The 104902-nt window shown below is 35.6% G+C and overlaps 13 protein-coding genes across 17 annotated transcripts; 6 read left to right on the forward strand and 7 right to left on the reverse strand.

Annotated features, from left to right (window-relative positions):
• Positions 1 to 7116: 7116 nt before the first annotated feature.
• Positions 7117 to 8807, forward strand: LOC109176080. Its single transcript, XM_019325502.1, has one exon. It carries the CDS (start codon positions 7332 to 7334, stop codon positions 8490 to 8492), a length of 1161 nt encoding a protein of 386 aa, XP_019181047.1. The 5' UTR covers positions 7117 to 7331; the 3' UTR covers positions 8493 to 8807.
• Positions 8808 to 12594: 3787 nt separating this feature from the next.
• LOC109176078 (eukaryotic translation initiation factor 2 subunit gamma-like) lies at positions 12595 to 16622 on the reverse strand. Its single transcript, XM_019325500.1, has 9 exons — positions 16500 to 16622; positions 15598 to 15743; positions 15405 to 15466; positions 14857 to 14969; positions 14673 to 14775; positions 14095 to 14322; positions 13792 to 14010; positions 13334 to 13594; positions 12595 to 13193 (listed from the first exon to the last, which is right to left on the reverse strand). Exons 2-9 carry the CDS (start codon positions 15701 to 15703, stop codon positions 12888 to 12890), a joined length of 1398 nt encoding a protein of 465 aa, XP_019181045.1. The 5' UTR covers positions 15704 to 15743; positions 16500 to 16622; the 3' UTR covers positions 12595 to 12887.
• A 2548-nt stretch (positions 16623 to 19170) lies between these two features.
• Positions 19171 to 24860, reverse strand: LOC109176079 (UDP-glucuronic acid decarboxylase 2-like). Its single transcript, XM_019325501.1, has 8 exons — positions 24329 to 24860; positions 22339 to 22637; positions 21506 to 21653; positions 21318 to 21397; positions 21148 to 21231; positions 20918 to 20992; positions 20632 to 20724; positions 19171 to 19670 (listed from the first exon to the last, which is right to left on the reverse strand). The coding sequence occupies exons 1-8, from the start codon at positions 24597 to 24599 to the stop codon at positions 19452 to 19454; spliced, it is 1269 nt and encodes a 422-aa protein (XP_019181046.1). The 5' UTR covers positions 24600 to 24860; the 3' UTR covers positions 19171 to 19451.
• Positions 24861 to 26662: 1802 nt separating this feature from the next.
• On the forward strand, positions 26663 to 27337 carry LOC109175311. Its single transcript, XM_019324561.1, has one exon. The coding sequence runs from the start codon at positions 26721 to 26723 to the stop codon at positions 27084 to 27086; it is 366 nt and encodes a 121-aa protein (XP_019180106.1). The 5' UTR covers positions 26663 to 26720; the 3' UTR covers positions 27087 to 27337.
• A 2604-nt stretch (positions 27338 to 29941) lies between these two features.
• Positions 29942 to 33813, reverse strand: LOC109176103 (chaperone protein dnaJ 49). The gene is made up of 3 exons (XM_019325532.1): positions 33703 to 33813; positions 32306 to 33514; positions 29942 to 30483 (listed from the first exon to the last, which is right to left on the reverse strand). The coding sequence occupies exon 2, from the start codon at positions 33367 to 33369 to the stop codon at positions 32308 to 32310; it is 1062 nt and encodes a 353-aa protein (XP_019181077.1). The 5' UTR covers positions 33370 to 33514; positions 33703 to 33813; the 3' UTR covers positions 29942 to 30483; positions 32306 to 32307.
• Positions 33814 to 36009: 2196 nt separating this feature from the next.
• On the forward strand, positions 36010 to 37609 carry LOC109176278 (translationally-controlled tumor protein homolog). Its single transcript, XM_019325741.1, has 5 exons — positions 36010 to 36127; positions 36686 to 36759; positions 36852 to 36980; positions 37071 to 37228; positions 37327 to 37609. Exons 1-5 carry the CDS (start codon positions 36100 to 36102, stop codon positions 37442 to 37444), a joined length of 507 nt encoding a protein of 168 aa, XP_019181286.1. The 5' UTR covers positions 36010 to 36099; the 3' UTR covers positions 37445 to 37609.
• A 10320-nt stretch (positions 37610 to 47929) lies between these two features.
• On the forward strand, positions 47930 to 53946 carry LOC109175961 (kinesin-like protein KIN-13A). Its single transcript, XM_019325342.1, has 14 exons — positions 47930 to 48143; positions 48239 to 48359; positions 48454 to 48697; positions 49141 to 49362; positions 49638 to 49829; positions 49990 to 50097; positions 50203 to 50280; positions 50495 to 50576; positions 50683 to 50845; positions 51304 to 51633; positions 52105 to 52323; positions 52406 to 52979; positions 53086 to 53151; positions 53570 to 53946. The coding sequence occupies exons 3-14, from the start codon at positions 48503 to 48505 to the stop codon at positions 53753 to 53755; spliced, it is 2415 nt and encodes an 804-aa protein (XP_019180887.1). The 5' UTR covers positions 47930 to 48143; positions 48239 to 48359; positions 48454 to 48502; the 3' UTR covers positions 53756 to 53946.
• Positions 53947 to 54720: 774 nt separating this feature from the next.
• On the reverse strand, positions 54721 to 59902 carry LOC109175962 (ubiquitin-like-specific protease ESD4). The gene is made up of 9 exons (XM_019325343.1): positions 58848 to 59902; positions 58646 to 58761; positions 58473 to 58566; positions 58248 to 58346; positions 57743 to 57835; positions 57540 to 57659; positions 57232 to 57335; positions 55677 to 55749; positions 54721 to 55172 (listed from the first exon to the last, which is right to left on the reverse strand). The coding sequence occupies exons 1-9, from the start codon at positions 59667 to 59669 to the stop codon at positions 55110 to 55112; spliced, it is 1584 nt and encodes a 527-aa protein (XP_019180888.1). The 5' UTR covers positions 59670 to 59902; the 3' UTR covers positions 54721 to 55109.
• Positions 59903 to 62333: 2431 nt separating this feature from the next.
• LOC109176272 (ABC transporter C family member 4-like) lies at positions 62334 to 69841 on the reverse strand. The gene is made up of 12 exons (XM_019325734.1): positions 69440 to 69841; positions 66814 to 68955; positions 66215 to 66535; positions 66025 to 66111; positions 65227 to 65853; positions 64979 to 65143; positions 64589 to 64883; positions 64279 to 64493; positions 63775 to 64080; positions 63621 to 63684; positions 63249 to 63488; positions 62334 to 62652 (listed from the first exon to the last, which is right to left on the reverse strand). Exons 2-12 carry the CDS (start codon positions 68911 to 68913, stop codon positions 62552 to 62554), a joined length of 4521 nt encoding a protein of 1506 aa, XP_019181279.1. The 5' UTR covers positions 68914 to 68955; positions 69440 to 69841; the 3' UTR covers positions 62334 to 62551.
• Positions 69842 to 77063: 7222 nt separating this feature from the next.
• Positions 77064 to 84001, reverse strand: LOC109176133. Of its 2 annotated transcripts, XM_019325567.1 has the most exons (13): positions 83511 to 84001; positions 83103 to 83286; positions 82148 to 82216; positions 81963 to 82061; positions 81279 to 81358; positions 80346 to 81183; positions 78894 to 79585; positions 78471 to 78555; positions 78301 to 78352; positions 78169 to 78218; positions 77665 to 77712; positions 77383 to 77567; positions 77070 to 77263 (listed from the first exon to the last, which is right to left on the reverse strand). In XM_019325567.1, exons 1-12 carry the CDS (start codon positions 83825 to 83827, stop codon positions 77391 to 77393), a joined length of 2691 nt encoding a protein of 896 aa, XP_019181112.1. In that variant the 5' UTR covers positions 83828 to 84001; the 3' UTR covers positions 77070 to 77263; positions 77383 to 77390. The 2 variants fall into 2 exon arrangements, with proteins under 2 accessions (XP_019181111.1, XP_019181112.1); XM_019325566.1 differs by having other exon boundaries at positions 77064 to 77567.
• A 2652-nt stretch (positions 84002 to 86653) lies between these two features.
• Positions 86654 to 88529, forward strand: LOC109176209. Its single transcript, XM_019325667.1, has 5 exons — positions 86654 to 87027; positions 87115 to 87221; positions 87453 to 87600; positions 87916 to 88110; positions 88188 to 88529. Exons 1-5 carry the CDS (start codon positions 86800 to 86802, stop codon positions 88416 to 88418), a joined length of 909 nt encoding a protein of 302 aa, XP_019181212.1. The 5' UTR covers positions 86654 to 86799; the 3' UTR covers positions 88419 to 88529.
• A 109-nt stretch (positions 88530 to 88638) lies between these two features.
• LOC109176208 lies at positions 88639 to 91581 on the reverse strand. 4 transcript variants are annotated; one of them, XM_019325666.1, is made up of 5 exons: positions 90588 to 91581; positions 90450 to 90500; positions 90071 to 90297; positions 89163 to 89357; positions 88639 to 89033 (listed from the first exon to the last, which is right to left on the reverse strand). In XM_019325666.1, the coding sequence occupies exons 1-5, from the start codon at positions 91522 to 91524 to the stop codon at positions 88902 to 88904; spliced, it is 1542 nt and encodes a 513-aa protein (XP_019181211.1). In that variant the 5' UTR covers positions 91525 to 91581; the 3' UTR covers positions 88639 to 88901. The 4 variants fall into 4 exon arrangements, with proteins under 4 accessions (XP_019181211.1, XP_019181210.1, XP_019181209.1 ...); XM_019325665.1 differs by having other exon boundaries at positions 90071 to 90300; XM_019325664.1 differs by having other exon boundaries at positions 90450 to 91581.
• Positions 91582 to 102971: 11390 nt separating this feature from the next.
• Positions 102972 to 104108, forward strand: LOC109175445 (transcription termination factor MTERF15, mitochondrial-like). The gene has a single exon (XM_019324704.1). It carries the CDS (start codon positions 102972 to 102974, stop codon positions 104106 to 104108), a length of 1137 nt encoding a protein of 378 aa, XP_019180249.1.
• The last annotated feature ends 794 nt before the right edge of the window (positions 104109 to 104902 follow it).

Here is a 104902-nt window from a genome sequence, read left to right on the forward strand (position 1 = left end):
TTAATGAGATTTGAATATTTTACCTTCAAAAAAAATCTAACTGTAGTCAAATGACTAAAGAAGCAAATTAACTTATGGATCAAATTACTTTGTTTTTTCTTGATTACATTATCTATTTTGATATTTAAAAAAAAAACAAAAAAAAAAAAACAAAAAAAAAAAAAAAACAAAACAAATTCCACTAAACTCAAACACGACAAGAGGTTAAGCACGTGCGCAAAGATTCCCCCTATGAGGCTAGGAATCCTATAAAAACTTTATTTCATTTTTGCCAATCTATGGAAATATTCAACCCAAATAATTATAATTATTAGTATAAAAATTGCTATTACCTCTTCACATATTTATTCCTAAACTTTATGTATTTATCAATTACTCGTAAATTAGTTGATCTAACTACAAGTTTAAAAAAATAATAAATGTACTTATTAAAAAATGAATCCAATAATATCACATTATTAAAAAAAAAAAACACTAAATATTTTAAGATAAACTTAATAGAGAAATATAACATCAGCATTAAAATTATCATATAAATAAAACTTATGTGAAGACACAAAGACAATGTGTAAGAGCCCATTGTCATAAACTGTTGTTAATTATTCATTACAAGAATAAACAAGTAAACAGCCCCTTCAAACCCACATCTTAATCATCAATAAAGTATATCGTAAATAAATTTAAAAAGAAAATAAATAAATAATTTTTAATTAAACCACATTTTGAGCTTGTGCCGACTGAATTGATAAGAATCGTTTATTTTGAGATATTAGTGACCGATTTATAAATAATATCATAAAATCGACCGTGAGAAATGATTAAAATAAAAATAGTTGTAAATCAGGAGCACATTAATAGTTAAATTGACCTTATATCTTTCAACAATCATCACAAACTCCGTAAATCTTATACACCTTCAAGTCAAGCAGACTGGCACCCCGATAACCGACCTAACCTAATAAAAATGTCAAGATTAAAAAAAATAAAAATAAAAATAAACCTCGACTCTAAACTATAATAATATTCTCCCATCTAATCTAAAATATATAAATGCCAAAATAAAACTAAAAGGGAAAATGGCACTTTTTCCCCCTATGTTATATACTTATAGCATTTTTTCCCCCTCAATTATTTAAGTGGCTCTTTTTTCCCCTGAAATGTTAAATGGACATATTTACCCTTAAAATAAATATTTCATTTATTTTTATTCTCCAATAAATTATTACTATAATTTGGTTCAAACCAGATACTATAGTAACCAAACCAAAATATTTCAATTACAATTTATAATCAAAACGCGATATTTAGAGTTTATTAAAATCGCGAACTGGAATGGCCGGTTCATGTTCCGAACTGGAAAAATAAAATACATTTATTGTTGAATTTAAACTATTTTAAAATAAAAAATAAAATTTTAAAATATAGACAGTTCAAAATCGCGAACGGGATCCGGAACCGCCGGTTCATGATCCAATTTTTTTTTTATTCTTAAATTTAATAAATTGAAATCCAAATATTGGGTTCTAGATCTGAATCATAACTGAAAACTTTTAATTCGATTGCTATAGTGTCTGGTTCAGTTCGAACCGAACCGTGGTAATAGCTACATATACGCAATAATTTGTTGGAGAAGTAAAATAAATAAAATGTTTACTTTAAGGGTAGAAATGTCAATTTAATATATTAGGGGGGAAAACTACCACTTTTAAAATAATTGAGGGAGCTAATGTGCTTACATAAATAATTGAGGGGGAAAAAGTGCTATAAGTATATAACATAGGGGGAAAAAGTGCCATTTTCCCAAACTAAAAAACAAATTGGGGTTGTGGGCCAGACATAGGGTGCCAACCAAGTCATAACCTCGTAGCACATGCCGAGTTGAGGATTCCACATTGCAACACAGTGAAGTTGAATTGTATTAGTAATTGATTATTATTGTTTTTTTTTTTTTTTTTTTTTTTTTTTTTTTGATGTGAGAAACACCGGCTCACAAGCCTACGTGGTAATTGATTATTGTTAATTACTCTTAAAATCTTAATTAACAATTTTATACCAAAATGTCTCTACTGAAGACTTGACCAAGAAAATGGGAGAAAGAAGAATGGAGTGGCTGCCACTGTTAGACCCGTGAGAAACTTTGATTTGGAGTTGGTTTTGCATTCAAATCCTATGACAAATGTTCTTCCTTGAGTTCATGTGAATAATAATAATAATAATAATAATTATTATTATTATTATTATTATTATTATTATTATTATTATTATTATTATTATTATAAAATTATTATTATTATTATTGATGGTTTTGTCGGGATCGGGTCCATCATAAATTGGTTTTGTCAGGATCGGGTCCACTATAAATTGAGTATACAGGTATAGGACAGGGTAGAAAAAGAGTAGTATTATTGTTCCAGCGATGGCTCAAAATAGTATATACAAAGTATGAGATAACGATGGCCCAAATAATAAATGACTAATACAAGCTATAGGGCAATTTATATCGTGGACCAGGTCCACATAGCATTGTGAACCATGGATCAAAACGACTTCGTTTGATGTTTAAACTTTAATGGCCCATTTTTTGGGGTTCACGGAATAGGCCGGGAATAACATATCATTCCCAGTAATAGGCCTATTCCTTTGTTTGGTAACCATTTTTATTACCAGGAATAATATTCCTGGTAATAGCCTATTACCTCAAATGAGGTAATAGCTATTACTAGGGCCCCCCTGGTATTAGCCTATTACTGAACGCTCAGGAATAAATTTTAGAATCTATTTCCTTTTTTACCCCTTTCTTTAACCTAATTTTTTTATCCTATATATAAATTTATCCTATTTCACTACCGTCGTCACCACCACCACCATCACCGTCGTCGCCACCACCACCACCACCATCAGCACCACCGTCATCAACATCGCCGCCACCAGAACCACCACCTAGCAGCACCACCGCCACCACCATCACCGCCACAACCGTCGCCGCCCCCACCACCACTGCCACAACCGTCACCGTCACCACCACCACTGCCACCGCCACCACCACCATTACCACCCCAGCACCACCACCACCGTCACCATCGCCGCCACCACCACCACCAACATCGCCACCATCACATATTCTTATAAGGGTATTTATGTCTTTTAAAACATATTTCATTTCTATTCCTTAAATCAACCAAACACTGTAATATAATTCCTAAAGTCTATTCCTTCCGCGAATCAAACAATAGAATACAATTCATATTCTATTCATTATGGAATAGCATTCCTATTACCTCAAAATTCATTCCGTGAACCAAACGTGCTGTAATAGACTCCATAACTTCTCGTTTTTCATGTATCAACACAATTTTTAATTTATTTTAGGTACAAAATCCTTAAGCTTAATGTACAAAATTGCATAACATGATGTACAGAAACGCTTAACACGAGATACATACACATGTTTTCTATTTTACTTATTCTCAAAAATTTTATTTATGTAAATAATTCATGTCCTATAGACACATAATTTCATAATACAAAACATAAATTCGTAAAATAAGACACACAATATGTTTTGTGTTATACAACTACTAATCAATTTCAGATACAAAATTCTTACGCTTAATGTACAGAATTGCATAACATGATGTACCGAAAAGCATAACACGATATACATTATACATACACATGTTTTCTATTTTACTACGAAATACATACACATGCTCTCTATTTTACTTATTCTCAGATCTTATTTATGTAAATAATTTATGTCATATAGGCACATAATTTCATAATACAAGACTTAAATTCGTAAATTAAGACACATAATATGTTGTGTTATACAACTATTAATCAATTTAAGGTATAGAATCCTTACGCTTAATGTACAGAATTGCATAACATGATGTACAGAAACGCATAACATGATATACATACACATGCTTTACAATTAAAAAAAAAAATCTTATGTAATGCTGGTCCACCGTATAACGATAGAAGCTATAGACCAAATAGTGGACTATAAATAAGGGTTAAGACCACAAACCACTGGACTATAAGGAGGTTTGAGTAAACAAAGGGATGATGTCTTAAAGAGAGGGAATGATGCCTTATATAGTGTAGAGGGCATTGCATATGGTATCAACCAGCCTTCAAAATCTTGGTTATACACGTGTCTCCTCACTACCTGGATGTTAGCGATCTTCATACGAGTAAATAAAGCATCTTGCCTTTTAATATATAAGAGATAGAATGACTTGGTGGTTTGGAGTGTGTGTTGTTATGTTGGAGGTTATGAGTTTGAATCTTATTGGTAGTACTTCATCTTTTAATATTTTGCTTTAAGCTTACCTATCTCCTATCAATAAAAATGAACACCTCACTTGGATCAAGACTTTCCCAATAAAATGATCTCCGGCTCTCATGTCATCATCAATTATTAATGATGTGCTATGTAAAGAGCTCTAGCGGAGCTTTTCTCCCGACGAAGAATCAAACTCTATGCACATAACTCCAAGTCCCAAACTAAATCTGAATTAATCTCATATTGATGGAATACCAAATGTTGTATAGACTAAAAAAGAAGAGAACCTTAGAAAATTGATCACTTATTCAATTAATCCAGCTCCCCCCATTCCAAATAGTCTTTTCCCTTGCAAGAATAATAGCTATTTTTAAGAATAAAATAATTTACCAAACAACACCCTCTACGACATATGAAGAGAGGGAACAGTGACACGAAACCGCAGCATCCAACTCAGATCAACACATGTCAAGATTCACGAGGTATCTTATTCTTATCAATCCACATCCAGACAAATTCCATGAAGATCCCCATGTGTATTGTAAGCTATCCATCTAGCTTTTGCTTGCCTTTTTTTGTTTTTCATTTCTCATTTACTCGACTAACAATTACACACCAAAATTAATTAAAACTCAAAATCCAAAATTTATAATTAAACTAGAAGGAATTTATTCGAGTAGCTTATAGCTTTTGTAGTACTCCTAAATGAGAAGTCATAGATTTAAACGCCAATAAAAAAATAACTTATTATACTATAATAAGTTTAAGGGAGCGTTTGGTTCACGGAATCTTGAATTACCCCAGGTAATAGGATTACCTCCTGAAAGGTAATGTGAGATTTTGGGAATGTAAGATTATCTTGTGTGTTTGGTTTGGATGGTGTAATATAATATTACCTTGTTTGGTTCAGGGTTATATTTTAGGTTACATGGATCAATTTACAATAATGCCCTCAATAATATATATATATATATATATATATATATATATATATATATATATATATATATATATATGTGTGTGTGTGTGTGTGTGTGTGTGTGTGTGTGTGTGTGTGTGTATTTTTTTAATTTATATCTATGAACGTATATATCAAAACTTAAATATTAAAAAAACTAAATATATAAATATACACATATGTATATTTAATTATATAAACATATATTAATTTCATTATTATTATTATTATTATTATTATTATTATTATTATTATTATTATTATTATTATTATTAGTTGACAAGGGCAAAGTTGGAATAATTCAAGGTAATCTAAAATTATCTAAAAAAATGGAGGTAATCACATTACCTTGAAACATTACCGCCACATCAGCTTTCAGATAATATAACATTACCTGGTAATTTCATAACTTGAACCAAACAAGGTAATATAACATTACCAGACTCAGATGATCTATTTTAATATAAAATGACCTGAACCAAACGCCCCCTAAAAAGTATGTATAAACAAATACAAATTAGAAGAAAGTTATATTCGGCCCTGATTCCACATCCCGACTTGACCCGACCCAATTTTATAGCCAATCTGTCATCCCCACGATCGTTTTCTCGAGTGTTAAAACGCAACTTTCTTTACGCAAACAATTCTCTGCGAATGTGCGCACGAAAAATAATGGTTTTTGGGGTAGTGCGGTCAATATGACCGTTTCCATTTCGTCTATATTTTAAATATTAATTAAAAATGTTAGAAAAATACTACTCCGTATTTTTTATTTAATAATCAACGGTAACATTAATAATATTTAATATTATTGATTTTTCAATTTTCACGATGCGGTGGTTTAGGATTTTTTTTTTTTTTTTTTTTTTTTTCAATTTTGACAACTTTAGTTCCTAACACACTAATATGCTAGAATTGTAAATTACAATTTTATTCTTATATTGATTAACAATTCTGGATACTATTTAGATTATACTCCGTATTTAGCAAAGAGATAAGTTAGCAAAATATTATATAAAAAAAATTAATTAATTTAGGTTGTTTGTATTTGACATTATAGTACATTAAGACCTTACATAAAGTCTGCAACTACTATATAAAAGTGTATATTAAGTGAAGTTCACATTGTGATTTTAGCTGGCAAATGACTATAAAGAAGTAAACTAACTTAGAAGACATAGAAGACACCATAGAAGACATACGTTAAGACTTTATATATAATGCTCCGCAATTACTATCTAGTACTAAGTGAAGCTCGCCTTGTAACTAACTCTAATAGGCAAATGATCATAAACTAGTCTTTGTTGTTTGTATTTGACACTAAGAAAAGAACGGTTAAGCCCCTACATAAGTTCGCAGTTGCTAGGTAAAAGCGTGCACTGGGTGAAACCCACATTGTAAGCCAAATCGATAAAAAAGTGTAAGGACGCAAACTCACGTAAAAATTTGTTGACCAATTTGACTGAGGTCACACTTAGAAACAATTCTCTGACCAACTTCTCCCGAAATGTTGAATCCCTAACCCTAAGGGCTCTTCACACTGTAGCTCGGCAAAACATTTGGGAGGATGTGAATAAAGATGACTCAATGGATCAAACATGGCCAAATACCAGTTGAATTTGCTCACTTTGAACATAATCTGTACACTATCGCTACCAGTGTTTAAACATAATAAAATTCGAACATTGATCTTGATCTCAAATATTGAGTTAAGTCCGTGCGGACAAGAATTCTATGTTAGTGGTGAGTTGGAGCCCAAAGGTGCATTTATATTGATGCAATAAATTTCCATAATGAGAAGTAAACGGGACCAAACTCCGTTAATAATATAGGCAAGTCAGGTTTCCACGTGCTCCTGGGGACTACCATCTCTCATCTCTGCCTGTGCTTGATGGATTCTTCAATGCCATCTTGTTTTCATTCCACCCTTCATTTAACACTTCCTTTGACTATTTGTTTCCCCCACTCTCTTCTTCCCACTCCGCCATTGAAGCCCAATATATGCTAGCCTGCTGTATAAATTAAAGTAACAAACTTTACATACATTATTCTGCATTTGTACGGTGGCGCGTGGGTGGAAATATGGTGATAATGGAAGGGATTCAGGAAGACATGGGCGATGGTAGCATGCAGTGTGCGAATCATCCGTACAAGAACAGCAGCCCGGGAGGGGTTTGTGCGCTTTGTCTTCAAGAAAAGCTTGGGAAGTTGGTTTCTTCCTCTTTCCCTTCAGCCATTTTCCCCTCTTCTTCTTCTTCCTCTTCCACCCCTTCTGTTAGATCTGAGCTTGGCGGCGGAATGGCCGCCGGCGGCGGCGGCGGTGCTACTGCTTCATCTCAGCCTGTTCAGACGGCCAACAAGGCCGGTGAGGGTGATCATCATCATCAGTTTGAGTCTGCTGCCAGGAAACCCAGAATACCCTTTCAGAGGAGGAAGAAGAAGAGCAATAACAATGGCGAGTCTTCTTCTTCTGCTACTGTGTTCAAGAGAAGCAAGTCTGCAACCACTCCAAGAAACAGGATGGGTTTCTTGGAAGGAGATGAGAATGATAATGGAGATGATATTAGCCCTAGGAAAAGGGGTTTCTGGTCATTCCTCTACTACTCAGCATCCAAGAAAATTGAGAAGCCTGCAAGCATTAAAGATGCCAGCTTTCCCTCATCATCTGCCTCTGGGAATGGTTCAATGGTGGTGAGAGACAAGAAAAGAGAGAGCTTTGCAGTGGTGGAGGAGAATGAGAGGTCTGATCAGAGTAGCCATGAGAGAAAGGTGTCAAGGTCCAGATCTGTTGGGTGTGGGAGCAGGAGCTTCTCAGGGGAGTTCTTTGAGAGAATCTCAACTGGTTTTGGGGACTGCACTCTAAGAAGAGTTGAGTCTCAGAGAGAAGGGAAGCCCAAAGCTCCCCCTTCTGTTCAACACAGGAACAGTGGGGCTTCTGGCCAAGATTGCATCAGGGAAAGAGTGAAATGTGGAGGGATTTTCAGTGGCTTCATGATCATTGCATCTTCTTCATCTTCCTCATCAGATTGGGTTTCTTCTGAAGAGAATAAGGCCACAAATAATCCTACAATCCCACCTGCATCTGTGGATCATCATGGAAGGAGCAAGAACTGGGGATGGGCACTTGCAAGTCCAATCAGAGCTTTTACCAGCAAGCCATCTACTGGGAAAACAGAAGCTTCAAACAAGAACACAACTCCCAACTTGGCTGCCATTCCTTCTTTGTTGACTGTCAGAAGCTAGAACAATGGCTTTGCCCCAATGGAGTAAATCACTATAGAAATTTTTTAAAATTTAATCCTCTTCTTTAAAATGTGTTTATTATTATTATTATCCTTGTTTGACAATGTTCAGTAACCTTTCCCTCCCTCCCTAAGTTGATATTTATGTCTATTTCATCTTTCTTTTACTGTCAACACTGGGTTTGGATTCCATTCATGGAGTTCATGTCTGTTTCCATAACCACCTGATTCTTGGATGTGATGATCCAATCCAGTTATGTAATTTGCTCATAGCAACATTATCATCAATAAGAATAATTGTTCATTTTGCCAATGACAATGTTGCTTTAATTTGACCTTGAATTATGGATGGCTATTTTCGAATGCTACTGACTCTATTACAATGTAGTGTCTGTTCATAACTACTTTCTCAATCTACTGAAGCACAAATTTTCAATAACGCCTCCACTGAGGCTCGAACTCACAACCTCTCTTGTAGGAGTCCAACCCAGGTGTCATCCAAGCACAAGGTGCTTAGCAATTTTTTTTATTGTATAAACCTAAGGAATCCTAAAAGGTTTGCACCTCAAACTCGACCGGCCTCATTTCTCCTCAAGTCTTTACAAAGGAGTAAATCGTGAAATTACTGAAATATGTCTCACCGTCGGCTTCAATTCCTAAAATACTTGTAGACCAGTACCCACAATGAAACATATTCGTAACACTCTTTTCGGTAGAATTTGAACTTGCACACTACGATTGCCAGCAAAGGTGTCAACCAGTTAAGCTGTGCCCGAGTCAACCTTATAAGGGGTTGTTGGATTCATAATTGAGTTGGTATGTTTCATGGTTTTGTGCATGGGCATTAATTTGTAGTAGTAGTAGTAGAAGAGTACTAAAATTAAAGATGTAGTGGATCCCTTCACATCCTCATGTCTCTATCTAGGGGTATCTCTAATGGCTGTGCCACACTTTTAGCTGGCCAAAAGCCAAAACAAATCATAAAGAAAGAGCCCTCAGCTCATGTGCAAGGATGATGCACATACAATTAAATATTATTATTAAAACTAAAAATGAAAATTTTAGTGGCAAAGAGCAAAAGGAAACAAATGGTGAGCAGTTTGAGTGAAATGTCAAAGCACATGTTTGGTAGAGAGGTCAAGATCAAGGGTGCAAATAAGCCAAAGATAGTGTGATGGAAAGCTAGCTTTTGCTTAACTAGCATTTTCATGCTTTTTTTTTTTGGGTTCCAAACTCACATCTGTTCCTTTTTGTCAACACCTAGATGGGAAATTGTTCCTTTCTGCATCTCAGATCTATCTGTCATTAAAATTTGATAATCACTTATATTAATCTCTTTCTGTGTGTGAAATGGGCAAACTGATGCATGGGCTTGGGATTCTCTGGTGATTGCTGTAAACTGCATGGGAGATGACTATGATGGCCACACCTGTCATTATTGATGCTACACTACACCAACTCAACATGCTAGTTAGCCTCTAATAGTATAATCACTAATGTTATGGAGGCCAAAAACTCAAAAATCTCAAGTTTATGCGGTCGAGTGGCATAGTTGTGGCATAGTTTACACTAGGAATGGTAAAAAAAAAAAAAAAAAAAAAAAAAAACTAAGGGTATGTTTTTTTTTTTTTTTTTTGGAGTGTTCAGTGGTCTAATTGCATTTAGTGGTAAATTCGAACCTTATTCCAAAAATAAAAAAAATTAAAAAAAAATCTAAGGGTGTGCGGGTGTGCTTGTTCTATGAGTTTACACACTAGGAATGATTCAAAAAAAAAAAAAAACAAATTAAATTTATTATTCTCCGAACGAGATAGATCCCACATTGATATCACTAATTCACTATTTGATTGGCTCTTTGCATTCGGGTATGGTGCCATGTTAGAGCAAGCTCATTAGTTTACATTTTTTCTTAATTTTTGTAAGTCAAGTAGGAGAGAAAAAAGGGAAGGAGAAGAGAAAAAAGAAAAGCAAAAAAAAAAAAAAAAAAAAAGTCTCACACGCCATGCTGGGCGCATAAGTGTTGGCGTGTTGCCAACGTGGAAACTTGACTTATTTCTCTCTTCTATACTCTCTTTCCTTCACATCATCTTAGGCTCCACAAAAAATCAATAAAAACAACTAAATGGGGATGCTTCAATTGTTATACCATGGAGGCATGGACTATACAAAAATTATGTACCTTTAATTAATACATTATGTACTTATCGTTAACAGTTTTTGTATATGTAAACAAATAACTTGATACTTGTTGACACATAATATAATAGTTACAGGTACATAAACTATCAATTGCATGTACATAATATGTCAACTATAAATGTAAAATCTAAATTGATAATTGCTGACACATAATATGATAGTTACAAGTACATAAACTATCAACTATAGGTACAAAATGTGTCAATTATAGATATAGAGCCTGAAGGTCATTTTTGAACTAGAGTTTACAATGTAAGGTAGACCCTGGTCCATGATATAATTTGTTGGGATGCTCTTATTGGTTGTAGCTAAAATTTGGAGCATCCCATTTGATTATTTGAGCTTACAACTAGTTAAATAGTGACACCTCAAGTGGATATTTCACTATTTCTCGCAAATCCTGCTTAAAGGCTTACCTAGTAAAGCTATTCAATATCAAATCTTCAACTAAAAAACCGAGTGTCATTTCAAGTGAGATTTACAACTTGGGGGTGAAAAAAAAAAGAAATACAATTTCCTATTACAATTACCTTGTGTTCAGATGGCATGTAGTGACCTCTCTTATATGGGATGTCATGAGATTGAGTTTCAGTGGAGGCGTTGTTAACTCTGTGTGTTTCATTAGGTTGAGAAAGTATGTTTGAACAGATACTACAATGTAATAGAGTCACTAAAAAAAAAAAGTAATAAAAATTAGAGATTGTGTGTGTGAGAGAGATTACATGAGAAAGAGACGTATGATTGCGAAGAGGACCCCAACAAGTAACAACACAAGGAGAGAGGGTGTGCTGATTGCTGACTGCTGAGTAACAGTAAGTTTAGGTGACGGATAGGAAATCTAATGCAAACTCAACTCCATCATAAAGGACACTCTACTTTTTAAATGCCACCAAAAAGCTTTTTGGAAATTTGCTTATTAAATACCTGTTTTGGGACCACATACAAAGCCTCAGTCGGTGCACAACCCACTCATCCTTTTACCTAATGGTTAAAATTATCGTGATTTATCTTCTTTTTTTTTTTTGAAATGATTTATCATTTTACTATTTTGTCGAACTAAAGTACAAGGGGCAAGTTATAAATTATTATACTATTCTGTCGAACTAAAGTACAATGAGCAAATTATAAATTTACTTCTGGAAATTATAAAATTTTTGATAACTTGAAAGTGATCTTAAATCAAGTCAAAAGCCTTGTTCTGATCACTTTTGGAATTCGGAAAAACCTTTGTTGTTATTTCCGGTCACTTTTTGCTTTCGACTTGATTTAAGATCACTTTTAGGTGGTCGAAAATTCCATAATTTTCAGTGGTGATTGTTATACCATGGACCAGGGTTCATATTGACATATTGTATTGTGAAATTTGGTCCAAAAATCAATACATTTTGTATATGCAGTTAATAATTTATGTACATGTAAACAAATTAAAAGCACATAATATAATAATTACATGCATATAACACGTTAACTACAAATACATAAATTGTTAACTGCAAACACAGAATATGTTGGTTAACATGTTATGTGTCTACACTTTAACATATTTTATGTTTGTGTTAGCATGTGATATGTCTGAGGGCAAGGACATGAAAGGGTTCAGTGGGAAGTTGATAAAACGGTGCAACCACTTTCAACACTTCCCAATATCCATATTTGGTTCACACTCAAAGAGCATGTGATTGTATCTCCGACAGGCGACAGGATACACTCCCGCAAGGAGGAGGTGCAATCCCACATGTTAAGGCCAAAATCAAAACATGACACAGTTTTGTTAAACTTAAACATTAAAACTGTAATCACATTAGTTTTCACAATAAGTGACCATAAACAACTGTGTTATCAACATATATAAAACCAAGCAACCTCAGTACGTATATAATATTATAATCAAATCAAAATGGAGGTAAACGGACATTGCTTCAATATGATGAAATTGACATCCACAAAAGACTAATGAATTACAACATACAGAACACTCCAACAAGGCAAATATGTTGAGTAGAAAAAGAAAAATATAATTGGGAAAAAACAACACAGACAATATAGTGTGATTTAGTATTCAAAATTCAAAATGATCAATATCTCCTCTACCGACTTTTCTTTTTTTGTTGTTTCCAACAGAGTTTCTTGTCCTCCCATGTTTTAATCTCTCAAGTCTTTTGTAGATTCACAAGTTCTCCAAAAATGTTGACTTACATCACTCGAATGGGGCAGAGGGGACATCAAGAGTAATTCCGGCTTGAATTTGGCCCCAACCAATAAGTCGCCAATGCTTCTCAATTCTCCGACTGAGAGCAATTTTCTCACCTTTGCTGGTGCACACAGGAGATGTCAACTGAAGTTTTGCAAACACATTCTTGACAGCAACGACACGGGCCCCAGTTGACATAGATCCTATATTCAACATTAGTATTTCTCCCTTTGTCAACTTGGTCACCTTGCCCTGCTTTTCTGTGTCTTTTGTTCTGACACCCAAAAGGCGTCGCAACAGAAAGAAATTCACCTGCAGTAAAGGAGACAAAAATATATTGGTAAATGAGGGTGAAGGTAAAAAACACATATTGGGTTCGACGCCAAACCAAGTGAACTTAGAAAACAACTGATACAAGTATAGGAAAAACATTGCAAGGAACTACCCTTTACCTCTAGCTCACTATAAATGTCTGGAAGTGACCCAACCTCACCAAGGACTTGTCCCACCAATCGATCAGCACGTGTCAGTGTGGGGTCCATGGTTGTGCCAACTCCAATTAAGCCTCCAGGCACAGCAAACTGGAGTTCATTCTGCTCAGCATACAATGAAACTATCCTAGAGTATATAGGTGTGCATTTGATGTTTCCATTCTCATCCTTGACAACGATACCAGGACGAACCTCAATTTTTTGATTAACCTTCAAAACACCCTGCACAATGAATTGAATATCCTTGAATCACTAATCCAGTATAATTCCCATGGAAATCCAACATGTCTATAAATTAGTCAAGACCATTAGTAACTACAGTGAGAACACCAAATAACAGAAAGGAAAGTCAGATTCTTAATCAGTGATTACTTCACAAATCTACAACTTACTTAAAGACTTCAAAATAACAAGCATACCTTCAAGATACTGCCACCAGCTACGCCACCTCTGATTTCATCAACTTCAAAACCAGGTTTATTAACATCAAAAGAACGGATAACAATCATGTTTGGTGCTGAAGTGAAGTTCCGTTCTGGAATGGGGATTTTCTTCACAATATATTCGCACACAACATCAATGTTATACTTCAATTGAGCAGATATAGGTACCACTGGTGCACCATCAGCAACTGTGCCCTGAAAAATACAATTAATATGGTTTGGTACTCCTGAATATGATCTAGTAGAGGAACCTAGACGACCTCAGTTAAACCCACTAACCTTAATGAAATTCTGAATGGCCTCATGCTGGTTGATGGCAACATTTTCCTGCACTAGATCAACCTTGTTCTGAAGAATGATTATATGTTGGAGGCGCATAATTTCAACAGCAGCTAAGTGTTCCGAAGTCTGAGGCTGAGGACAGCTCTCATTGGCAGCAATTAGAAGTAAAGCTCCATCCATGATTGCCGCTCCATTAAGCATAGTAGCCATGAGAATATCATGGCCCTACAAGAAAGGAAGAAAAAGAAAGATTGTCATTTTATATCTGATAATGCATTGTGATGGATGAAACACTTGATGTAGAAAAGCAGGCACAACTGTTGAAAGGACAAACAAATATTGACACTTCCTTAGTTTCATGCAATGGACGTTGATTGAAAATTCATGCTCTATTTCGGACATATGTTAGGGATCAGACCAAAGAAAATGATTTGCATTAAAAGATTGACAGATAAGAATACTTAATTAGCAAAGTTAAAGGGTACAAGGTTGTGGAGCAATGAGGCAATTGGATAATGATGAAAAACCAATTATAAAAAGAAAGAATCCCATGGGATATTCTGTTAGGAGCTTACTGGGCAATCAACGAATGACACATGCCTCAGCAACTTCATCCTGCAGTTCTCAAAACCAGGCACATCGCACATAGGACTATCTTCTTTTCCACTTCCATATGCCCTACAAAATGATATTGTATGTAACAGTGAAACTACTAGACTGAATCAACAAGACGGCCTACCTTCCCATTCAGAAACTTACTTGTAGCACATAGGTCTAGGGCAACGGTCCTCTTCACATTTATATATCTTTGCATTGGCATATCCAAGCTTAATTGTAATATTACGTTCAAGCTCATTTTTAAAACGAACAGTCTGCAAAAACAAGCTATATTACCAAAATTTTCAACTATCTTTTCTAACAACTATTCTTTCTATATAAAACTACTACATCATTAACAAAGAATATGAAAAAATTGAAGTCAGTCCAACGAGCAAGTATAGATTTGCTTCAGATGAGACAACTCAGCACACACAAGCATTGCATATACACTGAAATAACCATTCTAAAACGCTTTTTTCCCAACATAATAGAAGTTTTATATGTATATATTAATCATTCTCCTAGGGAACTACATTTTTATGGCTTCAAACAGAAAGACTAGCAGCACTACTTGGTTATTCTTTAACCAAGCTTCATACTTAATTGTATCCAAGTAAGAGTGACTACAGACTACACAGAAAATAAGGCTTCTCAAAGCCAAACTGCCTAAGCACTTATATGTACAAACTCAACATATTGTGACAAACCTGGACACCGGATATGGCTTTTACAACTGTTGACTTCCCATGGGCCACATGACCAATGGTGCCTGAAAATAGAAAATTGAACTTAGTATTGAATGCATGACAATAGCAAGCGCTTGCCTGCTTGCAAAATATACACATAACTATGTATGCAGGGCAATATGATGCTTGCAGTTTCAAACTGCAATGAACTTACCAATGTTTATTGTTGCCTGACGAGAGATCACCTCAGGTGATAGTGGATGTAGCTGTGTTACATCTAACTTACTTAGATCCTGCTCCATCAATCCTTTTCTAGACATTTTGCTGCCCTTTACTTCAGTATCCACTCAAATTTCAATCCTGGAATTGTGAGATGTGAGACAAAGAACATCATTCTAAGAACAAATTTTAATTTCCATAATCCATAGAATCTTGCATTTACATGTAGGTCCATGATCATTCAAAGAAAATCAATAAACCTAGTGTACATATCACCCACAAAAGCACAAAAACATATGGCGCAACTTCTTCATCCTAAAGGCCCCATTACATAAGAAGGGAACCAATAACATAACTAAGATGCTTGGATCCCTCATCATAATCTCCAAAAGAGACTAATTTCCCCTCGGACTGGGGAGAGCCATACTTTGCTCCATCTGGTCCAACATCCCAACTTCTTCGATGACTAAGATTTGTTGAATATACAGTCAAGTAATCCAATCCAGCACATATGCAGTTCAGGTTTCCCATTAAACAGGGTGAATTCAAAGCAGAGAAACACACTCAGTCAGCTAGAAACCACACAAAATTTACATAAATACAGCTGAGTTCTAGGTTAGGCACGCCCACTCTAGCATTCAAAGGCGTTCTCAACTCTCTAAATCCCAATTCACCATATTCATGTTTACATTGCGAGTTCGCTCTCACAACAAATCAGGGGTTATAGAACAGCGACATGGCTAAAAAATAACACCAACTAATTTCCAATAATGACGAGCTTAAACACCGCCCCCAAAAAACCTAATCCCCTGACCTCATTTCACATATGTAAAAATTTTCATTTCAACAAACCGAGAGAAAGAGGTAATAAGTGTGTGTGCGCGCGCGCGGACTCACCGGAGAAAAGGCGTTTGCGCCGGCCGTCGAGAGTGCAGTGGGGTTTTCAAGGGTTGAGCAAAGCGAGAGAGACGACGCAATGAGAGTGGGTCAAGTAGGCCTGTAGCTGAAGGAACACATTCGTTAAAGTGGAATTGGGAATAAATAAAATGTGTGAAGAAAAATACTCTACTTTCCTATCCGGCATTCAGATGGCCCAATAAAGACTGGCCCAGTGATTACTAAAGAGTGGCCCAATATTTATTTTTTAATAATGGCCCAATATTTATGTTCCCTCAAACCCAATTATCATCTTTGGGCAAATTACGTTGTGCATCCATGTGAACCATGCATGGTGCACACGGAACGTTATGGTGTGCATCTGTGTACACCGTGCATGGTGCATACGGATGTTAAAACGACGTCGTTTTGACTAAAAATGTGCGTCCCATTTGAAAAAAATTAGTTTCGATTCTCCTCAACAGCATTATGTTGTTCATTCATTCTGGATTTTTAGTTCATAGATTCTGGATTTTTAGTTCATTGATTCTGGATATTTAGACGTAAATTGAAACTGATTTTTTTTTTCATTCATGCTGGATATTTAGTTCATTCATTATGGATATTTAGTTCATTCGTTCTGTATTTTTAGTTCATAGATTCTGGATTTTTAGTTCATTGATTCTGGAATTTTAGTTCATTGATTATGGATATATAGTTCAAATTATGCACAACATAATGCTGTTGCTGGGAATCGAAACTGATTTTTTTTAAAAAAGTGGGACGTGCGTTTTTAATAAAACGACGTCATTTTTGCATCCGTATGCACCATGCATGGTGCACACGGATGCACAACATAATTTGTCGGTGCACACGGATGCAAAAACAGTGTCGTTTTACTTAAATAATTTTTTTTTTTTTAAAAAAACATTTTTAATTGCTGTTAGTTACGTAAACATATGTTCATAATTTTATAATTTCACATTCTGGATTTATAGTTATGAAACTATGGATGTGTAGTATGCAATTCTGGATTTATAGTTATGAAGTTATGGATGTGTAATTATGCATGTAATTCTGAATGTATTCTTATGAAGTTATAATTTCTGAATGTATAGTTATGAAGTTATGGACGTGTAGTTATGCAATTCTAAATGTATAGTTATGAAGTTATGGATGTGTAATTCTGCATGCAATCCTGAATGTATAGTTATAAAGTTATGGATGTGTTGTTATGCAATTCTGGATTTATAGTTATGAAGTTATGGATGTGTAGTTATGCAATTCTGAATGTATAGTTATGAAGTTATGGATGTATAGTTATGCAATTCTGGATTTATAATTATGAAGTTATGGATGTGTAGTTATGCAATTCTGGATTTATAGTTATGAAGTTATGGATGTGTAGTTATGCAATGCTGGATGTATAGTTATGAAGTTATGGATGTGTAGTTATGCAATTCTGATTTTTGTTTTTAAGTCGGACGTCAAAACGACGTCGTTTTTACAACCATGTGCACTATGCATGGTGCACACGGTTGCACAGCATAACGCTCCGTAATTATTGATCTAGGTTACTTTGTTACACATTTCTGAAGTTTCCTACATCCTTCTAGAATCTAGACTTATTTTGAATTTTGTCATAACTTCTTATAGTTTATAAAATTTTCTAGAAACATATATATAACACTAGTAGTTGTAGAGATGTATGGAATATTCTATAACTTTAGAGTTGTGTGGAGATTTAGGGAGGTTCTAGATATGATTTTTAACCATAGGATCTAGTGGATCTCAAACATCTATTAAGGAGGTGGAATGGTATAAAAGGCTCATTTGCAAACAACCCCTAGAATCCAAAAGTTCAAGTATCCAAGTTCATATGTGTTATTTCTTAAATCTTTTTTGAAAGGTTCTTGCTTTTCTTAGTCATCCAATCATACCTTCGAGGGTCAAGTCACGCTAACTTAGCTATTGCACGAGACGTCATTAGGGAAGGAGTCTGTGACATTAAGCTATCATTATCCCTTCAAGTGTATCTGACTTTCAAAACTAGGTCCAACATCTACATTATCAAATTTAAAATTACTTCACTATTTTTCCCACGTCCCTTCAATACTCAGTCAATTTCAAAAATAGTCTCACATTCACATTACAATTATAAATTCATATATTTTCCAATAAATAAATACATATAATATGACAGCAAAAGCTGCCATTTGACAATAAAAATAGTGCGTTAAAAGCTTGCTAAATTAGATGAACATGGTTACATGTTCTTGTATCACTCAAAATAAATTAATGATATCATTAGACATTTCATCAAATTTCTTCAATAGTTGAAAATTGAGGTAAAGACCTTGTTCGGTCAAATAGTTAGCTTATTAGCCAATTTTGATTTATTTAACTTGATTAAAAAATCAATATAAGTGTTTAGTTTTTTGTAATTTCAAAATGCTAAAATTAAAAAAATTTTCCCAAGTAACTTTTTCAATTAGTTTTTTTTATAAAAAATATTATAATAAATTATATCAAACAGCTATCAGCTAACAACTAATATCAGTATATTATCAACTAGTTATACCCTCTAATATTAACTAACATCTATTTACCAAACGGGCCAAAATGTAACTATAATTGGAATAGAACATTGAAGAAAAGAAAACAACAAGACAAATAAAAAGAGGAATGTATACATTTTTAAATTTTCTTTACTTGATAAATAGTTGTTTCATGATACATGTTTTTGTATCATTCGAAATAAATTACATGACTAGTATACTAAAATTATACAATATATTTTACTCTGTGAAGACATTATTCTCGAGCACTAAATACAATTTTACCAACAAAAAAAAAAAAAAAAAGAAGCTAAACTCATTCTAATGACTATTTTCCAATTTTTTGCCTTATTATTACCACCTCTCTACATCTTTTTCTTATTTCATTTAATGATGAGACAAACGAAGCTTTATATTACTGAGTGTCGACGCCGGAGACGAACTTCTCGTCGCCGAATATCCGTTTCCGGAAGTCGGAAACCATGAGCGGAAGCCCCTCCCGGAGGGAGATTGTGGGCTCCCATCCAAGGAGTTGTTTGGCTCTTGTGATGTCTGGCTTTCTCTTGTGAGGGTCGTCTTCCGTGTTTGGCCTGAACTCTATCTCCGCACTTGGTTCAATTGTGTCTTGCACAACCTGCATATTAAATTAACCTCAATTTATTGATTACAAATATTATAAGGTTAACCCCAAATTTAAGATTTTCTCACCTGTTCGGGAGACTATGTAAGTTTTTGGTAAAGATGTATGTTAAATTGTGCATTAGCTTATTGGTTAGTGTAAATGACCATTATATTAAAGATTAAGTATGAGTGGCCGTGAATTCTCATCTCAAGAGGTCGGGAGTTCCAACTCACTCTCGTATGAAAAAATCAATCTAGCTAGCACTTTGTCTCTTAATTGGATCAATTCGGTACAAACAAATTTAGTGTCATTTTCATTATTAATAATACCATTATGAAAATTGAAACTATAGGTGCACCGCTTTTGTGATGAAATCCTATTGAATTTTGTCATATGATTTGTGAATGATCAAAATTTACAATTTTTTACAATAATATGTGAATGGACAAGTTTGCCCATACATTTTAGTCACCCAACTCGATAGAATCTACTAGAATTTCAATCATCATATTTTACCCAAAACACCAAAATCATAAAAAAATAAAAAAAGCATGCACTTATTAAGGCATCCTCAATAAGGATTGGTTACGAATTTTTGTGTGAGGTGGATGAGAGACGGTAAGAAAGAGTCTATATGAGTATATTACAGCATGGGAGTTTTTTGGACTTATGATGGATCTCACCGAAGAAAAAGCGATGATGGTGTGTGTTTCACACACCAGTAGCACCCATCGAGTTCGTTTTATGGCTTTTCTGACTTTTCTTGTTTCTTTTTATCTTTTTTCCCCTCTTTATCTTTCCTCTCTCAATCTCTCTCTCAATTGACAAGAAAAAATTCGATAAGAGACCTCAAATGTTGGGGTTGTTCTAAATGGACTTGATATAATAAAATTTAATGAGATTTTACTGAAATGAAAAAGATAAAAATCGTGGAACTAAAAGTAGTGATGAAACTAATCCATAATAAATGTACCTTTGCCAATTCAAGCATTGTAAATTCACCAGGATTCCCAAGATTGAATGGACCAACATGATCACCTTCCATCAATCTGATTAGGCCTTCTACCTGTTCATTAAACACAATACAAACCAAGATTCATACTCATCAAAAACATATATTAATCTTGGGTATTTAATCTAATCTACTATGTGTTGATTCACACAAGTTTAAATACAAAAATACTTTAATTTACAAAAGCACATTTCGCGCCTGCGTCTATAGCAGTACAAATACATATTATCCGCTACTAAAAACTTACCAAATCAGAAACATACTGGAAACTCCTAGTCTGCTTCCCATCTCCATACACAGTCATAGCTTCCTTTCTTAATGCCTGCACAAACAATCACATCAAACTTGGATATCAAAGAACAAGCCAATGAGAGAAAGCATTGTGAAAAAATAATAATAATAAAGTAAAAAGTGAGAGTACATGTAATATTATTTCAACAGAATATGTTACGTTCATAACTAAGTTGGGTTACAAACCTGAGCAACAAAATTGCTAACAACACGGCCATCATCAAGGCACATACGCGGTCCATATGTGTTAAAGATTCTAGCAATTCTTACCTGCAGATCAAAACAACATTATACCCACAACATTTTTTATCCTTACTTTTGTAGTTTGTTTGTGGTACACAAGGAGATCAGACAACCTCAATGTTGAGTCCTCTATGGTAATCCATCGTTAATGTCTCAGCTGTACGTTTTCCCTCATCATAACAACTCCTAACACCTGTGGTTTAACGTAACAAAGAAATTGCCAGAACGGGCAACTCAGTTGATTTCTGGGTAGATAAGAGGCAATGTAATGAAGAAATTAATATTATAATGTTGAGCTTACCAATGGGGTTGACATTGCCCCAGTAAGTCTCGGTCTGTGGGTGCTCCAAAGGGTCACCATACACCTCACTGGTACTTGTCAGCAAGAACCTAGCACCAACCCTCTTTGCTAAACCCAACATGTTTAATGTTCCCATCACATTTGTCTTGTGATCAGGCCACTTTAAGTCAAGGAAAAAACACTTCTCCAATTCATAATCATATATATATGTACCCATCAAACAAATTTATTAAAACATGAAAATTCGGGAGCAACCAAGTCCAAATTCATCAGACAGTTGACTTAATAATAAGTATGAGGTTACAAATTTGGGGCCTATTGGCCTTCTTGATCTGAACCGATCAGCTATGACAACCTAAGTTGGTTTACTTAGCGTACACTTTTGGATGATCTATTGGCCTTCTTTGTCTGAATCGGTCAGCTATGGTAACCTAAGCTGGTTTACCTAGCGTACACTTTTGGATGACCTATTAACATTTTTGGTCTGAACAGGTTAGTTATGACAACCTAAACTGATTTACCTAGCGTACACTTTTGGATAATGATTACGGGTTTCCCTCGGGACTCAAAAAAATAATTTAAAACATGAAAATTTGGGAGCAACCACGTCCAAGTTCATCTTAACTTAGTAATCTAATCCAAGGTTACAAATTTGACTCCCAGTAGGAGCGGTCTATTGGCCTTCTTAGTCTGAACCGATCAGCTATGGCAACCTTAGCTGGTTTACCTAGGGTATGCTTTTGGATAATGATTACGGGTTTCTCTAGGGACTCGAAAAATAATTAAAAACATGCATGAAAATTCAGGAAACAGATAGATGCATGTGAGGATATGATGGTCTTGACAGGGTTGTACTTGTAATAGACAGGGGAGGCAGGGCAAGCCAAATGGTAGATCTGGTCTACTTCCAACAAGATGGGCTCGACGACGTCGTGGCGGATGAGCTCGAACCGGGGGTTTCCGAAATGCTGTATCAGGTTTTCTTTCCGGCCGGTGAAGAAGTTATCGATCACTATTACACTGTCGCCCCGAGCGATCAACCGGTCCACCAAATGGCTCCCCACGAACCCGGCTCCCCCGGTCACCAATATCCTCAGCCCTTTTCTCTTGAACCCCATCGAAATTCTTCCACCTGAATTATTGTTCATAAATTCTCACTCTTTGCATTGTGTATTTACTATTTAGTTTTACTTTGGATTATGCATGTCATTTCAACTCAACTTTTAATTCTTTCTCCCAGGTTGAATCCAACCTAATGACCCCAACACTCCGATCCTATAGAGTATTTGAAATGATGTAAATTAATATTGACTCACCGACACAACAGACAGGGTCAAATGTCCTGTGATCACAAAAAATCTAACCACTTTGAGCATAGAGCATAATCACACACTATGGCTGCTGAAGTTCGAACTTTAGTCTCTCATCTCAACAAGATCAACTTTTGCTTATTGTTAGATGTTCCCGAAACATTTTCATTAATATAACTAGAGGTATGATCATGTGAGAACAGGTGTTCAGGTACCACCGAAAAATTGTACGGCACAAATTATAAAGTACAGGTAATGATATGTAAAAGTGCATTTAGAAAACATGCAAACTCTAAAAAAAACACACATCACACAGAATCACAAAATATATATATTCTTGAATTTCATTTTTACATATTGTAAAATTGTAGAGTGTACACTCCTATATATACACTTTATAATTTTACGTGATAAACGTTCACATATTTGCACATAAACATATGTCTTATATATCTTTACTGACATATAACTACTGGTGCTAAAAGACATCTTTAAATAAAGAAATATCGTACTTAAACTTCTTATATATACATTTGTATACATGTTAAATCATCTTTAGTGAAAGATCATGTGACACTAGCTAGGCGTGCCATTTGGGGAGATCAAATAGTCAAAATAGTAACTACCTCCCCGTTAAACATCATTTTCTTTCACATGCCACTCCTGATTATATTCCCTCCATCTTTCATATATATATATATATATATATATATATATATATATATATATATATATATATATTTATATTCTACAAATTAAGCAGAGATATATACATAAATAAATTTTACAATGTTGTATGCTTTATAAAATTGACATAGATACAAACACCCAAATAAATTTCACAATATTATGTGCTTTATAAAGTTGTATTTTATACTTGACAAGTTGTACATTCACCTATACTATGCAAAACACGCATCATTGGATGTAACCCATGACATTATAATTTTTTATATATATATTTTTATAATACTATAATAATATTACTATTTAATATAATACGGAGTATTAGTATATATATATATATATATATATATATATATATATATATATATATAGTTAGCAGATTATGCACAATTAGTATAAATGAATATGCACTACCTAATACATAATTTGGGCTCATAAGTCCACGATACCATAGACAGTACATTATGGACTCTGATCCAAAATAATTTTCAGATTATGTGTTGTAGTTGACATATACACAATATGTTACTGCAAACACATAATATGTTGTTAACATGTTATGTACTATACTGTTAATTGTATGTATAAAATATGTCAACTGCTGACATATAATTTGTATATCGACATACCGTGTTTACAATGTAAGATGGACTCTGGTGTATAACAATTGTATTAGGACAAAAACATGCTGGGTGTGAAGAAGATTTCTTCGTGAAGGCCCAAAATTAAGGAAACAAATCATTGCCATGGATATGCATGCTTTTAATTACTGCAAATAATATTAATGAAAAAATAACGTAACAGAAAAGTGATGGAGACTTCATGCCTGCGTTCACGGCGTTTAGCGAGGTCTGAGACGTCTCGTACATCACCCTCCGAGGAATGATCGGAGGCGCCGACTGGGCCGAGCCAGCCGCCGCGATCCCGGCGCCGTGCGATGGGCCGAACGCGAAGATAATCGTCGACAGGCCGACGCCGATGAGAAGGCAGAGCACGCGTTGTTCTCGGAGGACGTAATGCACGGCGGACGATGGCGAGAGACGCCTGCTGCGGCGAGGAGGCTGTGTGCGGTTGTGTGTGTGGATGATGTCAGCCATCGGAGAATTGGAAGATCAATGGCGATTTGAATTGATCGAGAAAATATTGGCCTGGGAAGATCGGAGATAAAAGGAAGGAAGAAGAAAGATGGGCGGTTGGTTTAATTTGGGTGAGAATTGAAAGACCTAAAAGATGGCGAGGAGGAATGGATGCTTTTGCATGAATTTTGGGAGTGATGAGAGAAAGATCGATGAAGCTAAGGATTGGATTGGAGGTAGTGCCCTGTGCGTGAGCGTGCAGTGCTCACCGCTGCCTTTACACTTTCATCTTCATCATACAATTAAACACCATTTTGGGTATTTTTTTATTAATAATAATAAAAATAATATACAAATGTTCAAATTTCTTTTTGTTTTTTTTTTTTTGTTTTTTTTTTGTTTCAATATAATCTTTTAAAAAATTACATTAATTTTATTGGAACAACTCAATAAATTTAGTTGAACTGTTGATGGATCAATTTATTAGTCTTTTTAACTGATTTATTTTCTTGTAGTCCTTTGCCCACTAAAGTACAATGCAGAGTTTACTCAATATACTTACTAGATAATGGTTGCAGATTTTCCTCATCATTCAAAAAATATATATATAACTTTATGTTTTTAGAATAAAATATTATTTTCAAAATAATAGACATAAAGCTAATATGAATATTTTGTTAGGGTAATTTCTTATATTTTCTAATTTTTTGTATGTTACTGACTCTATTACAATGTAGTATCTGTTCATTAACTACTTTTTCAACCTGACTCTAATTTAGTCATCCACTAATAATTTAATGTAATTTTGTTATCAACTTTGGTAGTTAACTGGTGGCCCAATTTCATCCTCTGTTTATATTTTCGTATCATTTCACAATCTACAAAAGAAGAAATAGTAATTAATAATTTACGACAACCGTTAAAATAATGTGTATATGGAAAAAATATACACATAAATAATTTAATAAAAAGATAAAAGATTGAGTGTCGTGCTTAAAAGAGTTAAATCTAGTTAGCTGATCAGAGCAAACCAGGTAACTGCTAAATATTAACTTTAATAAATTTTTGCACGTTATTGACAAGATAATTAATATTTTACATTTTAACACCCCAATAAAACAAGATACGTAACAAAAGATTAAATAGTAATACTAATAATGTAAATAATTAAATTACAAAAACTCTTCTCACAAAAGATTGAATTCTCAATTTCAATGACCCCACACTCTTACCTGACAGAATATTTGAGAGGGTATAAATCATAGTAACACAATGATTCAACCATATATCCATGTGTACAAGATATTTGTCCACTTTGAACATAATTCTAATATTGTCGTTGGCGATTATTTAAATTTTGATCTCTTATCTCAAATACTGTCTATGTTTATTGAACTATTGAGCTAAGCCCAAGCAGAAAAAGAATTCTTTGGACAACTAATCCATCGATTGCAGTGCAACGGTGGGGGTTGTGTACTTGGTGAAAATTATTTTTTACTTCTTCTTGGAGAATGGAGATAGCGACAATGCAATGAAAGTGTACGTAGATGGAGTGAAATTTAGCACATCTATTAAAGTCATGATAAAAATATAAAATTAAGTCAATTTATTAGTTGAGGACCGTGGATAAATGAGCAAATTATATTTTTAGTTATCAGCATTGTGGCATTTAATTTTATTACGGTGTATTTAAATTTGAACAAATACCAATTTTAATCTCATAAGTATTAACAAAATAATAATTTTAGTTTATATGTTTAATTCTTATCAATTTTTATGACGGTTGTTAAAGACTATTGCTTTAGTGGCAAAATTAATCATGCGGTCACCTCATTCGTTTAAAACATGCCGAAATATGAAATTATTAAGTTCATTTTTGTTATTTGCAAATTAAGATCACAATTTGAACATGAATAAAAGAATTTAAGCCATAAGACGATCACAATTTGTAATTTTCATTCTCAATAGTAAAAGTCTCTTTTGACCCAAAACATAGAAAACTAAACCCAAAACGCGTCCCAACTCTTCGTTTTATAGCCTCTCCTCTCCATCTTGCCTACCACTTCAGACCTTTTCTCCCAACACCACCACCCCCCCCCCCCCCCCCCCCCCACCACTCTCACGCTCCTCCGATTCAAAACCATGATAGTAGAAGACCAACACCGCGGACCGCCGCACGGCATCTTGCTCGCGGTGGTGGTGGCGGTGGTGCTGTTCGTTCCCACCATGCTCGGCGAAAACGGCGAGGCTATAACGGAGTTCATCTCCGAGCTGCTCAGCCCCGCGGGGATGCTGCTCCTCCCCATTATCCTCCTCCTCGCCATCCAGTTCCTCTCCTCCGACACCGGCGGCTCCTTCGTCTCCGCCATCTTCTCCACCGGCGAGCCCAACACCATCCACCGCGTCAGCGGCTCCCCCGTCGGCGTCGCCCTCCTCCTCGTCCTCATCCTCTTCCTCCTCTACAACAAGGTCTCCATCTTCGGCGGCGATGATGATTCCGGCGACTAAACCGTAAATAAGGGTTTGTTTGGTTTAGATCTCAGCTTTTTTTTTTCTTTTTTATTTATTATTTTTATTAGTACAAACGTATAGTATTGTGTGCACGTAGGAAGGTTGTATCATGAAAAAGATCTTTCGTTGTATGATGGGGTTTGATGATTGTAGTTTTACATAAATACCCCAGGGAGACAAAGACAAGCCAATGGGCAATGTGAGAGATTTTTGAGGGCATTTATGTCATTAGAAAATTCTACTTTGAAGTTTTATTCAAGCAAAAAGTAAATATATATATATAACAAAATTTGATCAAATGTCACACTCATAATTTATTAATCTTGAATTTTTAACCAATTAAATTAAATTGAAAGTTTTACTTTTATGGTCTTATTCAAACAATAAGGAAATTATAACAAAATTGAAACACATGTCACACTCATATCATAATGTCTTATATAGTACAATATTATTAGGAAAAATAACAATTTTAGTTCATTTTAGTTCTTAGATTAAATTCGTGAGATTCTAATATGAGAATCATGTTTCAGATCTCTCTATGATTGCTCAATAATAACTAAATAATTGAGTAACAAAATACACACTTTAATTATAGATGCTAAAAATCATCATTTTTTATATTATAAAATATATGATATTATAACTGTAATTTATATTATTGGAAAATATATTTGGAATCTTAAAATTCGAGTCCAAACAAAATTTGTCCAACACAAAAAAATAGGTAATACGGAGTATTAGTCTTCTTCAAATTTGTCTGTTGTTGAAATCTATATGGTGGAAGGCCTCTTTCATGCTGATCTATGCACTCTTTGCTCGTGGCTACTTCTTATTTGTGGACCCTATGATTTTACATTTTAATATATATATATATATATATATAAACTATTAAAATAAAAATGTGGATGATTTTTTGTTGCAAAAGTCAATGAAATGAAGAGTGGATGAAACTACAACGACTCAAATATCACTTTCATTCGATTATAGAGAAGAGAAAGACTCGTCAAGCACCTTGTATGGAGGTTGTGAGTTCCCGGTTGAGAAAGTAGTTATGAACAGATATTACATTGTAATAAAGTCAGTAATATTCAAAAAAAAAAAAATACAGAAGAAAAAGACTCAAAAATTCAGAGAAAGAATTCACAACCCAACTAATGAGTTTTATCCATCTTACAAGGCGTGGTTGTCGTTTTTACATACTTTTTCTTTGAACAATTTCATCTAACTCCCTTGGTTAGATTTTACCAAAATAATTTGAATCAAATTTTGTTAATGGAGAGTACTACACAAATGGACGAATCAAGTAAGTTGTATAAATGTTGTTTATCCTTTTTTAATCCATTGACTAGCCAAAAGAACAAAAATTTTTAAAACTTAAAAAGAGAATACAAGATCCCATCTGTCTCTGAACTGACTACTGACACAAGCACTCCATCCAAATGAATTTGATTTTTTTTTTTTTGAAAAAATGAATTTGATTTAAAAAGTGTGAAATTAATGAAATTGTTCCAAGTCATTTTTTCAACGTATTCTCACATCAAATTTTATTATCTCCAACTCATTACACCAAAACACAATTTCTACACCAAATATTATCCTACACTAAAATAACTTGATTTTTCAAAATTTAAAACTTTATTAGCTTGAATTTAATAAGTTCAATATAAAATAGAATATGTGATGTAAGTAATAATGTTTTTGTTATGTTTGATGTATTTTAATTTTTAATTAATATATATTAATATTAGTCTTATTTTAATAGCCTCAATGAGATTAATAGAAGGGAATAATATAATTTACTTTTAATAATACAAATTCAAAATTTAAATATTTAACAAAATAAAAAACACATATAAAACATATATATAAAAGATACATTTGAAATTGTATAAATAAACAGGGGTAGAAAAGTTAAATCTCTACTCTCACATTTGCCATATGTGAAGAGGACAACACCATATATGACACGACACTGTTCACTTCCGTAAAAAAAATAATGACGTTTGCCATTCAATTGACACTGGGTAGGAGCAGGAACAAATGGCGGGATGATAATTTGGCATTTTACCCATCCCTTAGAAATGCTCAAGGGTACATTTTAATCAAAGTAATATTACAAGATTTTAATAAAAAAAAATTAATTAATGTTATATATTTTAATAGATTAATAAAAATTTGTAACATGAAACGAGAATTACCGACGCTTTTTTTAAAAAAATATTTTCTTATAAGTTTTAAATTGAAATTAATTTGTAGTCTTCCAAAAAAGTATATAAATTGTACGGAGTATCTTGTATATACTAACACAAAATTAAATAGCAAAGAATTACAGTTTATTTTGGTAGGGAAGCTTCACATGGTCATCTGACAAGTGACAACTGACCATACTAAAAATTTTCAGCTTTATTTATACAAAAGACTGACAGCAAGATTCCAGTTTCCACAATGGCAACGTGGAGCGTTAGATCAACCTCATTTTCCCAGGGAGATCTGGATCTGAGTGAGTGTGAGTACCTTCACTTCTGATTCCCCCAATAATTCTTCCTTTCCCTTTCTTTAAAAAAAAAAAAAAAAAAAAAAAAAACTCTGGAGAAATGTTTTTATTTTTTTTTATTTTACTGAGAGTTAACTCTCACCCCACCCTCAAAAGACAGAGTCCCTCATCTCTAAAGCCTTCATATCTCAATCCGATAAGATTATGGAGAGATAAATCACAGTAATCTTTTAAGTGGGAGGACAAGTGTCTAGTGCCCACAAAGAACCACCACACTGGGCGAAACTTCTGAGAAAACAACTTCCTTCCTCCAGAGATATCTTGCAAAGCAGTACAACAATGGCACAAGAATATCTAGAAGAGCTCAAAGAATAGTTTAGGAACCGAATAAGTTCAGGTTGAAAAGAAGAACCAAGTAAAAATGTAGAAACCTGAGTACCATCATACTAATGCTTCACATAAACTCGGGAGACATGCCTTCTGCTGTCAATTGCACAATCAAATATGGCAAAAGGCGCAAAATGTCTCCCGAGACATGTACATTGTGCTTCATGCAAATCAGCTGAGTTCAAAATCCCTAAGCTTATTCTGTCATAAACTGCAGCCTCATTTTTTATGACTACACCTAATTCAGGAAGGTCCAAGGCATTTGATACATCTATGCAAATATAATAATAATGGTAATAAAAACAAGATTATAGTTCCAAAATGAAATACTATGCAAATAAGCTGCATCCATGGGCTACATGTGCCGTTTGAGAGTGGCCAGATCAATGATCAGAATGGCAAGATACCTGGTTACCATTGTGAACTACTTGTCTGCAAAGTCTCTTCATTCATATCAAGTAATGCGTAACGCTGTTACCACCTCAGACCTCTCTAATCCGCGAGAAAGACCTGCTCAATCACATAAACCAAGCCTAGTAGTCTTATTTGTAGTAGTAATTAAAATTTAAAACTTAGGGTTTGGTGATATTCGAGGACAACAGGCAATGAATTACAGGTTGGCAGGCAGCAAATATCTTCATATGCATACATAACAAAGAACCCTCGAAAGCTACAAGCTTTTTGTGAAGCAGTACAAGGGCAAATGATCCACAGTTCCACACTGACATGTAATTCAATAGTATCATATAGACAGGTGCAAACAATCAATTTCAGTTTTAATCCCATGACTACAAGCCTACAAGTGGGGGTTCACTTTTAGCCTTTTAGGGTGTGTTTGGTTGATGGGTTTTGTCTATAGGAATGGGTATGAAAGTGATTGTTATTGTTTGGTTGATAGGTTTTTAGAACACAACTATGGGTTTCGAATACCCCATCAATTGAAAAACCCATACCCAAATAAAATAAGGGTTTCATTCCCTTATTCATTCTCAAGAACTACTATTAGTAACCATTCCCATTCCACCCTACTACCAAACATGTTAAATACTTTCACCAAAACCCATTACCATTACCAAGTATTTGATACCCATTCCGATTCCGATTCCAATTTGCGAACCAAACACACCCTTAGTGTCCAAATATAGGGGTGGTCACCCAACTACTGAATACAAGACAACAATGGCCATGGCTCATTTCAAAACAGCATTTGTCCAGTTGTCCAGATTTCAGTAGTTGGGTGACCACTCCCTTCCATGGAGACTACAATGGAATTTTATTAGTACTAGAGGCCATAATGGAATTATCTTGATACTAAAATAGAGAACAACAACCACATGTTCCATGCCAATGTACAAAACAACCTTCAAGGACACAGAGAAGAAGAATATAATGAAGCTTCAAATAATTAGTTGTAAAATATTAGACCGAAAACTGTTTGAAAGAAAATCTTTAAACATAAAAATTCAGACTCCTGGGATTTAGGTCTCCAATGGATTTGAAATAGAAAGTTGGGTTTCTACAAAAATATAAAAAGAAAAGTAGCTTGTATATGTGGATTGTACTCAATTTGATCTCATCAGCCTTAGCCTCAAGCACAAACTGCTCAACTAGTTGTTTCAAACACGGAGCTTATAATCAGTTTTCACAAATGGACAGTTGCTTTGAAAATTAAGGATTAGGTAATTAAATTATTAGAAGCCCAGGTATCTGGAGGGCATTACTCCACAAAGAAAGTTACAGTGTAACTTGAATACATTGAGACAGCACGCTTGTTAGTTTCAAAGCTTATTCTGAGAGAGCATGTGATTGTAGCAGCTAAAGAGTCTTACATGAATTGAGGCAGTGTGGTTATGGATAAGAGGGGATGAGATTAGGGTGATCTCTGCCTCCACTTCACCTTCCAATTGGTAAGTACAGGTGGGGGCAGAGGCAGGAGTGAAAGGCTATGCCTTAATTATCCTTTTGGTGATGCATTAAAAACCTCACCAAATGAAAGTCATGTACTTAAGATTGCCACTAACCGTACATTTGTGCCCGACATAAGTTGCAGACATACACCAAGTCGAAGACATGTAATAGGTATGGATAGCATATTTGAGGGACAACCCACAAACCAAAAATATCAAGGGCTTCAGAAGAATTCAGTCTGTTTTAAAGATGATTAATTTCCTTCGTAGTTCAGTACTTCAGTATCGTGTAAAATTTATAATCAACACCGTCATCACTAAACACAGCAGTCATATTAAAAAAAGAAAAAAAAAACTATTTTATGGAGAAAAGAAAGTGATGGACAGAGCAATTGAGCAAGGAAAAGCCTGCGCAAACAACTAACCTTCATGCCACTGCAAAATTTTGTAGTCTGTCACAATGAGGAGTTGGGTAGTTCCGATTCCACTGCCGCCTTTGGAGTTCTATATGACAGTAACGACCAAGCACATTCTTGTAATCCCTAATAACATGTTCTTCAATTTTATCGCGACCAGGACTACCAAGAGGGTAATCCTGATCAAATTCAGCTGATTTAACAAAGTACTCTACTCCATGTTTCTCTGTCATCTTCTTAAACTGATAGGAGTAACCCTTCTGCAAAGAATACTCAGGCTCTGAAAACGGGAGATAAGCAAGCAAGATGATCAGCAAAAATGGCAACATTTGAAGAATGAGTATAAAGCTAGGTCCAGATGCACCCAAATCTTCTCTTTGGTGGGCACCAGCCCCACCATGAGCTCTAGCCCGGTAAGCTTGAGTTGTCCTAAACATGTCTGACTGACCAAAGAAAGCCCTAAAGATCTCATCAGGATCGAACTCATCATCAAAAAAGTCATTGCCAGTTCTTCTCCTCCTGCGCCTAACATTATGCTGTTCATTATACTCAAATTGATCAACTAAACCAGTAAGATCATACTGCTTCCTCGACTCATCATCACTCAAACACTTAAATGCCTTGGAAACTTTCTTAAACGCCTCCTCAGAGCCTGGAGCCTTATTCTTGTCAGGATGAACTTTCAATGATAACTTCCTGTAAGCTTTTCTAATCTCCTCAACCGAACAACTCTTCTCCACACCGAGGACTGCATAATAGTCCTTTTTACTCTTAATATGCCTAATCAATTGCACGTTTTCGTCCGTGTAATTCCTAGTGCCAGTTGAAGCCTCATCCAGCTTATCTTTATCCCTCTTATCCTCCACATCACGAACATCTTTCTCATTCCTGGAAGGACCTGGACCCGAGGAATCAATATTTTCACAAGCAGCCAGAAGATCATCCACTGCCAAATTCTGGTTCAGACGACGCGCAATTTTAATAAACTTCAAAGCTTTTCCCTTATTCCCAGATGCAATTGCTTCTTTAGCAATAGCAACGCACCTTAAAGCCTCGTCCTTGTTACTCTCCATCCTAGCAAATTCACACCGACTCTAAACAAATTCAATTACAAACCCTAACTTCCATTTCCAAAACTTAAACCCTTCAATCCCTCAAACGATGCCAGCCAACGAAACCCACATCACCCAACGATCCAGGGTTTTTTGTTCGATTAATCTAAACAACAAAATTGAAAGCAATTAAACTTGCAACAATACATAGAATCTCTAAGCAGTCGGAGTGTCTAAAAGCTTCTAAATTACACTCCGTATACGATTAAAAAAAAAAAAAAACAAAAACAAAAATTAAGCAAATTCAGAAATCGTGATTGAAATTAATGACGAATACTTCGCTGTAAATTTTACCTGAAACGAAATCGAATCTGAAGGCCGACAAAGACAACATAGGTTAAAGTCGACACAACTGCAAGTCTGCAATGAGATTGTTCAGATGATTTGAGATTTTGTGAATTTGACGACTACTTACATAGATTGGTAAATTCGTGATTTTACCGATTTCCATTTGCGCCCCTGTATTTTATTTTTATTTTACGTTTATACTTTATACGTCTATTGATTTTATATATTTTAAATCGGAATTTCCTATTTACTAGTAATGATTAAGGTTTAAGTTAAATAAATTTATTTATTTTTTTTTTTTGAAAACCAAGCCAATGCGACATATATTAGAGATAGGTTGTAATAGAGTTAGCGGGACGGAGTCTCAATACAAAGCAGTATTCTGATTAAAAGTTAACGAAGGTATGAGCCAATAAATTATCCGCTCTAGGAATAAAACTGAAAGAACAATTATCAAAATAAGATATGTGAGATCTGCAACTATCAATAACATAACCAATGTACGAACGAAACTTAGTAGACGTAGAGGATAGATATTGCTGCAAAGTTAAATAATTCGTGAATAGCTTATAGACCACTCCTCATGGTCTCTAAAGACTTCTTTGCATGCGTATGCCTTGACCATGAGGGGTGAGAAACAATTCGGGAGCATAGCACTGAAAGCCGAGACATAGGTTCCATCCCCATCGAGGAGTACCGCCCCAACCGTGGCTCTGCTTGTGGAATGATCATACCCCGCGTCGAAACAGCATAGTCGCGACAGTGAGGCAGCTGCATTGTTTACCGTTGTTGGACTGTCCACAACAGCTTCGACAGTGTCCGTATGACAGTAAGGATCGGCAGGCTGATGAATACTGGTGTTTGAGTGTACAACGCACCAAGCATGCAGCGCGCCAGTAGCAGCGGCCAGAAGTTTCCTTGGCGTCGGCATACAAGTATCCCATACCGCTCCATTTATGGCCTTCCAACGATAATATAAGATTCCAGCTGCGTACATAATCCTATTAGCGTATAGAATATTCATAACTTCATCAAACCAAACATGAAAAACATTTGTGACAATATTAAAAATTGGAAGGTGAGATTCACTCCAAATGGTGCTTGTAAAATTGCACAACACCAAAGAATGCATAATATTCTCATGAAAGATACCACACATGACACAAGTAGGATCAACCTCCACACTCTTTATAAGCAAATTGTTGATAGTGGGAAGGATATCACACAAAACTCTCAATAGAAAGGTTTTCCATTTTGAGAATTTTAAGTTTCCAAATAGTGAGTCATTTATCAAACGGACCCTCATTAGTAACATAATTTCCAACAATGAGTGTAGCCACGAAATTTAAATAATTTTCATAAAATTTAAAATCGAATCATTTGTACGGTTAATTACTTGAATGTTCGGTACTGTTTAGTTCGGGAAAACCAAATTGAATTGCCCACTCCTAAAGTTAATTACTGAAATGGTCCTTGACTATAAAAAAAATTATCAATTTGGTCCCAAGTTAACGGAAGTCTAACGACAAAACTAACGGAGGACCAAATTGATTAATATTTTTAAAATTAAGGACTTAATTGGTCAAATAAAATAGTCGAAAATCAAATTAGTAATTTTACTATAGTTAAGAGATCATTTTGGTAATTAGATCTTGAATAGTTATGCTGTGCATCTGTATGCACCATGCATGGTGCATATAGATACAAAAACGACGTCGTTTTATTAAAAACGCGCGTCTTCCATTTTAAAAAATTCAGGTTCGATTCCTAGTAACAACATTATTTTGTTCATTCATTATGGAATTTTAGTTCATGGATTATGGAATTATAGTTCATCGATTATGGAACTATAGTTCATCGATTATGGAACTATAGTTCAACAATTCTGAAATTTTTAGTTCATAGATTAGATTATGAAATTATAGTTCATCAATTATGGAAATATAGTTCATCAATTATGGAATTATAGTTCATCGATTATGGAATTATAGTTTTGAACTTGTTTTTTTTTTTTTTTTACAGGAGACGCGCGTTTTATTAAAACGACGTCGTTTTTGCATCAGTATGCACAATGCTTGGTGCATACCGATGCACAACATAATTTGCCTTAGATCTTTATTAGAGATCATTTTGGACTTTTGATAATTAAATCTTTATTTGACTAGGGGAAGAGTATTGGGCCATTGGGCTTAATGACAAAATTGCAATAAAGTAAATAAGGAGTCCTTTTTTTCCCAAGGTTGAGCTCTTATAGCCTTCTCCTACTCGACCTCATATTCCTAAAGCCCAAACCCTCGCCCTATATATTTGGCCTTTCCGTATCCTTAGTATCAATCGTCTCAGCTCTCTCCTCCGCCGGATCACATCAAGCAACCTGCTAAGAGCTCGCCGCCACTCGAAATCATGTTGGTTTATCAGGATTTGCTCACAGGTAATTATATTCATATAATCTGAATTTGTGTTTAGGCTGCTATTTGCCTCCTGAGTGTTAGGGATTTTGTTTATTTGTTTATTTTACTGCTAGAACTTTTGTTGATTTCGTCTGTACTTTGTTTTTGCTGGGTTTTATGTAAATATTAGAATTTTAGATCTCTTGATTGTGTTTGTTTTAGTTATTGGTTGCTGATTTATGATAAGCATATATTGTCGGTGAAGTTTAAATCTTGTTTGGATGAGCTATTTGTTGCTTATTTATCATGTATGGGTCGGATAAAAATCGAGTCTTTTTGCTGATAATTAGCTCTCTGTTAATGTTTTTGGTAAAATCAATTATTTCTTTCTCAGTTTGCAGCTCTAAATTCTTGATGTATTAATTTTTGTTGTGCTTTGAGACATATGGAGGGCTAATTTGAAGAGTTTACATCGTTTGATTTTAGGGTGGCATGTGTGGGCAGATTCAGAAAGATAGTGTCTATTTGCAAATTGCATAAGATCTTTTAGTTATCTTAGATTTTTGGTTGAATGGTGTTTTGCTTTGATGTTGTGCTAGGTGACGAGCTTCTCTCAGACTCCTTTCCCTACAAGGAACTTGAGAATGGGGTACTCTGGGAAGTTGAAGGAAAGGTTAGTAGTATCTATTGTTAATGCTATGATGAAGTTATTTATTTACATGCTAGGATTATTGACAGAGACCCCTACCATTTTTGAAATTGCAGTGGGTTGTTCAGGGTGCTGTTGATGTAGATATTGGTGCAAATCCTTCTGCAGAAGGATGTGAAGACGATGAGGGTGTTGATGACCAAGCTGTCAAAGTGGTTGACATTGTTGACACGTTCAGACTCCAGGTATAAGATTTGCCATAGCCCATATTACTTGTTTTGTCATGTTGTCTTAGTATGAGTTTTCTTATTTACTTTGAATGCCATCGGTTCTAGGAACAACCTCCTTTTGATAAGAAGACATTCGTTGCATACATCAAGAAGTACATCAAGTTGTTGACACCCAAGTTAGATGCTGAGAAGCAGGAGGTCTTTAAGAAGAACATTGAAGGAGCTACAAAGTTCCTTCTCTCAAAGCTGGGTGACCTCCAATTGTAAGCTCTATCATGACATTGCTATCTTGCATTATATCCTTGCTATACGAAAATGGAAGCTTTTTAGTTTGTTGTGCTAATGGGTGTTCTCTTTGCAGTTTCGTGGGGGAGGGCATGGGTGATGACAGCACCCTGGTTTTTGCTTACTACAAGGATGGTGCCACCGACCCAACATTCTTATACTTCGCCCATGGTCTCAAGGAGGTCAAGTGCTAGAAGATTGAACTAGGTGTCTCAATGAGCTTTGGTGGTGTTTTTTTGTAGTTGTATTACTTAAAATACTTAGTTTCGGTTTTCGTGCATTGATACTCTTCAAGTGATTTGCCAATTGTGTTGTTACTGGATTTTATACCTACAAAGAATGTTTATTTGTGGCTTAAATGGTGATTTATCTATTGATCTGATTTGCTTTGCTTATCTTAATCCTAAAGGTACTTGTAGTTGCTCTTAGAAAAAAGTGTTTGATTGTGATAGTGGGTGGTGAGTTATTGTGGGATTCTTTTGGAATAAGGCATATCCAAAGGCATCTTTGAAATCAATGATGGAAAAGAGCCATCTTTTTGGCTGGCACTCCACTGTCCGCTGTACAGTCAGTGCCACTTGACTTTGGATGTGATTGCAGTGTGCAAAGTGTATACTAATCTTTTTTTTTTTTTTTGAAAACAAGTGCATACTAATCTAGCAACTAAAAAGCTAAGAATTTACAAATTGGGAGGGGTTTCTCCATTCCCGACGGAGCGTCCCTAGGCGGAGAATTACATACATTTCTTGTCTTTGTTCTCATTCTCTAAAATCAGACGGGACAAATTGTCATCTCTAGTCAAGAAAGACATCGGTTGGCTGTTAGTTTATAGTTGATAACATTAGCTGATTGTTAGTTTATAGTTGATAACATTAGCTGATTGTAGAATAGTTGATAACATTAGCTGATTGTAGAAAAGTGTTTGGTAAATTAGCTGATAGTTGTTTGGTATAATTTTTTTTTTTTCAAAAAGCTAATTGAAAAAATTGTTTGGAGTAGCATTTTGAATTTTAACCTTTTGAAGTTGCAAAAAACTAATTAACCAAACATTTATATTGATATTTTAACTAAATCAAACAATTAATAGTGGTCAAATAAGCCAAAATTGACCAATATGCCAATATTTTACCAAACACGGCCATCATCTTATTTGGGTTGGGATGAACTTTTAACGGTGACAAAACACTCCAACTAATTCGAAATAATACTATGCTGCCAAGCACAAATTGTAGGCCTAGGTGTTTGGCAAAGTATTCTATGGATCTGGGTCTAAAATACACACCTTACATATTGAATGTTTATAATTTTATAAAAAGTAAATTGTAAACATTTATAATGTAAATTGTGTATTTTAAATTTAGATCCACCTTACAAAGTGGACCTTAATCCGTGGTATAACTTTTGTAGCTCTTTGCCTTGGGCTTCTTCTCAACCATATCACAGAACAATTTGCATAGCGAGTGCAGTAGTCACTGGCACAGCCCAAAACATTCCGCCTGAAAACTAACGAAGTTATCATGTTTTGCCAATTCATGATGTCCTTTAATTTTTTTAAAGGTTTAAAAAAATGAATTTCTTCTATCAAAGTACCGAGTAAGGAGTCAAATATCAGGTTGGGGCATTCAGTAGTTATATAATGATGTGTGTTTTGATAAACGTCGCAATTTATTAATTGCCTGTGAAAATTATAGCTTCTTCACAAAGTAAAATATGTCATTTGTGACAAGATTTAAACCAGTAATGTGTTGATTGACTTAAAACATAGAAAGTGATGTGAATTTTGATAAATGGCACAATTCATTAGTTACATGTGAAAATTCCCATTCTCATTACAAAGTAAAACATATAATTTTTGATAAGATTTAATTAGGTAACATTACATTCACGCTGATTGATGTAAACTAGATCTAGTGATGTGAGTTTTAATAATCGTCACAATTTATTAGGTAAGCGTGAAAATTCTCATATCATCACAAGGTAAAACATATCATTTATGGTAAGATTTAGATATGTAATGCTGGTTGATATAAAACAAATCAAATGATGCGCATTATGATAAACATCACAATTGATTAGTTGATTTGAAATAGATCAAGTGATGTGAGTTCTTATAAACATCACCATTCATTAGTTACATGGTGTGAAAATTCAAGAAAGCTTTAGTTAGGCTTCCTCTATCACAAATTATATTGTAAATTAGGGTTTACTATATATATATATATATATATATATATATATATATATATATATATATATATATATATATATATTTTTTTTTTTTTTGATATACCTCGAGTTTGGACACAGTAACTAATCTCCTCACTGAATTATATGCACCTTTTTTGAGTGGGACAACGGGCCTGGAGAGCTCAATTCTCAAAAAGGATTGAACCCTTGACATTTGGTTAAAGATGGATGAGTCCCTTCCACTCAATCACACACTTGACCTTTGGTTAAGCAACTGTAATTAGGGTTTACTATGCTCATTGCAAACCTTAGTCCTAATTATAACAATCAAATTATGTACATGTACTAGGCAAAAGATATATACAGAATTGGGTATTTGTGAATATTAATATATAAATATTTTTTAAGAATCGAAAGATGCATGTCACGATTTATCTTTTGTCGCAAGACTACATGACAAGAACATATACAACCCCATAGAGTTTGGTGCAATCTTTGAAAATGTGACACTACTTTATGATGCATCATACTACAAAGGGCCAAATTAAAGCAAGTACAAAATGGTATATTCACCTTTTGTGGTGAGGAATCATCAACGCTGCCAAAAGGTTATGTTTGGTTGCTTTTTCCTTTCCGATGAGTCTGTGAAAAATGATAAAACCTTGAGCTTGGTTGGTTAAGGATTATATATTGTTCGGATCATAAAGAACATAATTATTATTGTAATCTCTCTTATAATCTCTCTTATATAATACTTCGTAATTTGTAAATTATATATGTAAATTGTATTAAAAAAAATTTAAGTACTCCATAATAAATTAACGTAATTGAAAAGATATTGATAAGAATCGAATTCGTGATCCTTTAGTAGGAATGATTATTGTTACCTGCACATGTCGGTGAAGGGATTTTTGAGCAAGACGAGGATACAGTTGCAATGGGCAGTGGAACATTCAAGACTTAATTCATGTGACATAACGTCATAACCAATCATGTGGGGATATTTAAAGTATATTGTATCTATGAACAAATAAATTAAAATAGAAACATTTATTTAATGTAGTCATCATGTTCATCAGTCTAAGAAGATTATTTATTCTTATTAATTAGTGTGTTTACTTTATGAGTTTAGAGTCCAAAAATTGAAATAGAATACTACAACAAACATTTTTAAAAAATTAATCAAAAATTTGTTGATAAATTACTGATAAAGAAATGTTGCCATTATTTTCAAATGCATTTCTTTTATTTGTTAAACAAACAACGCGAACATTACTGCCTATTTAATTGCTAAGGAAGCTAGTTCTAAGTCGGTTTGTATGGAGACATGGAGTGGTTAGATCACCCTCTTTTTATTTATCAAGCTTTAATTTGTATTCAAACTTTTTAAAAACAAAAATGAAAGTTTAGTTTTTTTTTTTTTTTTTTTTTTTTTTCCAAAAAAAAAGTACCATCTTTTGAATTGACCATGCATTGACTTTTTTGGTTGTGATTTATAGGGGTATTCTCACACACTAATTTCAATTCATTCCCAAAGTATTCATGACAGGTGACCTACTAGTGCAGGGCTAGCAAAGGCATTAGGCATGCATCCAAATCAAAGTTCTTGGTTGGGTTGGTGAGATTCACCCTTCTTTAATGCTGGGGTGTTAATTAAGACAGCTCATAATAAGTATACATGGATATCGATCAGGAGCTAAGGGTATGGTAGATAGAATATAATGAAGATAAGTGATGTGATGATAAAAGTAGATTTCTAATGCTTAATTGGTTGGACCTCTACCTCACATGCATGCTTTCACCTAAAGTAAGCTTTTTAATTCAATCTACATGCAGTGGGTACACAAACATTAGGCCTTCATCGAAAATCGAAAATCGAAAATTTTGTAATTTAAGTTGTACACAACGATATCAATATATATTATATTAGAACATATATATGTGTCTAGATGTATACATAGGAACATGATCAAATGATCGAGAATTACTGCTCTGATCGTGTGAATATTAAAACTGTGCGCATAATCAAACATTACAAGATGTACAATTGTAAAATTACAAGATGCATAATTCAAAATACAAAAGTTATTATAAAAAAAACGTATTTTTTAGAATGTACAATCATTTATCCGGAAATATATAGTCAGATATTACAAGTTGTATAAAAGGTACTTCACACATTCGCACGAGAAATATGTATATATATATTAGGGTTCAAAGGAGAACATGGTGGTAAAAAGTGACGACTGATCACAGTTGCTTATCAGGGTTCACTAATTATTGAAGGTTTTAGTAAAAAAAAAAAAGATCAATTTTATAATTATTGCAAACTTTTAAGTTTGTAATATTTATAAAACTTACTCCGCTCATTTTTCTTTTATTTTTCAGCAATCTTCAACTGTTAATTTTTCCAAATAGATTGACCATATTAGTCTTCACTTTTTATATGTGAGTTTGTTCTCACTTGCAACCTCTCATACACACACACAAAGATTATGTGAGAATTTGTAGTCCCGTAAAAATGCACAGACTAATCTTATATGTCCATCTAAGATGATTAAGGGCTTGAAATTAAGGAAAAAATGTGATGACATTTCCATAATTATGACAGTGCACTTGAAAACATTGTATAGTGTATACGTGGATAACTGATAGTGTACTAAGGATCTATAATAATGCACTAACGTGTGTGCACTATTAGTTTTCCGTAGATGCACTTTCAAATGTTTTCAAATACACTGTCATAATTACAAAAATGACACCATATATTTTTTTTTCACTTTTTTTCCTTAATTTTCAGTAATTAATCATCATAGATGAACATATGATATTAGTCTGTGCATTCTCACAGAGCTACTAGTTCTCATTTGAACTTAATTCTATTTATATGTACATGTGTGCGTGCACGTACGCGTGTTATACATGCCTCATTGAAATTACACTTGGTGGATCTTTTTTAATCATTAAATTATGAAGTGACTAAAATTTTCTTAACACGCGTGTATAGTGAATAATAGAGTGGAAGGATTTCCAATCACATAAGTATTTATGAGTTTAAATTTTTATGACTTTTTTTTTTTTTGAAGAAGAAGAAGAAGAAGAAGAAAAATATGACTTATTTGTATTTTATTTTTTGAATGCTACTAACTCTATTATTATATTGTAGTACCTGTTCAAACTTCAAACATACTTTCTCAACCAAATATATTTTCTCAACCAAATGAAGCACAAAGAGTCAACAACACCTTCACTGAGGCTCGATCTCATGACATCATATCCCATATAAGAGAGATCACTTTGTCTTTATTGGCATATATTTACAAGTTATACATTAAATTTACGTAAGAATGTGAGGCAAATTCTAAGGTTTTAGATTTTTTATTCTGCTATGAACTTTAATTTGTGTTTTTAACGAAATTCTTATTCTTGTGATGCTCATCCCTTCTTAATTAGTTCTCATTACAGGTTTTGCTTCCATTGAAATTTGTTACAAAAATTGTACTTGAAAAGTTTCCTTATAAGGTTCTTAGATAGGTCTAGTGTGAAACCATACCAATTCGTGTCAAAACAACAATACCCCATACTAATATATTGATTGGTAATTTATTTATTTTTTCCCTTTTAATGAATTAATATTGAACATGTGACTATAATATTCTAAAAAAATACAAATACTATTTTTTTTTTTTTATAAGGGAGGGGATACCCTACATACACACTATTTGTCTCGAATGAGGTTTGAACCCTACACCTCCCACTTAGGGGAGCAACCCGATACTAGCAGACTACAAGCCACTTGATTTTTTTTCTACATTTACAATATACTGTTAATCTTTTTTTTTTTTTTTTTTCCAGGTCGGCCATATATTGTAATGGCACAAAACAAACACATAAATCTGAGCATTAATTTTATTTATTTATTTATATTATGGTTTGTTTAGGTCAACATACAAACCATTTGGCAAGAGACTCTTGCTTTGTGACATGTGATTGAAAAATATATAAAATTTGCAATTTTGTTTGACAGACCATTTCACGTGCATGCTAATATATATATATATATATATATATATATATATATATATATATATATATATATATACGGAGTATATTTTATTATTATTATTATTATTATTAAAACACCCCCAAAGCTTAAGCAGAGATGCTGATGATCATAATAACCATGTTCAGAGGCTACCCTACAAGGGGACAAGGCCCCTCCCCTACCAATACAAATACTTATTATAGACTAGTGTGAAACCAAATTATGGTTTCATTATATTTTAAGTATATTTTCATTATTTGACTTTACAAAAAAGTATTATATCCACACATCAATTCATAATTATGGCCACAAAATGGATCCAATAATAATAATAATAATAATAATAATAATAATAATAATAATAATAATTATTATTATTATTATTATTATTATTATTATTATTATTATTGTTATTGTTGTTGTTGTTGTTGTTGTTATTGTTGTCGTCGTCGTTGTTATTGTTATTGTTATTGTTATTGTTATTGTTATTGTTATTGTTATTGTTATTGTTATTATTATTATTATTATTATTATTATTATTATTATTATTATTATGGAAAATAAGACTCTCCAATTTGATATTCTAAAATAGTTTGTTATTACTTTTACTACTAAAGAAATAAAATCAAAATAATAACAATTTTGATATCGACAAGAAAAATATTTATCAATAGATTACAAAATCATAGACAAATTTAATGTTAGAAAATTTCGTTCTTAAACAAGATATAGTTGCCGATATGTTTGACGTGTGGTGTCTTTGTCTCATATTTTCTTACATTCTTATTGTTCGATAGTCAAATTATATTATTTCATCACTAGTAGCTTCATTTCTTTGGTACTTGTGTGTGTGTGTGTGTTTTAAATGTGTGTTCAAGAGGGTTATTAAAGTAGTTTCTTAATATATAAAAATTTAACTTTTAAATTTTGCATTAAATATTGGCCCGTATTAATTGTGAATTAAAAATAGATTGAGCCAATCCTAGTTATGAAAAACAAATAACTACTATAAAATAAATAGAAGATTACACAATAAAAATCTTGTCTATATAATAAATACACAAATTCAGACTTTCAGAGGTTCATGTACATAATTTTCAAACAAAAGAGGGGGGTGTGTTTTGCATGTTTCTAAACCTCAAGGGGTTCTAAGTGAAATTATCTCTAATTTGAAATTTACAAATTTAACAATGGGCATGTGGCAAGTCCTTTTATTATGCTTTTTGTTTTTCCATAAATACAAGTGAGATTTCAGAACAATGTTACTACTATTTCTTCTTCTTCTTTTTTTTTTTTTTTTTTTTTATATTAAAAAATTTGTATACATTTTGTATACTTTTATTTGATTAATTTGTAATAATTTGATTATTAATTGATTCGCAAGTAGATGATGAATATAATATAAATGTAATTATGATGTGTTACAAATTTTATTAAAGTGTATAAATTCAATGTCATTCACTGATTCATTTCACGCTTTAATACAATGTTGTATTCAAATAATATATTTTTAAGGTCCATTTGGTTCAAGTTAAGAGCCTTTTATATTTTATATTCTTAAAAATATCACATTTTAAAAAAAAAAAATTATTATTAAAAATTATTTTAAAATGTCAACTCCTCATCCACGTAAGCAGGCAACCTGATGAACTAAATGGTAACATGATATCAGATGAAATTACATATATTTAGAGTGTTTAATGACCTAATTACACCTTCACATGGCATTTGGTTGGAGGGGGGAATTATGTGGGAAAGGAATTGTAATTCCATGGGAGTTGAATTACTGGGAATAAAGTGGGAATTTAAATTCCAGTGTTTGGTTGACGGGAATAGAATTACTGGGAATTTCAATTCCAATGTTTGGTATACATGGGAATTGAAAGAGAATAAGTAGTATAAAGTCAAAAATGTTCATTATTGTTGTTAGACATTAATTTTAGGTTAAAAAAAAAGGGGTAATTTTGACTCATCATTGTCTTTTTTTCCCAGGAATTAAAATACCAGGGGGACATGGGATTTTAATTCCATGAAAATGGGGGAATTGCAATTCCCTCCAACCAAACTACGGAATTTAATGGCTTTTGGAGTTATGTGGGAATTAAGTGGGAAGGAAATTTAAAATCCCTCCAACCAAACGCCCTATCAGATTACGTTTAGTAGTCAATTTGAACCTTACCACTTTAAATAATAATACTTCTAATTCCTAAACACTATCCAAATTTATATACTTAAACACCATTATGTTATACGACAAGGAACAATCCAATTATTGTCAGAATAGAGATTCAGTTGCAGGCAAACAATACGAAAATGGAAAAAAGGAAACAAAGAAAGCAAGAAGGAAAGCCAGCCTGCAGTATTGCCCTCGTGACCATGTTCTATTCCTTGTATGCACTTGACCATGTTACCCTTCAATTCGTTTCAGAAGTTTGAACCCGAAGTAACGTAATTATGAACTTATGTTGAATTAATTGATCGATCATTTAATTTATGTTTCGGGACTTTAATTCATTTCATGATAATAACTCCCGGCCTTAAATTGACAAGTACCAGATTAATCCTTGTTCGCATCGACCCAATTCAAATTCTACACTTTTGCGTACAAAGAGTTCATCTTGAATCCAAATCCTCAATAATGTTTATGAAAAGGATCTAACCACACCATACCGCTATAAACACACCAAGACTATGTGGTCTAATGGTACCCGAGTTGGACTTCCATTTGGAAGGCTATGAGAAAATATATGAACAGATAGTACAATATATAGTAATAGAGTCAGTAGCATTCAAAAAAACAAAAATACCACTAAGTCAGCTAAGTGATGATTCTCATCCACTAATACCATATTAGTATAAAAACCCCATAATTTCTCCAACTTAATCCCTCGTTTTCTAAATCACCTTTCTGCCTATCATAGTAATTCTCTAGTTGTAAAGCAATTTGAACTTTTTTGCTTCCTTTAATCAAATGAAAGATTTTGTGTCAAAATTAGACCTACTTAATTTGACAACTCACTAACAAATCCCACTATATCAATTATCAAATTTCAAACATTAATTACAAAAGAAATTAAATGACTCCCTTTTCATGCTGTCCTGCTGTAGTCGTCTCTCTTTCACACTCTTCTCTTTAGTTGCTGATTCAAAACCACACTCACCAACAAGGTTAGATAATGTATATAGAGTTGCCCCCAGGGTAACTTACCTGGTCACAAAGATAAAATTTGTCACAAAAGATCAAAGATTGAGTCTTATCAACAGTAGTGTAGAGCAACCTCCCAAAATAAGCAGGACTCTTTGTGCGTAATGAGCAAAAGTCTAGTCTCTGTTGACCAGTTGAGGTGTCAGGACGTCTGGAGTGGGCGATTCTACCTTTTGAAGGTTCAATTCCTATCACGAACATTGGAGGTTTAATTTGAGTTTTAGTTTGGATCATTGTGCGCAAAAGTGTTACATCCTCGTGGTCTTGGGGCGCTGACTTGAGGTCTGGAATAGTTTGGCGAAGCTTGAAACCTGGGTTAACAAATAAAAAAAAAAAAGGTTAGATAATCTTCTTCTTCTTCTTCTTCTTTTTTTTTTTTTTTTTTTTTTTTTTTTTTTTTTTATATATATAATTTTTTTTATTGCATATTGGTTAGTGTTGCAATATAATTATCAATTTAAATTCCTTTCAAAAAAATTATCAATTTAATTTTTTAATTGAGATGAAACACATCATTTAATTTGATATAATGGTCAAATCCAGATTAAAGATAAGAGTAATTGATTTAAACACGTAAAGTGCATGTTAAGCACTCTATGTGTGTGTGTTGTCTAACTATTAATTTAACTTTTTAGTTGAATCGAAACGCATATTCAATTCTAAAAGTTATTCCCATTTACATATCAAGTAGTTCTTCATCTTCTTATTCGTAATGAAATTTAATGATTGAAGTCCAATTCATGCATTACACATGATATTATATTTAAAAGTATCTATCTATCTTTTCCTTTTTTCCTATTTGTTATTTTAAATTAATAACGATGACATTTTAACTCTAATTGAATAATCGTGTAAGACTACATTTTTCTCATTGTTTTTAAATTATGTCTCTCTTATTAGGTCCAAATCGTCGAATTTTAATATCTCATCACTTAATTTTAACACCAACTTTAAATTGATGGTATAAATTTAAATTTGTAGTATTATTTGGTGAATTAGAAAATTTATTTGTGGATTAATTATTTAAAAAAAAAAAATAATGAGTGAAGTTTAATTCACTCTTCGCCTCTTCGGCGGGCAGTCGGGCACCTAAAAAGTTAGCTTCGAATCGAAGGGTATTTCGGTCCATTCATATATTCAAATTTAGCCGTTCGGTACTTTGAAAATAAATGTATACCTGTCAACAAATTAAGATAACTAAATAAAAAAAAAAGGGAAAAAAAAAAGAGAATGATTATTTGTATTCACCACCTATAGATACAGATACAATTTGTCTGTCAGGAGAAGGTTAAAATTACTCCCTCCATTATCTTCATCTTCTCATCCACAACAATTCCATTAGTTTTTAACAGTTTTTTGGGGGAAATTCTTTCAATAAATTAGGGTTTTGCTTTCTCATTTACCCGTCTGATCTGTCTCCGAAGACTGGATTCAATTCAATTCTGAATGAATATTTGTATGTATTTTGTATATTTGGTTTGTGTTTATATGTGTTAGGTTTTTGGTGTTTGATGTGTTCCGCATCCTAACATGCATTGCGTATATTTGAAGGATGTTTTTGCGGTTCATTTCGGGGATTGCGATCGGGATTTATTGGTTTCCGGATTCAATTGAGTTGGATTGAATTCGCGCGTGAATGCGTGGATTTGATTTCGATTTTCGCCGCCCCCTTGTACGTTGCGTTTCTTTACAGATCAGGCCGTGAACGGTGATCTGAATCTGATTTGTTTGTTTGTTTGTTTGTTTTGAAATTTATTGGCGAACAGGGAATAACAGATCTTGAAATTGGCTCCCCAACGCCGGTCGCAGCGCCACATGGGTGGCCAGATGCAGCAGAGCAATTCGGCGGCGACTGCTCTGTATGATCACCAAGGCAATGCCGGCCCCGCGGGCGATGCGGGAGACGCTGTCATGGCGCGCTGGCTTCAGTCTGCCGGGTTGCAGCATCTGGCCTCTCCTTTGGCCTCCACTGGTGTCGATAACCGCCTACTTCCCAACATCCTTATGCAGGTAATGATCTATGTTGAATCTATTTTCATTTTCCATATAATTGGTATTGGTTGATTAAATCTGGACTGGGGAATTTGTCTCGATGTTCGATGATTCTTAAAATCATTGCTTTAGTATAGTTTTTATTTATTATTTTTTTTATTGGACCATGATAGTTACATCCTGTGGTGCAATCCTTTGACATTTTGTCCTCCCAATAATTTTTTTTTTCCTGGGGCATGCACGGATTTTTATATTAATCTTGCCGGCAGTCTAGATTTTCCTTTTCAATATTTCTTTCTCAAGCATATCTTCTCTGCTAATTCATGTGGGGGATTTACTAACATCAGTTTGGTGACAATTATGGGTGTTGAATGCATGTTCCTATAATGTTGGGTGTGGTTGCAGCATGTTGACATTTTGGCAGTTTTTTAGTAGTGTTTAAGCTTTGCATAATGTTTCAGGGGTATGGAGCACAGTCTGTAGAAGAGAAACAAAGGCTTTTAAGATTAATGAGAAACCTCAATTTTAATGGTGAATCTGGTTCTGAACCATATACCCCAACTGCCCAAAATTCAGGAGGTATTCCTGTATCAGAAGGACTTTATTCTCCAGAATTCAGGGGAGATTTTGGAGCCGGACTTTTGGATCTGCATGCTATGGATGATACAGATCTCTTATCCGATGTATGGAACTTGTGCACTCAAAGTAGTTTTTAATTATGGGTTATTAGGTTCCTTCTCTACTATAAATAGACATTATTGAGCTAGGAATCACTACTGAGCAAGCCATCTTATTGATAAGACCCAAACTGGGCATATATTACAGGATTGAGTTTATGTTTTGTATTTATGACCATTAGTGGCCCTCTGCAGTCTGCCCCCACCCCTCCTTTCCTCTCTATCCCTCTCCCTCAACCTTATGTCTGACTAATAGCTTGTTGCTTTCATTTCCTCTTCAGAATGTCATTTCTGAGCCATTTGAGCCATCGCCTTTCATGCCTGCTGTAAACAAAGCATTTGATAATGACTTTGATGTGCCGAACAGTCTGCCACAGAAGTCACAGATAGATTCAGATGCTTCAACTAGTGTACCAGGAAGTGAAAAAGAAAACAATTCAAGGGAAAACAATGTGGCGAAAATCAAAGTAGTGGTATGTCTATTGGTTTGTAAACCCCTTGTCCACCTCCATGTGGAGCTATTTTGGTTTATTTTCCTATTTGATTGATGACTACTCACTTCATTTACTTCTGTTACCTCCTTATTGTGTTTATATTGTTTCCTTTTTATTAAACTGATGATATTTCTTGCAGGTGCGCAAAAGACCTTTAAACAAGAAGGAAGTTTCTCGTAAAGAAGATGATATTGTCACCGTATCATCAGACAATAGTTGTCTCGCTGTGCATGAACCCAAACTTAAGGTTTGGTTCCTATTTGAAACTTGCAATAGATACTTATGTCATATGCTGTGTGGATTGTGCTACTGAGCTGCTCATTTTAACTAAGTTTCGTTTTTATCGCACCAGGTCGACTTGACTGCTTATGTGGAGAAGCATGAATTCTGCTTTGATGCTGTGCTGGATGAACATGTAACAAATGATGAGGTATTTTTTTCATTGTCAATGTGGAGTGGAAGATCTGCCAGCATATTTTGAACTATTTTTGACCCCATGGTTTTGAATATAGTTGGAATTGCAATACATTGTGCAGTTTCCCTGTCCTAATAACTCTATATTTCCTGTCTTCTGGGGATTAATGTGCTTGGTTCTACTTATGTTTGCATAAGTTTTAAATTGCTTCTTATACATTTCTTGACAGGTTTATCGTGTCACGGTGGAACCAATTATTCCTATTATTTTTCAGCGTACAAAAGCAACATGCTTTGCCTATGGTCAGACAGGTATGTTGAATTCTTGTTAACCACTGCTTGCTGCACATGAGTTGTAGATTCTTAACTTATTTATTCAATGACTTCACGTAACCCCCTGCCCCTTATTATGGCACAGGGAGTGGTAAGACATTTACAATGCAACCGCTACCTCTTAGAGCTGCAGAAGACCTTGTTAGATTGTTGCACCATCCACTCTATCGTAATCAGAGATTCAAGTTGTGGCTTAGCTATTTTGAAATATATGGTGGAAAACTTTTTGATCTGCTCAGTGATCGGAAGTTAGTATCTTTACTGATTGTTTTTTTCTGTAATGTGCTCTTTCCATTCTCAAGACATATTACAGATGAAATGTGACTATTCAGCATGTGAAGTTCACTTGATCATTATGTTACATTACTTGGTAAAAGTTGTTCTTTTGTCTTCTGCATGAATGGCTTCCTATCATTATGTTAGTCTCCCTGAAATGTGCTTAAAATTATGTGTGAGAAAGCATGAGAAAAGGAATGAAGAGCATCATCTAGCAGACATGGGGGTCCTTTTCAGTAGAAGTCTTTGATAGTGTGGTGTGTAAATCAATATGATGGTTGGGTGCATAATTTCTTGCTTATACAAGTGCATGTTGATGTTTGAAGAACTACTTGTTAGTGCATGTATAATTGTGGCTTGAAAGCGAACTTAATGATTAAAGTTGAAATGTGGAGATGCACAACTCACCAATTACTTTAATTGTATATAGGAAACTTTGTATGAGAGAGGATGGGCGGCAACAGGTTTGCATTGTTGGACTGCAAGAGTTTGAAGTTTCTGATGTGCAGATAGTAAAAGAGTTTATTGAAAAGGGAAATGCTGCAAGAAGTACAGGGTCCACTGGTGCTAATGAGGAATCATCAAGATCACATGCTATACTACAGCTTGTTGTCAAGAAACACAATGAGGTAAAAGAATCTCGTCGAAATAATGATGGAAATGAATCCAAGAGTGGAAAGGTGGTTGGGAAGCTTTCTTTCATTGATCTTGCTGGTAGTGAAAGAGGTGCTGATACAACTGATAATGACCGACAAACAAGGTCAGAGTTCATGCTTCATATATAGCTGCAGTAGTTCATTTTCCATTTTGGTATTTTAATACTGGTGGTGGAAAAGTAATAAAGGATCTGCATGTACTGTTTGTCTTTATTATTTTTCTGCTACTTTGCTAGCTGCCTGCCCTAGCACAATCAAAATATGAGATTTGAATGAGTATGCAAAAGATAAATCCAAATTATTTTGTAATGAAGAAGGGATGCCAATATGTAAAGTTAATACTTCCTATAACAAATTTCTAGCATTTCTCTCAGGTTGGTTTGAATTATTTGTGCTTTGGATGAAATACTTCTTATCTTCTGCCACCTTTCTTCCCTGCTATTCTAGACAGAGTGTTACTCTTCCTTATGGGCTTTATTTCCCTGTGTTATTTATGCATCACCATATTCCAGGATTGATATATCAACCTTCAAATCTACATCTCACCATGAGAAGTTTATTTTGGTATGTTTCAGGATTGAAGGAGCAGAAATTAACAAGAGTTTGTTAGCTCTTAAAGAGTGTATCCGTGCTCTTGACAATGACCAGATTCATATTCCATTTCGAGGGAGCAAACTAACTGAGGTGCTTCGTGACTCATTTGTTGGTAATTCAAGGACTGTCATGATCTCCTGCATTTCTCCAAATGCTGGTTCATGTGAACACACACTTAATACATTAAGATATGCTGATAGGTAGGTGTGTCATCTTTTAGGATAATTTCAATATTTTATTACTTTTGTTAGATGCCTTTAGCTAATGGCATTTGAATAACAGGGTTAAAAGTCTCTCGAAGAGTGGAAACACAAAAAAGGAGCCAAGCACAAGCACAAGCACATTACCTTCTCTAAACAAGGAAATTTCTTCAGCACCATCTTTGGCCATTTCTGCGGAGGAAGAAGATCTCATTGAGCAGCTCCAAGAATCTAAAATACCCTTTATAAGTAGAAAGGTTGCGGAGAAAGAAAGTTCATCTTACAATATCTCTAATGGATCTGATAGACAACCTACCAGTTTTCCATCAAATTATACTTTCAATGGACAGGAGGAAGGTGGGGCAACTTCTGGTGTTAACGGGAGTGATAGGCTTGAAGCTAAGAATGCTTATGGTGGCCCTTCTAGTACAGAAGAGAGGGTGCAAAAGGTGTCTCCCCCTCGAAGGAAAGCTAATAGGGATGAAAAAACTGAAATGCCTGAAAGGCCAGGAAATTCATTGAAAAAAGATGCAAGCAACCTTGATATATCCAGTAAAGGTTATAAAGAACTGAACTTAAGCAGCCTTAATATAAGAAGTATTGGATCAAAACAGGATTCACCTTCACAAGATGATAATGTCAATGAAATACTAGAGGTTAGTAATAAATATGCTGCTGCATTTTGCTCATCTCTGTATTAATATGCGAGCTTTGCTCAGTTGATGTGGATTTAATTTTGATGTTCTCTATTTAATTATAAAGGAAGAGGAGGCTTTGATTGCTGCCCATAGAAGAGAAATTGAAGACACCATGGAGATTGTCCGTGAAGTGAGTTAGCTTCCAAACTTCTTTGTGAATCTTGCAAAGAGTTTTTTTCCGCTTTTGGTCCTTTGAATTTGTAGTATTTTTACCTACCTATAGTCCTCGGCTATTATTTTTTCCACTATTAGTCTCTCTGACTTTGAATTTCTTACCACCTTTAACCCTTTGGACAAGTTTTCTATACAAACATCACTTGTGTCACATGCATATGTTTGATTGGAAAACTCGCCAAAATGACTAAAAGTGGTAAGAGATTCAAAGTTGGGGGACTAATAATGAAATATATGATAGTCTAACACTATAGATGAAAATGCCACAAAAATCGAGATACTAAAAGTTGATAGTAAAACTCATCATGTGATATATATGTATCTGTGTCTAAGATGTGTTTGGTATTATTCAATTTTTCTGTGCTATCTATCAGGAAATGAAGCTACTGGCTGAAGTTGATCAGCCCGGGAGTCTTATTGACAACTACGTGACCCAATTGAACTTCGTGCTGTCACGAAAAGCGGCAAGTTTGGTCAGCCTTCAAGCCCGTCTTGCAAGGTTCCAGCATCGACTTAAAGAACATGAAATCCTGAGTAGGAAGAGGCAGCCACCCCGCTAGGCGATGATGCTTACAGCAAGAGGCGGCATTGCTCTTTTTGCCATGCAATATCACATATAAACTTTGTTGATTTGTAATATTTTTCAAGATAGGTTTTAAGTTTCTGTACTCAAAGAAAAATGTGCAATTTAGATCCTTGTACTATTAAATATATAATGATCTGAGTAAAATTATTAACAGCTTTTGATGAAGTGCTCTTGCATTCAAGATTCGAGAGATAATTGGTTTTAATTCCTTGCAATTGCAATTTAATTAAATTAATGACAGCAATTATACACTGACCTCAGGCAGAGTTTCTTTGGTGCACCTTGACCTCGAGGAAGAGTTGTTTCTTCCTTGACTCATTATTTTTTGAGCTTTATTTTTTGCTCAAAATAGGGATTAGTTAGTTGCCACTATGCCTTATCTTTGAAAGATCTCAAATGTTTTAGCCCTATCCATGGACCATGATGCCATTTTAACAGATTTATCTGGTAAATTACCAAAAGTCAATTTTTAATTATGTTTTATAAAGTAAAAATAAAAAGGTATTTTAAACATATAATTTCTCACCAACAGAACTTATAAGCAGTAAACCGCTAGTCTGAATAAGGTGCCAAGTAAGAGAGAAAAGCATTAAAAAAGAAAAATAAACATTAAAAAAGAAAAATCATTATTGTAGTTATGTACTCGTTTTGTGTGCAACACACACTACTACTTTTTTTTTTTTTTTTTTTTTTTAAACTAAAAAACCCGAAGAAGAAAATAGAAGACTTTAGTTGTAAAACCTAATCTTTTTCTCTCTCCTTCCATTTATCCTCAACATCTGCATCGAGCTGACTCAATTAAGAGGTAAAGTGTTGATCACTTGATCATATTGATTTTTTTCATAATACGAGAATGAATTTTGAATTTTGAACTCCCGGTTCCTCCGCATCATCTTTTAATTCTAAACTTCCGAGTATAAACTAATAACAAGGCATGAATTTACAAGAAACAATCCTCATTTACTCAGAAAACTAAGGACAAAGCAGCAATCAGATTTAATCTTCACAAGGCATATAGACTTGTGCCTAAATAGAGGTCAAAATTCTGTAGGAAGAAAAAGCTAACCATCAACACTTGGATAGGATCCCTAGAAATTCATGTACAAGGACAAACCATGGCTTACCAGGTTTTTACAAACAAAACAATACACCTCACTCAATCGAAAGTAACTGCAAAACTGGCATCCACTGGCTAGAGCTATAGTGCGTAATTTTGAATGGAGAGAAGAAACATCATATCATATCTGCACACTAATCAATTATCTGTTGATTGTTTTGTAAGATTCATTATCGGTAATTAGAACGCGGGAGAGCGTGTTCAAGCTTGATCAGTCTGCTTTCAACCTCAAAATCTCCTTTGCAGTCCTCAACCGAAAATACTGCATGTGTTCCTACCAGGGAAATGGAACATAGTTCAGACATTTTAAGTTCTTGTGGTTTGTTAAACTTGCAGAAAACCAAAAGTAAAAAACGAAAAATCAATTTAAAACTATGAATAAAAATACAATAAAGAATAACATTTCATGGCAGATAATTTAACTGAGATTCTTGACCGCTCTACCTACAACACCCTTTTCCCCCCTCAACAAGTAATAAACTAGAAAGCTAGCAACTGCAATACAGATAAAAATGTACAAAAAGAAACGGAATAAAACTGAGTTTTTTTTTGCTCATTTCTGCAACAAAACAAAACAAAACATGCTACCCAGGAACTCAAAATCTAGCCTGAACTTTCCCCATCCAGTATAATACATTTAAAACACAATAAATTAATTAATAATTAGGCAGAGAGAGAGAGAGAGAGAGAGAACAGATTTTTTTTTTCCCACAGTTTCAATGGGATAACAGGGTGGGAGGACTGGAATCAAGTAGAAAGTGCCATACATGCAGCTTACCTGGTTAAAACAGAGCCCTATATTTCTGCTGTAGAAATCAGCATACTTAATCATGAACATTCCACAGTCAAACCTGATTAGAAATGAAAAATTACCAAATATGCTGATCAGATTAAGGAAATTCCAATAAAAGGAAAGAAAATGGAGACTTGACTGAAACAGGTACTGCTGAATCAACTGAAAACATCTAAAGAACAAAGAAAAAATTTAGTAAAGTCAATGTGGCAAAGACAACCACCCCCTAGCGAAAGAAAAGGGGGAAATAGAAGAGATGCTAATTCCCTCCCACTTGCACCCACAATACAAAAATGGCAGTGAACAAGAAAAGAAAAGTACACATGATATTGAGGAACTAGTTTTGCAGTGTCAAGGAGATAGCCAGATAGGTACATCAGCAAACATGTCAGAGACAGAAGTTAAGAAACATTTAAATGCGGATGAATTTTATACTTTGGAATGAACATGTATCTAAACATATTTCAGGACATTAAAAACCACTATACAACCATTTTGAAAAAGTCAAAAGAAATACTAGCTCCATCTACAATACTAGTCCGCAGAATATAAGAATACTCTGTTGGAGTATTTGTACCAAGGTTATCAAGGCGGACTTTCTAGGCGAGATGCCACCGACTGCCTAGTCGACTAGGCGACCGCCTAGGCGATGACTAGGCAATGAGTATTGAATAAATAAAAAGTATATATATTGAAAATATCTTGTCTTGGGCAGCCTTTTTGCTGGCCTATTTACTTGAAGTACATGAATAGTTTTTCCTAGGATAGTGAGAAGTCAAATATTTATTGTATATTGAAAATATCTTGTCTTGGGAAGCCCAATTTACTTCAAGTTGTCTTGAGAAGATGAATAGTTTTTCCTAGGGTGGTGAGAAGTCTAGTATTTATTGATAACATGCCAGAGTGAGGTAGTGGGCTTTGCTCGGAACAGGAGGACGACGCTGGAACTTTAACCGCGCCGCCATCAGAGCCTCCACGCGCCGCCGCTGAGCCGTTGCTCCGACGCCACGCACCGGCGCGTGAGGCAGATTCCGGCGACTTCTCCGGCTGAAAATTACACCGGTCAACTCGCTAAGTGTGTAGGTTCAGCCCATGTATGTTTTGTGGAGTTTTGGGTTGTATTCTGCACTTAGGTGAGGCGAGCACATTAGGCATTCGGTCTCGACCGACCGGACGCCTAGGCGTCGCCTTGATAACACTGATTTGTACAATGTTTCATCTAGGGACACATGCAAATGTCCAATGTTCATACAACAATAAACTAATTTTCAATGAAAAACCATTGCCAGTTTGGCACCAACTGGAAGTTAATCAGTAATCCTAGTGGTATTACGGAGACAGATACCATGTCAACCTAAGCACAGAAATACAGTAGCCCTTGTTTATCTAGAAATTAAGGAACCAGTTTTGCAAGAAAACAGACAATATGCCAAAACCCCCAAAAATGATGTAAACAAATACTCCATATGAATTTTCTTTTGCAACAATGTGATAAGGAAGAAATTAAGTAGTATTTGACAACTAATTTAAGCATACACACCCATTTTCTTGCTCAGGAAGGTCTTCAACAAATTCTTGTTCCCATGAACTAACATCAATGGCTTCACCACTCTTGTCCTTCACTTCATCAGCATAGTACCTAGCCTGCATATGAATGCATATATAGTTGGTTTCCTTGGGTGTGACATATTTTAGAAAAAAATCCGAACCCTCAATCCACAATAAGTACAGTTTTCTCTCTCCTTTGTGCTCATGACACATTATGTATGACCAAGGACTAACAGAGAGAGAGAGAGAGAGAGAGAGAAGGAAAATATGTTTTTTATTCATTCCTTTACAATAACTTACCAATGCTTTCAGAACTTTAGAATCTCTTCCCCTTAGAGAATCAAGATACTGGAACTTTTCATCCTTCTTGTTGATGACAGCTAAACACCAATGTATTTCTTTGTGAATGGGGACAAAAATCTGTGTAATTAGTTCAATATTAATTCACTTGAAATTTTCAAATAACATTAGGAAAAGGAAACTAAACAATCATGAAAATTTACTTTGTCACATTCAAATAGGCAGTATCCTAATTTCCGGTGAGAAGTCCATCTTCGCACAGATTGATAATTGTAGCCAGTCCTCCCGTTTATTAACTGAGCACCAAAAGTAACCAAATTAAGATGTAATGACCAGATTAAGCCATATCTTTAAAAATTTAGAGACAAATTAATGTGTGACTACAAGCATTGATATCAAATATATATAATGGTCAACAAAATACTACTCAATGAAAATAAGAATCTCATCTATGAGAAACTTCAATGATATGATGCATTTTGGAGCAGCTAGTACTAAATACATCACACTAGAAGAAAAAAAGCAGGTCATTCAAAATAGGTGGTAGTCAGGAATCAAATCAGAGGATAGGAATACCCTAGATGCATTGAAGACTAAGAAAAAAGTCGGTGCATGAGTCTTTACCATTTAGCAATATAAACAAAAATCTAGGATTAAGGTACTAGGTAGTAATTTTTTCAGCAAAAAAAGTGAGGTTGATGAGATTACCTTCTTGTAGAAGAATGTGTTAAAGAAATGACACTTCAAGAACTTTTGGGGCTCCCTTTTCTCTCTCTCTTTTAACAACTCTAGATACACATTAATAACCTGCAAATGAAGAGATCCCATGGAAACAACTAGATTGAGAACTTGTTACCCCTTTTCACTGTTATTTAAGAAATGAAAAAAAAAAAAAAAAATCAATCTTCAAGTATCTGCAACTAATAGCATCACCTCATCATTGAGCCATTTCCCTGGCCCCAAACACTGCAACACCTTCCCAGTAATATCAATATTAGAGTTCATATGAGTTACCAAAACTCTCCCCCTACAGAAAACGAAGTGGCAATAATTTAAATCTCACTCTGCAAATAAATTGTAACAAATAGAGGATGCACCACTCATACCAATTTGAATTAGAAAAGGCACTAGCAACTTCAGCTTCTTCCTTCTCAGTAAGTGGGATAAAGGGTTCCTTAGGGATAAAAGGTTCCTTAGAGACAAAAGGTTCTGGAATCACATCCTGCAAGTCAAGAAAATGGAAATATGGATACAAAGACTACATGCATAAGCATAACATGTCCAAAGAAGCAAGATGAGGAACACTACCTCGATCAACTCCACAGGTTTCTTCTGTGGCCGCAACAACTGATATGTTTTGAGACGTCTCTCATGATAATCTATCTGAAAATTTAGCTGTTTGAAATTATCGTCTGCGTATTTCTTCTCGACAGTATCAAGCAATTTCTTGTACAAAGGGAGGCCCAAGTTATCAAATTCGTCGCAGGTTGGTGCCAAATCAAGTGTCTTAACTGGACTCTCCACCTTCATAACTGCATCATTCAACTCTGCAACCCCTGAAGAACTTGTAGGCTGAAATTTCCTCCCAACATCATTCTTTTCGAAATTGTCTAACATTTCAACATCCCCATGGCCATCCTTTGGAGCAGATACTATTCTTGCCTTCTCCACCACCTCAACCTCCTCCACAGTCGAATCCTCAGAAGCATCCTCTTTCCTAGTATCACTATCAATCTCAATCACCTCCTTCCCATACCTCGAGCTCTCAAGTCCCCTCGCTTTCTCCTTCTTGGACGGCCTACCGAACAAATTCCCCATTTCACTACCGAACTTCTCTCTAAAATCACCGCTGCTCGATGAATTCCTCGAATTCGCAGAAAAACCGAATCTGCTCTGTCTACAAGGAGCGTGAACTTCTCTTCTTATAGGGGCAACCACTTCCGGGTAACGGAAAAGCCTCGAAACTATGGACTTCGCCGAGACGGGTCGAGCCAAATCAGGACCTTGTTGTACGACGGAAGGCGAAAGCCTGGGTTTTTTCGAAACGTGATCGAAATTGGGCACCGGGGTTCTGTGATTCACTGCGAAATAATCCTCGCCGCGTTTCCGATTGATCGTTAATGCTCCCATTGCAGAAACTCAAAAACCCGACGGAACCCTAGAATGAATCGCCGTCGATACATGGAGCACTCGACTCTCCGACTAAAACAAGCACCAAACCAAGTACTTCACAAGTATCACCAAAATTTGAACCAGAGATTTTAAAGCCTGATCTCCACAAGTGCATACATGATTTGCTCACTACAATATTTCATAAATTTTACGATTTTTTAAAAAAATTTATATTTGACGACGAAGATTGAGGAGACTCATGGCATGATGACAATACGGTCAATACCTCCGTAACTTTTAATTAATTTATTTATTAATATATTAAGTATTTAAGTATCACAGCTTATACTAGAGTGGCACTGACAGAATTGATCCACGACTATTGAACCTTGCAATTTTAGTCCACGACTATTGATTTTTTTGCAAAAATGGTCCTTCCGGCCACTTTTCCGTCAAAATTTCACCGGAAAAAAAAAATCTCCATTTTTAGCCGGGTTAAAATTGACATTTTACTTATCTCAAAAAAATAAAAGAAAAAATTGATATTTGACTACATACAATATTACTGGGCTACATCTGTCGCCTAGGACAGTAGTATGTAGCTCAGTAATATTGTATGTAGTCAAATATCAATTTTTTTTCTTTTAATTTTTTGAGATAAGTAAAATGTCAATTTTAACCCGGCTAAAAGTAGAGAATTTTTTTTTTCGGTGAAATTTTGACGGAAAAGTGACCGGAAGGACCATTTTTACAAAAAAATCAATAGTCGTGGACTAAAATTGCAAGGTTCAAAAGTCGTGGATCAATTCTACCAGTGTCACTATAATCGTGGGACTAAAAGTGCAAAAAATTCGCTTATACTACAATTCTAAGCTGATTCCAACTCTGCACATCTTATATGTTTAATTTTTTTTTTAAAGATGTATTAAATGCTTATACTAAAATTGCAAGGTTCAAAAGTCGTGGATCAATTCTACCAGTGTCACTATAATCGTGGGACTAAAAGTGCAAAAAATTCGCTTATACTACAATTCTAAGCTGATTCCAACTCTGCACATCTTATATGTTTAATTTTTTTTTTAAAGATGTATTAAATGCTTATACTACAATTCTAAGCTGATTCCAACTCTGCACATCTTATATGTTTAATTTTTTTTTAAAGATGTATTAAAATAATTATAATAATAAAATTATTAAAATGACCAATTATCATATAGAGTGATGAGATCTCAGTTACTATTTTAAATGGATGGTGCAGCGTTGACAATTTTAATGAGGTTGTTTTCAACATTTAATCAAATAACACATCCAAATAAATGAATTATTTAATCAAATGAATTAATGATAATTCATAAGTCATAACATCAAAACAATGGTTTTCAAAAAAAAACATTAAAACAATATTAAAAATTAAAAATACTCAAATACTTCAATCATCCAAAGATTCAAAGTATCAAACTAGTCTACGAGTATATATGTCATATTATATATATGTATGCGCGCGCGCACACGCACACACACATATATATAATAAAAAAATAGACCGAGCCAATCGGGTTAACCCAACCGAAATGGACGAGTTAACTCGACTAACTTAGACGCTAGGCGGCCAAATCGGCCGAGTTAGATGCTAGGCGGACGCCTAGGCGGCCGGTAACCTAGGCGGGCGCCTAGGGGGGAAATCACTACGGTCTAGAGGCACCTAGCGTCTAGGCGGATGCCTAGACTGATTTTTACAACCCTGAATAATAGTAAAGAAAGTTCTAAATAGCAAAATTGTCCTAATTTTTCATAACAAATTTTTTCCATGAAAAAACAAAATACGTAGGGGAAGAGTGGAATTTTTTTCCTTATTCTTAAAGAAAACATTTTAAAGTGAAAAAAGTTTTTCATGAACCAAATAAAAGAAAGTCTCTAATTTTAGTCAAATTTAAGGAAAACTTTTTTCTTGGAACAAGTTTTTCATCTAACCAAACACCCTTCATCTAACCAAACACCCTCTAAAATCATGATTATATTATTCTGAAAGGATTGGCTAAGTGAGTAAAACATTATTTTTGTATTAAAGATTACAAAGTAATTTATTGTCAAGAGTCTCTTGGTCGATCACATTGCGAGAACATTTATAGTATAGTTAATCATACATATGATCGAGTACCCGAGAGTACATAACTGAAATAAGCACAATTATAGACTGATGGATTGTGCAATCGTTGATTACAAATATTTCTAAAATTGACTAATTATTCATGCATACTATACATCATGGTCATAGGGGTGAAGTTCGGAAAGAACGATTAGGGATCAAGTCTCACCAGCGATAGTGTGGGAGGGACTTCTTGTACGCAGTAAGTAAAGTCTGGCCTCCGTGATTCAGTTGAGTTACCATGAATTACATCCTTCCAAAGTTTCTTCAACCTTTTGGAAGAATAAATATCAATAGCATGTGATTCAAATGAAAGAAGTTTGATTTCCCTTGATTAATGCTTTTCAAGTTCAAAACTTGTGAGTTGATCAACAAGGATCATTTCAAGTGAATGAAGCAACATACTTTGAAAGAGCCGGGTTCCCTCCAATAACACAAAAGTATCTGATAACATTACATTGTATCACAAGGTCTATAAATTTATCGTATCGCAGTATAAATATATTACTAACCTAAGTGATACAATATGGACAATATGGGCAAACTTTATCCTATATAGGATAGAATTGGAGGAACATATGGAAGAAAAAATATACATTGCAGTTCTTATTGAGCTATCATTATTCACCCACCAAAATGTTTGAACAAAAATTGTGGGTAAGAAGAGGAAACAGTAGAGGCTGCAGGCCTAAAGATTTTGAACTAATCAAAGTCTCTCATCAGATCAACTCTAACAGTGAACTAAGAAAGTGGTTTATACTCCAGATGATCTAATTGAGTATTCTTGAACCAATGCTCCAAACAACGATGGCCGCTCCATCAGCTTCACTGGCGCATCAAACTCCTTCGCCAACCCTACAAATAAAACACAACAAAAAACACGATTTTGAAATGAACATCACTGTCTGCATTTATGTCAGCCAGCATGAATGTATAACGTGGTTAAGTTGCAAACAAAAATGGTGATCAGTAAAACAAGCATCATCGTCTGCATTAATGTCAGCCAGCCTAGCACGAATGTATAATAACGTTTTTTCTTTTTATTTTTCTGATCAGACCACGAGGTGTCCTGAGTAGGCACTAACTGTAGGAGGCACTTTTAAGCCAGTACCATACTCAAACTAATCCCCGTTCGCACCAGGCCGGCCCAATTAAGGGGCAAAGTGCTGGCCAGATTGGTTTTTCCATACGAGAGAGGGAAAACCAATCTGGCCAATACTTTGCCCCTTAAGTTGTTAAGTTGCAAAAAAATGGTGATCAGTAAAACAAGCATCATCATTTATGTCAGCCAGCCTAGCACGAATGTATAATAACGTTGTTAAGTTGCAGAAAAATGGTGGTCAGTAAAAACAAGCATCATTGTAGGGATTTATGCCAGCCAGCACGAATGTGTAATAAAGCGGTTAAGTTTGCAGAAAAACGGAGATCAGTAAAACGAGATACCAACTCACCATCATCCAGGACTAACACCTTGTTGCAGTCTATGACAGTGGGAATTCTGTGAGCAATGGTGATAATTGTGCAGTTCAAGAAGTCCTCCCGGATGACTTTTTGGATGACGCTGTCTGTCTGAGAATCGACGGAGGCTGTTGCTTCATCCATGAAGAGAATTCTGCTGTTCTTCAGCATGACTCTCCCCAAGCAGAGAAGCTGCCTTTGGCCCATGCTCCAGTTGTCTCCCGAGGAAACCACTAAGCAAATTTAAAGCCGTCAGCAACTAAAAAGTCTAAGCTGATAGTTGGACTACACACGTTTGTATTTTATGTTATATGCTCAACAAATGAGATAGTACAAAAATCAGACAGCAATATAGGTATAGCTACCTGAAGCATCGAGTTGTCCAGTCTTCTCAGACACCACTTCTTTCAACTGACAGCGTTCGAGACTCTGAGAACAGAAAATAGAAAACGGAGTTGTTAGTTTAACAGGAATGGAGTTGAAATGGGATGATTATTTAGGAGGAATATAGTATAGTACCCTCCATATTTCATCATCGGAGTATAACCCAAGTGGATCGATATTGCTTCTGATGGTCCCTTCAAAAAGAACAGGCTCCTGAGGGATGATGCCAAAGCGCGATCTCAGATCATGAAGGCCTAGCTTGCAAATGTCAACCCCGTCAATTACTATCTTGCCTCCACAAGGCTCCACCAGGCGGAAAAAAACTTGTATCAGAGTTGACTTCCCACTCCCAGTTCTTCCAACAACGCCAATCTTTTCGCCGCCATGGATGCTAAAGGAAATCCCTTTCAGAACAAGAGGAGTGTTGTGCCGATACCTAACCTGCTCAGAGTTTCACATGATGCCATCTGTTTAACCAAATACTTGAAATGCAAGATAGTCCCATCGATAATAAGTTTTTCTCGAGGGATTTAATTGGTTCAAGATAAACAAGTTTATGTCAATGCTGCAAAAAATCTTGCAAGTACAATTGTCGAGACTTAACGAGGCTAAAGAAGAATAACAGAAGAATGTGATTACCTTCAAGTCTTTGATCTCAATGTCACCATGATGGGGCCAAGTTGGAGGTGGGGCACAGCCTGGTGTCTTCCATGCTGCTTCTGGTGGGATGTTTATGAATTGCTTTATTCTTTCAATTGCAACCATTTTATTCTCCATGACACAGGTCAAATAGACGCAGTAGAAGATAACACTATTCAGCGAGAGACCATAAGATAGAGCCATGCCAATGTACTCTAGTAGCAAACAAAAAGCACAAGTCAGTCATTTACAAAAAATGATAATAATTAGCAAACATGGTGTGTGGTTCGGTTAATAATATAAATGGCACCTGATCCAATAATGTTTTTTGGTAGCATAACCATGAAAAGGGTGGATGCGCAGAGGAGAAAGCTTCCAAGAAACTCGAGGCGGAAACCCATCCACTCATTTGCCCCGTTGTTGTTGAAATCCATCCTCAGATTCTTATTCACTCTGTCAATGTTCCCCTGGAATGACACGCCTTGCTTCCTGAAGCTACGTATGGTCATAACTCCAGAAATAGTCTCGGAGAAGTGGTGGAGGATTGGGGCTTTAGTAATTGAATCCATTCGGGTCAATTGACGCGACGATGGAATAAAGTATTTCTGCATACAAGTATAGAGTTAAAGATCTTCTCAAATGTAAAGTTTTGATAAGCAGAAACAAAAAGAATGGCATTGCAGTAGAAATCTCTCGTTACCCGATACCAGGCATTAAGCCAAAACATAGGGATGAGGAGGAATATTGTTGGCCAGGCACTCTGACATATGACAACCAATATGCCAAATAATGTGAAAAACGATTGCAGTGCAGTACTCACAAACACTGGGATCACAATATCAACTGAGGCTTGATCAATTGTTACCTGAAAGGTAAATTTATAAATTAGTTCAGGTGGTATTGGAATAAAAATGCATTGAATCTGAATCATAAACGAGTAGAACTCACCCGACTTAATATTCTTCCTGATGGAGTAGTGTCAAAGAATGACATTGGAGCATGCAGGATGCTGTCGATGATTTCAGTAAAATAGCCTTGACTTGTTTTCAGACATAAACCTACGAGAAGAAATGATCTGGCGCCCACGAGTATGCACGAAATGCCTCCTATGATTGCGTAAACATTAATGAACCTAGAAGGTTTAAAAACGGTTGAACTTGAAGTCTCATATGCAAGCCAGTAATCATTTGCAGTAAGAGCTAATTGCCACAGCAGCGACATAACTATCACAGCCACTACTCCCCACCATCCATACGCCTTGGTGCAATACTCCTTATAGACTGAACAGTTTACATGCCCAGATTCCCTCTCCTCGTCTTCAATGAGCTTCGAGTCAGCACTAGCCTCGGGTTGGTCTTTGGGTTTCCCTTGGCCCTCGAGTTTAATAGGCGAATTGGGAGCTTGTTGGTGGGGCGATTTGGGTGTTTGCGGATGGTTTTCATCAGAAACGGTGGTGCTCATTTCCACTAGCTCCATAGAGTTCTCATGAGCAGCAACAAGAGCACCAAAATCCATGCCGGATTCAAGAAGCTCCCCATACTTTCCAGATTGGACGATCTTCCCTTCTCGCATCACCTGATAATCGAGTTATCGAGATCAACTCAAAATATGAGAGAAGAAACCACAAGTACTGGAATGCCTAAATGAGAATAGAAGTCACTACTGGCTTGTGATGAAGCCAATATTCAAATAGTATAGAATTTATATAAACATAATTGCACTTGCAAATGAATATTCTTTAAATACCAGTATAAGATCCGCATTGTGCAGGAAATCAACTTGGTGGGTCACGAGAAGAATTGTTTTATCTTTCAAAGCTCCTCTCACACATCCCTACAAAAACAATGAATAATTTAACTTATGCATAGCGAAAATAACTACAGTATCATGCAAACAAGCAATTTTACTCGAGAAATGATGCGTAATTTGCAGACACCTTAAATATTTCAGATCCAGTTTGAGCATCAACAGCACTAAATACGTCGTCAAGAAGATAGATATCACAATCCTGATATACTGCTCTAGCCAGTTGTACCCTTTGCTTCTGACCACCACTGAGGTTGATTCCTCGTTCTCCAATCTCTGTTTGGTCGCCATGTTCTAGAACCTCCAAATCTTTCTCTAAGGAGCAAACTCGTATTGCATTATTGTATCTGTCCCTGTCCATTGGCAAACCAAACAAGATATTGTCTTGAATAGTTGCGTGTTGTATCCATGAGGATTGTGCCACATAGGCAGTAGTACCACAAACTCTGACCTGTAATACAACTTGATAACGTAACCATCACAAGAACTAGTGTTATAAAATCAGAGATAAAGGATTGCTATTCTGGAATAACGATCCTTGTTAAGTATAGAACAAGAAAAACTGGGATCCAGAAAGCAAATGAAAGTTTCAACTGTTAAGAACCAAGTCAGGTATCAGTAATTGTTCGGGAAAAGACAACTAATTCTACAAATTCATGCTGTCTATATGAAAGAAAAAAAATCAGAAAGATTGACCCGTCATGTTGACAAGGATAATAAACTCCATACCTCTCCTGATGATTTTTGAAGTTCACCAAGAATTGAAGCCAATAAGGAAGACTTTCCTGATCCAACTGTTCCAACAATTGCAGCAAGCTCCCCCTTTCTGATTCTGAAATTTATATCTTTCAACACGTTTTTCTCATCATTATCGTCCCAAGTAAAATTCCCATTTTTCACCTCCACTGCAATTGCACCACCATAATCACGATCTTCTCTTTGGACTAAATCACTTTCCAATTCATGGCTTAACATATAGGTATTCAACCTCCTCAAACAAATGATGGTTTGTGACAAAAAGACCAGAACCTGGGGGAAGGTTCGGATAGGATCCTGTAAAATTTTCAGAACTGTCATTACCGTGAATACTTTCCCAGTATCAAGATTGACTTTCATCCAAATCGCCAAACCAAATGTAAGCAAGGAAATGATGTTTGGGACACTCCAAAGAATCGACCCATTTATACTCGTCATACACATGATCTTCGTTAACCAGCTGAACTCAACTCCACGCAACGATTGTATTTTCTTACTGAAGTGTTCTTCCCATGCTTGAAACTTGATGACACGCATATTGCCCAGCAATTCGTTTATAGCTTTTATCCTTAAATCCCGATTCATCATCACTCTCAACTGGTAAAAATTGCTCAGAAGTGTCAATCCAAATGTTAGAATGATTAGTAAAACAACTAGAGCCACTGATGCAACCACGGGTGCACCAATATAAATATATAGGAGGACTATAGCTGCCACAAGTTGCATTGGCATCATCCACACGGTGTGCAACTGCGGTACCATGTCGGATATTAACTGTGTATCAACAGCCATGTAATTCACGATGTGTCCCACTCCGTGTGTCTGTCTAGCAGAGCAAGACAGCCTTAGGCCTTTCTTGTACAAAGTAGAAATGAGACTGCATCGCATTAGCATCCCGAGTTTTGTGGTGTGGAAATTATAGTGATGTGAACTCAGGACTTCGATCACTTTTGCAAGAAAGAGGATGACCACTAGATAGTATCCCTTAAAGGGGTTGCTCCTATCCCCAGAAGAATAATCAACAAAACTATCAATTAGGAGGGGGCCAATATACATGACAGCTAACTTCACAACCGCAAGGAAACCCGTGAAAGCAAGATCCTTCCAGAAGCAACGTACTAATGCTTTCAATACTGGCTGCGATGTACCCTCGTCTGGCTTGGGCCAATTCTTTTCCAGGAGTTCTGACATTTTCTCTGCGCGAAACTCTGGCGGGAGTGAAGGCACTTCGTCTTCTGTTAAAGGGGACTTGTATCCCTTAGTCAATAATGGATTCATCCATTTCCACACTGCCTTAGAGAACAAAGAAGCAGTAGCATAGCCACTGACTTTAGAATCCACCTCAACAGAACCATTACCATTTGCATCATCTCCCCCACCACCCACACTAACAATTCCAGTTGATCCTCGAATGGTGACAACAAAGAGATAAACAGACAAAGGGAAACAAGCAAAGGAAAACAAATCATCAACTCTCATTGTTGTCGAACCCTTTTTGTATCCACCATTATTGACTAAGCGAATGACTGCAGAAGCCACAAATAGGCATACGCCTAACAAGTTTCCAGCCCAATAGGCTCGAATGGGCACAGAATGACGAGCAGCTCCAAATTTTTTCTCGTGCACGATAAGAACAAAAACCATGACATGAGTCACAGCTTGGAATGACCTGAATATGGCTTCTACCACATCCCATTTTGAATCAACCCCCTTAATGAAAGTGAATATGCAAAGACCGGCATAAGCTAAGGCTAAGAGAGCTGTCACAACCAGAGATACATAGAACCAAGGGGTGACTCTGAAGCCCTGTGTCTCTCTTTCAATGAGAGGTCTATTGACAGAGGAGCTCTTCTTTTTCTTGCTTCTTATGAACCTAATGACACCTAACACTACTAGGGTAAGAAGGAAAATGAGATCAATGGATGAGAAAAGGATCCTCTGGGGACATGGTGACAGAAAAATGAACCTCAACCATTGGATTGCAATTGAGGTTAAGGATGAATCACCAGAAGAGTTGATGATAGATGATGAACACTCAAGAGAAGAGTACCATGAAGCTGATGAAGAAGACATGACTAAACCCCAACTGGAAAAGCTTTGCCTATCACCAATCTCCTAAAAATACAAGCAAGAAATACACAAGATATATAGGAGTCAAATGAAGAAGCAAAACTTCATCCTAGTACACAATCAAAAAATTTGGCCCTGTTTGGTAAAAAATTGGCCTATAGGCCAATTTTGGCTTATTTGACCACTATTAATTGTTTGATTTAGTTAAAATATCAATATAAGTGTTTGATTAATTAACTTTTTGCAACTCTAAAATGCTAAAATTCAAAAAGCTACTCCAAGCAACTTTTTCAAAAAAAAAAAAAGTATACCAAAAAGCTATCAGCTAACCGCTAATTTACCAAACACTTTTCTACAAGAGCTAATGTTATCAACTAGTTATATCCTCTAATTAACACAATCAGCTAACAGCCATTTAACAAACAGGGCCAAAAAAATGCAAGAAACACAAATATAAATCAGCTAAAGAAATAATAAAAGTTAAAAGTGAATATATACAATTAAAAAAAAAATAAAAATAAAAAATTACCTGTCATGGAATCAGAAACTGGACCAGTGAAGTTGAATGAGCTGAGGGTTTGTGAATCACTACACCACATACTATTACCTAAAAGCTACCAAGCAGCAAGTCAAGAACATAAGAGGTTAAGTAAAACTACAAAGGGGTTTATCAAATGAGAGGCTTTAAATTAAAGTCTGCAAAATTGCAATGGAAGCACGGAGGCTATATATGATTTCTGGGTTTTAAAAATGCAGCAGCTGAGGGAGTAGTTGGGATCATTTCACCTAAGAAAATGCAGGCAATTCAAGCAACCATTACTGTTTGGTGAAATGCCTGTACTTAGATTTCCTCAAAATGGAAATCTGGCGGGAATATCAAGGGTTTTAGAATCTGAAATGAACCACTGAACTTACACGACTATTATATAAACGAAGGTACTAGTAGGCGAGGCACAAGGTTCATGCAGTCACCGTTGTTGTACGGAAATGAATATTTGATTTGATTCGAGTATGACGAGCATATATATATATAAAAGAAAAATACTACGTGTACTCTCATTTCTTATCATCAACTTCTACTCTGCTCATTAAAAAGTAGATATTTTTTTGAGATTTACATGATAAACATATCTAGAGTAAAAATGAAGGAGTATAATTTGGAAATACATAAATAAAACTCGTTATAAAAATGAAAAAATGATAAAATTTCGAGAGTAATATTACATCTAACTCTAAACTCCAGCAGTGGTGTCACGCTTTGATTGATTATGAATGTCACGTTTTGTTATTTCTTTCACTTTTTTTTCCTAATAAAATTTAAACACAGTGACAAATGTTATGTTTCATATCCCCACATCTATAATTTTCAAAAAAAAAATATCACATAACAATTATAATATATCAAATCAAATAAAACGAATTTCTTTAAATACTACGTACATATAAATTCGAATTTTTAATTTTATGTTACTCAAATATCTTTCACTTGAATTAACACATTTTGCTAAATCAAATGATATTTTTACCACCAAAATACGTGTGGTATTATTGTACTTTATAAATAATTATTACTTTGAAATCAATAAAATTTTGTAGGAGAGATAACATTTTTTTATTTAAGAAAATATCACTACTATTGTCACTTTAAAAAATTAAAAATCTCTCAATGGCCTGCGAAATACTTTTTTTTTTTTTAATTTTACTTTTAACTCACTCGCCCATGAAGTGGTTTTATTGACAGAACCGAAATACGTAATCCAAATTCTTCTTCTTCTTCTTCTTTTTTTATTATAAATAATAAATAAGTAATACAAATTAATTTAATCTCACAAAATCAATCTGCGTACATACTACGGAGGAATTATTCAAATGTTTTTATTTATATATTTATTTATTTATTATATTAAATCGGGGGTTGCAAGTTTTTTCTTTAAAAAATATATAATTTTTAGTTTGTTAAAAACAATTTTTTTTTAATTGTTTGCCGTTTTCCAACTGTTTGTAAATGAGTAAGTGCAAATCATGTGGGATTTCTTTTGTCTCCACGTTTCTGCTGTGGAGTTGTTAATTCATGATCAATCTCAACAACATTATATTACGACATGTTTGGTTTGAAGAAGGAAGAATGTGTTTTTTATTCTCCTATTTGATTCGTGAAATAATTTGTAAAAAAAAAATGTATTTAGGTCTCAATATAAGTGGTGGAGTATGATTCTTGAATTCAATTTTTGATAGCATTTTCTCATTGAAATCCGTCACACAAGAAATAGGTGGCGGGCTTCCCTCATCTCTCAAAAAAAATTATTTATTAAGGTTCAAAAGATTGAGAAATGTATATCAATCTTATATATCTTTATATATATATATATATATATATATATATATATATATATGTAAAATTAACAATATTGTAATTTATAATACAGAATGTTTTGTAAATTATAATCTTCTTTTATAGAGTTAATACCCAAAATCGTCCTCGACTATAGTGGTTTTTCTCAATTTCGTCCTAAACGACTTTAGTGACCTAATATCGTCCCAGACTTTTGTGTTTCGCTCAATTTAGTCCTAGACTTTTGTGTTTTTGCTCAATTTAGTCCTTCATTTGTTATTCTGTCCATTTGGTGTTAAATAAATAGACAATTCAGTAATTTTAATATTGCCATCTCTTTACTCATAGACATGTGAACTGCGAAATCTTTTTTTTTTTTACGAATTACTCCCAGAATTACTCCTAAAACTGCGAATATAAAATTTGATTTGCAGGTCCGGGAGTAATTCTGGGTGTAATTCGTACAAGAAAGAGGAATTTCGCACTTCACAAGTTGAAAGTAAAGAGAGATCAATATTGACATACTGAATTGTCCCTTTATTTAACACCAATTTGACGGAATAACAAATGGAGGACTAAATTGAGAGAAACACAAAAGTGTGGGACGATATTAAGTCACCAAAGTCGTTTAGGACGAAATTGAGAAAAACCACTATAGTCGAGGACGATTTTGGGTATTAACTCTTCTTTTATATATAAGATACAACTTTACAAAACTCAGAAATTTGTAACCAATTGCATTTAATTTTTTTAACTATTTATTATTATTATTATTATTATTATTATTATTATTATTATTCCCTATTATTATTATTATTATTATTATTATTATTATTATTATTATTATTGTTGTTATTATTATTATATTATTAAATGATTTCAACTTAGATATTTAAAACAAAAACTAATCATGATACATTAGTAATTACATTGTAAGATGAGCACTAATACATATTCATTTTTAATATATTATAAGTTCATTTTTAGGTAACATATTAAAATAGACATGTAATCTAAATAAAAACATAATATATGCCAATACAAGTTATGTCCTTGATTTTTGTCCATTTTTTATATGCTGATAAATATATACATTTTGCTTTAATTGTTGTACATTTCATTTGTATTGGACAAAATCACCCTTACACCGTTAATATTTATTATGTCCACCAATCTGACCATACACCTACATCTATCATATCTTTTTCCTATTTTTAATTATCATTTTATTAAAATTATCATATAATAAATAAATTAATTATAAATTATATTTTAATTAAATATTTATATGAATGTTAAATTATATATTCTTCCAAAAGGCTGAACCCCAACCCTAAGGGCCCCCCACACTCCGGAATGTTAAATTATATATATGTATATATGTGGGTGTTAGCTTAGTATTATTTGTAAATTATTATTATATAAAAATATAATTTTTTTGTTTTGATCACTATATTATTCAAATATACGATAATTCAAAAGTATCATCAATTGGAATACATAAGTTTAACTAATTTTTTAAATTTATTCACCAATTTTGTTGCCACTTTAAAGAATATCATAATTTTTTTAATATTGGGCATAGATTTTCGAGCATCGCACATGCAAAATGCTAGTAATATAATAAAAATGAGTATATATATCAGTGGTCTACCTTACAATCTGGATCATGATCCACTGTATAACGGTTGCCCATTTAAGTGTATTCTCTTGAATGTTTTTCTATTTAAGACCTATTTCGTGATAACCAAATGCCGTGGTATTAGTGTTTGAAATTTTCGACTTTTATTCTTATCAAAATATTATACCGAAATATTATATCAGATGACAAAATGGGTGTTTGGTAAATAAATGTTAGCTGATAGTTGTTAGCTGATTGAGTTAGTGAGTTTGACTAGTTGATAACATTAGCTAATTGTATAAAAATGTTTGGTAAATTAGTTGTTAACTGATACCTGATTGCATGCAAAATGATTTTCTAAAAAAGTGAGTAGTTTTTTGAATTTTACCATTTTTGAGTAATAAATTGTTACAAAAAGCTAATTAATTAAACACTCATATTAATTGTTTAACCAAATCAAACAGTTAATAGTGATCAAATAAATTAAAATTGACTGATAAACTAACTATGTTACCAAACAGGACCAATTTTTTATTTTTTGCATGCAAGAAAATAAAAATTAACCCCACACCATCTTATATAAAATTTTACATTTATGACATTGAATCATAAAATTATCGATACGAAATAGGTTTTCTGTTCTAATTAAAATTAAAAAAAAAATCCAATTAAACGTGGGACAAAAAACAAATGTAGTATCGATCAAATCTAGGAAACAAAAAATATATACTATTCCGTATATAAATGAAGATATGAGTCTGAAGAAGGAGTCTTCTGAGCAGGATCCAAGATTCACGTCGTAAACGTAAATGCAATTATAAAATTAGCAACGTGATTAGGCAACTAAAATAAAATACATAGCAACGTGATTTGCGCGCAAATTAATTAACTCACCCATCTCCAAACCCTAAACCCTAAATCCATCCATATAAATATATAATAGAAGATGACTAAATGGGTCTAGCTCACACTCAAATATATAATAGAAGATGACTAAATGGGTCTAGCTCACACTCAAATGTGTCAAATCTTTCTTCTCTCAAAAGGTTGAATCCCCAACTCCAATGGCCCTCACACCCCGATGCACAAAAGAGATCTGTCCAATGTTGTCGAGGTTCGAACATTGGTCTCTTCTCTCAAATACTGCCTACTGAATCATTTAGTTAAACCTGTGTAAATGTGTAAAATCCTAATTAACATTAGATGTAGTCCTTCATTTAAGGATTTTCTTTTAAATTTAATTATCAACAAATAATTTAATCATATTTTAGTATGGCCAATAGTAAATTTAGTATTCCATCAATAATCCGGTTAAATTGTTAATGTTGGACTTTAATTGGTAAAACAATAATTTTCACTCACTCATCTATATTTTATCATTGATTAGTATTACATTTTTATATTAACTCGACCCGTTTCATGTTTATAAGGATAATCACCCGTAGAGTTTTTGTTATGTGAAAATTAATAACTTAAAAAAAAAAAATTAAATTGTCATTGAAAAGGTCAGGAGGTGTTTGCTTTCACGTGAACTGAAATTACCTTTTCGTTCTTGTTGGAGATAATGGGCTTGTTTGGTTATCAGCGGTTAGCGGTCAGCGGTTAGCGGTCAGCGGTAGCGGGTTGTGTTAGCGGTTATCAGATAGCGGATTGTATTAGCAGGTTTGACCAGCAGATTGTATTAGCGGTTTATAAAAAAATGTTTGGTAAAATTAGCTGTTTAGATTAGCGGTTAACATGTAAAATGACCATAAGGGTATACATTATAATTTATAATTCATAATAATAATAATAATTAAAAAAAAAAAAAAAAAAAAAAAAAAAAAGAACGAAAGAAGGGAGCAGCATAAGCTGCTCCCCTCTTGTATTCCCACTTTTCCCACCGTCCCACATCGGTGGGAAAAGTGGGAATGGAGCTTCAAGGCTCCACAAATTTGTTGCCCATCCCAGATGGGCAACATTGAGGAGCCGTTTTGGCTCCTCAAATTAAGGAGCCGATTCGGCTCCTCAATAAGTTTTAAGTTTTTTTTTTTTTTTAAATATAAACAGGGGCGTTTTGGGAAAAATGTAATTTTCCCCAAAACGCCAACCGCAAACGTTGCAAAGTGCAGCGTTTGCAAAAACAGCGGTTTGGAGCAAACCGCTGCTAACCAAACGGTTTTTTTGGCGGTTTGACCATGTCAAACCGCCAAAAAATGACGGATCCGCCAATAACCAAACATGGCCAATAGTTAAACGACATTTGGTTTTTAAAAAACATCAAATTCTTAAGAATATGATTTTATACCATCAATCTATGTTCACATGAATGATTTTACGATAACTCAATTAGTTCATGCGTGACAAATTATACTCAATGACACAAAATCAAATCGCTACACTCATTTTTAATTTTAGTCGCTGACCTTTAAAACTATCAAATTCAGTCATTAAATATTAAATTATTTCCAATTTTGATACACCATTAGGCTGTCCCCAACCTTGCAAATATCACATTTGCTAAATGACATGGATGATGACATGGAATAAATAATATTGTTTTCCTTTTTTTTAACGCCAACTGTATTGCAAACTTGCATTTCTAGCAAGTTTGCAAAGGACAACAATGTCAGCCTTTGTTGTACTTTGGTATTGCAAGGCTGTCGTTGCATTTGTCCTTTTCTTTACTTTTTTATTATTTTATTATTATATATATAATATAAAATGAAAGTGGGATCTATTTTTAAAAGTGAGAGAGATTTGCAGGGATGTAATGTGAATAGTAGATGATTTGCAAATGGGATGATGTGAAAGTGGGACCCATTTTTGAGAGTGTAAGATGTTTGCAGGAATAAGGACAGCCTTAGTTTTTTCCGAGTGAATCATTAAACATTAAAAGCAACCACATCAATATATTTTAAGAGTTTTTTTTTTTTTTTTTTTTTTTTTTTTTTTTTGTGAGGCCCTAGCTTATGTGTAGAAAAAAATGAAAGAGAAAATAGTTTTTTTTTTTTTGAAAAAGAGAAAATAGAGTTACTATTGTTTTTTTTTTTTTTTTTTTTTTTTTTTTTGTGAGGCCCTAGCTTATGTGTAGAAAAAAATGAAAGAGAAAATAGTTTTTTTTTTTTTTTTTTTGAAAAAGAGAAAATAGAGTTACTCTTGTGCAAATGCAAGTTTTACTAATGCTACACGAACTTGTTAAAATCAATTTTTTTTTTTTGATATATTTTACAAATAAAATATCTAGACTAAAGAAGGCTATAATTAAAGCAGAAGAAATATTAAAAAGTACTAAAATACACATGTACTAAGTAATATTTTAATAGAATTTAATAATTTTGTTGCTCAATGGGGTTAAAACTATAACTTTTTTGAAGAATTAGAGGTGTACATTGCAACCGTAAAAAATTAAGGACTAAAAGGGCTAACAAAGAACATTTGAAAGACTAAAAATGTATTTTTTTCCCTAATAATATTTATTATTGATAATCATGTTCATTGAGGGAAAAAGACAGAAATGTGAAGGTGAAACATGCAATTCCCCAAAATATGAAAAAAAAAAAAAAAAAAAAAAAAGTTGGACAAAAATATGAAAACACATTTAGGAAATACGTTTTATCATATTTCAGGTCAAACTTAAAATGCAACACTTGCGCTTCTTGAGAATCGCAAATCCCACCTACGTTTCTCGAGAAACGCAATTTATTTTTTTTTAAATTTTGGTTTCTCCGGCAAAGGAGCCGGAGAAGCCGGCGACCAAAATTGGGCGCTGGTTTCTCCGGCAAAGAAGGCGACCAGTTTGGTCACTGGTTGCCTTCTCCTTCGCCGGAGAAACCAATTTTTTTTTAAAAAAATGTGTTTCTCGAGAAACACGAGTGGGATTTGCATTTCTCGAAAAACGCAAGCCTCACTTTCTTTTTAAGTTTGACCGGAAATATGATAAAACGCATTTCCCAAATGTGTTTTTCATATTTTCGTCCAACTTTTGTTTTTGTCATATTTCAGGGAATTGCATGTTTAACCTTCACATTTCTGTCTTTTCCCCTGTTCATTGATGTGGTAATCAATTGTATTGTAAAACACATCACAATTTCAAACCTACTATCTTTACCACACAGAGGACCACATTCATAGCATCTAAACTAAAGGACAGCATTGCAGAAAAAACAACATATTGTTGCAAAACATGTATTCTGAGAATTCAAATTAAAGACAAGTAGCTCAAACGTACACAGAACAGGTAATATTTTACTCAGAACTTATGCTGCAAGTATTCAATTTGACAAGGACTGTTTTAGCTTCCTTGCTACACAGCTACATATAACTGGGATAACTATACACAACATTACAACAGTATGCAAATAAGGGCAACATCATTTAGCCACGAGAGTGTTAAAGCGGGAAATTAATGGCTTGAATACCTTGAAAATTTGACAGGCGTCAGTTTTGCAAAAGTATAATTTAGCTGTAATTCCGTATGAACACGTCAAAATCTTGAGAGTATGTTTTTAGTAAGTGTTTGGTGTTGCATGTTATTTACCTAGAGCATCAGATTAGCTGTACAACGGCAGCCACTCGTAGTGCACCGTTTTGGAGAAGATCCGCGAGTTCGTCGAACAACAAGGCTGAACGCCAGCCCCATCCCTTGGGAGCTTTTGGGAGAAGAGTTCCCGTCTGTTTGAAGCTTCCAAACACCATCACTTCTCTCTTGGATGGACAAATCAACTGGAGCATGAAGGTATTTAAAAGCAGGCTGCACACTTAGTATTCTTGCACACAAATACTAAATATATGGAAAGAGAACATTGATATGGTGATTCACCTGATACCGAGCAGTGACCTTTTCACGAGAATCAACATACACGTGCACCTGGAATAGGAAAAAAGGGTATTGAAAGTGAGCCAAATCTAACACTTTCTGATCAAGGGGAGAAAAGAGATAAAGAATGCAAATTCAATTGATTTTTTTTTTTTTTTGGAGTGTAAACCACGAGGTGTTCCGGGTCTATCTCCATCCGTCTTACGGTCCGGGTCCACCCGACTAATCACTGTTGAGAGGCACAGGAGCTAGCCCAATGGGGAATTATCACTTATGGGAATCGAACCTAGGTTATCCCGAGGATCGTCCCCATAAAGAAGCCCATTTGCCACTTGAGCTACCCCTTTGTTAATAAATTGAAAAAATTACTTAGGAGCAGCTTGATGGTAAAAGACTAAAATTCATGAATAGCTTTGATGAGGAATATTCGCCCTAAAATAGAAAGTAACTTCTCTTCAGAATTCATCAAGGTCCTTCCATGTTATACCCATGCAAGAAAAGGCTCACCTTTCTAGCTGGATCAGTTATTTCTGCCTTTCGTCGATGAAGAAAAAGCCCTGAGAAATAAATAATTCTTTTTAGAAAATGGCAAAATTGCTTTTCAATTTGCAGAATGAGTCAATGGTTCATAAAGATTACCAAGAGTCCGGCGTCCCTGTGGGTCTTCATCACTAAAGGCCTGGACACTGACCTATAAAATTCAAGTCAAAATAAAACAACTACAAAATCAGCATATACAATAATGTGCATCCTAATAAAATCATCAGATGGATAAAGAGCGAAAGTTACTGGATAGTAATAATATATACCTTCCACAAAGAACCAGCATAAAAAAACTCAGGTGAATGCTTGACTTGACCATCATTGAGCCTGAGCACATCTTGAAATTCAACCCTGTTCCACATTTGAAGACTGTCAGAAACTACTGAAAGAAACTTCAATCTCAAAAAGGGTGAATACTGAGCTCAAGAGGATAAACATCTCAATTTCTTGCCATTTGATCTATCAAGTCCTGAGATGCAAAAATTTGCTAACATTTACTAATACCAGTGTCACAACAGTGAAATCCATTTCATGTCATAAAAGACACAAAAATAAAATGTTTCACCTTCCAGGAAGTCTTGAACTGAGATCTTTTACTGTGTACTAAACATCAACTGATAAAAGTATCTTCATACATATAGCTATTCAATTGCTTAGAAGTCGACAATATGCCAAAGAATATAACTTACCCAAACCGAAAAGGAGGAAAATGACTTAAGGGTGTCTTCATATCCAATGATATAGAACTATTGTCATTCTCCCACTCAATTCCAACAGTACGCCCAGAATCTAACATTTGTGAGGAAATACTACTACTAACATTAGGTACAGATATTGATGATCCTACCATCCTGCTCTGAAGATCCACATCATAACCCCTTTCTAACTGCTCCCCACAAATAGTAGCCATATTACTTCCCTCCTGGCTGAGACCAACCAAAGCTGTCAAGCCATCCCCAGCAAGGTCTGCATTGTGGTCCCCTCTATTTTCTGGGTCATCATTACCAACAGACTGCTGACAATTACGATTACCCATCCCAAATGGTACACGAGAGAAGACAAAACGTGTTGGGGGCCATGCAGCTGCAGGAACAAATGTATTTCCACGCCCAATTCCAGCCAGCCCATCAATAGGCCCCCTAACATGAACACGTACGGGCCTAAAGAGACCATTTCCTTCACGATGGACAGAATCATTGACATACACATTACCAGCATTGGTAGGTGGATTGCCTTGATCATGCTCTGTCATGTAATATCCAGTAGCTGCAACATTGCGTGAATATCCAAAAGGCTGTCTACAGGCACATGCCATACTCACAAGACAGCAACTTTTGCATGTATCTGCACCAATTTCTTGCACTCGCTGGCTCAAGAGCATCTACAAGATATGTAAAAAAAGATCCATGTCACAAAGAAATCCATCAATAAAAGTTAAACAAGAAGAAAAAGAAAGACCACAGGGCTATTCCAAACAGTAGCTTTAGTTGGGTAAAAAATGCATCCAGATTTGTTGTGCTATTTGATGTACAGAAAAGTAGTTTCAAAGAATCAAAGATATAATAATGCTAGTTTTGTATCACTATTGCCACAATACAGTACCATTTCTTTTTCTTTTTCATCAACTGAAAAACTCCAGAGAAAAGTAATATTTTGAATGTTGAATGACTTTAATGTTTTCAGGCATTTCCATACCAATGACCCTATATGTTGGAAACAAACACAAAGTATGTTAGTATTTTCTCTGTTTAATTTTTTTTATCTCCTTTGAGTTCTGTTCAGTGAAAATAATCTTAAATATATATTTTTAAAGATTTCTAAATAGTTTGCATTAATGCACATGTTACTTTCAAAGACGTTAGAAAAGATAAGAAAATTATTCAAACTCTATAAGACAATTATCCAACCTCTCCAAACTATATGTTTCTGAGTATGCATTCAGAGATGACCAAATGAAAATGTACACTTGCAAAGTATCTTGATTTTAGAATCTCTGGGAGATTTTTATTTTTTATTTTTGTTAATTAAATTAAAGAGTGTGCACAGCTTGGACTTGCCAACATTCTCTCATGCATCATGCACAAAATCAAATAACAGTTCTAGACCTGCAGCCAAGACAAAATTAAATAACAGTTCTAGACCTGCAGCCAAGGCCCATCATTCACAGCTTTGCAAGGGAATCCCAATTCTTCCAGCTTCTTTCTCACAGTTAGAAGTGCCTCAAAAGACATGTTACAATACAATAGAGATCCTCCCTCAAAAATATTGACAAAGGCATCATAATCATCTCTGTTAATTCCGCAATGTCCATTTAAGCAAGTTTTCACCTCTCTTCGTCCCACGGTCCTACCACCCCAAGATAGGGAGGGCATGTTGCATCTTCCCCAATCACTGGGTATAAGCACATCACCAGATGAACTCATTGGTGCGCAGTTGCTTTGGTCTGCAGACAGCCAAGATGTATTGTTTAATTGATAGCATGGATCTTCTTCTGATGGCCCTTCCATAGACATACCATTGCTCCCTAGCCTACTTGCTCCACCACTTATTGGCATTTCAATAAAAGAACATGAGGATCCAACTTCACCAGTGTATAAAAATGAGTTACTTGATGAAGCTTGTCCTATGTTACATCCATATCTAGATTCCAAGTTGGTTTGAACGCAAACCGCTTCTTGCAACGGTTGTTTGTTATGTACCTCGGTGACAGAATCAACAACACAGTCTGCAAGCTCAACTAGAATATTATGAGCAGTATTATGACTTTCTCCTTGTCCATCTTTTAAGCTTAGATTCCTCAATTCAGATTCCATCAGTTTATCAGTGCTGCCATCACACAAGTTCTTAGCCTTCACTCTGGAAGCATCTGAATAGGTACTTGTTCCTGAATCAGTGCAAGAACTGCAACTTCCCCGCTCATGATGCACCGTGTTGCACATAGCACCTCTAGCAAGAAGACTATATAAAGCCAGTTCAAATCTACAAAGGCAGCAAAGCAGAAGGAAAATGCTTGTAAGATTCCTGAGCATGTCAAAAAAACAGCCCAGACACAAAAAAATCATGTGTCTTCTCACCGTTTCTCTTCACTTGGTACCCACAATTCATCAGAGGTTAGCAGAGCATGCAATGTTTGAGATGAGAGCTTAGGAAGGACCTGATATTGATGGGATACAGAATCAACAATTAAACAAACAACCAGTTATAGCCCTAAGAACTAATATAAAAGAGTAGATATTTTCTCCAAAGTTGGATGAAACTTGGAGCCTTTTTCAAGAATAAGAGGGAGCTATAAGATGGAAATGACTCTATAACAGCAGTAACAGCAGGCACTAACCATTTAAAGTTCTTTGTCCAACAAGTAGAAGTGTCAAGCAAAGTAACTACTTTTTATAAATAATTTTTTAAAAAAAATTATAATTAAAAGAAGAACCTAAAGGCATTGGAAGAGGAGAATCAACAACAAATTTCCTTATCAAACAAGTCTAAATAGAACCACAGACCTTCATCAATCCTTTCATTCATCATAATGCAAGGTATCTCCTATCACTTTTTGAAAAAAGGTTTTACCCCGAAAGCTCTAATGAAAAGCAACAGGTTGTTGCTCAAACTTGTCAGAGAGAAACAAAGTTGAAGCTGACATGTCTAGATACATTTATATACATTCAAAGAAGTGCTGATAATCATCATCCTTAGGAGGAGAAGAAAATACCCCGTATTTAAACTAAAACCCAAGTTGAATGTTGTACAATATAACTTGCCTCTTTCAACTCCATGGCACCACTTTGACAAAGGTATCCCCAACAAGCATTTCTAACTCGCTCTCCATGTATTCCATAATCTTGGCTCTCTGCAAACACCTATAACATAGTATTACCTGGTTAATTATAGAAGTAGAAAATAAAAAGCTGATAAACCAATAATCAGTCTTAAATGCAGTTTGAACCTGGTACGTTAAGAAGTTTGATGTCCATAGCTCTGAAATGATGAAGTCCGTGCATATTGCACATAAATCCTGCATGCAAAATGAGACCATCAGCTAAATAAAGGATAATGTTTCAGGTTCACCAGAAGCTCTTGAGAATACTAGAATATTGGAATCAATGTCAATTACACCTGTTGCACCTCAACCTTCATTATTCTTCCTGTACTAAACTTTCCATTTTAACAAGTTGGAAATCAGCATGGAAAGACTTAATCGTTGAAATTTGAAAATATAAGATATGAGTATATGACTGAAAAAACAGACCAACAAAGAAGATAGATACCCTTATTCCTTAGTGCTGTTTGCAATCTTGAAGATAGATATCCTTATTTCTAGTAGGTGTGGGCTTAGTTTCCTATTCGCAGTAGAGGTGACTTAGCCCAATGTTCCTATAAATATAGCGTCTCTATATAGTTCGATACACAAAAACATAGAGAGACAATCTATGGGGACCTATTAGTATTAATTCAATCATAAATTCTCTCTACGCTCTCTTTGGTTTCTCACATAATTTGCTCCCGCTAACCAGGTGGTGGCCTATTTGACAAGTGTCAGGCATTTCAATCCCTCAATTTCAACATGGTATCACAGCCTAGTGTCCTAGGCCATCTTTTCAAATTACCAAGGCAGATGATGGACTCTTTTATTGGGTAAGAGAACAGTTCAACAAACTTATTCACTTACCAACATACCATAAAATCCAACAAAGTTCTGTAAGAATTGAATTCATCAAACTCTGATATGCAGAATTCCTCCATCTTAAACTTCCTTATTATATTAATAAATTTCCTTTTTACCAAAATATATATGTTTCTGCTCCACCATTAAAGGCTAGTTTCAGGCATATACAACAATTAGGCTTTCATATGAATAGCGCAACAACTATGTAAAATTCTTTGTGGTTTGGATTGTATGCCTGAAGGTCAAGAAAGGATGCAGCGGCAAGAACTCGAAATGCATTATTATCACTGAGCTTGGGGTGGTGTCCATAAAGATAAGCCAAAGCTAGTTCAATAGCCTCCCCATTGACATTATTATCATCCACATTCAAGGTCAAAACCTGAGCACTTGCTTCTTTCCAAGGTCCCTGCAACATGTTCCTGCAAAACAAATCATGACACCAAAAATTAAAATAATCACGAATTAATTAATAAATTAACCACAAAAACACAGACACATATCACAACATAATAATAACAACAACAACAACAACTTTGAATGAATTAACAACTGAAACATACGCACACGGCACAACACGAAACGAGCACATAATTCTGCTTAGGCTGGTGAGGATAGTGGTTTAAAATGATAGACGGTCTGATACCTGAAGTAAGAGCTTCGGGAGAGGATAAGGCGGTGGAGGTGGTAGGTGGAACCCATGGCTTGAACGACAATATCGGAGAAGGAGCCATTGTTGAAGCCCTCCAATTGGATGTGATCGCAGAGGGAAGTAAGGTTGCAATCCAGTGCGCGTAGCTCACTGCTGCTACGGTCGTTATCGGAGATTTGAAGCTGAGATTGCGACAGCTGAGGTGGTTGCCTCGTCGCCGTCATTTCCATCGGGCTCGGACCTCCCCCTCCGCCACCGTACGCCCTGTGATGATGATGATGCTGCCTATTTGCATAGGGTTTTGGTTCCATTCGTGTGTAGTTAGTGCTGTATGGAAATGCTCCAATTAGACGTATTGAAGGCGGATCCACACCATTTTTCGAAGGTTTGGGGAATTGATTAATGGAAATGGGATGAAAGTTGAAACACTGATGAAGGGAGAAGGGAGTGGGGAGTCGAGTAGTATTTGAGAACTTTTGTGTGGTTACTTTGTAATTAGGAAATAAAAAGGCACTCGCCACTCCAATACTCCATCAATCTCGTTCTAACTAACCTGATTAGGAAAACAAAAACAGTTGTTAAGGGCTTTTTATAACTCAATCTAGTCTCAATAGTTGCAATATGAGAGTAATTTTTCAAAGTGATAAGGGCTTTTTATGTGCGGTAAGTGGTGAGTGGCAAGCGGATCAAGATCCTTAAGTGATCCTTCACGGAGATTGCGTCGGCTCCCATCAGCCTCGGAGATGAGGCCATGTTGGAGGGTGTTGACACCGATTGGATGGACAAAAAGTGCGACGTGGAACCGGAGATGGAGACAAAGGATGTGAGAGAGGGAATCCCATCGAAAGAGTTTCGATCAATTCCGGACAGTGCGAAAACGAGTCAGGCGGTGGGGTCGAGCATGCATGTGTTCTACGCGTGAGGGAGGCAGTATCCAAACTCCATTGTCTCGCACCGGTTCTCAATGATTGTGCTGTCCTGGAACTGCCGGGGTGTTGGCAATCGGGAAACAATTCGCCATGCAAAATTCCTTATTTCGAACAAGGACGCGGGGGGGCGATATGCTTCTTGGAAACCAATTCCGACAAGCTCCTTAAGACGGTAGGTAAGTTGGATTTTGATAACTCCTTTGTGGTTAATCCCCTTGCTTTTGTGGGGGGGGGGGGGGGGGGGGGGGGGGGGGCTTCTCTTAGTTTGGAAAAAAAGATATATTGAATATGGAGATAATTGGGAACAACTCCCAAACTATTCATTGCAAAATCCATGGAAGGGGTACTACCCTCACCTTCTTGTCTTTTGCGTATGTGAGGCCGAATCCGAGGGCCAAGGAAATTTTTTGGTCAAATCCGAGGGCCAAGACTTTCACTGATTCCATACAAAAGCCATGGATTATGCTTGGTGACTTTAATGACGTGGCCAATATCAATGACCACTGGGGGAATGATCAAGTTAATATGAATAACATCAGTAGATTCTGTGAAGCATATGGAAACTGCGGTCTTATGGAGGTGAACTCTTTTAGGCCAAAATTCACGTGGAGTAGGCAAGTAGGTGGCCGAACGATAATCAAAAGGAAATCGTATCGGGTGTTCTGGAATCTGGATGCCTAAGACAGTTATCCTGAAGCTACGGCAAGGGTTCTCACTATAACTCATTCTGATCATCACCCCATATCTTTTGTTAGTGTGGTGGGGACGGCGCCAAATAGGGAAAGTAGACATTTCTGGTTCGAGGCAGCATGGCTCACCTGCAATGATTACAAAGAAGTTTAGAAACAAGCGTGAGTAAACAGAGATAATGATGTGGTAGGGCGATTGAAGCCATGACTAGCCTCAGCAAGAAATAAAATAATGAAGTTTTTGGTAATATCTTCAAAGGAAAAAGGCGGCTATTAGCTAGAATTCATGGCATTCAGTCATCCCCCTAGAATAACAACTCATGGTGGTTGCAAGTTCTAGAACGAAAGCTAATGGCATATCTCAACCACACGCTAGAACAAGAGGAATGATTTTGGTTCCAAAAATCAAGAAAAGCTTGGATCCAAGATGGGGACAAAAACACTAATTTTTACCATCGCTCGACTGTTGTTCGTAGAAGTAGGGGGAGAATTTGTGCTCTCAAGCTTAACAGGGAATGGAGCTCGGACCCCAAGACTCTTAAAAATCATGTCACTCATTTTTTTCTCTAACTTATTTGACAGGGTAGAGCACGGCGATAGGGAAACTCTGGACCCCCACGTAGGCAGAAGACTCTCGATAAGAGAAGCCGAGGGGCTGATCAGAATTGCCAGCAGTGACGAGGTGAGGAAGGTCGTATTTTCGGGATGAAACGGTGGGGCAGTCAAGGGCCGGATGGGATCTAGGCGGCGTTCTATCAAGATCATTGGGAAGAGGTAGGTGCCAGTATAACTCACCAAAAATCTTTGCATTGCGAAGTTTGTGGATGAAGTTGAAGATGAACTTTTTTGGCCTTCTAGTTGATTATCTTACATTTTGATTGCAGATTTAGGAGAGCAAAAACCTAATTTGAAGAAATATGTGCACAAATTGCTAAAAGGAATCACAAATTGCTTTAAATTGGAGTGCACAACCTAAATTTCCAGTTTTACCCTTCATTTTAACACCAACTTAACGCCAAAGCTAACGGAGAACCATTTTGGCTTAAAATTCAAAAGTCGGATGACCACTTTGAGAAAATTAAAAGTCAAGGGACCAATTTGAGAAAATGTCATATTCGGATGACCATTTTGGGAATTAACTCTTTTTTTTTTTTATGACAAGGAAAATTCATAATCACTAAGTATTGACCACTTGAAAGTTAAATTTAAATATTGTAATTATCAAGTCAACAATCTGACCAACTTATTCAAAGTTTCTCCATAGACATTGTTTTTAATACATATATAGTACTCGCCAAGCACCTTGTGCTCAAATGACACCTTTGTGACTCTTTGAGCTGCAATAGTTAAAAAAAATATAAAACATATACTACCTTGTAATATACAATACTATTCAAAAAATATGTGGTACTCCAAAGAGATCAAAGAAATGTGACCGTTAGGTAAAAGGTTTCATGACTTTATCCCTTTACGGCTTTATCTCCCCTTCCTTCTTTTACTCAAAATTCAAATTCAAAAGTGACCGTTATCCCTGCACTATTGACTTTCCATTCCAGCCAAAGGACACTACAAGAGTTACCATCTCCCCCATTGATTCTTCTCACATCCTTGAACTCATCATCTCTCTTCTTCCTCTTCCAATCGAAACAACAGCTCGCAATCGCAATGGCTTTGAGACCTCTGGATAATGCTCTCCCAGTGATTTCAGAAAGGCCCAAAAAGCTAGCCAAAATTGCAGCCCCGACAAAGAACCCCAATCAGAAACACCCCGATTTGCTGAGTGTGAAGAATGATGAAAACATGGCTCCTGTTCCGCCGCCCGGAGATGCCGCCGTGGATTATATCCCTTCTGAGAATCTCGAAGCTGTGGCTGACCCGGATGCCAAAATCCAAGTTAGACTCTAGTCCTTCTAATTCCCAATCATTGTTTTTCCTTGAATCTACTTATGCAGATTTTTGTATCGTGTCAATTAATCTCAGGACCTCGTTGGAGGGTTAGAATCGAAGGACTGGTTGAAGGTTTGTGAATCGCTGAATGATGTTAGGCGCTTTGCACTCTTTCATCCCACTCTATTGGACCCGATCCTGTGAGAATCCTGTCTTCCTTTTCATTTCTTTCTTAAATTTCTATAATGAATAGAGATATGAATCAAATAGACCCTCCAACGGTATACCAAAGGACTCTCGAACTATAAAAAAAAATTCCCATTTGACCTATAATAGTATGTTATCCCAAGTTATCTGTCACACAAGATGCCTGGTAGATTAATATTTTTTTATTAGGACAGGTTATTTACCTTAGATATTCAAACATGCAGGGATAAGGTAATCTTGATTATGGTGAAAGCAATGAAGAATCCCAGAAGTGCTCTTTGCAAGACCTCCATCATGGCTTCATCTGATATCTTCAATGCATTTGGTGATAAGTTGATTGAACCTGCAACATCTGATGCATTTGACCATGTGGTACATTTCACCTATCTTGCTTGATTATATCTCATGATGCATCTGAGTGTTATTTTTTTTTGGGTGACTGAGGAAAATCCGCAGCCACTACTTGAGGGGTAAACCCCGCCTTTTGATGCCTTGTGATCATAGCCGTCAAATGACCACAAGGAGGTAAACCAGCCTAGGTTGTTACCTATAGCTGATCGGCTCAAACCAAGAAGGCCAATAGGCTGCTCCTGTTGGGAGTTGAACTTATCAGTTGAGTGTTATTTGATGATCTTGTTTATTGAAAATGGGATTTTTTAATTTTTTTTTTGGGGATGTTTGTTGCAGCTTTTGCAGCTACTGCTGAAAGCCTCTCAAGACAAGAAATTTGTGTGTGAAGAAGCAGACAGGACACTCAAGGTAATGGTGGAATCCATGACTCCTCTCCCTCTGCTCCAAAAGCTCCAAGCTTATGTGAAGCATTTCAACCTCAGAGTCAGGGCCAAAGCTGCAATCTCAATCGCAGAATGTTTCTCAAAGATGGTATCCACTCCCTTTCTATTTGGACTCAAATTTGCTTTTTATTTCTTGAAAGATTACTGAATCATATGTATGTATAGGAGCTGGAAGGAATGAAGGAATTCGGGTTGGTTCCATTGATCCAAACTGCAGTGAATCTGCTGAACGACAGGCTTCCAGAGGCACGAGAAGCAGCACGAAGCATTGTTGTTTCGTTGTATGAAGCACTAACCGCAAATGAAGAGCAGAAACAGGAGGCATGGCAAAGCTTTTGCCAGTCTAATCTGCCAGCAATTCATGCACAATCCTTGATGAAACTGGTTTCTTCTTAGTGAAACTAGCAGGCTTACAGGGAATCAGTTTGTAGTGGTGAAATCTCTATGCCTGATACATTATTGTAGTATGGTAATTTGGTTATGAAATAATTAATTTTTTTAAAAGAATTTTCTGTCAAATTATTGCATCAGTTTTGGCCAACAATGGCATGCCAAACCCCCTTGACAACAGAGTAGTGAGTAGTAATCAAGCATCACAATTAAACCAAGGAATATATGTGATTATGTGAACATTATTTCTTCAATATATAAAAAAAAGGATCATAAATCGCGCAAGAAAAGGGTACAACAATCAAGTACCTCCAACATCTAAGTATCTAACGATTTTCATAAACAATTTACCAAAGAAAAACATGAATCTATAGTATCTTCCGGTCCACATCCATCTGATGTTCTCAAATCTCCAGCTTTTTAACAGTATTCAAACATCTGTTTAAGTGGCTAAAAAATATCCAGTTTCCCTTTGGCCGTAATGGCATTTCAAATCTGTGCAGCAAATGAGCGCAAGGTCGTCTCAACATCAACAAGTGGTTGGCCTGCATAAAGCTTCAGTTGTCCTTTCCTGACAACAATTGCATTTTCCATACTTGATTTTACTGATTCATCGTGTTCCTGGAAAAATGTTTTTTCATCCATGGTTACAATGTATTTCTGTGCAACAAGTGCAAATGAATGAAAACTACTCGTTTTTTAGTTACTTTATCTATTTAGTTTTGCTTAATATCAATTAAGGATTCTCACATTGAATGATAATAACACGATTTCAGTGCTGAAGTCTTCCAAATCTTCAAAGTAGGACTGCAAAATATAACAGAAATTGGCAGCATCACTACGATCTTCAAAAGCAACAATATGAGACAAATCCCCGGAGCTACTTTTTAAGGAGTATAGTCTTTGTTGTACTTTACCATCATGACTGATATGCATGCGTACAACCTGCAACAGAAGGGGTAATTAGCGACAAAGCATGAAGATTAAGTTTGAAATGTTTGGAAAGAGCAACAATATGAATATGAAGACGTATTAAGGTACAGATAGTTTTATCGTACTCATTTACCAAATGATATTTTGTAAGCAATAACATGATGAACCTACCCCCAATAGCGTAAGGTTGAATCATTTAATCCCCTATTCTCAAACTACTTCAGAACTAAAATCATAATTGACAGAACACATGCCATCAGGGAAAAAAAAAAAAAAAAAAAAAAAAAAAACTAGACCTTTTGTATATGTCTTGTATCTCTTCTCAATGATCAACTCAACTTAACTTCGACCAAGATTTTAAGACACATTTATTTACAATATTTGAGTTTTCAATTCTTGAGTCAAGTTGTGTTTTGTGTGTGTGTAGCCTCATTATATCTAATTGGTGTCCTCAAACCTTGAATTTGTTAGTGTAAAACCTTCAAGTCAGAATGACTCAAAAATTAGTGCACATGGCACATAAAAATGGGATAGAGAGTAATTTTACGATATTTTATACAGCTGCTGGAAGGGTCTACTATCTTAGAATCTATAAAACAACTTCATATCACACGTCACATAGGTGTTACTAAACTACATTAACAACACTAGTAAACAAGCTTAGAAAGAAAAAAAGCTGAAAAAGGAAACCAATTAGCAAGCAGTAAGTGGATTGTATTACATACTAGAATGTAAGGGAGACTCAACCACCAGAAGTTGGTTTCTTTTTCAAAATTTGTACTCCCAGCTTTCTTGGCTGATTGTTTCTCTGTACCTTTTTTCCCCTTTGAACTAAGATTTCTATTTGACCTATTCCTTTTGTTGGAAACCACAGTAGTCTGCGGAATGCTAGGTTCATTGTTATTCGGAGCTTCAACCAATATACTCTGGTTACTTCCATCCTGAACACCACCTACTAGAAAAAGAAGAAAAACAACAAAAACATTTAGCTTAAGCATGAAGCAATTCTTGATTAATTGTTTACATGTACTGTCGTATAAGGTAGTGTAAAAATAGGCGATTTCAGGTAAAAGATAACTAGTCAAAAGGATTTAAGGATATTACTAGTTCCGTGTACAGATTTTGCAACCTCTTGTCTCTCTCCTTCCGAATTCTTCTCCCTTTCTTCCACTGAGGTCTTTCCTACACCATGAGAAACATTACTACGTTTTCCTTGCTCAGATGTTTGGACATGTCTTCTCTGTCCATGTTCTTCCCCATTGGGTTTTACTGGAGCCGTAAAACCAGTAGGTTTATCACTTGGTTTACCAGAAAAGCTTCGATACTTATGCTTTTTCTTAAACAACAATGCAGCATTCATTTCTTTTTCATCAAAACCACCAGTTTTCGCCCTGCCTTTCCTTTCACCATTTCTCATCAGGTAACCAACCAAAGATCCTGGCAGCTTCCCAATTGCATTACTAACAGAGCTATCATCATCTTCGTAGCCATCGCCAGAATCACTTGCACTACTCTTTGCAGCCTCAATCCTTTCCATTGCTCTAGCCTCCCTTGCCATCATCTTAACTTCCTCAATATTCCTCTCCATTTCAGCCTCATCCACAAGTCCAGTCCAGCCATTTTCACTTCCATTCGAGAAAAGTTTCAGCTTGGACTTACTGTTCCCAACCCCACCAATTTCCAAGATCTCATCTTTTTCATTTTTCCTACCAAAGTTCCCCTTTTTACTATCAAAACCAGCTGACCCGAACACCCTAACATAAATGGTAGGAACAATAACGGCCGCAACTAGCCATGAAAAAAGTTTCAAGGCAGAACTTTTACCGTGGTTTACTAAGCGAGGTTCAGAAACTTGAGCCACTTGTACTTCTTGTACTTCCGACTCCTTGGGCTCCTCACCGGCGACTTCAACGGAAGGGTATACTGGAATTCGCTCCAATGGGGATTCAGAGGGTGCTAAGGGGTCTATGGTGGGGGGTGTTTCAATGGGAACGGGAAGGGGAAAATTGGGGTGAGGTTTTGTAAGGGTTTTGAGAATCTTTTCGCGAAGATAATTCTTTCTCTTGGTGGGTTTTCTCTGGTTTGAGGCTGACAGCGAGGATTTTAGCGAAAGATGTTTTCTTGAAATGGGAGTGGAAGGAAGGAGAAGAGAAAGAGAGGTGCCCAGGGCACCCGCCATAGCTCTTCAGCTCTACAAGGGAGGCTCAGAGAGCATGTTTTACTTAATTTCTTGGCTTTTTTTTTTTCTTTTCAAGAAGTAATTAAATGTAAAATAGGTCAATGATTTATTTCTTTTGTATAATTGGCTCATTGAATTAAAAAATGTACCATTAAACTATCTAATAAGTAATATATATAAAATGCTTTTCATCTCACTAATATAATAGAGAATATAGACTCTTAGTATATACAATACAAGTAAAATGATAAGATTTTAGGGTCTGTTTGGAAACCCAGAAAATGACTTCTGAAAATTATTTTCCGGATTTTTGGTGTTTGGGAATGCTGAAAATGAAATAGTTAAAGGAAAATGCTAGCTAGTCAATGGAAAATGAGGGTTAAAATCCAAAAAATGACTTCCCTTTTTTTTTTTTTTTTGCGGAAGTCATTTTCCATCTTTCAATCAACACATGCAGACACGCTAAGCCTCTCCCTTCACTGCTTCTTCTCCCACTTCACCTCCTCCTTCAACATTCAACAGAGAACTACCAACACATTTCTTCCAACAATCCACAACCACAAAAGCTTCACTAATACTGGAAAAGTTCCACATCATTTTTTTTTTGATTTTTTTTTTCCAAATATTATGGCTGGGAAACCAGTGAGTCTTATTTTCCGCATCGGAAACCAGATCTGATTTTCGATGCGGAAAACCAGTCACTGGTTTCCGATCGGAAACCACTCGGAAACCAGTGCAATCACTGGTTTCCGATTGGGAACCAGTGACTGCACTGGTTTCCGAATGGTTTTCCGCATCGGAAACCAGATCTGGTTTCCGATGCGGAAACCAGTTGCATTTTTTTTTTTTATGTATGTTTTGTAGTTGGTTGGTTATGTTGGATCTTAGTACTTGTTATATTGGATCCTAACACTTTGTGGACTTTAATTTTCAAGACTTGATTATTTATGCGACTATGTTGTTTCTAACATGTAACTGTGATTTCAAATTGTCATATTGTGACAATAGTTTTAGTACTAGAAAGATAGAGAGCAATGACATTAGAATTAAATACAATCAAAATTTATGTTGCATATAATTTGTAATAAAAATTGTTATATTCTACAAATAAAAATAAAAATTTATTATTCGATATATAATAATTAAAATGTTTAAGTATGTCATTCTGTTCATTTTCTGGAAAATGAACCAAACACCAAAGACAATTTTCCATCATTTTCTTGAAAATGAACCAAACATCAAAATACAGTTTTCCATTGTGCAGCCAAACACAGGAAAGGAAAATGACTTATGGAAAATGACTCATTTTTCAGAAGTCATTTTCCGGGTTTCCAAACAGACCCTTATAAGAAAATGGGATAAGGGTCAAATAAGCCCTCAAACTATATTAAAATGTGCAATTAAACCCTTGAATTTTAAAAAGCTCCAATTAACCCCTTGAACTCACAAAAATCAAGCAATCAACCCCTTCTTACCTGTTTTTACAAGTTAATTGCAGGTTAATGCCATGTCATATTTTATTATTATTATTATTGTTTTTTATTATTATTATCGTGCGTGTGTATCTCCGGCGAGCAGCAAGGGGAGAAGAACCAACCGGCGACGGCAGAGCATCGGCTGGAAAGATTGACGATGGTGGCTGGTGTCTACTCCTTCGGCGTATTCCAGCAGCGACGGCGGCGGAGTTGGCAGTCGGCGTCTACGAGCGGTGTTCCTCCCTTCTCGTCAATGAGAATCGGCAGCGGTGGTTCCCCTGTTCTTCCGGCGAAGCAGTCTGGTGGTAGCAGCAGTTGTCTCCCCTCCGGAAGTAGCGGCGTAACGGCAGTATGCGTTAGTGCCGCCGTCGTTGCTCCATTTGTTTGCCATCCTCGCTGCTTTCTGGAAGAAGGCAATATAAAAAGAAAAGCACCACAGTCTCCATTTGTTTGCCGTCCCCGCCCAGGACCTTAGAAACACACTCACCAATCAATTTCTTCTTCAAGTTCTCACAATACATAAGCACCACACTCTCCACATACACCTCCATGTCATCGCAATCCAGGATTTCCACCGAGTGCGACCCATTCCGCCGCAGCTTCTCCGCGAAGAATCTGTTCCGTCCGGCCATCACCCTCGGATGAACGTCCATAGAAACCTCCGGCCACCCATCACGCGCTGCAATCATCAGCTTAACATCACCACCACCCCCAGAACCATCAACAAAACTACCATCAGTGAGGCTCGGGCTTTTGAAATTAAAGGTGCATGGGCCAAAACCCGGGAGGTTCGCTCCTGGACTCGGGGGATTGCTTGAAGTTGCGAGACTGCTCCTTGGACATCATCTTGAAGAAGGCCGAGCTCTGGTTGGGCGGAGGCGAAGCAGGGCTGTACGCAGCGGCGGAAAAACGGCGGTGGCGGCGAGTTTAACGACAGGAAAGAAATGAAGCCTTATTAATTAAAAATTAAATTTAATATAATATATTATTTTTTTAAATAAAAATATGTGGAAGCCACGTCAACTCGCCAAATCAGCTTAAAAAAATCCAATCACCAAGTAGTTGACCAGTAACCTGAAGACAACCTGCTAATAGTGCTAATTGCACTTTTTTTGTAAGTTTGAGGTTCTTATTGGAGCTTTGTGGAGTTGGAGGGTCTAATTGCACAAATCAATATAGTATAAGGGCTTATTTGACCCTTATCCCTAAGAAAATTAAAATGTTTCAACTGTTTTTTTTTTTTTTTTTTTTTTTTTTTTTGTGTGTGACCGTGCACTTATCTTTTAGGAGAGATCAATTGATCAGCATTTTATAATACAGACGTAGCCTGCATGGGTAGCTCAACTGGTCATAGAGGTGAAACTTTGGAAGAATGACCAGGGATCGAGTTCCTTATGCGCAGTGAGCACCTGTCTAGCCTCTATGGTTCATTGTTGTGACCTGCTTAGAACACCTCATGATCCGACCAAAAGAATTATTAATTTTACTTATTTAATAATATCATTTAATGATTTATTTGACACTCTTTCTTTGATTCTACTTATTTAATAATATCATTTAATGATTTATTTGACATTCTTTCTTTGATTCTTTCTTTCATTTTTCCCCAAACATTTTGGCTTTTGCCAATGAAGGATACGGCGGCGTTTTATTGTCATAAAAATTTCCCCAAACATTTTAGGGTTTTTCTTCGTTGCCACCGGCGAAGATTGAGTTGCTGATTTGCTTGAAAGATTTCACAGTCTATTTTTTTGTTCACTTTTTTCCATGTGGGTCTATTCTTTCCTTTCAAATGGTCTTATACGAATCAAATGTTCAATTTCATTTGTAAGACATTTCCCCATTTGAGGGCTTCTGCGAGATCTTCATTCACTACTTACAAATCCTATAGAACAAAATCTGGCGTTGAATCCCCAAACCAAGCCAAGAAACACTCATATGTAGTTAATTATCTCGTTAATACATGTGGGTTTGCTCCAGAAAAAGCTCTTTCAGCTTCCAAATATATGAAATTTGCAGCCCCAGATAAACCAGACTCAGTTCTTTCTTTCCTGGAAAATCATGGGTTCACTAAATCCCAGGTTTCAACCGTTGTTCAAAGGAACCCTCCCGTCCTGTTATGTGATCCTCAGAACACCCTTCTGCCCAATATTGAATTTTTCAGGTCCTTAGGGTTCCCAGAAAAAGAATTCACTCGAATACTCTGTGTAGTTCCTGTCATTTTGAAGAGAAGCTTGGAGAATCAGCTCTTGCCAACTGTAGATTTCCTTAAAAATTTTCTATCTTCACCTGAGGAAATCAGAATTTCCATTAAAAGGTGCCCCCAGATTTTTTTCCTAGATCGTCAGGCTTTTATGGAGGATAATGTTCAGGTTTTGAGGGAAATGGGAGTGCCTGAGTTGAGAATTGCACGTTATTTTCGATACCAGCCTTGTTTGTTCATTAGGGAAAAGGATAAGTTTAGAAAGATGCTTGAGGAGATCAAGGGAATGGGGTTTGAGCCAACTCGAAGAATATTTATGGCTGCAGTTCATGTATTGTCTTCCATGACTAAATTGACTTGGGAAAAGAAGATATGCATTTATAAGAAGTGGGGGCTTTCAGAGGATGAAATTCTTGAAGGTTTTAGCCGGTATCCTATGTTCATGAGTTTCTCCGAAGAGAATATTATGGGGACGATGGATTTTCTTGTGAACAGAATGGGTTTCACAACTTCTGATGTCATGAAATACCATTTGATCATTTCGAATAGTTTGAAGGAGAGGATTATTCCTAGATGTTTTGTTTATCAAACGTTGTCGGCAATGGGCTTGTTGCCTGCAAACGACATCACTGTACTTGTTAAGATTTTGAAAGTTTCTGAAGAAAAGTTTCTAACCAAGTTTGTGGAGCGCTATGGGAAAGAAGTTCCCGAGCTGCCAAGTCTATATCAGTTGTCTTGCTTGAGCGACTCGGCTGAGCTGAGCAAGGTAACCGGGGACTCTTGTGAGCAATGTTGAAAAAATCGTTAGGCGCCTGCCTGGGGACCGCCTAGGAGGCCTACCTCCTTAGAGTGCCTAGGAGGCCTACCGCTTAGAGTGCCTAGGCGGGTGCCTACCGCTTAGAGTGCCTAGGCGGGCGCCTAGGAGGCCTACCGCTTAGAGCGCCTAAGCAGGCGCCTAGGAGGGTGTGTTTGGTTGGTGGGTTTTGCTCATAGGAATGAGTATAAAGTGATTGTTGTTGTTTGGTTGATAGGTTTTTAGAACACTACTATGGGTTTCGAATACCCCATCAATTGAAAAACTCATACCAAATAAAATAACGGTTTCATTCCCTTATTTATTATCAAACACTACTATTAATAACCATTCTCATTCCACCCTACTACCAAACATGTTAAATACTTTCACCAAAATCCATTATCATTACCAAGTATTTGATACCCATTCACTTTTGGTCCTGTGAGTATTAGGGTACTGACAATTTGAGTACGTGACTTTCAAAACTCCCAATTTAAACCTTTAACTATGCATTTTTTGGCACATTTGGTCCTCCGGGCCAAATTGCCGGCCAATTTTGGCCGGAAAAAGATATAATCCTTCGAATTAATTTCTGATGAGGGTAAAAACGTCATTGAGTGAATGTATTTGGGGGGAAAACACCTTCCGGTCAGTTAGTCAACAACATCACTTGCAAATTGGGGGGAAAGCAACGAATTGGGGGAGAAAATCCAAAGAACTTCATCTTCGACTACTGGAAGCTCGAACAAAAGCATCTTCGACTAGTCATCTTCTGGAGCATCGATTGTGTCAAGTGGTCTGGAGCATCGATTGTGGACATCATCTTCTAGGTTTGGAGAGGGCGAGCTTCATCATCTGCGACTGGAATGGGTCTACAACTAAGTAAGAAAACTTTTGTTCGGAGTTTAAATTTGAAGAAATTGATAGTGTCTGAGCATATTTGTTGTTTGGGTTGCCTATTTTGGGTGTGTGTGGAGTTGAATGACAGTGTGTACATATCTAGGGTTTTGTCCTGGCTTTTAATATGCATAGAATATATTATGCAGTGTTGTTTTGTTCTGCGGGGACCATTTATGGGCAAGTATTTTTAACATTTCGTCTTATTGTGTTGTGTTGTGTTGTGTTGTGTGGGCACCACCACTATACTAATACTTTTGTCAAGCATGCCATGTGCATAAACTGGGAGTAGGAACAATTTCTGTATACCTTTATTGCTTTGTGGTCTGTGGGGTCCAATATGTTGACTATTGCATGTGTTAATGGTTTCTTTACAGGGGATGGAGTTGGTCCTTTTTCTGTTTTCCTTTTCCATAATGGAGTAATAAATAGGGTAGGTGAGGTTAAATATATGGGTGGTGATGTAGAAGTTTATGACAGAATGGAAGCTAGGGAAATTTGTTTACAAGTGTTGAAGGATATGATTAAAAATTTAGGGTATTGTGAAGTAGGAGCACTAATATATTGCCTTTCCAATGATGGTTTGAAGTTGCTACAATCTGACATGGATGTAATAAAAATATTGAATGAGGAGAACCCAGGCAATATGTTGGAGTTTTGGGTTGAAACAATGGATGAGGTGGACTTGATTGATGCTGAAATGGAAGTACTGGAGACAGAAAGTGATTGGGAAAATGCAATTGAGGTAGAGTGTTTGAAGGTAGAAGAGTAGGTTGCAGAACAACAGAAGGTTGCAGAACACCAGAAGGCTACAAATTTAGCAGAAGAAGCTAGAACTGTGGATGATGCTTGTGTGGAAATTAGGGAAAAAAAATGTAAGACAAATGATGAGGTGGAAATTAAGTTTTCAGATGAGGAGTCAATTGTTGATTCTGATAGTGATGTTGAGGGTAAGTGGCCTATATTTAGAGCTACAAAAGACATGAAGGATCCCCAGTTTAGCTTAGGAATGACTTTTGCATCTAAACAACAGTTTAGAGAGGCTGTGCAAAATTATGCTTTCAATAATGGCAAAGAGATTAAAACTCTGAAAAATGACAAGGAGATGGTGATTGTTAAATGTACACAGGAGGGGTGTCCTTGGAGAATAGGGTTGAGGAAAGTACTTGGTTCAAGTTCATGGAGGATTTTGAATATGACAGATGAACATGAAGGGTGTTCTTGGGTATGGGAAAATGGTATGGTTAAGTCTTCTGTGGTGGCTAAAAGGTGGTCAACTCAATTGCAAGACCATCCTAATTGGTTGATGAGGAAGTTCAAGGACAAGGTGTGCAGTCAGGAGGGTTTTTATGTTAGCAATTCACAAGCCTATAGGGCTATTTGGAAGGCAAAGAAGCTAAGGCAAGGTAAAGTGGAAGATACATTTAAGAAGATATGGAGTTATAAGGCAGAAATAGAAAGAACAAACCCCAAGACAACCTGTCCTGTGAAACTCAGTGACTTAAGTGATGAAAGTGGCAATTCCAGGTTTTTGAGAATGTATGTGTGTTGGGAAGCTAGCAAGCAAGGATTCAAGCACTGTAGAAGAATAATAGGTTTAGATGGCTGTCACCTTAGAACTGAAACTGGTGGGATGCTACTAACAGCTGTTAGTATTGATGGGAATGATAGTATATTTCCACTTGCATATGCTATTGTGGAAGGGGAGAAAAAGGAATCTTGGACATGGTTTCTAGAACTTCTGAAAACTGATTTGGAAATAAATAGAGGTGTTGAGGATGAATATTGCTTCATTAGTGATAAACAGAAAGGGTTGATTCCTGCATTTGAGAGTGAGCTACCTGGTGTGGAGAATAGATTCTGTGTGAGGCACCTTCATGCAAATATGAAGGTTACAGGTTTCCAAGGAAAGGCCCTTAAGGACTGCCTGTGGGCTTGTGCTAGGGCAACCACTTTGAATGCATTCAATGTTGAGTTAAGTAAACTTAGGGGCTTAGATGAAGATGCATACCAATGGCTTGGTGATAAGAGTCCAACAGAGTGGTCTAGATCTCACTTTTCTACACACTCTCACTGTGACATGTTGGTTAATAACATCTGTGAGTCATGGAATGGATTATAAGGGATGCAAGGGACAAACCAATTATTGAATGTCTTGAAACACTTAGGAAAATGTTGATGGGCAAATTCTTTGAGAAAAAACAAAAAGCAGTAGAGTGGAAAGCTTTGCTATGTCCTGCAATTGTGAGAAAGCTGAAGAAAATTGAGAAGGATGCAGCAAAATACCTTGCAACACAATGTGATTTCCATAAGTTTGAAGTAAGCCATTTATATGGGGATCAACAAGAAGTTGATCTGGAGGCAAAAAAGTGTTCTTGTAGGGTTTGGGACCTAACTGGCATTCCATGCAAACATGTCATTTGTGCTATATGGAAAAAGTATGGAAAGGGTTCAGTTACTGACTTTGTCCATCCCTGCTACTCCAAAGAGACATACTTGAAGGTATATGCTGGTTGTATCAACCCTATGACAGGTCCAGATGAATGGCCACAATGTGACAGAACCCCACCATTGCCTCCTTTGTATACTGCCAAGGTATATATGCATTTCCTAGTCATTAATGATTATTCTATTCACTTTTACTTGACTAAATTGCTTTGCAGGTTGGGAGGCCCAAAAAGCTAAGGGCAAGGTCAGCTGGTGAATTGACAATAGATGGAAAGTATGTGTCAAGACAACACATTCAGTTACATTGTGGCCTGTGCAGGCAACCTGGCCACAATGCAAGAAAATGTCCAACAAATCCAAATAAAAAGGTTTACTTTGTGGCCTCTCATTACATATTCAACTACATTTCCTAGTTTTGGTGTATTATGCCTGAGTTTACTTATCATGTTTGTTTGTTTTGTCCCAGTTGAAGCCAAAAAAAGAGTCATTTATACTGCCAGACAAATCCCCATCCACCTTCCTTCAGGGCACAACCAGCCTCATGAGGCTGTATCTGGACAGCATCCACCTGAGACAGAAGAGCACATTCCCTCTGATGACCAGCAGCAGCAGGAGCTAGATGACCTACCAGCAGCACAGCAGCTAGATGAGCAGGACCATAGCCAATCCAAGGACAGTAAAGGAAAAAGGAAATTGAGGCCCTCCAATAGGAAAAAACCCTATTATACCAGGAGCAAGACCACCTTCAAATCCAAGTTCTTTGGAAATAAGGGTGAACCAATTGACCTTGAGTGATTGCAAACTAGGTGCTTGTTAGGTTGGCTTATGACTGTGTTTTGAAAACATGATGGATAAGTTAAGGTCTTAGCTGTTTTGTATGTATTGTTTAAAACAGTCCAGTTAGTCTCTTTTGGGTTGTCTTAGCTGTTTTGTATCAAACTACTCAATGTACACTGGTTTTTGTGAATGGTAATGCAGCAGGGATCTTTCATGCTTTTGTCCAACATATGTATCCAATAAATTCATTACCAAAAGCAAGTCTGGAATTCATACAGTACCAAAACATATATATCCAAAAACCAAGCCTAATTCATTAATGACCAAAACCAACCATAATTCATACATTACCATAATACATTACCAAAACCAACCAAACTACAGACATTACACAACACCATAACTTGGAAATTTCATTACCAAACCCTACTACCAACTACTGCTACAAATATCACAATCAATACTACTAACACCTTGTTGATGGACTTCAAACCTTGTTCACTTCTCAGTTTCGAATTCAATTTTCGTATCTCTTCATCTTGTCGGTTGATGCGTTTTAGCAATCCTGGAATTATTCGCTTTGAACGATAGCACATTGGAGTATCATACCAATCAATAAAACCACATCCCACCTTCCTCTGCAATAATAAACAAATTGCCAAAAAAAAAGATTTAAAATAATTCCTAAAACAGAAAATATCTGAAAATTTGATGTTAATAAATTAGGGTTTGAAACTAATTTAAACAAAACAAAAAAAAAACCCTACCAAATTGAGCCTTTCGTAGGTATTTCATAAAACAAAACTGTGCTTAAAAATTAACTTACATTACCACCCGAGCATTGCCAAAATCTACGACCTGGGTTCTCAGCTGTCCATGAAGTGCGTATCTTCAGTTGCTCACCACACCGACAATGGACAATTGGAAACCTTTCCCCAAATTCATAAAACTCGTTGGCATGATTAGAAGAAGACGATGAATACGAATTAGCCATTGATTGCAAGCGGAGGAGGTCGAGCAGCAGTGCAGACGCCGTCGAGGAAGCTGGTCGGAAGGTGGAGATTTTGCCGTCGAGCAGCAGTGCAGTGGTGAAGTCAATCTCCGGAAAGAAATGTGGAGATTTGGCCGTTTTTTTAGCCTAGCACGAGATTTTAATTCGAAGGATACACTCGCAATGACGTTTTTACCCTCGCAATGACGTTTTTACCCTCATCAGAAATTAATTCGAAGGATTATATCTTTTTCCGGCCAAAATTGGCCGGCAATTTGGCCCGGAGAACCAAATGTGCCAAAAAATGCATAGTTAAAAGTTTAAATTGGGAGTTTTGAAAGTCACGTACTCAAATTGTCAGTACCCTAATACTCACAGGACCAAAAGTGCAATTTGTTCTTTTTTGTAGGGCAAGCAAGTTACTAACCAAGTTACCTTTATTACTGCGGTTACCCTTTCTTAGGTCACCTTTACGGTTACAAAGTTTCTATCTTTGTAGCTTATCTTTCTGTATAGCTATGCGCTTATTTTGCTGGGGATGCCCTGACCTTGAGTATGATGTACACAACATTTTTTGTTGTTAATATATTTACCTTTTAAAGTTTGAAGCAAATCTGCAGAATGTAAGAGAAGGAAGTATTCAAGCTGCTGAAAGTTAAACAATTTGTGTGCATTAAAGTTCATGTTTTATAAGTAAAGATCTTGAATTGAAACTGAAGTCTGTAATATTTGTTGTGTTTATTAAGATATATATATACAACAAAGAAATTTTTTACAATTTTAGTAATAAAAAACATAGGATTTTAGGGAACATCAGTACATCATGAAGATCTAAATTGTATGGAACATCAGTAACATGATGTTTGTGTTCAAATACTGGGGTGAGAATAAATTAAGGGTGTGTTTGGTTGGTGGGTTTTGCTCATAGGAATGGGTATAAAGTGATTGTTGTTGTTTGGTTGATAGGTTTTTAGAACACTATTATGAGTTTCGAATACCCCATCAATTGAAAAACTCATACCAAATAAAATAACGGTTTCATTCCTTTATTTATTATCAAACACTACTATTAATAACCATTCTCATTCCACCCTACTACCAAACATGTTAAATACTTTCACCAAAATCCATTATCATTACCAAGTATTTGATACCCATTCCGATTCCTATGTGCGAACTGAACACACCCTAAATTAAGTCCAAAAGATGAATGAGAATCACATATTACAATGAGACAAATCTAATCTTGTGGTGTGGTTGAATGGAAAGGACTTATTCATCTTCAGGTCCGCTGTCCCACCCAAATGAGGATGAGGTGCTTACAATTCAGCAAAGGAATTAGTCACTTTATCCGACGATGGAACCCCTGGGTATACCAAAAAAAAAAAAAAGTTTTTTGAATTCAAATATTAAGTTTTGTATTAGCCAAGTATTATGTAATGTGATTTGTGACATATTTATTATTCTCAAATTTTATTTCTGTGACTAACTGAGCTGTTTATACCGGCTGATGATGTATTATTATCATTATAAGTGGATAGTCACATGATCGAACTCTCGTGAATGAAAAATTGAGTGGAAGATGTTTTCTTGAAATAGAAGTGAAAGGGCAGACTTCGCGCCTTTTTTCAAAATTTTATTTTTGATTCCCCATTTTCTTTACACATATGAATAGAAACTACGTCGTTCTCCTGGCATAAAAACTGTCCCTCAAATTAGGGTTTTTTCACTTCTTCTTCATTAACACCGGGCGAAGACTGTCGCGTAAGCTGCTTCGCTTCAAAGATTTTACGAGTATTTGTATATTCAGATATCCAGGTGAGTCTTTTCTTCTCTTTGGTTCGATCTTGCATAAATCAAATGTTGGGTTTCGTTTGTAAGAAATTTCCGCATTTGAGGTCCGCTGCTAGATCTTCCGTCACTATTTATAAATTTTATGGAACAAAAGCGGGAGATGAATCCTTAAACCAAGTGAAGCAAGAATCCTTTGTAGTTTCTTATCTCGTAAATAGATGTGGGTTTGCTCCAGAAAAGGCTCTTTCAGCTTCTAGTTATATAAAGTTTAAAACGACAGATAAACCAGACTCTGTGCTTTCGTTGTTGAAAAGCCATGGATTCTCAGAAACCCAGGTCTTAAAAGTTGTTCAAGGGTGCCCTCCAATCCTGCTAAGTGATCCTCAAAATACCCTTTTGCCAAAGATTGAATTTTTCAAGTCTTTAGGGTTTACGGAGGAAGATTTTACTCAAGTACTATGTAGAGCCCCCAGTATTTTCAAAAGAAGCCTGGAGAATCAGCTCTTGCCAACTATAAATTTCCTTGAAAGATTCATTTCCTCTCCAGAGAAAATAAGAGTTTGTGTGAAACGGGGCACATGGATTTTTTCTCCGTCTTGTCAGCATTTAATGGAAGATAATGTTCAAGTTTTGAGGGAAATGGGAGTGCCCGAATCAAGAATTGCGCATTATGTTCATCACCAGCCTAGGTTGATCACCAAGGACAAGGACAAGTTTAGAAAGGTTCTGGAGGAAGTGAAGGGACTGGGGTTTGAGCCGACGAGGAAAACATTTATGGTGGCGGTTCATGTGTTCTGTTCCATGAGTAAATCGACTTGGGAAAAGAAGATACGTATTTATAAGAAGTGGGGGCTTACAGAGGCTGAGATTCTTGAAACCTTTGGGAAGAATCCTTGGTTCATGTCATGCTCCGAGGAAAAGATTCAAGGGGCGATGGATTTTCTTGTCAACAAAATGGGGTTCAAACCTTCTGATCTTATGAGAAACCCTGTGACCATTACTTTTAGTTTGAAGAAGAGGATTATTCCTCGATGTTTGGTTTATCAAACTTTGTCGGCTGAGGGTTTGCTATTGAAGGACTTGAAATTACTCACTAAGATGTTGTTCGTTTCTGAGGAAAAGTTCCTAATGAAGTTTGTAGAGTGCTACAAGAAAGACGTTCCTGAACTGCTTAAGCTATATCAGTTATCTTGCCTAAAGTAGACTTTCCCTTATAGCTGATTACCAGTTGCTTAGCCATTCAGCTTCATTCATCACAAACGGCCCTGTCAAGTTACTTCTCGAGCAAAATCAGTGAGTCTAGGTCATTACTGCTATGGTATTCTGCATTTCTGATTGAGATTTCCTGCAATTCATGCTATCATTGAAGATCAGACCAAATGGGAACTGGGTGGTTTTCTGGTTCGATTATAATGGTAAGCCATTAAGCTAAGAAGTATACATAGGTAACAGAACTGACATTTCAAGAAAAGCCAACAGTCTGCTGCTACTAAAGCCATTGTTTTAGTTATGCTTCAATTTGATCCAATGTTGTAAAAGGCGCTAGGTGCTGGCGGTCTAAGGTTGTTCCGAGGCAACTCCAAGCAATCACGTTTAACTGTCTAGTCAGCAGCTGCCTAGGCTGAGTTTTACAATGATTTGATTTTGAAATCTTTGTGATTACAATGGACTATAGCAAATAGTTGTCCTTGCATGAATAGTTTATTCATTTTTTAAACAAATATTTAAAGCTTATTTAAAAATAATTTCAGATTTTATTTGTTGCAAAAATCTTTTATTAGCTATTAAAGTTTATTTTGCAGAAAAATGATATATGTACTCTTAAAAAGAAAAGAAAAAAAAAAAAAGACTTGTAATAGATAAAGTGCCTAGGACAGATGTTAAACTACTTTGATTTGCCTCACATTGCTATGCAAGCTGTTATAAACATTCATTTACTCCAATGTTCAAATATAGTATAGATGAAAATACGTATGAACATAATGGGAAATTTTAAA

This window comes from Ipomoea nil, unplaced genomic scaffold (genome assembly GCF_001879475.1).
Source record: "Ipomoea nil cultivar Tokyo-kokei standard unplaced genomic scaffold, Asagao_1.1 scaffold0688, whole genome shotgun sequence".
Lineage (NCBI taxonomy): Eukaryota > Viridiplantae > Streptophyta > Magnoliopsida > Solanales > Convolvulaceae > Ipomoea > Ipomoea nil.

Coding starts and splice junctions, on each gene's coding strand:
- LOC109175445 (XM_019324704.1), top strand. CDS start 102,972: ATGTTGGGTTTCGTTTGTAAGAAATTTCCGCATTTGAGGTCCGCTGCT.
- LOC109175311 (XM_019324561.1), top strand. CDS start 26,721: ATGATAGTAGAAGACCAACACCGCGGACCGCCGCACGGCATCTTGCTC.
- LOC109176272 (XM_019325734.1), bottom strand. CDS start 68,913: ATGTCTTCTTCATCAGCTTCATGGTACTCTTCTCTTGAGTGTTCATCA. Junction 65,854..66,024: donor ACAATGCGGATCTTATACTG/GTATTTAAAGAA, acceptor CTCGATTATCAG/GTGATGCGAGAAGGGAAGAT. Junction 65,144..65,226: donor CAGGAAGAATATTAAGTCGG/GTGAGTTCTACT, acceptor TTTACCTTTCAG/GTAACAATTGATCAAGCCTC.
- LOC109176133 (XM_019325566.1), bottom strand. CDS start 83,827: ATGGAACCAAAACCCTATGCAAATAGGCAGCATCATCATCATCACAGG. Junction 82,217..83,102: donor CATCCTTTCTTGACCTTCAG/GCATACAATCCA, acceptor TTTTGCATGCAG/GATTTATGTGCAATATGCAC. Junction 78,353..78,470: donor ATGCTGGTTCTTTGTGGAAG/GTATATATTATT, acceptor TGAATTTTATAG/GTCAGTGTCCAGGCCTTTAG.
- LOC109175961 (XM_019325342.1), top strand. CDS start 48,503: ATGGGTGGCCAGATGCAGCAGAGCAATTCGGCGGCGACTGCTCTGTAT. Junction 49,830..49,989: donor TGGCGAAAATCAAAGTAGTG/GTATGTCTATTG, acceptor TATTTCTTGCAG/GTGCGCAAAAGACCTTTAAA. Junction 52,324..52,405: donor ACATTAAGATATGCTGATAG/GTAGGTGTGTCA, acceptor TTTGAATAACAG/GGTTAAAAGTCTCTCGAAGA.
- LOC109176208 (XM_019325663.1), bottom strand. CDS start 91,524: ATGGCGGGTGCCCTGGGCACCTCTCTTTCTCTTCTCCTTCCTTCCACT. Junction 90,301..90,449: donor AAAATCTGTACACGGAACTA/GTAATATCCTTA, acceptor TTCTTTTTCTAG/TAGGTGGTGTTCAGGATGGA. Junction 89,358..90,070: donor TGAGTCTCCCTTACATTCTA/GTATGTAATACA, acceptor CTTCTGTTGCAG/GTTGTACGCATGCATATCAG.
- LOC109175962 (XM_019325343.1), bottom strand. CDS start 59,669: ATGGGAGCATTAACGATCAATCGGAAACGCGGCGAGGATTATTTCGCA. Junction 58,762..58,847: donor AACCTGTGGAGTTGATCGAG/GTAGTGTTCCTC, acceptor CTTGACTTGCAG/GATGTGATTCCAGAACCTTT. Junction 57,660..57,742: donor GCCTATTTGAATGTGACAAA/GTAAATTTTCAT, acceptor CTAATTACACAG/ATTTTTGTCCCCATTCACAA.
- LOC109176103 (XM_019325532.1), bottom strand. CDS start 33,369: ATGGAGAGTAACAAGGACGAGGCTTTAAGGTGCGTTGCTATTGCTAAA.
- LOC109176078 (XM_019325500.1), bottom strand. CDS start 15,703: ATGTCTAGAAAAGGATTGATGGAGCAGGATCTAAGTAAGTTAGATGTA. Junction 14,970..15,404: donor AAGCCATATCCGGTGTCCAG/GTTTGTCACAAT, acceptor TTGTTTTTGCAG/ACTGTTCGTTTTAAAAATGA. Junction 13,595..13,791: donor CTGGTGGCAGTATCTTGAAG/GTATGCTTGTTA, acceptor TTCATTGTGCAG/GGTGTTTTGAAGGTTAATCA.
- LOC109176080 (XM_019325502.1), top strand. CDS start 7,332: ATGGTGATAATGGAAGGGATTCAGGAAGACATGGGCGATGGTAGCATG.
- LOC109176278 (XM_019325741.1), top strand. CDS start 36,100: ATGTTGGTTTATCAGGATTTGCTCACAG. Junction 36,128..36,685: donor TTATCAGGATTTGCTCACAG/GTAATTATATTC, acceptor ATGTTGTGCTAG/GTGACGAGCTTCTCTCAGAC. Junction 37,229..37,326: donor AAGCTGGGTGACCTCCAATT/GTAAGCTCTATC, acceptor TTCTCTTTGCAG/TTTCGTGGGGGAGGGCATGG.
- LOC109176079 (XM_019325501.1), bottom strand. CDS start 24,599: ATGGCTGACATCATCCACACACACAACCGCACACAGCCTCCTCGCCGC. Junction 21,654..22,338: donor ACAACCCTGTCAAGACCATC/ATATCCTCACAT, acceptor TGGCCTGATCAC/AAGACAAATGTGATGGGAAC. Junction 21,398..21,505: donor GGGCAATGTCAACCCCATTG/GTAAGCTCAACA, acceptor GTTAAACCACAG/GTGTTAGGAGTTGTTATGAT.
- LOC109176209 (XM_019325667.1), top strand. CDS start 86,800: ATGGCTTTGAGACCTCTGGATAATGCTCTCCCAGTGATTTCAGAAAGG. Junction 87,028..87,114: donor ACCCGGATGCCAAAATCCAA/GTTAGACTCTAG, acceptor AATTAATCTCAG/GACCTCGTTGGAGGGTTAGA. Junction 88,111..88,187: donor CAGAATGTTTCTCAAAGATG/GTATCCACTCCC, acceptor ATGTATGTATAG/GAGCTGGAAGGAATGAAGGA.